The sequence below is a fragment of the Pristis pectinata genome, chromosome 5 (assembly GCF_009764475.1).
Source record: "Pristis pectinata isolate sPriPec2 chromosome 5, sPriPec2.1.pri, whole genome shotgun sequence".
NCBI classification, from domain to species: Eukaryota; Metazoa; Chordata; class Chondrichthyes; order Rhinopristiformes; family Pristidae; genus Pristis; species Pristis pectinata.
In genome coordinates this window covers 68765970-68896913 of record NC_067409.1, presented here as the reverse complement: position 1 = coordinate 68896913, position 130944 = coordinate 68765970, and the positions used below count along the sequence as shown (strand labels likewise).

The window sequence follows — 130944 nt, the reverse complement described above, 5'->3', positions numbered from 1 at the left end:
ATGATGTGCAAGGCAGGTTTTTTACAGAGAGAGACAGGTGGGTGCCTGGAACACACTGCCAGGGGAGGTGGTGGAAGCAGATACGATAGCAACATTTAAGAGCTATTTAGACACTTGAACATGGGATATGGACTATGTGCAGGCAGATGGGATTAGTTAAATCGGCGGCATGGTCAACACAGACATTGTGGGCCTGTACTGTCCTATGTCTGAAGGCACTGAATATTGTGTGATGATTTGCCAAAGACCTTTTCATATTTGATATTAAAACAGACTCTTTATTCCAGGCTTTTCTTGGAAAGCTGCTGTTCGGAGAAGTTCATGAGCTGTTGTGGTGGATTGGGATCACAATGACCCTCTGTGGATTGCTGCTGCTTTACACAGCTAAAGACATGGACCAAAGTGACGCTTACAAGAAAGAAGAATGAGATATTTCTGGAGGCTGTGGAAGCAGTGCTGATAACGGGGAAAGGGAAATACATGGACTGCTGTGGGAGTGCTGTGTGCAGCAGTAGTCATGTGACATCTTTTGCTGAAACAGAACAGGGACTTTCCTCAGTGTTGTTAATGGGAAAGTTTGAAGGAAGTAAACAGGAGTGTCCTTTCTTCAACGCTCTGTAAGAGTGTGAAGGGGTAAGTAAGATGCTGGCTGGCTCATCCTGCTTTGTACCCTGTGCCTCCATTTAATCCTTAGAAACATATAAAAGCTACAGCACAATTCAGGCCCTTTGGCCCACAAAGCTGTGCCGAACATGTCCCTATCTTAGAAATTACTAGGCTTACCCATAGCCCTCTTATTTTTCTCAGCTCCATGTACCTATCCAACAGTCTCTTAAAAGGCCCTATCGTATCAGCTTCCACCACCGTTACCAGCAGCCCATTCTACGCACTCACCACTCTGAGTAAAAAAAAAACTTACCCCTGATATCTCCTCTATATCTGCTCCCCAGCACCTTTAACCTATGTCCTCTTGTGGCCACCATTTTAGCCCCGGGGAAAAGCCTCTGACTATCTATCTGATCAATGCATCTCATCATCTTGTATACCTCTATCAGGTCCCCCCTCATCCTCCGTTGCTCCAAGGAGAAAAGGCTGAGTTACCTCAACCTGCTTTCATAAGGCATGCTCCGCATTTCAGGCAGTATCCTAGTAAATCTCCTCTGCACCATTCCTATGGCTTCCACATCCTTCCTGTAGTGAGGTGACCAGAACTGAGCACAGTATTCCAAGTGGGGTCTGACCAGGGTCCTATATAGCTGGAACAATACCTCTCGGCTCCTAAATTCAATTCCATGATTCATGAAGGACAATACACCACATGCTTTCTTAACTACAGAGCCAACCTGTGCAGCTGCTTTGAGAGTCCTATGGACTCGGACCCCAAGATCCCTCTGATCCTCCACACTGCCAAGCGTCCTACCATTAATACCAGAGTCCTGCCATAATAGTTGACCTACCAAAATGAACCACTTCACACTTACCTGGGTTGAACTGCATCTGCCACTTCTCAGCCCAAGTTTGCATCCTATCTACGTTTCTCTGTAACCTGTGACAGCCCTCTATACTATCCACAACATCTCCAACCTTTGTGTCATCCGCAATCTTACTAACCCATCCCTCCATTTCCTCATCCAGGTCGTTTATAAAAATCACAAAGAGTAAGGGTCCCAGAACAGATCCCTGAGGTACACCACTGGTCACCAACCTCCACGCAGAATACGCCCTTCAACAACTACTCCTTGCCTTCTGTGGGCCAGCCAGTTCTGGATCCACATTGCAATGTCCCCTTGGATCCCCTGCCTCCTTACTTTCTTAATAAGCCTTGCATGGGGTACCTTATCAAATGCCTTGCTGAAATCCATATACACTACATCTACTGCTCTCCATTCATCGATGAGTTTAATCACATCCTCAAAAAATTCAATCAGGCTTGTAAGGCAGGACCTGCCCTTGACAAAGCCACGCTGACTATTCCTAATCATATTATACCTCTCCAAATGTTCATAAATCCTGCCTTTCAGGATCTTCTCCATCAGCTTACCAACCACTGAGGTAAGACTCACCGGTCTATAATTTCCTGGGCTACAAGATACGCAACCCTCCAATCTTCTGGAACCTCTCCCGTCTCCATCAATGATGCAAAGATCATCGTCAGAGGCTCTGCAATCTCCTCCCTCACTTCCCACAGCAGCCTGGGGTACATCTCATCCGGACCCAGCGATGTATCCAACTTGATGCTCTCCAAAAGTTTCAGCACCTCCTATTTCCTAATATCCATATGCTCAAGCTTTTCAGCCTGCTGCAAGTCTTCTCTACAATCACCCAGATCTTTATCCGTTGTGAATACTGATGTAAAATATTCATTAAGTACCTCCACTATTTCTTCTGGATCCATACACACTTTCCCACTGCTGCATTTGATAGGCCCTATTCTTTCACATCTTATCCTCTTGCTCTTCACATACTTGTAGAATGCCTTGGGGTTTTCCTTAATCCCTCCTGCCAAGGCCTTCTCATGGCCCCATCTGGCTCTCCTAATTTCCTTCTTAAGTTCCTTCCTGTTAGCCTTATACTCTTCCAGATCTCTAATATTACCTACCTCTCTGTACCTTTTGTAAGCTTTTCTTTTCCTTTTGACTAGATTTATTATAGCCTTTGTACACAACGGTTCCCGTATCCTCTCGTGACTCCCCTGTCTCATTGGAACATGACTATGCACTTCCGTACTTTTCCCTGAGAACATTTGTTCCCAGTTTCCTGCCTGAGAGCCTCATAATTCCCTTTACTCTAAGTAAACGCCTTTCTAGTCTGGCTGTTCCTATCTCCAATGCTGTTGTAAAGGAGAGAGAATTATGATCACTATCTCCAAAATGTTCTCCCACTGAGAGATCTGACACCCGACCAGGTTTATTTCCCAATACCAAATCAAGCACAGCCTCTCCTCTTGTAGGCTCATCTACATATTGTGTCAAGAATCCTTCCTGAACACACTTAAACTCCACCCCATCTAAACCCCTCACTGTATGGAGGTGCCAATCGATGTTTGGGAAATTAAAATCTCCCATCACAATAACTCGGTTATTATCACACCTTTCTAGGATCTGCTTCCCTATCTGCTCCTCGATATCCCTGTTATTGGGCGGCCTATAAAAAAACACCCAGTAAAGTTATTAACCCCTTCCTGTTCCTAACCTCCACCCACAGAGACTCCGTGGACAGTCCCTCCACGACGTCCACCTTTTCTGCAGCCGTGACACTATCTCTGATCAACAGTGCCGCTCCCCCACCTCTTTTGCCTCCCTCCCTGTCCTTTCTGAAACATCTAAAACCTGGCACCATTTCCAGTCCCTGAGCCATCCAAGTCTCTATAATGGCCACCACATTGTATCTCCAAGTATTCATCCAAGCTCTCTCATCCGCCTTGTTCACAATACCCCTTGCCTTAAAATAGACACATCTCAAACCTGTCTGAGCATGTCCCTTCTCTATCACCTGCCTATCTTCCCTCTTGTACCTACTACTAGCTTTCTCTATTTGAGAGCCAAACACCTCTTCCCCAGTCTCTCCAGTTTGGATCCCACCCCCCAACAATTCTAGTTTCTCTCCCCAGTAGCCTTAGCAAACCTCCCCGCCAGGATATTGGTCCCCCTGGGATTCAAGTGCAATCTGTCCTTTTTGTACAGGTCACACCTGCCCCAAAAGAGGTCCCAATGATCCAGAAATCTGAATACCTGCTCCAATCCCTCAGCAACGCATTTATCCTCCACCTCATTCTATTCCTATACTCACTGTGGCGTGGCACAGGCAGTAATCCTGAAATTACTTCTCAACTTCCTATAGTCTTTTTTCAGGACGTCTTTCCTCTCCCCACCTATGTCATTGGTACCAATATGTACCACGACCTCTGGCTGTTCTCCCTCCCCCTTCAGGATATCTTGGACACGATCTGAAACATCCTGGACCCTGGCACCTGGGAGGCAAACTACCTTCCAAGTTTCTTTCTTGCGTCCACAGAATCGCTTGTCTGCCCACCTAACTATAGAGTCCCCTATCACTACTGCCCTCCTCTCTCCTTCCCTCCCCTTCTGAGCCACAGGGCCGGACTCTGTGCCAGAGACACTGCCACTGTTGCTTCCTCCAGCTAGGCTGTCTCCCCCAACAGTACTCAAGCAGGAGTACTTATTGTCAAGGGGTACAGCCACAGGGGTACTCTCTAGTACCTGACTATTCCCCTTCCCCCTCCTGACTGTGACCCACTTGCCTGACTCCCATGGCCCTGGTGTGACCACCTACCTATAACTCCTTTTTATTGCCTCCTGATTCTCCCTGACCAGACGAAGGTCATCGAGCTGCATCTCCAGTTCCCTAACACGGTCCCTTAGGAGCTGCAGCTCAACACACCGGGTGCAGATGTAGCCTTCCCAGAGGCAGGGAGACTCTGGGAACTCCCACATTTGACACCGAGCACAGAAAACCGCACTCATACTGCTTCCTTAAGTCACCTACCTTTCCTCTCCCCTTTAGCGCCTAAGCCCCTTGAGCCAAAGCCCAATCACTCTACTCCCTCTCACTCCGCTGCCCGCTGGATATAGCAGTCCGCTTTTTAAACTACCTGAGCGCTACCTGCTGACGTCACGCGCCTGCGCAGTCCTGCCCCACTATTCCCAATGAGAATTATTTTTAAAAAAGTTATCTGTTCTGAAGTCCCGAAGCCTGCCGAAACGAAACTCCTTGACTGAAAGAGTTCTGGGCCATCTCTCCCCAACCAACCCTCACTTCACAGTTGACCCTCCCTTTCCTGTAGCGGTACAGTGATCTCCACGTCCTACACTGTGCCACAGTCAGCCCATCCTTAATCAAATCTTCACCCAGTACTACTTTTGCAGCTTCTAAAATTGGAGTCATACAGTTGGAATCACCAGGTCCACTCCAACCATACCTGTACTAACCTAAGTTACCTCATGCAACAGGATTTGAAACCAGTCTGTTCGACAGAAATGCATTCCGGGTAGAGACACTTCGTTCTGACTACTTTCAGCATTTTCCATCTTTATTTCTCCACTGGTCGAACTTTCTGTAATGTACAGTCAGTTCAGTTCAAGCTGGTTCATTCTTAGGCAGTGGATCTCCTTCCTCTGGTGTCCCCAATGTTTCTATTTCTCATCCCTGTGTTTCAATTCTTCACAATATCCACCAATCACTGTTACACATCCAGTGCATCACTCCCAGCAGACTCAATGTGTATTTATGTTGGCATCATCTTTTCCCATCCAACCCAAACTTTGTCAGACTACTGTTGGAAGCCATGCTTTCTGCTCCGAAATTCCCTCATCAAATGCCTCCTGTTCTCCACTCTAAAACCTGACAGGGTTGGTCTTCCATAGAACAATACAGGCCCTTTGGCCCACCATGTTGTGCCGACCTTCAAACCACACCTAAAACTATCTACATATTCCTCTATTTTAAATTCCTCCGTATGCTTATCTAACAATCTCTTGAACTTTACCAACGTCTCAGCCTCCACCACCACCCCAGGCAGTGCATCCCATGCACCAACCACTCTCTGGGTGGAAAAACCTCCCTCTGACATCTCCCAAGAACTTCCCACCCATTACCTTAAATCCATGTCCTCTTGTACTGAGCATTGGTGCCTTGGGAAAGAGGCACTGGCTGTCCACTATCTATTTCTCTTAATATTTTGTCTATCAAGTCTTCCTATCAAGTCTTTTATATTTTCCTATCGTCTTCTCTCATCGTCCTCCTCTCCAATGAGAACAGCCCTAGCTCCTTTAGTCTCTCCTCATAATCCATACTCTCTAATCCAGGCAGCATCCTGGTAAATCTCCTCTGCACCCTTTCCAATGCCTCCACATCCTTCCTATATTGAGGCGACCAGAATTGGACACAGTACTCTAAGTGTGGTCTAACTAGAGTTTTGTAGAGCTGCATCATTACTTCATGGCTCTTAAACTCGATCCCACAACTTATGAAAGCTAACATCCCATAAGCTTTCTTAACTACCCTATCCAGCTTCAAACAGCACTGAATGTTGAAGTGGAAAGCTGTTAATGCATGTGTTTGAGAGCCTCAGATGACCAGGGTCCTCAAAGGTCATTGAAATTACTCTCTCAGTTTGAGCAAGGAGCCCATTAATGCTGGGAAGTGCCATATATTTGTTTTGTATTCTGTATTTGAGCCTAATGCTGACTATGTGTTCACTTCCTGTCTGAAATAAAGATAAATTTAGATCTCGCTCCTTTCAGCGTGCACTGCAAAAGAAAGCAGTTGCTTCAGCCTTAATAGCACTGGTTGCACAGATGTATAATTGGACATTGGACAGAATGGGGTCATTACACAGAAACTCCTGCCAAGTCCCACTCATTGATCATACAGATCTATAATTTTACAGACGTTTTGAGATTGCTCACATTCATCTTGAGCTGCTGCAAATTATCATTACTGGAATTAAGGATTATTTTGGGTAATAAATTCAGAAGCTGAATGATACAGTAAAATATTCCTTCAGTCGTAAGACTATATTGGAAGGGAGGAAGTGGATGAGTTAGGGCAGTGATTCTCAAACTTGTTTGAAGGACTGCATTCCAAATGGATTTATAATCAGAGATCCTGCTCATAAAATAAAATACTTGCATAATATTTTATTGCTGTGTGTGTAAAGTCTTTGAGTAATAGTTTGAAGAAGAACATTCCTGCTTCTCACTCCAGGCCCTCGCTGTAATCTGTTCCCACACTTGCTCAACTACAGACCAATTCTTTGTAAGTACTCATGACATGAAGTACACATCAAACACAGAGCTGCATGGTACTATTAGCAGTTTTAAAACTTAAAAGAGTACTGACAGAAAGTTGGGAAATGCATGAAATATTATTGTTAGTGTAAACATAACTATAAATGGCTCAAGGCTTACTTAAAAAAAAGGGCCATGGCATGGTGTTGCTGCTTGTAAGAACTTGCTGTGTGCGAACCTGCTGCTGGGTTTGTTGCTTTACAATAGGGCTAACATTCCTTAAGTATTTTATTCACTGTAGAACTAGTCCTGGGGTCATGAGGGGTGCAACTCCTTAAGTGGTAAATTTCCTGATCTTTTCATTCCTGATTTTTATTTACATTGGAAGGTGTTGCGATGTTTTGTCCTATCTCCATTTTCTGGCAATGAAAGTCTAAAAGTACAAACATGCACGAGCAATCCAATATTACTGTATCCAGTTGGCTTGTTTTCCAACTACTCTTCCTTGTTCCTTCAATATATTTGACCCAGGCATGTGATTGATCCACCTTTAAAAAATGATGAGCCCTTCAGTAGTTCCCCTTTAGAATGCCCTGCAATTGTGTGACACCGGAGAGGCAACACTGCATCCTAGATTTACATCTACAGCTACCCACTGGTTTTCCTGCCTCCCCTTTTTATCAACAGCTCTCCAGTCAGATGAATGTAATTGACTTTGATTGTAAATGGCACAATTACAATGACAAAGGGAACTCCCCACTTATGTATGTGCTCACCTGGGATTGCAAACTTCAGCTGAAGAAACAGCCTGCAAGAATTTAACGGTAAAAATTACTAGCTCTATTAATTTAGGATGACCTCAAATAACATACACTCACCCTTGCTCACTCACCAAAGTGGAGTGGTTGGGCAAGGTGACACAGAATCTGCAAAGGGAACAAATCCCTTTGAAATGCTGAGAGTAGGGAGGTGGTGGGCTCTTCTAGCTGGTGGAAACTGCGAAGGGCAATCTGTTGAATATCGAAGTCAAGGACCAGGGGATAGAGTTATAGAGCAATACAGCATGGATACAGGCCCTTCGGCCCAATGAGTCCACGCCGACCACGGTGCCCACCAGCTAGTCCCAATTTCCTGTGTTCTGCCCATATCTTTAAGCTCTGCCCCTCCATGTACCTATCTGAGTGCTTCTTAAATTGTACCTGCCTCAACCACTTCCTCTGGCAGCTCATTCCATATACTCACCACCCTCTACGTGAAAAAGTTGCCCCTCTGGTCCCTTTTTTAAATCTTTCCCCTCTCACCCTAACTCTATGTCCCTGGTTTTGGACTCCCCTACCCTAGGGAAAAGACTGTTACCGTCCACCTTATCTATGCCTCTCATAATTTTAAACATTTCTGTAAGTTTGCCCCTCATTCTCCTACATTCCAAGGAAGAAAGACCTAGCCTGGCTGACCTCCCCCTATAACTCAGGTCCTCTAGTCCTGGCAACATCCTTGTAAATCTTTTCTGTTCTCAACTCTTCCCAGTTTAACCATGTCTTTCCTGTAACAGGGTGACCAAAACTGTACACAAGTGCAGCCTCACCAACAACTTATACAATTGCAACATAATGTCCTGACTCCTATACTTGATGCCCTGACTTATGAAGGCCAGTGTGCTAAATGCCTTTTTCACCACCCTGTCTACCTATGGTGCTGCTTTCAATGAACTATGCACTTGTACTCCTAGGTCCCTCTTCCATTACATTTCCTAGTGCTCCACCATTCATAGTACAAGTCCTATGATGGTTTGACTTTCCAAAATGCATTTGCCACTCGTCGGCCCACTTCCCTAACTGATCAAGATCCCCCTGTAATCTACGATAACCTTTTCACTATCAACAACACCTCCTAATTTCATGTCATCTGCAAATTTACTGATCAAGCCTTGTGCATTCACTTCCAAATCACTTATATAAATAACAAATAACAAGGGTCCCAACACTGACCCCTGCGGCTCACCACTAGTCACCGGCCTCCATTCCGAGAAACAACCTTCAACCATCACCCTCTCCTTCCTACCACCAAGCCAATTTTGAATTCACCTACCTCCAAGCCAATTTTGGATCTTGGTTCTTGTCCCCTTCAGGAGAGGGGTTGAGAGTAGAGGCATGGGCAATAGATGAGATGTGGTCAATGGCTAAGAGCACTATGGCTGAGGGGAAGCTAGGTTTCAGGAAGGAGGAAGACATTTCAGAACCACCTCAATGGGCAAAGATGATGGAGACAGAGGAACTGGGGAAATGGAATGGAGTCCTTACAGGAGGCAGGGTGGGGGGAGGAGCTATTGGATAGCTTTGAAGTCAGTGGGCTTGTACTTGATGTTAGTCGCTAATCTTATAAAATAATGTGTTCTGTGGTCGCTCCTCAGATACCTCCTGAAAAGACAAACAGCTAATCTCATCGTCAGTCTGTGGCATATTTAGAAAAATGGCTCTAACGTTTCTGACCACAGGATTTTACTGAAACATTAACTCTGTTTCTCTTTTCACAGATGCTGCCTGACCTGCTGAGTGTTTCCAGCATTTTCTGTTTTCTTCGCCAGCATCTGCAATTTTTTTACACAACAATGTTTTAAGTTTGTTTTACTGGATAACTTTTAATATTAATTAGAAACTATGTGCACTGGGATTTCTCCCAGGAGCAGGACAACAATATTTGTGAAGCTCGATGCGATTAACACTTGATTGGCACCCCATCTACCACTCAGCAGCTCCACCTACACAATTCACTAGCTACTCACCCAGGCTGTTCTAACAGCTCCTCCCAAACAGCAGGTGCAGGGGAATACCACCACCTGCAGGTTCCCCTTCATGTGACACACTGAGATTAAGAAATATATTGCTGGTTCTTCATCGTCACTGGGTCTACATCCTGGAACTCCCTCCCTAACAACTCTGTGGGAGCACCTTCACCAGAAAGACTGCATATCTTTTCCCCAGTGACTGTATTTCTGTTGACTGCCTTTAGAATTGACCCTCAATCAGCCTGTAGTTCAATTTCCCAAGCATCCAGTGACAAAATCGTTAACTGTCTTTCTCTCTCCACATATACTGATATTTCCAGCATTTTCCATTGGTACTCCAGCTGTTAGCTGAGTAGCTAGTGAATTGTGTAGATGGAGCTCCTGAGTGGTTGATGGGATGCCAATCAAGTTGTTGTCCTGTGTATGTCCAGGTAAACAGCACTTATCCCTGACACTCCTGGAGATGGTGGAAAGGCACTGGGTGTTCAGGTACCCAGACTCTGACCTGCTATAATAGTCCCAGCAGTTAAGTGGCATCCAGTAAGGTTTCTGGCCACTGGTTACCCCGATGATAGTTGCAATAAATGTTAAGGGGGTGGTAACGAGAATCCCTCTTGGTTGAAATGTATCTTTAAGCTCTGCCCCTCCATGTAACAGCAGGGAAATAGGACCTTAGCCCACTGAGTCTGTGCTGACCATCAAACTTCCATTTTATGCTATTTGTACCCTAACCTATTTTCCCCATATATTGACTTCCCCCGAAACTCCCCAAATCCCCAGATTCTACCACTCTCACATTAGGGGTAATTTACAGTGGTCCATTAACTTCCAACCTGCACGTCTTCAGGAAGTGGGAGGAAACTGGAGCACCCGGGGAACCCACGTGGTCACATGGAGAACGTTTAAACTCCACACCGCAAGCACTGGAGGTCAGGATCGAACCTGGGTCTCTGACACTGTGAGGCTGCGTCTCTACCAGCTGTGCTACCCGTGTGATAGTTGTGAACACTCCTAACCTTGTCAACTCCTGGACTGCCAGCCAGGTTTATGCTAACTGTGTAGATAATTGAACCCTCAAACTCCTGGTGAAATTGAGAATATGGGGGTGAACATATGCCCGTTCAGGTTCAGCCCTGAATAAATATCCCCACAAATATTGGTGTCACCAGACACGGTGGCACCACTCCCCACAAGTATAAACTATATTATTGCAGTTGTTCTGGTTCCATGATCAAAGCATACACACCTTTATAGCATTTTGTTGTATGGTCAGAATTATATTAACAAAACAGGATGAAACATTACCAGATTTTATTGGTCTTTGATTTAAGGTAGTAATGTGGATGAAATATTTTTGAAATCTGAATTGTTATTTCTTCAGTGATAAATGGGAGAATGTTTAAAAAGATTAATGTCAGCAAATAAATTATTTTCATCCCAGCTACAGAGGGTTATCCTTGAATACTTGCATGAACAATGTTCTGTGACAGACTCTATAAGAATAAAAACAAACTTTTGTTTAATTTACACAAGGTGTCAATGCACTTTTGGATTATGCAAAATCTACACTTAAGAAAAACCTTATAGTAGAGCAACTTTTAAAATTCACCATCTGGATCCTGAGGCAGGTTATCCACCAATGAGGGATCTCAAACCCTGCCAGAGTGCAAATCCATTATTTTGCAGGATCGAATACTTTTACAAAAGAGGTGATTGGAGGGCAGAGTGTCCAGGTACATAGCTCTGTGGCTTGGATTGTTACAAGCACAATCCCAGGTCGTTCTGTGACCACTGGCAGTGGTAAGGACAGGACATACACAGCAAAGGATATATTGGGTTCAAAAAGGCACATAATACTTTGTCTCATCATACAACAGGTTTCAAGGTCAGATATATTGTTTGTTTTGTATAATAAAAGACACTTTAATTAATACTGTTAATTCATACTAAAATACGCTTTGACAAACAGAATGCATATCTCATTAATTCCATTTCTGTGAAGTTCTACTTTAGTGTGTGTCCTTTGGGCGATTTGTTTTTTTTTGGAAACTCATCCATCAAATTGACAAAGCCTCATTATGTCAGGAAGAAGCCCTTCAGCAAGTGCAATGGTTACCTAGGTCCTAGCATGGTTACCCAGTCAATGCTTCAGCAGACGTGTCCTCCTTGTTCCTTTCAGTGGGGGTGGTGTCGCCAGTCTGAGCCCTCTTCCTGCACTGCAGACCAGAGAACGGGTTGAACCATCCCAGCGAAAAGTTTCCGTCAAATGCTGCCTTCATTCCTTCCCAACCCAATGTCTTCTCCCAGGTGGGTGTTTCGTTTTTGAGACGTTCTATGCCCTAGGAACAGTTATGATGACAGTGTAAAGGCTGCTGGAAAATGAAACACCATCTTAAACATATTCCAGGTGTAAACCCTGGATCCCCATCCCCAACAGCACTGTGGGAGCTCCTTCACCAGAAGGACTATGGCAGCTCACCAGCCCCTTCACTGGGGCAATTAAGGATGAGCAATAAATGCTGGCTTTGTTAGCAACACCCAGATCCGGAAAATGAATAAAGAAAAAAGTGCCATATTATGAATTATCACAAAACACCTTTAAGCACAGCTCACTAAGGGGGGCTTTCTCCAGCTGAAGGAGATTTGGAAGAATTTTAAATCTGCATTACCTGAAGTTGTACTTACAGGTTCCCAAGATGCATTGCCTTCAGTCTCAGGTGGTGCTGCCAAGGCTGAAAGCCAACACCCCCTGAACTGGGGATCTGCTGTGAGAATCTGTCTATCAGGAGCTGGATAAGGGTGTCAAATCTCCTCCCCTCGGGGTGGTGGTCAGCCAGCTGAGTTTTACAACAGTTTCATCCTCACACCAGCTTTTTATTTTGGATTTCATTAAATTAATTAACAAAAGTTAAATTCCCAGTTGTCCTGGTAGCTACAGTATCCCTCACTCAATGGGTCCACAATGATCTCCAGTCCAAGCAGTGTGCTATCGTACTGTTTGCAATTGGGTTTAATGTTTACATCAACCACAAACATCATGTTCTCTCGTGCACAACCCAACACAGCATCAGCGTGAGCTCTCCACACCGGTCATATCGTCATCCAACTAACGTTCTTAAAACTCTAATGTCAGAGAATCCATTGAATCCAACCAAGCATGAAATGTGGTTGGTGAACAAACGATATATCTGGTCACTGGTTGAGGTCCTCTTACAACACATTTTACAATTTCATACGTGTTCACTTTGATTTAAGAACTGATTGAAATGCAATAATTAACTACAGTATTTCACTTCTGAATTGTTTCTTAAAATGAGAAGGCAGCACACTTAAATACAGGTTATCCCTCACTGACATGCCTGGTTTACGTATTCATAGCTCCAGGACTGCATATTCACAGCTCCAGGACTGCATATCCACAGAACCACGCATCCACAGGACCAGGACTGCGTATCCACAGAACCACGCATCCACAGGACCAGGACTGCGTATCCACAAGTACCAGAACTACATTAAAACTGGGAACTCAGGAAGAGGTACCACGATCAAGAGACTGACAGTACTGAAGGAAACTTTAATTAAATGAAGTGCATGCAGAAAGATGTACCTGGATTATTAAAGGTCAAGTATCAGTTAAGATTTCTAGACAGAGTTGTGCAGGCATCAACTTTATTCCCATGACAGGCTGCAGTGTTAAAAGAGGAAAAAAGTCAGTTAGTTGAATAGGCAAAAGTAAGAAAAAGTGTAAAAAGTGATCAGTTTGACTTCCCCAGAGTATGACTGACGGGAACACTAAAGTTACAGTGAACTCACAGATCAGTGTAGTAAATCTCTGATTTACAGTAAATGTACCTGGCAACTCGGTACATTGCTGCTGCCGGACTGGCAGATTTTCCTGACTGTAGGATGTTACTGTCAGTCCCTTTTTGTGAACATGTTATGCAAAAATTTCCCAGTGAATCCGGTCAGTTTAAAGGGAGTGGGTAACATACAAACGTTTAGGATCCCACCTTTGGCCGCAAACCACCCACATTCCTGAACAACCCCAACCCTGGCTCCAGCCACAGACCAAGCCTGGTCCCAGCCCACAGACTGACCCTAATCCCAATCCACATTCCGACCCCAACCCCAAATCCTGGGCTCACATTCTGGACTACTGGAGTGCAGTGAGCCAGATCCCTGACCATGACTGTCAGAGCTCAGGTTTGTCCGGTGTTTCTCTGACCTTTACCAGTGAGTCAGGAGCTTCAATCCTGTGTACCATACTGCAGTTTGGAAGGGGCAGAGCAAAGTCTTCCTGAAGCTGGGTCATCCTGATAGGCAGAAATATTATATCCCTCTCATACCCGGCTCCCCACAAAGTTTTCTCCAGGTATATACCCTTCTTAGCTCTGCCTTTAAGTGCCCCCAATTCCTCCCCTTCAATGTACTTCATAATTCACCACTGTGTAAACCCGTTCGAGGTACGCTCACTGTCATTGGTCCAAGTGCAAGACTGTGATCCTATGCACGGTCTATGAATAAGTTAAAGATTTGGATGATCTTCTGACTTGAATCCTTCAATGGTGAATGTGTCGGTAACATTTTCAGCATTAGCAGTAGTTCTGCAGGCTGACTTTAGTTGTGGGCGTCCAGTATCACCTACATTGGTTTTCACATGTAAGTGTTTCCATGGCACAAGAAGAAAGAGGTAGGTCAGTGGTCTCGAGCCTGATCTGTGGTCAATAAGATCAGGGTTGATTATTTGCTGCCCTCATCCCCTCTCCTTCAGCCCCCTCTGTGACCCACACTCCACAGACGTTCTCCTCATCTTAGTCTAGATGGTGTACCCTTACCCTATATCTGCATCCCAGTCCATCCTGAGTGGGATCAGTAATAGGACAGAGCCACATCTCACACCCCCACAGGATGTCGGCAGACAACACCATACCCTGGTCCATCCCGGGTTGGATCGGTGGTAGGAGGGAGCCACATCTCACAACCCCACATTGTGGCAGCAATATGCAGACAAAAGCTGCAGAAGTCTGCCTCTTCTGCCTCCAAGACATGGAAAGTACAGACACATCCAGCCATCAAAGGACTGCAACAGAATCTTGTGCAGAACACACCGACTTTTAGATCACTGTAGCTGTTCCATGTTTGAGAGAACACAGCAGGTTAACAATGCCAATCAAAGGGCCCTTAATGGCATTGCCCCTGTAAGATATGGGCCACTGAAGCGTTCAGAATCAGATTTATTATCACTAACGTATATGTTGTGAAATTTGTTGTTCTGTGACAACACTGTGCAAAGACTAAAAATTATTATGTTATCAAATAAACAAATAGTGCAAAAAAAGGAATAATGAAGTAGTGTTTATGGGTTCATGGACCGTTCATAAATCCGATGGCGAAGGGCTTCTGTACCTCCAGCCCAATGGTAGTAATGAGAAGAGGGCATGTCCCAGATGGTGAGCATCCTTAGTGATGGATGCCGCCTTCTTGAGGGAACGCCTCTTGAAGATGTCCTTGATGGCAGGGAGGGTTGTGCCTGTGATGAAGCTGGCTGAGTCTACAACCCTCTGCAGCCTCTTGCGATCCTGTGCATTGGAGCCTCCATACCAGGTTATGATGCAACCAGTCAGAATGCTCTCCACTGTACATCTGTAGAAATTTGCAAGAGTCATTGGTGACATACCAAATCTCCACAAATTCTGAACACAGCAGAGCTGCTGGCATGCCTTCTTCGTGATTGTATCGATGTGTTGGGCCCAGGAATAGATCCTCCAAGATGTTGATGCCCAGGAACTTGAAGCTGTTCACCACTGACCTTTCAATGAGGACTGGTGTGTGTTCTCCCGACTTCCCCTTCCTGAAGTCCACAATCGATTCCTTGGTCTTGCTGACATTGAGTGAAAGGTTGTTGTTGTGACACCACTCAACCAGCTGAACTATATCACTCCTGCACACCTCCCTGTTGCCACTGAGATAGCTGGTATTATGAGCAGTTGTGAGCATTGCATTGATTTGGTTGATCAGATCTGGGCAGGGGCAATGCCAGTAATTCCTGCCTGCAGTGAAACCTGAAACATCGACTGTCCGTCTCTTTCCATAGATGCCGCCAGACCTGCTGAGTTCCTCCAGCTTCTTACTTGTTGGTCTAATAACTTCAGTTTGTTTGCAAGATCTAGTATAGGAGTTGGGAAGGTATGCTGTAGTTATACAAGACATTGGTAAGGCCACACTTGAGTATTGTGTACAGGTTTGGTCACCCTCTTATAGGAAAGAAGTTATTAAACTAGAAAGAGTGCAGAAAAGATTTGGATGTTGCTTGGACTTGGGGGCCTGAGTTACAAAGAGAAGTTGCGTAGAGTAGGACTTTATTCCCTCGAACGTAGGAGATTGAGGGGTGAATTGACAGAGGTATACAAGATCATGAGGGGCATAGACAGGGTGAAAGCACAACCTTTTTGGCAGGAAGTGAGCACTAAAAACAAGGGGGCAAAGGTTTAAGATCAGAGGTGGGAGATTTAGAAGGGACATCAGGGGCAGCTTCTTCACGCAAAGGGTAGTGCGTATTTGGAATGAGCTGTTAGAAATAGTGGTAAAGGCGGCCACATTAGCAACACTTAAAAGCCATCTAGATAAGTACATGGATGGGAGAGGTTTAGAGGGCTATGGACCAAACGTGGGCAGATGGGACTGGCTCACTTGGCAACACAGTCGGCATAGATGAGTTGGGCCGAAGGTCCTGGCTCTATGCTGTATGACTCTATGACCAGAGTAGTGCATACCTTGGGAGCCACCATTCAACAAATATAGACATCAGTGAAATTCACCATCACCTTCAGCACACCACAGGCTCTGGCCACCTGGGGACAAATTAAAACCTGGTGCAGGGGCTACAGGGAAGCAGTAACCCCTGGCTTCCTGTACACCTGTGAACCTTGGACTACCCACAGCATGTATCACAAAGCATCAGAGAACTTCTCCCTGCTCTGTGACATCAAATCCTCCAAACAGACCATGAGCAGAACATGAACGAAGGTCAGCTTCTCCCAGACAACATCAAGGCTCTGATTACACTGGGTCTCCTGTGGTGGGCAGTCCAGGCCAGGCTGACTGTAGCAGGCACTGCATTCCCACTTCTGGTCAGCAACTTATAGTACCAGGTGGACAGAGGATGATGCCGAAGCCTCGTTAGAACATCTCCTCCCACTTCTGGGAACCCCTGGTCCACAAATGCTCAAAGAGGGGGAGCATTCAGGATACACCGAGGAGGAGAGGGGGAAGCAGTTTACATGAAACTTTTGTCTCTCTTCCTTACCCATCGTTCCTCTCACACCCACCCCAGCCCCTCTCACCCTGTTTCTTTCCCCTCCGCCTCCCACTCCATCTGCCCATCACCCACACCCTCCTCCCACTGGTTCCCTCCCCCACTGTTCCCCACCTCCCTCCCTTGATTCCAGGCTCCACCTTCTTCTCCTATCAGATCCCATCATCTGCAGCCCTTTGTCACCTCCACCTATCACCTCCCAGTTCTGTTGCTATTCCCACTCTCCCCTCTTCTACCTGTCTGTCACTCCTCCTCACCAGGATCCACCTATCTCCTGCTAGCTCTTGCCCTACCCCTCACCACTTTATACTGGCTACCTCCCCTCTATCTTTCAGTCCAGATGAAGGGTCTCGACCTGAAACATTAACTGTCTATTTCCCCCCACAGATGCTGCCTGACCCACTGAGTTTGTCCAGTGCCTTGTTTTTATTGGCCCAGATTCCAACATCTGCAGTCTCATGCCTCCCTCTTGTTCAGAAAATAGTTCCAAGTCTTGTAAAGATGATTGAAGAAGGCAGAGTGGTACAACAGGTACCTCACAGCTCAAAGCAAACCTGGGTTCAATCCTGACCTCCAGTCCTGACTGGTGGAGTTTGCACATTCTCCTTGTGAATGTGTGGGTTTTGCCTGGATGCTCTGGTCTCCTCCCACATCCCAATGTGCGGGTTGGTAGGTTAACTGGCCGCTGTAAATTGTCCCTAGTGTATGGGTGAGGGGTAGAATCTGGGGGGAGTTGATGGGAATGTGGGGAGAATAGGTTTACAGGGAAATGTGACCAATGGTAATGCTCTGAAAGCCAGTATAGCCTTGATGGGCCAAATGGCCTCCTGTCATAAGAAACTACTGTAGAGGGTGCAGAGATCCCTAAAGATCTGAAGTATTGTAGAGTCAGAGAACCCAGGTCACTATCAACATCTGAAACTAGTGGTAAACACCGATGTTTTACACATTCCCCAGAAACAACAGCAAAAGGCTTAAACATCATCAACTTCAGTATTAAATAGAATAAAAATTAGGATAAAAAACCCATGGAATTCTCTCTTCAATCTGGAGACCCAAACAAATGTGACAAGAGTGATAACTTACAGACCTCTGCTCGAGGTAGTGAGGGAAGCTTGAGACAATTACAGAGAGGCAAATTGAAGCCATCTGTTCCAGGTCCTCAGAATGCATAGAAACCCCACCCCTCCGAGTCCTCAGTTGGTTTAAGGTCGCATAATTTTCATTAAGCTGCAGAGAAATGGGAACATTGCTTTCAGGCTCCTGACTGGATTCTATGGAATGTTAAGATTTTGTGGCTCTGTTCCCCTGGGAGAGAAGCATCCATGACAGGACAGATTAGAGCTGGTTCACTGGATCAAGCATCTTTTCCAATCGGCAGTCCCCACTGATAGTGCCTAGTTCGCACTTTTCTAGAGATCCAAATGGCTTCAGTCACTTTTGGTAATGAAGTTCTCTTTGGTACTGGAACAGCCTGTTCTGGTCAAATCACGTAGATGCCACAGCCAAGAAAGCTCACCAGTGCCTCTACTTCCTCAGGAGGCTAAAGAAATTTGGTTTGTCCCCTTTGACTCTCATCAGCTTTTACCGATGCACTATAGAAAGCATCCTATCTGGATGTATCACGGCTTGGTATGGCAACTGCTCTGCCCAGGACCGCAAGAAGCTGCAGAGAGTTGTGGACACAGCCCAGCGCATCACAGACACCAGCCTCCCCTCCTTGGACCTTGTCTTTACCTCTCATTGTCTTGGTGAAGCAGCCAGCATAATCAAAGACCCCACCCACCCGAGACATTCTCTTTTCTCTCCTCTTCCATCAGGTAGAAGATACAGGAGCCTGAGGGCACGTACCACTAGGCTCAAGGACAGCTTCTACCCCACTGTGATAAGACTATTGAACCGTTCCCTTATACAATGAGAGGGACTATGACCTCACGATCTACCTTGTTGTGACCGTGCACCTTATTGCACTGCACTTTCTCTGTAGCTGTGACACTTTACTCTGTACTGTTACTGTTTTTACCTGTACTACATCAATGCACTTTGTACTAACTCCATGTAACTGCACTGTGTAATGAATTGACCTGTATGATTGGTTTGTAAGACAAGCTTTTCACTGTACCTTGGTACAAGTGACAATAATAAACCAATACTAATAGCACATGAGCAATTCTGCATACCTCCCAGCGATGCCAACCTGACAGTCTGAACCACTGGAGATGCAGCATCATGAAACATTTCTGTTCCTATGTACATTCCAATATGTCAAATCTAAATCTGGCTGCATTCCCCAGGCATGAACTAGATGTGGGACGGATATTTATAGAGCAGAGCCTGGAAGATTCATTCTGTGATCTATCTCAGCTGGAGGAAGCAGTGAACATTTTAAAGTCACCCCAATTAAAAATATCATTCAACATGCCAAACAGTAATCTTCCCCTCTGGAGGTTCTTCATTTCAAGGATGCCTCCTTTCCATTCAAACTCTGGGTTCTGAGGTGACTGATGAGCGGGCTCAGGCAGGGACGGGTTGCACTCCTTTTGCTGGTTATGTTCTCAACGTACCAGCCCACATGCTCCTCAACTTTGAGCAGCCATGGGTCAGGGACTACCAGGAGTCGGTAGGGAGGTTACTTATTTTTTTAAAAAAATGGAGACTTTGAATCATTTACTTGTGCTCACAGGAATTTGTTCTGAGCTCTGTCATGGCAACAGAGTACATGTTTCAGGATACTAGATTTGGGCAGATAAAAGATGTGGTCTGTCCAGAGCTAGGCCCTCAATTCTGGGCATGTTGACCATGGAGGGGACACTGATGCGGTTCATTTAATGGATCTGGAAGATTTGGCTGAGACTGTTACTGATACTTTTCCAGTGTTGTAAGTAGTTCGTTTCAGAACTTCAGGAGGGTAGGGATCACCACTGCCTGGTAGACTATGAGTTTAGTGCCAGGGTTGACGTCTTTAGTGAGTCATATGAGCTCAGAATCAGGCCCTCCATCCCACCATGTCCACACTGACCATCATACCCATCTACACTAATCCCATTTACCAGCACTTTGCCCTCAGCCTTCTATGCCTGAGCAATTCAAATGCTTGTCTAGATGTTTCTTAAATGTCATGAGAGTCTGTCTCCACCACATACCCAGCCAGTGCCTTCCAAACTCCAACCACCCTCTGACCCTATACTCAGATTCCCTCAAAACCTCTTGCCCCTCATCTTAAACCTATGCCTTCTGGTTTTAGCCAGCTCTACTATGGGGAAAAGTTTCCCATTATCTACCCTATCCTATCCATCCCCTCAGCCTCATCCACTCCAGGGGAAAAAAACAGCCTTTTCCTCATAACTGAAACACTCCATCCCAGGCAACTTCCTGGTGAATCCCCTTCACGGGGAATGCCTGTCCTGAAGCAGTGAGGGTGATGTTAATTTCATCACTGAAGTCTGCCTTCAGTGGGGGTTGGCTTCTGAGGTACATGTCCATACACAGGACACATAATTACCAGAAATAATGATATAATAACATTTTAGCAATGCTGTCATACAAACAGATAACCTTAATCCACCAATGTTACTGATGTTTATGGAAAACAAATTAAATGCATCACCTTAAAGGGATAAAGGTGGAAAGGCTAAAATGAAGTTATAGGATAGCAATGTTTAAGAGGCATTTAGACAACACATGAACAGGCAGGGAATGGAGGGATATACTGTAGATTGTGTGCAAGCAGATGGGATTAGTTTAAATTACATCATGGTCAGCACAGACATGGTGGGCCAAAAGGCCTGTTCCTGTGATGATTATGTTATGAACCTCTGTTGTCAGCAGGGGGCAGATTGGTAGAACTGTTTTGAAGTTTACAGGTTTGTTTTTGTACCAAGTGACTCTATGACTCAGTGTAAGGCCCACATCTCATGCACTTCAGTGAATTAATTGATGGTGACGGGAGCTCGGCTTCCCAGCACGTACACTGTGTATGCAGTTCAGTAATGGGGGTTAGAGTGACCATGGTTCTGGATGGGAGATGTTGTGGGTTGAACAGTTTCCCCACTTATCCTGTAGATTAGCTCCACTGCAGTGAAATCTGGATATGAGGTGCAGCACTGCAGCGAGGAAGATTGAGATGTGTTGGGACAGTGACCCAATCTTTCTTCACAGTGATCTGCAGTGAGGTTGAGTGCGTTGTGGACCTGTTGGTTAGGACCATGGTTCGCATGCCATCACAGACCAGATGCAAGATGGGTTGGCTTCTGCAGGTAGCTAAATTTCAGAAGGGCACCCTCTGTCCCTTGGGATCTAACAGACTCAAATGCTTCTATGAAGCCAAAGGCAGCCACGCATGTGCTTCTTACGGTTCCATTGGAGGTGATGCACCAAGATTGCATCCACTGTGCCTCCAAATGGACAGGTTCTACACTGCAGTTTAGGAAACAGCTGTTCCACCACTGGGAGCTGTAGTTCAGGAGTTCCTTGGACCTACAAGTTAGCAAAATTAAGCAGGAGCTCTAATGTGACAAGATACCTCCCTGACCACGTAGCTATTGGTTAGTTGCACGAAAACCTGTTCAAACTTCGGTACAAAACAAATGTCCTTTTGAAAAACAATCAGTTTCTAATGCCCTCTCCCTGCCACACTCAGATCATGACAATTTTGAGTAGGTTGGTCTTGACTACCATTATGGATCAAGTACTTCCAAATGGAATCATCCCAGGCTTCAGAAAATCAATCAAGAATTCACCCAATAATCCAAGGAGATTTACAGGATGCTTTCTTACTCAAAAACACATCTGTTTCAGTATCAAAACATCAAGAGTAAGCAAAGTACCAGTGAAAAATGCTCATTGACCATATTACTTGTAGTTGGCAATCAATCCAACTAATAATATTTAAATGCAAACACTGCACAGAATCTTTGTAAAATGTTTTATTTGATTATTCCATATAGCACCCAAATTTCTCACACAGTATTCAGATTGTATCCGAAGCCAATGTTTAGACAAACATAAAACAATTTTTCCAAACCACAGGTTAAATATACATGCTTAAAATGTATTTCTGTCCCTTCCCCAGCATACACAAGACACACAGCTACCAGAAATAATATTATAATAACAATTTTGGCAATGCTGTAAGACAAACAGAAAACCGTAAACCAACAGTTTGTTAGTGGTGTTTCTGGAAAACGAATTAAATGGATAGCTTTAAAGAAACAAGGTGAAAAGCCTAAAATAAAGTTATTTTATTTGCACAAATTCAATAAGCCTATCTTCTGGCCTAATGTGAACTACACAGCAGACTACAGAAAGTTATCTTTCCAAACTCCAGCATTGCAAAGAGTTTCACATCTAACAACTTTAAACTTGTCCTTTTTAATACATTCATAATTACTCATTTTGAGGGTTTATTAACCATATTAAGATCACACCTCATTATAACCCATTTCAGGAATTCCAAAACTAAGACAACTTGAGTTTCTTAAAAATGTCTTTCTCAATTAAAAAAATTGAGAATCTTTGCTACACACAGATTATCTTGCATTTGTACAAAACTAAATTTATCCATTACTCACTGAAACAACTGAGTTTTCCTTTCATCCTTAAGAACAATATTTTCCACTTGTTTGACCTCTGCAAAAGATATGCACATGCTGTATCACAGTTGCCTGGGCATGGCTTCCCTTCCCACTTCAGTATATCCCACAGGATGCTACCTTAGCACATGACCCTGCGTGCATCAGTACCCTATCCAGTGTTCAGCAAAGGCATTCAGCAGCACAACCTTTCCCTTCGAGCAATGAGAGTCAAACCCCATGCAACCACCGGCACTCTGGCTGACGTCAGTTAACTCACCGAATAAAAGATATCACTGATCACTCTGGCTCTGTACTAAGCTGTGCAAAGGGATTCAGACACTGCCACTAGCAAGCCCATGGTTAAGGAGCAAATTTGAGAGATTCAATGTTCTCCTTCGTTCCTTGGTTTTGCTTCCCTTATGTCCTGCTAACTATCAATTTAATTTTTAATGATTTGTGGATGTAAAGAATAAAACAGATTGAAAAGGACTCAAGTCTGTTAGAAAAAGGTGGTTCTTATTTTCCCATCACAGCAGCCTGCTCCTCAATACCAGCACCATCTGGTCCTGGAGGAGAGAACACATCTGGAATTATCAGGAGTAAAGTGAACCGCAAACACCACAAAGTGTTGGAAACTACCTCATCAACTTCCCTTGCTCTGAAACCAAACTTTCTCCAAGTTCTAGTCTGAAAATGTACCAAAGACACAGACTCCTGTGTCTTTGAACAACTCCTGTGGAAAATCATGGATGTTGGCCACTAGAAATTTTTCACACTGACAGTGGGAGATCTCTCAAGGATATAAGGGGATCAAAACATTATGGATGGGTCAAGACCCAACTGTACAGTGGAACAAACTTAAGGGTAGAACAGCCCACCTATGGCAAGGAGTCTGAAAGCAAGAAAACCACAAACAGAAATGGGAAGATTTAAAACCTTTTAAAATCATGGTGTTACGTAGCTCTCGAATAGAACATTTGCCTGCAGCATTTGGAAGACTGCAATTACTTGCTGAAACTTAGAGCAAAACAAATTTGTGCAGGACTGAACATCCAAGGAGGGGAGGGGAGAGTTGTTAACAGGAAGAATTCTGATTGTGTTTTCTTGGCTATTGCTCAGTGACAGGAAGAAAGTCAAGATAGGACAGACAAATCAAGTATAGAAATATTTGTAGAAATATTTGTGTAAATTTGTAATATTAAGTAGTAAAAGAAATGCACTAACAATCTGATATTGGTGGCTATGTTATACAGCTTTGGCACTTCACAGCTACAGGTGGCCACATGTCACAAATATTCAACACAAATAGTTTTTTTGATTGGTGAGGATATCATCAAAATTTTAAATTAAATGGGGAAAGAGTATCAAACCAGTGGGCGTTCCCCGCCACCAACAGATTTTGATTTCAGGTTTGAGCACTGACAGGCTTTGATTAACAACATTCCCTTTAAGAGGGACTCTGCTCCCTTGGCATTACATTGATCACACAAAGCCAGAAGGCAGAGGTACAGCCTCCCTCCCACCATGGATCACAAGTAGCAAAAATCCAGACTGGAATAAACAGAACTAGAAACATGTCAGCTCTCGAAGGCTATGGATTAGTTGCTTATACAGTATGTTCCTATTTGTAAGTAAATGGGGCCTTTCTCATTATGGTTAATGTTTGCTTAGCTCAGGGGTAAGCCCAGCAGTATTCAATAAGTACTTGCTGAAGAAAGATCAATTCAGACTTCAGCAACTGTTGCACACACACACACAAAGGATATAAATCAATAAAGAGAAAAGGCAGCAAGTCTTAAAAATAACTTTCAAACCCTGTTATAACAACTACTTGAAATTTCAGAATGCCAATCCTTAACACTTTTATACACTTGAATTTTCTTAAATATCCTTTATTTTAATTTGATAGCTATATCTGCAGTCTTCAGAAGCCTGGTTTATGTCTTACAATATCCCAGCTACACAAGGTAGGTGGTGAGGAGGTTTGGGACTGTCCTATTGTTTCACTGAACAGAGAAGACTGCAGTACATTGAAGAATGAAGTGGACTAATTCATTATTCAAGCTTTTCTAAAACATGTTAAGCCACCAGAAAGGATACAGTCTTGTGAATAACTTATGAAGCAAGTTACATTTGGTATTTTTTTAAAAAAGTAGTTTCTTTTAAATGACCAGTTTGAATTGGATTGCTGGCTTAGGATGACTCAGACCACATACTGGTATGGGTCTACCTTCCCTTGATCTGGAGTTGCAAATGGACTTAGCCATTCTACTGAAAATGGATGACCGAACACTGCTTTCATATTCATCCATTTTGTTTTTTTAGCCCATCTTCTCTCTTCCTTTTTCAACTGCTCTATTCCCTGGAAACAGAAATAGAACAGCTTCAATCAAGCAGGTCAGAGTTGGGGAGGAGGACTCACTTGTACCCCATTTCAAAGAACACCACGCACAGTCAGATTACTGATACTTTGTTTTAACATTGGATTAGATTTTCAATTTAAACAAATAGTTGTTAAGGTATCGATTTTACTCCCTTTTACCCCTCCATTTTCACATGCTGCCAGCCAAGTGCTGTGGCCAACACCACTTCAGAAGCCGCAGAGTGCAATGTAGGCAGACTTCAGTTCATCCTCTCCCCAGAGGAAGTGCCTCTAGAAGCAGCCTGCTGAGAATCAGACACTCAGCACAGGAGAGGAAACCTAAACCTTGTTCTACCATGAGATAGTACAGCAGGGCACTGAGATGCTATGCCACCAATCCAACTGTTGATTCAAGTTTTAGCTCTAAAGCAGATACCTGTACAGAGTCATAGTCATATAGCACAGAAACAGGCCCTTCAGCCCATCGTGTTCATACTGACCATCAACCACCTATTTACACTGATCCCTTTTTTTATTCTCCCATGTTAAGGAATGGACGTATGAAATACAGAAAAAGTACAGAGCTCTTATAGCATCATCAGAAGACCATCCAGGAAAAAAGTCATCCATTGCCTAACATAATCCCATCAAAACAGCCAGGACTTATGGTCATGTCTAATTGGCAATTTGGTGGAAAACTGGCAATTGCCTAATCAATAGACGTGCAACTTGTATGTGTACAGAGTTACCAAGTCAACAACTTATAGCAACTTTAATACAGGAAAATCTTAAGTGCTTCAAAAGAGCACTTGGATTAATAGCACAGTGGTATAGCTGGTAGAGCCGTTGCCTCGCAGCTCAAGACCTGGGTTCACTCCTGACCTCGGGTGTCGTGTGGAATTTGCATGTTCTTCCTGTGACTGCGTGATTCTGATCACCTGCCTCTGATAGCATCCTTCACTCCAGGGAAAACAAGCCCAGCCTGTTCAATCTCTCTCCCTATAACTAAAGTCCTCCAATCCAGGCAACCACCTGGTGAATCTCCTCTGCACTCTCTCTGGCACAACCACATCCATTTACGGCACACAATACTCTGAGTGTGGTCTAACCAATGTTTTGTAAAATTACAACATGACATCCCAACTCTTATATCCTATGCCTCGACCTATGAAGTATGCCATCCTATCTACCTGTGTCGTCACTTTTAGGGAATGATGGACTTGGTCCCCTCGGTCTCTGTTCATCGACATTCCTTAGGTCCCTACCATTTAGTGTATGCATCCTAACCTTATTCGATTTTCCAAAATGATTCACCTTGCACATGTCAGGATTCAGCTCCATCTGCCAATACTCCACCCAATTTTCTAACTGATCTATATCCTCCTGTGCTCTTAGACAACCTTCCTCGCTACTCACAACACCATGCATAATTGTGCCATCCGCAAACTTACTAATCATACCTTTTACATTCACATCCAAGTCATTAATATACATCACAAACAGGAAAGAACCCAACATTGATTGCTGTGGTACACCACTGGTCACAGACTTCCAATCAAAAAAGCATCCTGCACCACTACCCTCTGCTTCCTATCACCAAGCCATTTTGGTTCTAATTATCCAGCTCACCTTGGATCTCATGTGCCATAACCTTCTGGACCAGCCCACCATGTGGGACCTTGTCAAATGCCTTACTAAAGTCCATGTAGACAACATCTACTGCCTTCCTTCATCAGTCTTTTAGTTACTTCCTCAAAATACTCAAATAAGAGACAGGATTTCCCCTGCACAAAGCCATACTGACTATCCCTGATCAGTCTCTGCCTTCCCAAATGTACATAAACCATGTCCTTCAGAATTTCCTCCAATAATGTCCCTGCCACTGCTGTAAGCTTTGCTGGCTTGTAGTTACCTGGCTTATCCCTGCTGCCCTTCCCATGAACTATCCTTCAGTCTTCTGGTACCTCACCTGTGGCTAACAAAGATGGAAAAATCTCTGTCAGGCCTTCAGCAGTTAGTCCCTTGCTTCTCATAACATTCTGGAATAGATCTCATCTGGTCCTAGGGATTTATCCACTCTTATTCATTCTAAGACATCTAACACTTCCACCTTCTTAATACTGACAGATTCTAGACTATCAATATACCATCCATATCCTGCCCCCCAAACTCACTACCCCCCATGTCCTTCTCTTTGGTGAATACAGACAAAAAGTATTCACTTAGGACATTGCCCACATCCCTTGGCTCCACACACAGATCACCCCTTTGGCCCATAAGGGGACCCACTCTTTCCCTAGCTACCCTCTTGTTCCTAATATACTTATAGGATGTCTTGGGGTTCTCCTTGATCTTGTCTGCCGGGGTATTTTCATGGCCCCTTTTTGCTCTCCTAATTTCTTTCCTCAGTACTCGCCTACATCTAATAAGACAAAAAAAAGACAAAGTCAGTTATTAAGCCAGACAACTAAAATCTTGACCAGGCAAGTTCTAAAAGATTTTAAAGGAGAGACACAGGTTGAGAGAGGAAATTCCAGACCTTAGTGTATGGCAGTAGGGAAAGGGACCACAACTACAAAAACAGGGAAGGGTGAGACAGTGGAGGGATTTAAACACAGGGACAACTATTCTTTTGCCCAAGCTAACACTTCAATAGATGAGGAACTAAAAGTGGTCAGGGAACACAGTGTTGTTGAGCTTGGAGGGAAAGGGGTATTGGAGGTGGGAAGAGACTACACGGAGAGTGGGCTCAGTGATTACTGAAGTGTGTTTATGTATGTGGTGGTGGGGGGGGGGGGGTGCGCAGTGTGGTGACAGACTCAAGGAGGAGGATGGATACCAGCTAGCAAGATGGCCAGTAGATTAGTGGGAATAGGGAGAAGATGGTAGGAAGTGGTTTTCATGGACAAAATGAAATTAGAGAGAGAATGATGTGTGTTGGGAGGGATGGGTTAGAGACAGGAAGAATTGACGAGATAACTGGTTTGTGTTGGATGAAGGGATCAGAGGGAGGGTTTGAGGGCAACGACTACTGCATTCCAGCAAATCCCAGAGTAGTGAGCAGTTCTGACATTAAATATCAGCACCTGATGGTCTAGCTAGAAACGGCAATGAATGGCCAAATCAGATGATTCAAGGGCACAAAAATGGGAACCAGAACAGAGGGACAACCAAGGAGGGGCAGAACAAGTGCTACAGATAAGGACAAAAGAGGCAAAGGATGATACTGAGGAGAGTGCTAGCTGCAGAAGCCCTGTAAAACAGAGGGCCATTTATAATTTACTCAGAGATGTTGCAGAAGGAAGTAGGATGCAAGTAGTGAGGGTTACAATGAAGCAACACCCTTACCAACGATAGTTCAAGTGAAGTGGTGAGCTCAAGTGGGTGGCCACAAGTATAGGTAAAGAGAGTTTCTTTGTGGAAAGAGGCTCAGAGGGGACAGGATTGCAGTAATTGAAGGATTGCAGGATTGGAGTGAAGGCAAAGTAAATATGCTGGCTGAAATCACCAAGAACTGCAGGATGGCTTTAGGGTGAAAGGGGAAAGATTTAGGGGGAACATTAGGGGGAACTTCTTCACAGAGTGGTGGGAGTGTGGAATGAGCTGCCATCTGATGTGGTAAATGCGGGTTCACTCTTAAGAATAGATTGGATGGGAGAGGTCTGGAGGGCTATGGACTGGATGCAGGTCAATGGGACTAGCAGAATAAAGTTACGGCACAGACTAGAAGGGCCGAATGGCCTGTTTTCTGTGATGTACTGTTCTATAGTTCTATGATGGATATCCTTCCTCCAGAAATAGGGTGAGAGACTTGGATGGTTACTAGAGGATGGAATAAAGTGGAGTATTCACAATAGCCCATTGTAAGTGATATCTATTGTAAATGCCTGATAAGGACAAGGATGGCAGCTGAGGATGTAACTAGTGGAATAAGTAAAGGGGAACCAGAGGATGTGGTACATTTGAACTTTTAATGAGGGAACTAAATGTAACATCTCCCAGTTTGTAGATGACACTAGCTGGGCACGGGGGGGGGGTGGGGTGGGGTGGGTGGTGGTGAAGCATGAGCCATGAGAAGAACGCAAAGAGGCACCAATGTGAGTTAGACAAGTTGGGTGTGTGAGAACATGCATGGCAGATGCAGTTTAATGTGGATAAATGTGAAGTTATCCACTGACATTCTAAAACAAAGTCAGATTATCTGAATGGTGATGGATTGGGAAAGGGGGAGATGCAATGAGACCTGGGTGTCCTTGTACACCAGTCGCTGAGAGCAAGTGTCAGGTGCAGCAAGCAGTTGGGAAGAGGTTCACCAGGATGTTGCCTGACTTAGAGAGCATTAGCTATAAGGAGAGGTTAGACAAACTTGGACCATTTTCTCTGGAGTGTCAGAAGCTGAGTGGGGACCTGATGGAAGTATATAAAATTATGAGGCGCATAAATGGGGTAGAGAATCTTTATCCCCAGGGTGGAAATGTCAAATACTAGAGGACATAAGTTTAAGATGAGAGGGAGAAAGTTTAAGGGAGATTTATGAGACAAGTTTTTTTTTGTTTTTACACAGAGTAGTAGGTACCTTGAATGCACTCCCAGGGGAAATGCTGAAAGTAGAAATGATAGGAGCATAAGAGGCACTTAGACAGACATGAACAGGCAGAGAATGGAGGGATACAGACCATGTGCAGGCAGATGTGATTGGTTAGACTGGCATCATGGTCAGCACAGACACGGTGGGCTGAAGGGCTTGTTCTATGTTCAAATGATATGTTGGCCTTCATTGCAAGAGGATGAGTCCAGGATGTCTTGCTGCAGGTGGACAGGGCATTGTTGAGACCCCATCTGGAGTTTTGGGTGCAGTACTGGTCTCCTTCTCTAAGGATTTTCTTGCCCTTTGGCCCATGTCTGTGCCGAGCATGACCCATTTGCCTGCACACGATCACATCCCTCCTTTCCCTGCACCTTTCTAAATGGCTCTTAAATGTTGCTATTATATCAGCTTCCAGGACCTCCCCTAACACCTACCACTTTGTGTAAAAACAAAACTTGTCCCCCACATCTCCCTTAAATGTTCTCCTTCTCACTTTAATGCTATGGCTTCTAATATTTGAAATTTCTACTCGGGGAAAGAGACTGTCTATTTATGCCACCCATAATTTTAATAAACTTCTATGAGGTCTCCCCTCAGCTTCTGGAACTCCAGAGAAAACAACACAAGTTTGTCCAACCTCTCCATAGAGCTAATACTTTCTAATCTAGGCAACATCTTGGTGAACCTCCTCTGCACCTTCTCCAAAGCCTCCACATCCTTCCAGTAAAGGGGTGACCAGAACGGCACACAGTACTCCAAATGCTGCATAATCAAAGTTTTATACAGCTGCAACATGACTTCCCAACTTTTGTACTCAATGTCCTGACCGATGAAGGCAAGCATGCCATACACCTTCACCACCCAATCTACTTGTGTTGCCATTTTCAGGGAGCTATTGACTTGGACCCCAAGATCACTCTCTACATCAATGCTCTTAAGGGTACTGCCATTTACTGTGTACATTCTCCTTCCAAAGTGCAACACCTCACATTTGCCTGGATTAAACTCCATCTGCGATTTCTCCACCCTTATCTGTAACTGATTTATATCCTGTTGTGTCTTTTGGCATTCTTCTACATTATCCACAACTCCAGCATTTTGCATCATTTGCAAACTTACTAATCAGCACATTTACATTTTAATCTGCTGAAGAGCAAGGAAACAATTGAAGAAAAATCAAGTTTCTGTCACTACACTATTGCAACATGGTATCTGAGCCAGCATTGTAAAATGCATGTCAAAAACTGCAGACAAAATCAGAAATTAAAATAGAAAATGATGAAAACATATAAGTGTTTGGTAGGAATAGATCAACTATTCTATCTTCACTGGCCAACAGCATCACAATGTTTTATATCACCCTGCCCACCAAGAGCCAGCTAATATCCAGGAAAGACCAAAACCAAATCCCTGATTAAAAGCCATAACCAGATGGGGGAAAATAAACTTCAGAAGTGCTCATAACTAATCAAAATTAACATGTGGCTACATTTCACAAATGAATGAAACATAATGGGTGATAATCCAACAGTTCTTACAAAGATATTTTCGAGTTGTGCAGCTTCTCTGGGATCTGGATTTAAGCTGCGTTGGCTGTGAATATTCAACATGAGAAGTGTCTGAGCAGTCCAAGTCCTAGGCTGCAAAAACTGCCTTAACTCAGTATTGGGGTAAAATGGAAAGCATGCTACACAATGAGCAGAGTTGCTCCTTATGGCTATGTATGATGTTGGCAGAGAGTGCAGTAGCTTTCTCCACAGGTATGGTGTGTGGACCCAGTAACTGAGTGCTCTCATACCTCTTAGCTCAATGGACACAAAAGGTCTTGAATAATATGCCGGGACCTTAACTGTATGAGAAAATTCATCTATATTTTAATTCCCCTATTGTGGCAAGATTCATTTTGTTAAATATTGAAACATTACCACTATGTGGAACAGCAGGACACCATTGTAGCTGACACTGATTCTAGACATACCAGATTAATTACTTTACAATTTATAAAAATGGTTGATCAAGTTACAACTGAATACAACTGGAATTTTCAGTAATCAACCTTATATGACACCCAAACATTACTCAGTACAATGTTCGCGTTGTACTATTCACTAGCCTAAGAGAAATTCTACTGGGTAAATGCAACAGAAGGTGTGGTCCTGAATGACATGGGCAGCAGGAAAGTCTAGTCCTGCATTAGATAACCTCAGATGGGGACTTGGTACAACTACACTCTGCAGGAGGCAAAAACTAAAACCTCATTAAGGGAATCAAAGAAAATGAGGATTGTACTAGAAAATGGCTGAGGTAGAAGATAAGCCATGATGAATGACAGACCAGGCTCAAAGGCCACATGACCTACTCCTTCTGCTCTTATGACCCATGCTTAGAAGGGTTCTGTTCAGCTGCCATGCTGATTCTAGCTCTTAGTGGAGGTCATGGGACATCAGCAAGTTCAAATGTAAAGAATGACTACTTGATCGAAATACTCAAAGTGGTCCCAACTCCTGTACAGTCATACCAGGCATGAACTATGAGACAAGGTCAAGAATTGGCTGGCCCATTGTCACTTGCCTTATCCTGATTCTTGCCATTTGTTAGCTAATGTGCTCTTTTCTCAATTCTCCTACACTCTGTAAGTGACAAATATAATAAAATCCCGTGGCTCTATTTGGAGAGCAGCAGGGGAGATTGGTTAGTGCCCTGAGTAACATCATTTTCTCAAAATCACCACTTTTTGCAGTGCCCATGCACAAAGCAGATTTCGAAATGATTAACTAGGTCATTCTGTAGATGTTAAAGCATGAAATAAATGCAAGTTTTTTTTCCTTCCTACTTTCGCCACCTCAGCTGCTCCCACTCTGAGAAAAAGCTGATCAGAAAGCTGAAAAAGATAAGTCACCTGAGACTCAAAGTAGCACTCATTTCTCAGTGCTGGCCTTAACAAACCAGGACCTTTAGCACAAGGTTGTCTCGTCAGCAGCAGGTAAATGGACAGGCTACTGCAGAGGTCAGCCATATCTGTCTCTGGGATGTATTGGTCATATTTAAAAAAAAACACTGCTTGTACAAAACAACTGGCACAGTAACAGACACAAAGTGAAAAGGTTAAGTACTCACTGTCTCATCTGAGCAGATAGAATGTACTTGGGTGCCAAACATCACAGCAGTGAAAATAAGGAAGAGCAGTCCCTCAAAGCACAAAAGGATGAGGAGTATCACTGTGGACGGTGGCGAGAATGAACTGCATTCTAGGAGAGAAGACAAGAAAACTAATGCACATCACTAATATATCACATTGACCTGCACTTATTCACAGATTTTGTTCGACAAGAATCAGTTGGCTTTGGATAGAATTCTGCAACCAAGCTCAGGGAAAATACATTACTAATAGTTGAGAGATATTGATAATGCAGCCACTCCTCTTATTGTTATCTGTTTCTCTGATGAACTTTAAAAACTAAGTTCCATCTTTGTGAGGAAGAATTATAAATCTTGATTTTCCTGCAAGAAGGCTTAAAGAGAACAGTTATTTCCACCTTGATTAATAGCAAACAACAGTCCTTCATTAAACAGCATGGTGATTAATGGTTTCATTTGATTACTTAGATAAAGAGAACAGCTCCCCTAGAGAACAAAGACATTCAACATCACAAATGACAGCTTGAGATCGCTTTCATAATACATTTTCACTGAACAAAAGAACACACTAGAAGTAATTTTGGGTGTCCAATTGGACACTTATATTGAAACATAATTGGAAAATGCCTGAAGAATTCAGTAGGTTAGAAAACATCTGTGAAAGGGGAGACAGTGCCCAGAACAATGCTAATGCCAAAATACACAAGCATTTCCCGCACGTCCCTGTTCCCAGTGCTGCTGTGGGCATAAAGTGGCCGTGCATCTTCAGCCCTGCTGCCAGGCAGAAATGTCCACGCACTCTCCGGCTCTGAGGTGATCAGAACTGAATACAGGTCCTCCCCAGGTTCTTTTCCCAAGAACTATTTGTAACCTGAAGCAGAAGATGGCTGCATAGGAGGGTTGTCCCATGGGAATAGATAGATTGGAGAAGCATTTTATATCTTGTTTTGCCATTCTTAATAATAAAACTAATATTGACAAATTTAGCCTGAGCCTATCTCAAGATAATAATGATAATCTTCTAAAAGATTATACTGCAGACGAGGTTTTAAATGTGATTGACAGTTTTAAAAAGGACACTGTTGCTGGCTCAGACAGTGCATCTCTCTACAAGAATCACAAAATAGCCATCAACATATTAACTTGAATGTATTCTTCTTGGGTTCAATGTGGCAAACTTCCAGCTAGCGTCAAGAACAGTTGCCTGCAGTCCCAAAGCAGCCAGAAAATCCATCCCCTCGGTCTCCCAAATGCTTGTTTGTATGTACAGGCTGTACACAAGTTGGGCATTTGCAAGCTAAGGAGGACCTGTACAATACTCCAGTTGTGGCCAGCCCAGGTTTTATAAAGGTGATTTTATAGAAAATTAAAGCAACATTAATCTCACTGCAGTATATACACTCTCAACACAGGTCTCTTGTATGGCCTTTCCTTATGGCTGGGAATAAAATTCCCATTCTTAACACCCTCACCTGACAGCCACACACTCACACTACAGTGAGACACAAGGCATAGCCACAAGCACAAATCACTGAACTCCCTAGTACAGATAATTGGAACACTTTTCTGTACAAAGTTAGATTGCTAGCACCTTTAACTAGAAAATATATTAAAAGTGAACTGAATAAGGTTGTGTGTGTGAATACTTACTCAGCCACTCCTCTTCAAAGCAATATAGAAAGTGGAAGCAAACCATGATAAGAGCATGTAGTGATATCAGAGCTATATACATCTGAAATATAAACAAGAGGGCCTTATCAGTCAGTTAAATGTGAACCAAAAACTGGAAGTTAAATGTTGAGGCAGTGTCATGTTCAAGCTACATCAGTGAGAATAGGGCATAGATATGAGCCAATACCACAGGTGCCAGCAAATCCACAACATAATACATAGCTCAATAAATAAATTACAACTATATTAGAAGCAACAGGGTAGCTAAGGTAAGGATAGGAACTCAGGAACCAGATGGGTAATCTACATGTAGAGCCAGAGATTATGAGGTCCTGAATGAATACTTCTCATTGGTATTCACCAGGGAGAAGGACAAGATGGCTGCGGAGTTAAGGAAAAGGTACACTGATATTCTGGAGCATGTTTGCATCAGAAAGAAGTGTTAGGAGGTTAAAAAGCTTTAAGTGCTAACATGTTAAAAGCTGAGGCTGACAGATTTTTGCATCTCCGCTAGTCACGGGTGAAGTTCCAGAAGACTGGACGACAGCTGATGTTGTCCCCTTGTTCAAAAAGGTCAATAGGAATAAGCTGATAAAATACAGGCCCTTGAGCCTTACATAAGTGGTAAGGGACAGGATTCACGTTCAATTGGAAAGGCAGGGACTGATTAGGAAGAGTCAGTATGGTTTTGTGCAGGGAGATCACGTCTCATAAATCTCATTGATATTTTTGTGGATCAGCATATGGAATTATGATGTTACTGCAATCATGGAAATGTGGTTGAGGGAAAGGCAGGACTGGAAGCTTATTGTTCCAGGGTATAGAAGTCTCCAGAGGAAGCTGTACAGGCAGATACAATTAAAATGTTTAAAAGACATTTGGACAGGAAAGGTTTAGAAAGATATGGACCAAATGCAGGCAAATGGGACTAACTCAAGTAGACAACTTGGACAGCATGGATGAGTTGGGCTGAAGGGCCTGCTGCCTTGTACTATAACTGTGACTCTGTGATTCTGTGTTTAGGGCTAACGTCATACCAGTACTTAGAGATGATATCCTGGAGGGACTGTCCAGAGGCCATATGGGTAGAACTTAGAAATAAGAGAGGGGCAATCACTTTGATGGGGTTACACTATAGGCCTCCCAATAGTCAGCAAGAATGAGAGGAATAGAAATGTAAGATAATCATAGGAAGGTGCAAGAGCAATAGGGCTTTATCACTGGAGGATTTTAGCTTTCCTAATATTGACTGGGATTGCCCGAGTACAAGAGGCTCAGATGGGACTGAATTTGTTAAGCATGTCCAAGAGGGTTTTTTAGGACAATATGTGGAGAGTCCTACTAGAGATGAGGCTGTACACAACCTTATCTCAGGAAATGAAACCAGGCAGGTGGTGCAAATGTGGGTGGGGAAACACTTTGGGAACAGTGACCACAATTCTGCAAGATAAGGGGGTCATGGAAAGGGCTAAGGTTGGTCCTCAAGTTAAGGTCCTAAATTGGGAGCAGGCATACTTCCGTAAAAGAGGACCTGGCGAAAGTAGATTGGGCTAGATGCTTGCAGGTAAAATAACATCTCACATTTAGGAGACTTCTGATCACATGGAAAGTCAGGCAGAGCATTGGCAGATGGAATTTCCCAACAAATGCAAGGAGATGCATTTTGGGAAGTCAAGTATACAGTAAATGATAGGGCACTAAGGAAGGTAGATGAACACAGGGACCTTGGGAGTTAAGGCCACATTCCTCCCAAAGTAGTAGATAAGGTGGTGATGGCAGCATATGGCATGCTTGTCTTCATAGGTCAGGGCACAGAATATTAAATTTGAGACATTCTGCTGCAACTTTATAAAGCACTGTTTAGGTTGCATTTGGAGCATTGTGTGCAGTTCTGGTTGTAAAAGATAAATGGAAATGTAAGGGTTAATGGTGTGCAGCTATCTTCCCATGGTGTGATTTTGCCTCAATCATGATCTGATTATAGTTATGACTGTAACATGTCCAGGTGCAGGTGAGAAAGAAAGAAGTTTTTAAGACACATTCTGTTTTGCTAAGAGCTTGCTGTAAGCAACTGCCTTAGTAAGTGCAACTTCCCACGGAGGTTTCCCACGAATTGGGTTTAAAAGGTGAGACACTAACCTGCAAATCTCCGAGTGGGGATCAGTACAGAGCTCGGTTTACACTGTTTACTCTCTCTCTGTATCCCTCACTCCCGCTAGCATTAAAATAATAAAGCATTAATCATAAGTTCTTTAGTTCTGCTGTTGTCTGATTTATTACAGCGCGGGTCGGCTTTCACATGGCCACCACACTGTAGGAAGATGTGGTTGCACTGGAAAGGGTGCAGAGAAGATTCACCATGACATTGCCTAGATTGGAGGACTTAGGTCATGGGGAGAGATTGGATAGGCTGGGCCTGTCTTCCTTCAAGTGAAGGAAGCTGAAGGGTAATTTGACAGAGGTGTATAAAATTAAGATTGGGTAGATAGAATCTCTATCCCTTGTTTGGAGTATCAAAAACAGGGCATGGGTTTGAGGTGCGAGGAAGGAGTTTTGATGTGGATTTGAAGGGAAAGGTTTTTGTTTTAAATACACAGAGAGTGGTTGATATCAGGAACTCGCAGCCAGGGGTGGTGGTGGAATCAGATACAATCACTACATTTGAGACATTGAGACAGACACTTGAATAGGCAAGGCATAGAAGGATACAGTCCTAATGCAGGCAAGTGGGATTCATGTAGATGGGCAAAAAGGTTGGCATGGACACAATGGACTGAAGGGCCCGTTTCCGTGCTGTACGACTCTGACTGTGAAAAGGCAGCCTCATTAAGCAATCAGTCGTGGAATGTGGTGGGCATGGTGTCAAAATCAACAAGGTCTCATGGTGCAACAGCAAATAAGTAACCATGGATTCTGAAACTTGTACATGCATTAGTGCCGCTCAAGGCCGAGGAGAAAATCTCACAGAGGGTACCCCGTCAGTAAAGTCTGCTGTAAGTATCTGAAACACGTGCACACACATTCACATATTACCAGTACTTACTGTAAACAATACGAAGTATTTCTGGTTATTCTCTCCCACACAATTGTTAACCCATGGACAGTGGTGATCCATCTTTCGAATACATCTTTTACATACACTGGAAGGCAATTTTGAACATTTCAGAAAAGAGCAGCAAGAGTCACTTACTCAAAATGCCTTATGATGCCTGCTCCTGGCATTCCTGAACTGGAACAGGATTGTTATTTCTAATTTTAATACACTAGCATATTTTCAAAGTAAGATAAGTCTTCCTTTTCTCTCTGCCTGCAGATGGGTCAACATTCTAGAACTCTTCACTGCCATAGAGGGTGGTGTAATAGAGGCGTACAGCATGGAAGCCTGCTCCTCAGCCCACTGAGTCCATGCTGATCAGCACCCATTTACACACATCTTATTTTATACTGCCCCCACCCTCCACCAATTCCCCCGAAGTTCTGTCACCCATCTACAGACGATGGACAATTTATAGTCCTGAATTAAGATAGCAACCCACACATCTTTGGGACCTTGGAGGAAACCTTTATGGTCAGAGGGAGAATGGGTAAAATCTATGGAGACAGCAGACATTAGGATTGAACTCAGGATTTTGGAGCTGAGAGGCAGCAGCTCTACTAGCTGCACCATAGTGACTTGGAGTTGAGGGGCTAAGTTACTAAAGGTACTGAGGCACAAATTCAAATCCTAATCAGAACAGCTTGGGAATTTAAATTAAAATAACCAAATAAATCTGTAATTAAAAGCTAGTTTCAGTAACCACAGCCTAGAAACTGCTGTACTGTCATTAAAACCCATCTAATTCGCTAATGTCCATCAGGAAGGGAGATCTGTACAACGAGAAAGAATTAAGTAGGAATCAAGTAGTGACATCAGTGTGGAGCATGATCGTATGCCAGGGCATGCTGAGATAAAGAAAGAGGTAGTGTTGGGTCTCTTGAAAAATGTTAAGGTAGATCTGATGGGATATGCCCAGGTTATTGAGAGAGGCAAGAGATGAGAATACCGGGGCCTTCACCAAGACCTTTGTGTCTTCTCTAGCCACAGGCCAAGTCATGGAGGCCTGGTGAGTAGCTAATGTTGCTTTGTTCAGAATCAGATTTATCACTGACTTGTATGACATGAAATTTGTTGTTTTGCAGCAGCAGTACAGTGCAAGTACATAAAAATTATTATATATTATAAAAATAAATAGTGCAAAAGAAAAAAGAATAACGAAGTAGTGTTCATGGGTTCATGCACTGTTCAAGAATCTGATGGCAGAGGGGAAGAAGCTTCTTTCTGAATCGTGTTGGCCTTCAGGCTCCTGTCCCTCCTCCCCAATGGTAGTAATGAGAAGAGGGCATGTCCTGGGTGGTGATGGTCCTTAGCGGTGGATGCTGCCTTCTTAAGGCACCGCCACTTGAAGATGTCCTCGATGGAGGGGAAGGTTGTGCTCGTTATGGAGCTGGCTGAGTTTCAAGAAGGAAAATAGGGATAATCCTGGAAATTATAGACTGGTGAGTCTCACGTCAGCGGTAGGGAAGCCATTGGAGAGGATTCTTAGGGATAGAATTTACAAGCATTTGGAAAAGCATGGCCTAATTAGGGACAGTCAGAATGGCTTCGGGCAGGGCAGGGCAGGTCATGTCATGTCATACTAACCTGATTTGAGTTTTTCGAGGAGGTGACAAAGGTGATTGATGAAGATAGAGCAGTGGATGTTGTCTAAATGAATCTCAATAAGGTCCCTCATGGTAGACTCATCTAGAAGGTTAGGATGCATGGAATCTATGGTGAGTTGACCGTCTTGATTCAGAATTGGCTTGCCCATAGAAGATAGAGGGTAGTGGTAAATGGGACTTATTCTGGTTGGACAAGGCTCGTCGATAGGCACATGAATATGCAGAGAATAAAGGGATATGGACCATGTACAGGCAGAAGGGATTAGTTTAGTTAGGCATCATTAGCTCAATTAGTTTGGCACAACATCGTGGGCCAAAGGACCTGCTCCTGTGCTGTACTGTTCTAAGTAGACAAGACAAATAATATTTTGGTTTTCCATTCTTCTCACCAATATGGGTAACATTACATTTCCCCATATCTTATACCAACTGCCATAATTTTGCCCACTCACTTAATCCATTTACAGATTCTTCACAACTTAGTTTCCCACCTTTCTTTGTATTATCTAACTTGGGTATACCCTCACTTCAGCCAAGTCATTATTATTGATTATAAATCTTATTGATTATAATACATTATTGATTATAAATAGTTCTGGTTCCTGCACTGATCCCTAATTTACTAGTTACAGCTTGCTAACCTGCTCCATTTATCCCTAATCATTTCTGTCTGTTAACTAATCGTCCTTCTAAGTTAATAACTAAACATCAACATCAGAGCCCTTTTGTATTGTTTAACGATCTTCCACCTTATCAAATGTTTTTTTGGAATTCAAATGCATCGGGTCCACTGCTAGTTACACCCTTTTTCATTAGAGCATATCAAATCCGCCTAATCATATTTTGATTTGTTATACATTCCAAGTTCAAGTATTCCATCGACTTACAGTCCCATACTTCTACCCTCTCCCTTCGAGAATAGTGGTGGTAAAGTTGCAGTTTGAGAATCCCTTGGAACATCTCCAGAAATGAGGGACTTCATGAAGGTGACATGAATACATCCACTGTCTCTACATCTCTAGGATAGAAGCCAGCTGGTTCAGGATTTGTTCTATTTGCATGCCCTCATACTTCTCTAATGATTGTGATTGCTTTAAGTTCCTCACTATTTTTCTCTGATTACCTGTTATGCTTTTTGCATCTTCGCTGCTGTAAAGACAAATACAAAATACTAGGTTAACATTTCTGCCTTTTCTTTATTCCACATTGTTAATTCTCCTGTCTTAGCTAAGAGACAAACATCCTCTTTTGATGTACTACTCCTCTTCCCTACTTGTAGAAGCTCTTACAATCTGAATTTATGTTTCTTCTCAGTTTATTTTATCCTTAATTTTTTCATCCAATGCTAGGTTCGAAAATTCTCCCATATTTCAGGCCTCCTACAGTTCTTTGCAGCTTTAGTGGTATGGAAATTATTGGGGGAAATGTTGATTTTAATACCATAAAACAGTTCCTGGCAAAAGTACTCTGGAAGTAGTTACTTACAGGTAGCTGACGTGTTCCCACAAGGGTGAAAGGACAGCAAGAACAAGGAATCCTGGAGGTCAAGGGATATTGAGCACTGGGTTAAAAGAAAGGAAGCATATAGAAAAGTGAAAATGGGAAGGCCTTTCAGGAGTATAGAAAGTAAAAGACAAGGGGGGGGGGGGGGGGGGAGAAAAAAATTTAGGAAAGCAAAGAGTGGACACAAAATATCACTGGTGGACAAGATTAAGGAAAATTCCGAAGTATTTTCTTATGTATATTAAAAGGCTGTGACCAGGTTAAAAGTAGGGCCCATTAAGGACTAAAATGGCAAACCATGTGTGGAACCAGAAAAATAGATGAGGTTTTAAATGAATAGTACTCACTAAGGAGAAAGGGGTTGTAGTCCATAAAGTTTGGTAGGGGGAGGGGGTCAGTGAAATATCAGTGAGTTTTGTGTCAGGTGGTATGGAATATTGAAAAATAATCGAGGGACAGGATTCATATGCTAATGAAAAGACATAGATTAACTAAATATAGTCAGCATACTTTGTCAGAGTGAGGTCAGAGTGAGTCTGGTCACACCCTTCTATCCCTGACCAATGACTAAACCTAAAAAGTTAAAATAAGGGTCATGATGAACTCCCAGAGAAAAGTATCCAGATAACTTTCTCCATCCTTAATGTATTGCAATGTCGTAATCTCATTACTTCAGAGTCAGCTTGAGCTGCAGACCCCTTCAGCTGATTTGGTTGTTGGTGATCTTGCTCGTCTACATAACTCCAACGTGCTACATTACCACACATCATGTGCATACCAGTTCCCTTAGAAATTTTTACTAATCACTTAAATATGTTTTAATACTTTATAGCCATTTTATTCATTTTCCACTTCAGCAATGGTTGGTTACAAGACTGAGTCACAGAGAACAGTAACGTTTCTTCGGCCCAACTGGTCCGTGCTGACCAAGATTCCCATCCAAGTTGGTCTCATTTGCCCACATTTGGCTCATATCCCTCTAAACCTTTCCTATCCATGTACCTGTCCAAGTACATTTTAAATGTTGTTCATGTACCTGCCTCAACCACTTCCTCTGGCAGCTCACTCTGGATGAAGAAGTTGCCCCTCAGGTTCCTATTAAATCTCTTCCCTCGCACCTGAAACCCACACCCTCTATCCTTGACTCTGCAACACTGGGGAAAAGACTGTGCATTGACCCTCTGTTGTCCCTCAATTTTATACACCTCAATAACATCACTCCTCCTTCTCCTATACTCCAATGGAAACAGTCCCAACCTGTTCAACCTATCTCCATAACTTTGTCCCTCAAGTCCTGGCAACATCCTAGCAAATCGCCTCTGCATTCTTTCCAGCTTAATGGCATCTTTCCTATAGCACGGTGACCAAAACTCAACACAATATTCCAAATGCGGCCTCATCAATGTCTTGTACAACTGCAACATAACATCCCAACTTCCATACTCAATGAAGGCCAGCATGCCGAAAGCCTTCACCACCCCGTATACCTGCAAAGCCACTTTTGGGGAAACATACTGGAAACTTGTTTTTCATCTGCCTGGTAATCTCTACCTGTGACAGAGATTGGAATAGTATGTCTGTGGCAGGAGTCTGGTGTTGGACATGTGAACAATGTGGTTTCATTACATAGCCAACTGAGTGTAACCGGGGTGCCAATGCTGGGAACATTGACCTGGGAAAGGACACTGATGTTGCTTCGTTCATCCTTTCAACAAATTTAGAACATTTTGTGGAGACATTTCTCCAGTGCCTCAAGATACCTGCTGTTGGTAGTGAAGGTCTCAGAAGTTTGCAGGAGGGCAGGGATCACCGTTGGCACAGGCAATTAGGAAGCAGAGTGGCATAGCTAGAGGAGCCACTGCCTCACAGCACCAGTGACCCAGTTCAATCCTGACCATAAGATATAGGAGCAGAATTAGGCCATTCAGCCCAGAGTCTGCTCCGCCATTCAATCATGGCTGACTTTTTTCCCCAACCACATTCTCCTGCCTTTTCCCCATAACCCTTTACCAATCAAGGACCTATCAATCTCTGCCTTAAATACACCCAATGACTTGACCTCCACAGCCCTCTGTGGCAAGAAATTCCACAGGTTCACCACCCTCTGGCTGAAGAAATTCCTCTTCATCTCAGTTCCAAAGGGATGTCCCTTTATTTTGAGGCTTGCCCTCGAATCCTAGACTGCTATTAATGGAAACATCCTCTCCATGTCCAATCTGTCTGTATTCGGTAGGTTTCAATGAGATCCTCCCCCCTCATCCTCTGAACTCCATCGAGTACAGGCCCAAAGACATCAAACGCTCCTCATATGTAAACCCTTCCATTCCTGGGATCACTCTTGTGAGCCTCTTCTGGACCCTCTCCAGGGCCAGTGCCATCAGGTGGATTTTCCTATTTCAATATACAATTTATTTCATGGAGATTTTTCTTGCAATTGATAAATTTGTTAAAAACTGAAATGTATGAGACCTGTTAATCCTGACAAGGGGATTTTGACATGATATGACTTTATTGTTGTTTTTACCTGCAATGATGTGCTCTCTCTGGCTTGATGCTGCAGCACTTGGGGCATTTATACACCACTTGACCTGGTTTCAACTGTAAACTTTCAATGAATTCTTTAGTGGCATTCCCTTTTGGTACTGCACCCTGGCAAATAAACAGCAAGTTAGCATAAAACTTGGTGTTCTGAATTACAGCCTTCAATCCTTGCTATAAATATATTACAATAATACCTTTGATACAATTCTAATGCTACAAGTGCTACAGCGAAAAGAAACCACACCTTGAGGGGAAAAAGATATCACAGTAATGTACTTGACAGTGAAGAGATTAGTGCCACTTTGTGAGTGAGCTTGCTTCAAAACTTCAATACTTATAAAACTAATCTAGAATGTAATTTTCCTCCTCAAAGCCTATGGGTTAGGAGAATTAATGAACATCATATTAAGTTACCAATTCCACAGAAACTCTGATGTACAAGACCATGATTACACTTTCAGACTTTGTCTTGGATAACCTTTGGACTCCCAAGAAAGACCTACTGCCAAAAAAAAAACTGGAAACTACTTTTATTTGTCCATTTTAAGTGCCTTGCACAAACCAAGGTGTCACTGAGCATCATCAGGCAATTTCATTTACTATAGGAATACCAGCTGTAGGAGCAGGATTAGTCTATTTGGTCCATCGAACCTGCTCCATCATTCACCAAGATCAGGTCTTACCTTCGACCTCCAACACTACCCTATCCCTTCCCTTTTGTTCCTTTAACAATCAGAAATCTATGACCTCTGCTTTGAATGTAATCAATGACAAAGTCTCCATACCCCTCCAGGGTACAGAATTGCAAAGATTTCTCCTCATCTCAGTTCTAAATGACCCATCCCCATAGTTTAAGACTCCTCAGCCAGGTGAAACAGCATTCCTGTCAAGCTCTGTAAACATCTCATACAAGTCATACATTGCATATATTGGAGTTTAATTTGGATAAATGAGAGGTGTTGCATTTTGGGAAGGCAAATGAAGGTAGGACTGTCACAGTGAACGATAGGGCCCTGGGAACTTCTTTCCTTGGAGCGCAGGAGACAGAAGTGATCTTATAGAGGTGTATAAAATCACTCCTGAGGGCACATATAGGGTGAATGCACACACGCTTTTTCCCAAGGTTTGGGAATCAAGAACTGGAAGACATAGGTTTAAAGTGAGATGGGAGCGATTTAATAGGAACCTGAGCAGCAACTTTTTCACGCAGAGGGTTTGTCAGTGTATGGAATGATCTGCCAGAGGAAGTTGTGAGGCAGGTACGTTAACAACATTTAAGAGCAGCTTGAACATGGATAGAAGAGGTTTAGAAGGATATGGGCCAAATGTGGGCAAACGGGACTAGCTTAAATGGGACTCTTGGTTAGCATAGACCAGTTGGGCTGGAGGGCCTGTTTCCATGCAGTATGACTATGACAATGAAATCAGCTCTCATGCTTCTAAACTCTAGAGAAAAGAGGCCCAGTCTACTCGATCTCTCCTTGGATGGCAGATGTGCAATCCCCCGGAACCAATTTGGTAATCCTGACTTAAACTCTGCCTTTAGCAAGTTTATCTTTAGTATATCCTTTTCCAAGAGACACACAAGAGACTGCAGATGCTGGAATCTGGAGTAACAAACAATCTGCTGGAGGATCTCAGTAGGTGGAGCAGCATCTGGCATCTGTGGTGGGGGGGGGGGGGGGTGGGGGGGCGGAGGTGGTGAAGCAACTGTCCACGTTTCAGATCGAAACAGGACCAAAACTGTATATAATTCTCGAGGTCTGGTATACCAAGGCCCCTCATAATTGAAGCAAAGCATTTTACTCTTGCACTCAAATCTACTAACAATAAAGGCAACATATCATTTGCCTTCCTAATTGCCTACTGCACCTGCATGCTGGCCTTCAGTTACATTTGTACACATCCAGGTCCCTTTGAATATCTACATTTCCCAATCCTTCATTTAAAAAAAATACTCAGCATTTCATACTGACACTACTATGGGTTGAAAGACATTGTGGTCTAAATGTCTTCTTAGGCAGTCTGTTGAGATTGAGGATCACTCATTTCCACTCTAATTGTGTGTTTCAGATGGCTAATAAGGCCAATGTGTGAACCATAGACTTCTGCAGCTGGGGTAGAAGGCAAGGGATGTGTACCTTGTCATTAATTCATACAAGGTGCCACATAAGAGGCTGGTGCAAAATTTAAGAGTTCATGGTATTGTAGGGAATGTGTTAGACTGCACCGAAACTGGCTGTCGCATAGAAAACAGAGTTGGAATAAATGGGTCATTTTCAGGCTGGAGGTATGTAACTTGTGGTGTACCCCAGGGATCGGTTCTTGGACTTCAATTGTTCACTGTTGACATGAATGACCTGGGGTGGGGGGAGGGGAAACAAAATGCAAGGTTTTCAAGTTTGCTTATGATACCAAAAATATGTGATGAGGTCATTGTGATTCCACAACGGGGTATAGAAAAAATGATTAAGTAAAAATCTGGCCAAAGGAGTTTAATGTTGGAGAGTGCAGGGTCATGCACTTTGATTAGTGGAAAAGGCAGATTATTATTTAATTGGAGAGAGACTGCAAATGAGCGAGTTCAGATGGATCTGGGTGTTCTAGTGCACAAATCATAAAAGGTTAGTGGCAGGTCCAATAAGTACTTAAGAAAGCAAACAGCATGTTGGCCTTTATTGCGAAGGGGTTGGAGTTTAAGAATTGGGAGATTTTGTTCCAGTTGTACAGGGTGTTGGTGAGGCTACACCTGGAATACCGTGAACAGTTTGAGTCCCCTTACCTCAAAAAGGATATAGTAACGTTGGAGGCAGTCCAAAGGTGATTCACCAGGCTAATTCCTGGGATGATAGGGTTTTTTCTATCAAGAGAGGCTAGACAATTACTTCTGTATTCCTTGGGGTTTAGGAAAAATGAGGGGGTGACATTATTCAAGCACAAGATCCTCAGGGGTTTGACAGGGTAGATGCCAAGATGTTTCCACCAGTGGGAGAGACATGATCAAGGGGACATAGCTGTAAAATAAGGGGCAGTTATTTAAAACTGAGGTACATAGAAATGTCTTCTTTCAGAGGGTGGTGAACCTCTGGAATTCTCTGCCCTCGGGGGTGGTGGAGGACAGATCATTACTCAAGGTGGAAATGGATAAATATTTGAAAAATGGAGGAATTGACGGTTAAGGGGAACAGACACAGAAGGAATTGAGGCCACTCTAGAATCAGAGTCTTACGGCATTGAAACAGGGCCTTCTGCCCAATCTGTCATTGTCGACTGTGTTGCCCAGTGAGCCAGTCCCATTTGCCCACATTTCGCCCACAGCCCTCTAAACCTCTCCTATCCTTGTACTTATCCAGATGGCTTTTAAATGTTGCTAATGTGCCTGCTTCAACCACTATTTCCAGCAGCTCATTCCAAATATGCACCACTCTTCGCGTTAAGAAACTGTCCCTGATGTCCCTTTTAAATCTCTTGCCTCTGATCTTAAACCTATGTCCTCCTGTTTTTAGCACTCTCTCCCTGGGAAAAAGACTACATGCTTTCTCCCTGTCTATGCCCCTCATGATCTCTATAAGGTCACCCCTCAATCTCCTACGTGGGATGTATCTCCTATGGGATGTTAGCTTTCATAAGTCGGGGGATCAAGTTTAAGAGTCGCGAAGTGATGATGCAGTTTTACAAAACTCTGGTTAGGCCACACTTAGAGTACTGTGTCCAGTTCTGGTTGCCTCATTATAGGAAGGATGTGGAGGTGTTGGAAAGGGTGCAGAGGAGATTTACCAGGATGCTGCCTGGATTAGAGAGTATGGATTATGAGGAGAGACTAAAGGAGCTAGGGCTGTCCTCATTGGAGAGGAGGATGATGAGGGGAGACATGATGTATACAAGATATTGAGAGGAATAGATAGAGTGGACAGCCAGCGCCTCTTTCCCAGGGCACCAATGCTCAAAACAAGAGGGCATGGCTTTAAAGTAATGGGTGGGAAGTTCAAGGGAGATGTCAGAGGGAGGTTTTTTCACCCAGAGAGTGGTTGGTACATGGAATGCGCTGCCTGGGGTGGTGGTGGAGGAGGCTGATACATTGGACAAGTTCAAGAGATTGTTAGCTAAGCATATGGAGGAATTTAAGATAGAGGGATATGTGGGAGGAAGGGGTTAGATAGTCTGGTAAACATGCTGGTAAATCTTTTCTGCGTTCTCTAGTTTAATAACATCTTTCCAATAACAGGGTGACCAAAACTGTACACATTACTCCAAGTGAGGCCTCACCAATGTCTTACATAACTGCAACACACCTTCCCAACTCCTTTACTCAATGCCTCAACCGATGAAGGCCAGTGTGACAAATGCCTTCTTCACCACCCTATCTACACGAGATACCACTTTCAGCAAGTTATGCACTTGCATTCCTAGGTCCTTCTGTTACGTAACACACCCCAGGGTCCTATCATTCACTATACAAGTCCCACTGTGGTTTGATCTCCCAAAATGCAATACCTCACATTTATCTGGATTGAAAGCTATTTACCAATCCTTAGCCCACATACCTAGCTGATCAAGATCCCTGTAATTTTTCTGGTAACCTCCTACATTGTCTACACCACCACCTATTTTAGTATCATCCGCAGACTTACTAATCATGCCTTGTACATTTACATACAAATCGTTTATATTAAATTAAATTTTTAAATTTTAAATTAAATTTTATTTACAGCATGGTAACAGGCCCTTCCGGCCCAATGAATCCGCGCCGCCCATTTTAAACTGAAATTAACCTACCCGTACGTCTTTGGAATGTGGGAGGAAACCAGAGCACCCGGAGGAAACCCACGCAGACACAGGGGAACGTACAAACTCCTTACAGACAGCGACAGGAATCGAACCCCAATCGCTGGCGCTGTAATAGCGTCGCGCTAACTGCTACGCTACCATGCGGCTAGCTACACACTACAAAATGAAGACACAGAGTCGCTGATTTCGAAATCAGAGGTCGAATGCCAACCGGGGCGCAGTGCGCCTTTAATAGCCAAAAACTTCCCGCGCTCACGTCACGCGCGGGTCACTTGACTTTCCCGCGTGCGGGCTTTCCCAGCCCAACGCTGGGGAAGGAGGGCCCCGTGCCATCTTGGATTGGGGCCACCGCCGACATCGCAATGTCGGGAGCCGGTTCAATGCCGGTACGGTGAGTCGCTACATAACCCCCCCCAGAACCGGCAATACCGTCGCGAAAACCAGAATTAAATAAACTCTGACTTGGGTGGCCTGCCCCTGCGCCGCGCTCATTGTACCACCATGGGTTGGTCCGAGTCTAAATGAGCCGGCTTCAGCTGGTCAACCGTAAACACCTCCTCGCGCTCCCCAAATGTCCAGCACAAACGTAGACCCATTGTTCCTGATGACCTGGAATGGCCCTTCGTACGACCGTCGCAGCGGTGATCAGTGCACGCCCCTCCTGATGAAGACAAACTTACAGTCTTGGAGGGAAATCGGCATATGGGTCGGGACCTGTCCATGTCGCGAGGTGGGAATCGGGGCCAGGCTTCCAAGTTACTCGTGCAGCCGGTCGAGCGCCGCGGCAGGTCCTTCCTCTGGCTCCCGAGGGGCTGGTAGGAACTCGCCAGGGACGACTAAGGGCGTTCCGTAGAGCATCTCCATGGACGAGGCCCATGGGCTGTCCGACCTGCGGATGATCCCCAGCTCCTCCATTTTTTTTTGAATTCCTCCTTCGTGGGGCGGAGCTTGTCTGGGGGTAGTCGCTGGGCGCGGGCCTGGAGGGGAGGGCCCTGGGTGGGGAAGTGATGCTGGATGGGGATGTGATGCTGGATGTCGTGCTTGGGCAAGGTGGTGGAGAACTGAGGCGTTAGTACGGACGGGAACTCTGCCAGGACCCTGGCAAACTCGTTGGTCGACATGGTGACGGAGTCGAGGTGTGGGGCCGGCAGCTTGGCCTCACCCAACGAGAACGTTTGGAAGGTCCTGGCATGTACCAAACGCTTACCCCGCAGGTCAACCAGCAGACTGTTGGCACGAAGGAAGTCTGCCCCAAGGAGTGGTTGCGTGATGGCGGCTAGGATGAACCTCCAAGTAAAGTTGCAGGTGCCGAACTGGAGGTGTACCGACCGGGTGCCAAAGTATCGAATGGCACTGCCGTTGGCGGCTGAGGGCGGGTCCTGGTGTGCAGTTGCGAGTCTCGCGGCCGTTGGGAGGCACGACGCTGACCTCGGCTCCGGTGTTCACTAGGAACCGACATCCGGAATGCCTGTCCCACAAGAGGCTATCCTGGTAGCCAGCCGCTGTAGCCATCAGCGGCGGCTGGCTCTGGCGTTTCCCGGAAACCTGCATGGTGGCCGGCATCTATGGGCGTCAGCGCCCCACCGCTGGTGGTAGAAACACCATTGGTCGGTCGGTGTCTCAGACCTGGTGGCAGGTGGGGACCGCTCGATCGCCGGGTCTGGCCTGCTGGGCCGCTGGGTACGTGGCGTGGCAACGCACTCGACAGACGCCCTGCTCTCCCTTTTCGCCCGCCAAAGGACATCCGCCCCGGTGGCCACCTTCCGGGGTTCGCTGAAATCAGCATCCGCCAGGAGCAGGTGGATGTCGTTGGGTAACTGCTCCAGGAAGATCTGCTCAAACAGCAGGCAGGGTCTATGCCCGTCTGCCAAGGCCAACATCTCATTCATGAGCGTGGAGGGGGGTCTGTCACCCAACCCATCGAGGTGGAGTAGGAGGGAGACTCGTTCGCGTCGGGAAAGGCCGAAAGTCTCGAGGAGGAGGGTCTTGAACTTATCTTACTTCTCCTCCAGAGGCGCCTGGATGAAATCCCCGACCTGGGCGGCGGTGTCTTCGTCGAGGGCGCCCACCACGTAATAGTACTTGGTATCGTCCCTGGTGATCTGGCGAACCTGGAACTGGGCTTCGGCCTGGTCAAACCAGACACTGGGCCGGAGGGTCCAGAAGGTGGGCAGTTTAAGGACTACTGCCTGTACCTCTTGCTGTGCAGACATCGTGGGTCCAAAAATGTTTGGGGCCCGTTGGGGGTCAGCAATGTAGCGGCTAGCTACATACTACGAAATGAAGACACAGAGTTGCTGGTTTCGAAATCAGAGGTTGAATGCCAACCTGGGCACGGTGCACCTTTAATAGCTGAAAACTTCCCGTGCTCCAGTTCCCGCGCTGACGTCATGTGCAGGTCACCTGACCTCCCCGCGCGCGGGCTTTCCCAGCCCAACGCTGGGGAAGAAGGAGGGCCCCGCGCCATCTTGGATCGGGGCCTCCGACGACGTCGCGATGTCGGGAGCCGGTTCGATGCCAGTGCTGTGAGTCGCTACAATATAAGTTACAAACAACAAGGTTCCCAGCACTAACCCATGGCACACCACAAGACACAGGCCTCCAGTCTGAGAAACAAACCATGACCATCACCCTAAAGTTCAGCCATGATCATATTGAATGGCGGGACAGGCTTGAAGGGCCTGGTGGCCTATTCTTGCTCCTATTTTCCTGTGTATTTGTGTTCATATGGCACAGAAACAATCCCTTCTCTGTGCTGACCATTGAGTACCCATCTATACTAATGCCATTTTCCAGTAAGTGGCCTGTAAACTTCTAAGCCTTGGGATTCAAGTTTTCAGCTAGACTCATCTTACGTGTTGTGAGAGTACCTGTCTCCATTACTTACTCAGGCAGTGCACTCTGAATAAAAAAGGTTTTTCCTCAGATCTCTGTTCAACCTTTTATCCCTTTCTCTAAATCCTATGCATTTTAGTTTTAGGCACCTCTTATAGAACATAGAACAACTACAGCACAATTCAGGCCCTTTGGCCCACAAAGCTGTGCCGAACATGTCCCTACCCTAGAAATTACTAGGCTCTTTATTTTATTCAGCTCCATATACCTATCTAACAGTCTCTTGAAAGACCCTATCATATCAGCCGCCACCACCATTTCCGGCAGCCCATTCCGCATACTCACCACTCTCTGAGTAAAAAACTTACCTCTGACATTTTCTCTATGTCTATTCCCCAGCACCTTAAACCTATGTCCTCTTGTGGCCACCAATTCAGCCCTGGGGAAAAGCCTCTGACTATCTACCCTATCAATACCTCTCATCATCTTATACACCTCAATCAGGTCCCCCCTCATCCTCTGTCACTCCAAGGAGAAAAGGCCGAGTTCCCTCAACCTGCTTTCATAAGGCATGCTCCGCATTCCAGGCAGCGTCCTTGTAAATCTCCTCTGCACCCTCTCTATGGCTTCCACATCTTTCCTGTAGTGAGGCAACCAGAACTGAGCACAATACTCCAAGTGGGGTCTGACCATGGACCTATATAGCTGCAAGAATACCTCACGGCTCCTAAATTCAATTCTCCGATTGATGAAGGACAATACACCATATGCCTTCTTAACCACAGAGTCAACCTGCGCTGCCGCTTTGAGTGTCCTATGGACTCGGACCCCAAGATCCCTCTGATCCTCCACACTGCCAAGAGCCCTACCATTAAGACTATATTCTGCCAACATATTTGACCTACCAAAATGAACCACTTCACACTTATCTGGGTTGAACTGCATCTGCCACTTCTCAGCCCAACTTTGCATCCTATCTATGTCCCTCTGTAACCTCTGACAGCCCTCCAAACTATCCACAACACCCCCAACCTTCGTGTCATCTGCAAAAGTGTGGAAAAGTTTCCATTATCTACCCTATCTATGCTCCTCAATGTCATATACCTCTAGCAGATCGCCCCTCAGCCTTCTCTGCTCCAAGGTAAAAGAAACCCAGTTTATCCAGTCATAACAAAAATGTTCCAAACCAGGCAACATCCTGGTGAACCTCTTCTGCACCCTCTCCAGTGCAATCACATCCTTAAATGTGATGACCAGAACTGTACCTAATACTCCAGCTCTGGCCTAAACAATGTTTTAAAAAGTTGAACCATAACCCTTCTGTTGCCTGTCTAATGAAGGCAAGTATCCCCTAGGCCTTCATCAGTTTGTCTACCTGCACTGCCACCTGCAGGGATCCTTGAAGTTGTACACCAAGGTCCCTCTATTGCAAAATACTGGCTGGGGCCTTTACCATTCACTGTGCATGTCTACCCTCATTAGTCCTCCCAAATGCATCACCTCACACATCAGATTTAAATTCCATCTGCCACTGCACTGCCCATATTGCCAACTGATCAGTGTCATCCTGTAATTTAAAACTATCCACCTCATTATCAACAATACTACTGATTATTGTGTCATTTGCAAACTTATTAATCATGCTCCTTACATTCACATCTGAATCATTAAGGTACATAACAACAAGGATCCTAGCACTGATTCCTGTGCATACCACTGGTCACATGCTTCCAATCACAAAACAGCCCTCTGCCTCCTATTATAAAGCTATTTTCTGATCCAATTTGCCATCTGACTCTAGGGCTCTAACCTCTGTCCAGTTTCCCATGTAGGCTTTACTGAAGTTACTAAGATTAATCCTGTCCCTCAGAAATTATTTCCAATAACTTCCCTACCAGTGATGTTAGTGATGGTGTGCTCCTTCCACTACTAATGCAGGGACTTTGTGTGCTCCAATGCATGGCCACTGGTTCTCAATACCATTACAAATGCACCTTCTCCACTTTGAGCAGCCATGGGCCAGAAGTTCCCAAGAGTTAGAGGGAATGCTGCATTTCTCCAAAGAAGCTCTGAGCATCTCCTTGATTTTTTTCTCTGTTCACCTGATAATCCCTTCCCCTAACAGAGCTCAGAATAGAGAACCTGTTTTAGGAATTTGATGGAAAACACTATGATGCTGGAGGAACTCAACAGGCCAGGCAGCATCCGTGGAGAAAAGCGGGCAATGTTTTGGGTCAGGACCCTTCTTCAGGACTGGAGATAAGAAAAGGGGAAATCCAATATATTAAGGAGGGAAAAGCTGAGCGGTGATAGGTGGACAATGGAGGGGAGGTGGGATGGGCACAGGTAAGAGGTAGATGCAGGTAAGAGATAGTGATAGGCAGGTGCAGGGGAGGAGGGGAGACCAGACCCGCCGGGGGATGGATTAACCTAAGGAGAGAAAGGAAAAAGGGGTGGAAAAGAGATAGGCTAGGAAAGGGAAGAAGAGAAGAAACATGGTGACATGGTGGTGGGGGGGGGGGGGCAGGGTGGGGATTACTTAAAGTGGGAGAATTTGATGTCATGTCATTAGGCTGCAAGGTTCCAATATGGAAAATGAAACTGTTCCTCCAGTCTGCACTTAGAATTCTCCTGGCAGTGGAGGAGGCCGAGGACTAACATATCAGTGACAGTGTGGGATGGGGAGTTGAAGTGACTGGCAACGGGGAGATGCAGATCGTGGTTATGGACAGAGTGCAGGTATTTTGCGAAACAGTCACCTAGTCTGCTGAGTTTCTCAGGCATCATGGTGTTTTTCATCTAGATTCCAGCATCGGCGGTCCTTTGTTTCTCAGGAATTTGATGTAGGGCACGTGAACAGCGCATCTTACGTTGAGTAATTAGGGCCTCAATGCTGGTGATGTTGACCAGGGAGAGGACACTGATGTTATTGACTAGTCCCTCCAGTAAATTTGGAGTTTGCAGACGTTGTGTTGGTGATATTTTTCCAATATACTGAGATGCCTGCTGCAACCAGTTCAGGCTACATGGAGTACTGGACATCAGTGATCCCTGCCTGCCTTCATGTTTCGAAATATACACAACTAGAAAGCTTTAAATTTAATACAAATAGTTTTTTTTAATTGCACTTAAATCATTCAGCTTCTCTTAGTGCAAACTAATCTAGGTGTTCTGTTGATTTGAAGATCATTCTGTGTACCACATTTGCATGTTAATTCTAACATGCAACAGGAGGACTTGTAATAATTGATTGAAGACCCACTACATTTCTAACTTGCACAATGCTTTTCCAGAAGGTTAAGACACATGGGATCCAAGGCAAGCTGGCTCATTGGATCCAAGAATCGGCTTGATGACAGGAGGTACAGGGTATTTGTAAGTGGATATTTCCCTGCTTGGAAGTCTGTGATTAGCACTGCACCACGGACCATTGCTGTTTGTGATTTAACTTAATGACTTGATTGTGAATGTAGAAAATCTGATTAGTAAATTTGCCAATGACATGAAAATTGGTGGTGTTGTGGATAGCAAGGAATGTTGCCTAAGGCAAGATTATAGATCAAATGGAATTTAATCCCAACAAGTACGAGGTGATGCATTTTGGAAAGTCAAACAGGGGTAGGATATATTTAGTAAATGGCTGGGTGCCAAGGAATATTGTTGAACAGAGAGACCTGGGGGTCCAACTCCATAGTTCCTTGAAAGTGGCAACATGGGTCAACAGGGTGGCAAAGGCAGCATTGGGCATGCTTGCCTTCATCTGTTCTACGTCCTGACCTAAAAGTTGGTATGTTAGATTACAACCTTATAAACAGAGTTTCCACTGCACTTGAGTACAATGTGCAGCTCTGGTCACCACATTATAGAAAGGATGTGATTGCGCTGGAGAGAGTGCAGAGGAGATTCACCAGGATGTTGCCTAGATTAGAGGACTTTAATTATCGTGAGAGATTGGATAAACTGGGCATATTTTTCCAGGAGCGAAGGAGGCAAAGGGGTGACCTGATAGAAATGCATATGATTACGAGAGGAATAGGTAGGGTAGATAGTCAAAATCTGTTTTCCCCATGGTAGTGATATCAAAATCAAAAGGTCATAGGTTTAAGATGAAAGGAAGGAGTTTTAAAGGGGATCTGAGGAGCACACAAAGAGTAGATGGTATCTGGAATGAGCTGTCAAAGGTGGTGGTGGAGGAATCAGATACAATTACTATATTTAAGAGGCGTTGAGGCACTTAAGCAGGCAGGCATAGATAAAGCAGGCAAATGGAATTAGTATAGATGAGCAAAAAGGTCAGCATAGATGTTGTGGTCCAAATGGCCTGTTTCTCTGCTGTACAAATCTATAATTATGAAGTACCAACTCAAGCAAATCCCTTGTCATTTCAAACACCTCAATTAAAATCAGCCTTTACACTTCTAAACTCTAGGCAGACAATACTGTGCAAAACAGAAGTATTACAAATCTGTGGATAACCATGGATTCCCCATATTATCCATCGTCCATCAACTCTGGTTCAAGTCTAGCAAAGCCATAACGAATCCTTTTCATGGCCAACACACATATTTGGGGCTCAAATGTATTCCACACCCGTTAAAACTGAGGTTCAGATTCCACAAATCACTTCTGGTGACTTTATGTTCCTATGCAAAAGCTTTAATTGATCTGTGATGGATGACTAAAACCTTCTGCTTCTTTACAGTTCACTAACTTTCACTATTCAGAAAATACACCAGTTTATCTTTCTCAGAGCCCAAGTGGATCACCTCAATTCTCCAAAATAAATTCCATCCACTAAACCTTTACCTACTTTGTTGGCTTAATTGCTTTTGCAGTTTCCTGTTCTTATCCATACAAATTACTGCACATTCCAAATTAAACTTGGAAAACTTGTTATAACCCTTTACTTTTTCTAGGCAATGATTATATGATTTTGAGTAGCTGAGCATGATGCACCACATCTGGTACATAGAACAGTACAGGCCAGGAGCAAGTCCTTTGACCCATGTTGTTGTGCTGGACTAATTCAGCTAATGACACGTAATCCCTTCTGCCTGCATGTGGTCCATATCCCTCCATTCTCTGCATATTCATGTGCCCATCTAAGAGCCTCTTTTACATGCCACTATTGTATCTACCTCCACCACTGGTAGCACATTCCAGGCACCCACCACTCTATGTAAACAAAAACATGCCCCGCACATCTCCTTTGTACTTTCCCCCTCTCAACTTAAATGCATGCCCTCTAATATTAGTCATTTCAACTCTGGGAAAAAGATATTGGTTGTCCACTCTATCTATGCCTCTTTTATGAACTTTTATCAGGTCTCCCCTCAGCCTCCACCACGAGAGAAAACAACCCAAGTTTGTCCAACCTCTCCTTATAGCACATGCCCTCTAATCCAGGCTGCATCCTGGTAAACCTCTTCTGCACCCTCTCCAGAGCCTCCACATCCTTCCTATAATGGCTGATACTGAACCACATTGCTTCTCTGGTGTCATGTGACCAAGATACACAGGTAACTACATATCTGCACTGTTAGTGCAATCACTGATTTCCACCTCCATAAAGCTATCAAATCCACACCTGAATCAGGTCTCCTGCTGCTGAAACTTCCACATTTGGTCTTTTTTGCAAGGTGGATGAAGATCAAAAATAGACAGGCTTTATATCGAATGAGACACCTGGAGCACTGTGTACAATTTTGCTCTCCTTATCTCAGCAAGGATATACTTGCCTAGGAGGCAGTGCAGTTAATTCTACTTGTGAAGCTCTCTGGAGTTTAGAATAGTGAGGTGATCTGGACAAGATAGATGTCATATTATTTCTCATGAGAAATTTCTCATTATGTCATAGGAGGCCATACACCCCATCAAGTCCATGCCAGCTCTCATAAGCAACTTCAACAATTCCATTCCCCCACTTGTTGCTCTGTAAGCCATTCTCTCACATGCTCATCAAATCTACCATGATTCACCCACACTAGGGGTAATTCATTGTAATCAGTTAATCTACCACGTTTTTGGGATGTGGGAGGAAAGTTGAACCCCTGGAGGAAAACCAAGAGATCACAAAGAGAATGTGCAAACTTCACCTAGACAGCCCCAGAGGTCAGGAATGAACCCAAGTCACTGGTGTTATGAGGCAACCTTCTGTACCACCCAATGAGAATCTACAACTGGGGTGTATCACTGCTTAAGAGATTGAATTGAGGACAGAATTCTTAACATTTAGAATTCTCCACTCCAGAGAGTGAGTGAGCATTAAGTACATTCAAGGCCGAAATGGAATCAAGGTTTATGGGGACCAAGTAGGACAGGGAAATTGAGGCCCTGATCATATCAGTCATGATATTACAGAGCAGCAGAGAAGATTTGAGGGGCCACATGACCTAATTCTCTTATTTATGTTCCTAAAATAATGATTGATATTTCATTGTCTCCAAGTACATTTAAAACCAGAATTTATGCAAGGTGCTTTATAAATACAACTTCCTTTGTCTGTGAGATCCATGTATTGTGCCATAAATTCAGCAAAGCAGCATACAACTAAACTGAACGACTGTTCCTACTTGACTCTGTTATGCACCCAGTGACAGAAGAGTGAAACGCCTTTGAAGTAGAACAAAACCAAACCTGAACTCAAAGAACAAGTTTACTTCAGTATAAATTTCCAAAGCATATTGACTTAGCACTAGAAAAGGGAACAACTTAGCTCCTTCACTCCTCCTGATCCTTCACCCACTTCTATGAGATGCAGGACCTCTTCACTTTTATGCAAAGAACCTCTTAAAAATAAAATTAGATGAAAAATATTTGAAACGGCCAAGGTGACAAAATGACGTGCATAAACAAAAAATTTACCAGAAGCATTTCCAAGTTTAAACTATCTCAGTTAACCGAAACAGCTCACATAATCAACAAAGCTTTTCCAACTTGCTGCAAACTCCATGTAATTTTACCAATTTCAGACATTCGTATGGGCCAGCTTCACCTATATTCCTGGTGGTACTGGTGGACTGCCATGAAATTTAGTAAAATAAGAGTTGAATAGATGACAAAGCGATTGTTGCTGATCAATTCAACAATTTTCTAAACCAAGTTCATTATCAATCAAACCATTTTTTGAGGTGGGGTGGTGAAAGAGGGAAAATGGCTGTTAAAAGGAGATACCCAAAATAAACAAGTTTAACAACTTTGGCAGGGACAGTTGTTGTATTTTGTTTTAAGTGAAACGTGACAGCAAAGATAAAGTTAACACACGTTGTTTAAAAAAAAGGATATTTACATAAAATTTCTCAATTATTTTGGCATAGGAACAGATAAATTAAGTGAATCAATAGAATAAAGCTGCCTCAAAAGTTTATCTAGAACCCAAGACATCAGTTAAAAGTTTTACTTGTTCTTAGCTACTTATCAGTCACAGACAGCTCTTATATACTTTTCTGTTCAATTCAGGCAACTGTACACAGAAGGAACAATTCCATCCACAAAACATGGGAACCAGAGTTCACATGCTTTCCTGTCTCCTCTTCAAAAGACTCAGGTTTCTTGGATTATTGTTCCAACGTAGCCGATCTCTTAGAAGAGGTGGACATAAGAGATCACAGAGCAAAAATACTTCAGATGCAGGAAATCTCAAACAAAACAAAACACTAGAAAAATAAAGTAGGCTGTTTTTTCCCCATTCAGTACGATCTTTGTCCCAGTATCACAGCTTCACAACGTTCACTTGTGAAAGTCGACCTGCACTGTAATAAATCAGATAACAGCAGGCCTAAAGAAAATATGATTAATGCTTTATTAGTACAATGCTAGCAGGAGTGAAGGATACAGAGAAAGAGTGAACAGTGTAACCCAAGGTCTGTACTGAATCCCACTCAAAGATGCACCAGTCAGTGTGTACTTTTATACCCACTTCATGAGAAACCTGCGTGGGAAGTTGCACTTACTAAGGCAGTTGCTTACAGCAAGCTTTTAGCAAAACAAGGTAAGTCTTAAAAACTTTTCTTTCTCACCCACACCTGGACATTTTTTTTTACAGCCACAACTATAGTCACCCCATGGCTAAGGCATTATCACACCATAGGAAGAATAGCTGACTATGGGAAGAATAGCTGCGTACAACATTGCCAGACGTTAACCCTTGTATTTCCAGTTATCTTTTACACACTAAGTGCCTAGAAATTACTTAACTTTGGTTTTGAAAATACTCAATGACATTCACAGCATACCAAAATTTCAAAGATCTATAACCATAAATAGCCAACCGCTTATCATGAGACTATGTCAGTCAGAGGGAAAAGCCTCTCAGCATCCACCCTGTCAATCCTAAGAATCTTGACTCAGATTATTTCTTTGTCCAAAACTCAGAAGCCAACCTCACTCAGTGACTCCTCACAGAGTGCCACTTATCCCAGGAATCAATCATTAATAATACATTTACAATTATTACAGTTACCAGAGCTAGTATATATGAAATAGTTATAGACACACAAGATAATTCCTCAGACAAGTTGTCTGAATTTAAAAGGAATGCTGCTGATTAAGGTGCAGCGTTTGTTAGTCAACAGAACTGACTTAAATAATTAAGCACAGCTCAATGATTTATTAATTACAGGGAGATCAAATAATAGTCTTTAATCTACTTGCAAAAGCACCAATTTCCCAAATAGATTAAATGAGCACAAATTGAGTGGATACTGCACCATCTAACTCTAAGCATCCAAGATTAATAAACAAAGCATTGCTAACAACAGTGATCCGTTCTCGATGACCTTAACAGATTCTATGCACGTTTTGAACAGAAGGGGATCGGAACATCACCATCTGCCCTGACAGCCTCCAATGCACCTGTGTCCACGGTCACCGTTGCAGACGCAAGATCAGTCTTATGGAGAGTGAACGCGTGGAAAGCATCTGACCCGGACGGAGTCCCTGGCTGTGTCCTTAGATCCTGCACAAATCAGCTGGCGAGGGTATTTGTAGACATTTTTAACCGCTCCTTACTTCAATCTGAGGTTCCCACCTCCTTTAAGACAAACACTATCACCCTGATACCAAAGAAAAATAGGTAACGTGCCTTAATGACTACTGCCCGGTAGCTCTGACATCCACCACCATGAAGTGCTTTGATCGGCTGGTCATGGCACACATCAACTCCAGCCTCTACCCACTGCAATTTGCCTAGCGCCAAAACAGGTCCATGGTGGACGCCATCTCCCTGGCCCTACACTCATCACTGGAGCATCCGGATAGTAAAGACACCCATGTTAGACTATTATTTATTGACCACAGCTCCACCTTCAATACTATAATGCTAAGCAAGCTCATCTCCAAACTCCTAAACCTGAGACTCAGCACCTCCCTTTGCAACTGGATCCTTGACTTCCTGACCAACAGACCATAATCAGTTAGGATAGGTAGTAACAACACCCCCATGATTATCCTAATGTTGGTATCCCTCAAGGCTGCGTCCTCAGCCCCCTACTTTACTCCCTATACACTCACAACTGCGTGGCCAGATTATGCTCTTACTCCATCTACAAGTTTGCAGATGACACCACTGTAGTGGGCTGAATCTCAAATAATGATGAGTCAGAGTACAGGAAGGAGGGAGCCTAGTGGCATGTGTCACGACAACAAGAGAGCTGGTCATTGATTTCAGGAAGCGGGAGCGATGCACATGCTCCTGTTTACGTCAATGGTGCTGAGGTCGAGAGGGTTGAGAGCTTCAAGCTCCTAGGAGTGAACATCACCAATAGCCTGTCCTGGTCCAATCACGTAGACACAAGGGCCAAGAAAGTACACTAGCGCCTCCACTTCCTCAGGAGGCTAAAGAAATTCGGTATGTCCCTGCTGACCCTCACCAACTTTTATAGATGTATCACTGAAAGCATCCTATCCAGACGCATCAATGGCAACTGCTCTGCCCAAGACTGCAAGAAACTACAGAGTTGTGGACACAGCTCAGCACATCACAGAAACCAGCCTTCCCTCCATGGACTCTGTCTACACTTCTCGCTGCCTTGATATAGCAGCCAGCATAATCAAAGATCCCACCCACCCCAGATATTCTCTCTTCTCCCCCCTCCCACTGGACAGAAGATACAAACGTTTGAAAGCACGTACCACCAGGCTCAAGGACAGCTTCTATCCTGCTGTTATAAGACAATTAAACGGTCCCCTTGTATGATAAGATGGACTCTTGACCTATGAATTGCCCTGTTATGACCTTGCTCATTATTGTCTGCCTGCACTGCACTTTCTCTGTAAATGCAACATTTTTTTCAGCATCCTGATATTGTTTTTCCCTTGTACTATGTTAATATACTGATGTAATGAAACAATCTGCATGGATGGCATGCAAAACAGTTTTTTCACTGCACCTCGTACATATGGCAATAATAAACCAATCTACCAATTCTTAGAAAAATCAAAGAATTAAAATTCTTACAGATCATGGAGTTGAAATTGATTCCACCAAACCCTGCAGAATTGTCATTTATTCCAGCTCCCTCAGAACAACATTTCAGAAGCAATGATTCTAAGGCCTTTGGGGCACCCCAAAGGAGTGAAGAAAACTATTCACCAGGGAGAAGGATGGGTACACTAATATTCTGCAGCATGTCTGTATCAGGAAGGCGTTAGAAATATTGGAGTTTTAGGGTGGATAAATCCCCAGGACCTGACAGGATCTATCTCAAGATGCCAAGGGACGAGATTTCTGGGGATCTAATGGAGATTTTGCATCTGTTAGCCATGGGTGAGGTACCAGAAAGCTGGAGGATAGCTCATGTTGTCATCCAAAAGGGGCAGTAGGGATAAGCCTGGAAACTATAGGCCAATGAGCCTTACACCAGTGGTAGGGAAGTTGTTGGAGAAGATTCTGAAGGACAGGCTTTATGTTCACTTGGAAAGGCAGGGACTGATCAGGAGGAATCAGCACAGTTTTGTGCAGGGGAGATAGTGTCTCACAAGTCTGAGAGTTCTTTTTTGAGGAGGTAACAAGGGAGATTGATGAAGGCAGGGTGGGAGATATTGCCTATATGGACCTTAGTAAGGCTTTTATTGAGGTTTCACATGATAGGCTGGTCCACAAGGTTAAAGCACAAGGGATCCCAAGCATGTTGGCAAACTGAATCCAAAATTAGCTTGGTGATAGGAGGCAGAGGGCAGTTGGTAAGTGGGTGCTTTTAACTAGAAAATCTGGCAACAAATGGTGTACTACTAGTTATTGGTGCTAGGGCCTTTATATATTAATAAATGACTGACAAAAATGTAGAGAATATGATTGGTAAGCTTTCAGGTGACACAAAAATTGGAGGGGTTTGTAGATGAAAAAGGTTGTCTAAGGATACAGTGGGACAGAGAGGTAGCAAATGGAATTTAATCTGGACTAGTGTGTAGATAATCCTTTGAGAAGTCAAATTCTGTAGGACATACAGTAAAAATGGCAGGAATTTTGAAATACCAGAGACACCATGGGGAGCAAGTCCGCTAGCTCACTGTAAAGTACATGATAGAGTAGTGAAAGAGTGCATTGGTGGTTTACTTATTAGGCCAAGGCATATGAGTGTAAGAGTCAGAATGTCTTGTCGCAGCTGTGCAAAACTTGGTTAGACTGCTACAATACCGTGCACAGTTCTCATCACCACACCACAGGATGTGGTACCAATAGAGAGAGTGCAGAAGAGATTCACCTGGACGTTGAGGGCTGTATTTCAAAGGGGGAGATTGAATAGGCTGGGTTTATTCTCACTGGAACGTAGGAGGCTGACCCTATAGAGATTATAAACAATCATGACAGGAATAGATAGGATAGTTAATCATAATCTTTAACCAGTGTAGCAGGGATTTAGAACTAGAGAGCACAGGTCTAAGGTGAGAGGAGAGAAATTTAAATGACCTGGAAGGGCACGTTTTTCCACACAGAGGGGTGACGATTATCTGGAATGAGATGCCAAAGGGAGGTGGTAGAGGCAGATAAATTACAGCATTTCAAAGGCATTTGGACAGGCACTTGGATAGAAAGGAGTAATGCAGGCAAATGGGATTAGCATAGATAACAGTCACGTGTGGATGAGGTGGGCTGGAAGGGCCTGTTTCTGTATTGTATGATTTGATGATTCTATAAATTGTTCTCAAAGGGACAAAGCCCAATGCAGTGTTGATATGAATCAACACAATGAAAGTTATGACCCTAGCATGCTCCAGAACTCCTGCCCCTACCAGGCCTGGAGAGAGAACAACAAATTATTGTGTATCGTGGGACACAATTTTAATAATTTTAATACAAAAAAAGTTCTTGGTGCTGGAAATCTAAAGCCAAAACAGAAACTGTTGGAAATAGGTCAGGCCAAGGCCAGATCTGTGGGAAGCGAAACAGTTAATGTTTCAGGTTTTGTTTTCCTCTTTTGTCTACGTTCTCATTTTCTAACTGCTTCCATTCACTTATTGTGCCTGCTTATCCCCATGGTCACCCTGGTTTTATCCCATAGGAGACACACCCCACCTCCACTTACTGCTGAACAAGATTTTTGTCTCCTTCCCAATGCCTTCAAAGGGGTCTTCAACCAGTTTCTCCCCCCACATATATTGCCCTGCCCTCCTGAGTAATTTCTAGCATTTTCTATTTTTAGATTACACAATTTTAATTTTTTGTCTTTTTTTCTTAATTGTTAGTTTAAAAATGGGACTGTACCCAAGGCTTTATGTCTGGTGTTTTTTAGACATTGAAAGCTAGCAGAGGCTTTCAATATATTCTAATTAGTCAGAGTCCCAAAAGCAATCAGTTATTGAGATAATGAGGAGACTTACAGGATCCGTCAGCATGGCCTAGAGTGAGAAGCCAAAGCAAGGAAAGCCAGTGCATTGAAGATAATCCCATTTATGATACTGTACAGCAAGTCTTTTCCGGGAATGGAGCATTACAAAAACCACAACAAACTCTGCATAGAAAATCAGCCATCCAGGTTACGATGACACAGGCCAGCCCACAACCATCTTTGATAAACCAGATCCTATCCCATCGAGCTGTCACTGGAGGGGGGTGGGACACACTGGTCGGCTTTGCAGATATTCAGCTTGCCGCTCAATGTCTCTGCTGCGACTAGTTGATATCATGATGTATGTAGTCCATAATTAAACCTGTTAATTCAAAAAAAGAAACAGCCATTTTCAATGATACCACTGGACTCAGTTACTCAGCACTGAAACAGACCCTTCAGCCCACTATATGAATAACAACCTTGAAGTACCCCTTTGTACTAATCCCATTTACTAGCACTTGGCTTGTAGCCTTCTAAGCCCTTGACAATTCAAGTGTTTGTTTAGATACTTAAATACTGTGAAAGTCCTCTGCCTCCATTGCCCACTCAGGTGGTGCATTCCAGATTTCAATGACTCTCTCTGGGTGAAAATCTTCTTCCTTTGATCCCTTCTAAACCTTGTACCCTTTGCCCTAAATCAATGCACCTAGCTACAGACACCTCTGCTTATGGGGAACAGTTTCCTATTTTATACTCTACCAATGCTCCTCATAATATTATAAATTCAGCCTCTCCTCATAACTGAAAGGCTCCATCCCAGGCAACATCCTGGCAAATCTCCTCTGCACCCTCTCCAGCGCAATCACATTCTTCCTGTAGCGTGCAGCCAGAAATGCACACAGTGTTCCAACTGTGGCCTAACCAATGTTTTATAAAGTTGCACCATGACCTTTTTGCTCTTATATTCTTATGCGCTGAAAGCAAGTATCCCATATGCCTTCTTTACAACCCTATCTAGTGTAGCCACCGTTATGGATCCTTGGACTTTTATGCCCACAGTACCTCAGTGCTCCCTAGGGCTCTTTCTCATTGGGAGGAATAATAAGGATAGGACATCCACAAAGTGCAGCAGTATCTTGCACTCATCAGGATTAAATTCCATCTGCAATTGCACTGCTCATACTACCAACTATGGAACATTACAATATTGAACATACAACAGTGCAGCACAGGAAAAGACCCTTCAGCCAATGATGTGGTGCCAAACTAATGAAACCAGTAATTAAATGCCAAACTAAACTAATACCTTCTGCCTACACAATGTCCATCTCTCCCTAATCTCTGCACATTCATGTGCCTATCCAAGAGCCTCTTAAAAGTTTCTATCATATTTGCCTCCACCACCACCCCGGCAGCACATTCCAGACATCCACCACTCTCTGTGTAAAAGAAAACTTGCTCCACACGTTTCCTTTGAACTTGCAGCCTCTCACCTTAAATGCATGCGCTCCAGTACAAGATATTTCGACCTTGGGAAAAAGATACTGGCTGCCTACCCTATCTATGCCTCTCATAATCTTATAAACTTCTATCAGGTCTCCTCTCACCCTCCACAGTAAACAACCCAAGTTTGTCCAATCTCTCCTTCTAGCACATTCCATCTAATCTAGGCAGCATCCTGGTAAACCTCTTGCCAACTGCATGCTGCATCTGACACTTGCTTTCTGGGACTGGTGAACAAGGATACTTCCTGACTCTTGAATTCAATGCCTTGACTAATAAAAGGCAAACATGCCATACCCCTTCTTTACCACTCTATCAACCTGTGCAGCCAATTTCAGGGAGCTATGGACTTGGACCCCAAGATCCCTCCATACATCAACGCTGTTAAGGGTCCTGCCATTAACTGTGCTCTGTCCCTTTACATTTGATCTCCCAAAGTGCAACACCTCATACTTGGCCGATTAAACTCCATCTGCTATTTCTCTGCTCATATCTGCAACTGATCTACATCCCACTGTACCCTTTGGCAATTTTCTACACTACCCACAACACCACTAATCTCTGTGTCTTCTGTGAACTTACTAATCCACCTACCCAAGTTTTCACCCAAGTCATTGATATATATCACAAACAGCAGAGGTCCCAGTACTTGATCTCAGGATGTCCCCTCAACCACTAATTACCCTGTCTTCCATCAGCAAGCCAATTCTGAATCCAAACAGCCAAGTCACCATAGATCCCATTCATCTTAACCTTCTGGATGAAACTACCTTTAAGAACCTTGCCAAACACCTTACTAAGATCCATGTAGACAACATCCACAGCTCTACCTTCATCACTTCCTCAAAAACCTCAATCAAGTTGGTAAAACACACCTTGCTCCGCAAAGCCATGCTGACTGTCCCTAATTAGGCCACGGTTTTCCAAATGCTAAATCCTATCCCTAAGAATCCTCTCCATTAGTTTTGCTACCACTGACATGAGACATATCAGTCCATAGTTTCCAGGATTATCCCTATTTCCCATCTTGAACAAAGGAACAACCTTAGCCTTTGGCTAAAGATGACACAAAGATCTTGGTCAAGGCCCCACCGATCTCATCTTTTGCCCCTCTCAATAACCTGGGGTATATCCCATCAGGCCCTGGGGGCTTATCCATCTTAACATTCTTTAAGAGATCCAACTATCGCTATCTCAAAATGCCATAGCACATTAGCACAATCCTCCACATCCTTCTCCTTAGTAAATACCGACACAAAGCAATCATTTAGGGCCTTGGTCACATCCTCCGCCTCCAAGCACATGTTCCCTCTTTTATCCTGAGTGGTCCTTCCTCTCCCTTGTTATCCCCTTGCTCTTGATGTATGTATTGAATACCTTGGGATTCTCTTTAATCTTACTTTCCGTAGTCCCTCCTGTCTCTCCTAATTCCCTTCTGGAGTTCTTTTCTAGCTTCTTTACTCACCTCAAGTGCTCTGTTTGATTTTTAGATTCCTAAGCCTTACATATGCTTTGTTTTCCTTCTTGACTAAATTCACGACGTCTCTTGTAATCATAGGTCCCCTCACCTTGCCATCTTTCCTTCTTACTAGAAAATACCTGTCATGTACTTTGTGCAGTTGGTCTTTAAATACCTTCCACATGTCAGATGTGGACTGTTCCCAATTAACTCTCCCTCGTTCCTACATAATAGTCTCATAAATTGCCCTGCCCCCAATTTAATACTCTCCATAGCTTCCACACTTATCCTTATTCATAGCTATCTTAAAACTTAAGGAGTTGTGATCACTGTTTCCTAAATGTTCTCCCACTGCAAGATCAGTATGGCCCATTCCCAGGCTCATTTCCCAGGTTCAGTATGGCCCATTCGCTCTTTGGATTATCTACCTACTGATTTAAGAAACCCTCTTAGATGCACTTTACAAATTCTGCCCCACCTAAGGCTCTTGCACTAAGGAGGTACCAGTCTATATGAGCTGCAGAGAAAGTGGTTGAGGCAGGTACATTAACATTTAAAAGGTACTTAGACAGGTACATATGCATGGGAAAGACTTAGATGGATAGGGGCCAAACACAGGCAAACGGGACTAGTTTAGATGGGACTCCTGGTGAACGTGGACCAGTTGGGCTGAAGAGTCTGCCTCCGTGCTTTATGACTCTAGATCAAGGAGGCTAAAGTCACCCATGACAACAACCTTGTTGCTTCTACAAGAGAAACAAAGGACTCCAGATGCTGGAATTTTTTTTTTAAACAGGTTATAGGCAGATGCAGGGAGGAGGGGAGAGCAGATCCACCAGGTAATGGGTCAAAGGCAAGGAGAAAAAGGAAAAAAAGGTGAGAAAAAGAGATGGGCTAGGAAAGGGAAGAAGAGAAGTAGCAGGGTGGGGGGTGTGTTTACTTAAAGTGGAGAATTCAATGTTCATGCTGTTAGGCTGCAAGGTTCCAAGACAGAAAATGAGGTGCTGTTCCTCTAGCTTGTGCTTTGGAATTCTCCTGGCAATGGAGGAGGCAGAGGACTGACATATTGGTGATAGTGGAAGAAGGGGAGTTGAAGTTGACTGGCAATGGGGAGATGCAGATCACAGTTACATTTTTTTTAAAAACACCTTTCTGCACCTTTCCCTAGTCTGCCTACATATCTGTTCTTCAATGTCCCAGTGGCTATTGGGGGGCTATAGTATAATCTCATCAGAGTGATTGCACCTTTCTTATTTTTGAGTCCTACCCATATGAACTCTTGGATGAGCTCTCCATTATGCTCCCTCTGAGTGCAGCTGTAATACCATTCCTAATTAATAGTACAACTCCCTTTCTATCTTTTCTAAAAGATCAAAACCCTGGAACATTCAGTCCTATCCCTCTCTCCACCAACTCTCTATAATGGCCACAACATCACAGTTCCATGTACTGATCTATGCTCTAAGTTCATCACCCTTAATACTACTAGCATTAAAACGAACAGACTTCAACCCATCCGTGCCATCGTGTCTATTATCTTACTTCTGCCTATCCTTCCTTACAGACGGATTGGACCTTCCTCTCAATCCCTTCACTTTCTGACCTAGTGCTCCAGTTCCCAGCCGCCTGACAAACTGGCTTAAGTCCTCCCGAGAAACACCAGCGCACTTGCCGGCCAGGGTATTGGTTCCCCGCCAATTAATGCGCCTCTCCCCGCCACCTGCTGAATACAACCCTCGTTACCTCAGCACCTCGCCGGCTGCCCTGGCACCTCCCGGTTACCCCGGACACCAGGAGGAAACGGAAGCCAGACTCCAGCCACTGGAACTGACGTCATTCAACGTTCATCAACGTCGCCTTTAACCGTTCAGAGACGTCAGGACGTTATCACGAGTAAAGCAACGTTTGGTTTTTAACATTTTACTAATCATTTTTCTATTTTATCTTGTGACGCGCAGGATAACATCTCTTCACAGGAAAACCTCATACTTGGTTTCTCAAAGGCGGCGTTTGCGGGCTCAGGTGTGGACGCGCATGCGCCTCCATGCCGTGCCGGCGCAGTTTGATGACGTCAAGATGGCGGCGGTGGTGCTGAGTGAGGCGGAGCGGGTCTACGTGATGTATGGGGTCCAGGTGGGGACCCGGTGTCCCGGGGCGGGGGAGGAGAGAGACTGGTGGTGTATGTGGGGTGTGGTTCGTGGGGGGTCCCGGGTGGGTGGGTGTGTGTGCGCGCGCGAGGGGGGGGAGACCAAGGTATTGGGGTCCTGGGACGTATGTGGGGAGTGGGGTTCCGGGGTTGGGTCCAGGTTTGTGGGCTACAGGGGGTCCAGATGTGTAATTTTATATACTTCAAATATGAGCCCTCTTAATCACCTCTACTCCAGGGAAAACAGACCTAGTCTCTCTTCATTACTGAAACACCCATCCCAAGGAACATCCTGATGTATCTCTGCACCTTCTCCAGCACTATCAGTTTTCCGATAATGTGGTGACCAGAACTACATGCAATATTCCTGCTGAGATCTGACCAAAGTTGGAGTATGACCTCCCTGCTCTTGTATTCAACGTCCAACTAATGAAGGCCGGTGTCCCACTATGCCGCCTTATCCATTTTGTCTACCTTCACTGTCTACTTCAAGCGTCTTGCACACCAAAATTGGGGAGCGGGAGGCTTTTAAAAGTGACATCAGTAGATCTCAGTGCCAGCATATTCCTGTTACAATGAAGGGTAAGGATGAAGAGGTTAGAGAGTTAAGGGAGGGCTATGCTGATAATTTGGAGCAAGTCTGTATCGGGAAGGAGGGAGTGTTAGAAATATTAGAGCACATTAGGGTTGATAAATCTCCAAGGCCTGATGGGATCTATCCCAGATCACTAAAGGAAGCAAGAGAGGATTGCTGGAGCTCTGGAGCTTTCTAGATTTTCTACACAATGTCTGTGCCAACCATGATGCCAGTTTAAACTTATCCCATATGCATGCACATGGTCCATATCCCTTCATTCCCTCCCTGTTCATGTATCTGTCTAAATGTCTCTTGTATGCTGCTATCCTATCTACTCCCACCACCTTACCTGGCAGTGCATTCCAGCCACCTACAACTGTTTGTGTAAAACAAAAACTTGCCTCAAATTTCCTTTGAACTTTTCCTGTCTCACCCTGTGCCTTCTTGTATTGACATTTCCATCTGGGGAAAAAGGCTCTCAATTTTGTAGACTTCTATCAGGTCAGCCCACAGCCTCCAGCACTCTAGAGAAAACAGTCCAAGTCCACGCTCTTTAATCCAAGCAATCCTGGTGAACCTCTTCTGCACCCTCTCCAAAGCCTCCACATGCTTCCTGTAATGTGGCGACCAGAACTGCACACAAATCTCCAAATGTGGCCTAACCACAGTTTTATACAGCTGCAACATAACTTCCCAACTTTTATACTCAGCACCCTGCCTTCTTCACTGCTTTTTTTGGGGAATTATGGACCTGCACCCCAAGATCCCTCTATACATCAATGCTCCTAAGGGTCCTGCCATTTAACATTACTTTCTTCTTACATTTGACTTCCCAAGCTGCAATACCTCACACTTGTCTGGATTAAACACCATCTGCCATTTCTAACAAGGATGGCAAGGTTTGGGAAGCTTGGATGACAAGAGATGTTGTAAATTTAGTCAGAATGATAAAGGAAGCATGTATAAGTTTTAGTTCAGGCAGGGCCCTGAAGAAATATAAGAAAATAGGACGGAACTCACACAGGGAATCGGGGGGAGGGCCAAACAAAGATAGGAATAGACCTTGTGGGGAAAGTAATAAATTGGAGGACAGCAAATTACGAGAGTTTCGGCAGGAGCTAGGGAGAGTTCATCAGCACACAGCTGTTTTTGGTTAAAGTTCCACATCTGATGTGGAGGGTGTTGATAGACCAACCGCACAGAGCACAGTTCCAGTAAGAAAGAAGAACGAGGATCGCAGTGTAAGGGAATCTTGGATGATGAAAGAGGTTGTCAATTTAGTCTAGCACAAAAGGGAGGCATATGTAAGGTTTAAGAAAGCCTTGGAATACAAAGAAGCCATAAAAGAACTCAAAGGGAATTAGGAGAGAAAGGAGAAGCCATGAAAAGACCTTGGCAGGTAGGATTAAAGAGAATCCCAAGCCAGTCACAGAAAGAGGATAACTAGGGAGAGGGTAGGGCCACTGACGATGAAGGACGGGAACATGTGCTTGGAAGCGGTGGATGTGGGCAAGATCCTAAATGAGTACTTTGCATCAGTATTTACAAAGGAGAAGAACGTGGATAATGAGATCAGTGTGCAGAATGCTAATATGCCAGGGCATTTTAAGATAAATAAAGAAGTGATATTGGGTCACTTGAAGAATATCAGGGTCGATGAGTCCCCAGGGCCTGATGGGATATACCCCCAGTTTATTGAGAGAGACGAGATGAGATTGCTGAAGCCTTGACAGAGATCCTCTCTCATCACAGGTGAGGTTCCAGAGGGTAGCCAATGTTGTTCCTTTGTTTAAGATATCCTTCCTACCACCAAGCCAATAAAAAATCCAGTTGGCTAGCTCACCCTGCATTCCATAACCAATCTTCCAGATCTGCCTACCATATGGTTGGATCTAGCAGACCTTGTCAAAGTCCAGAATGATAAATGTAGACAATATCTCTCACCCTGCCCTTGTCAATCCTTTTGGTCACCTCTTCAAAACCACAGTCAAATTCATGAGGCATGATTTCCCACACACAAGGCCATGCTGACTATCCCTAATCAGTCCTTCCCTTTCTCTTTTGGTAACTTTCCCAGTGACCATGATTCGATTAGTTTTAAAATAATTATGGAAAAGGATAGAACTAATCCACAAGTTGGGGCAAGGCTATTGTTGATGGCATTAGGCAGGAACTTGCAAAGTTTGATAGGGAGAGACTGTTTGCAGGTATGTGGGAGACGAGATAAGGGAGAGTTCAGGGTGAGCAGTGTCCTGTTTGAGTGAATTGGAATTGGTTTATTATAGTCACATGTACCGAAGTACAGTGAAAAACTTGTCTTGCATTCTGTTCATACCAATCAATTGCATTGGTAAAACAACAGAATGCAGAATAAAATATAACAGCTACAGAGGAAATGCAATGCAGGTAGACAATAAGGTGCAAGGCCATAACATTGTGAGGTCAAGAGTCCAGCGTATTGTACTAGGGAACCGTTCAATAGTCTTATAACAGAGGGATAGAAGCTGTCCTTGAGCCTAGTGGTACATGCCTTCAGGCTTCTGTATCTTCTGCCTGATTGAAGAGGGGAGTTGAGAGAATGTCCGGGGTGGGTGGGATCTTTGATTATGTTGGCTGCTTTACTGAGGCAGCGAGAAGAGTAGACAGAGTCCATGGAGGGGAGGTTGGTTTCCGTGATGTACTGAGCTGTGTCCGCAACTCTGCAGTTTCTTGCGATCACGGACAGAGCAGTTGCCATACCAAGGTGCCCAGATAGGATTCTTTCCATGGTGCATCAATAAAAATTGGTGAGGATTGACAGCGACATATCAAATTTCTTTAGCCTCCTGAGGAAGGAGAGGCACTGGTAAGCTTTCTTGGCCATGGCGTATATGTGTTTGGACCAGGACAGTTCTTCCTAGGAACTTGAAGCTCTAAACCATCTTGACCTCAGCACTGTTGATATAGACAGGAGCACGTGCACCACCCCCCTTCCTGAAGTCAATGACCAGCTCTTTTGTTTTACTGACATTGAGGCAAAGGTTGTCATGACACCATGTCACTAGGCTCTCTATCTCCTTCCTCTGCTCCGACTCATCATTACTTGAGATATGGCCCACTACGTTAGTATCATCTGCAAACGTAGATGGAGTTAGAGCAGAATCTGGCCATGCAATCATGCGTTTATAGGGAGTAAGGTAGGGGGCTGAGGACGCAGCCTTGTGGGGCACCAGTGTTGAGACGGAGGGGGTGTTGCTGCCTATCCTTACTCAAGTCAAGGATCCAGTTGCAAAGGGAGGTGTTGAGTCCCGGGTATCTGAGCTTGGGGATGAGTTTGCTTGGAATTATGGTATTGAAGGTGGAGCTGTAGTTAATAAACAATAATCTAACATAGATGTCTTTGCTGTCCAGATGCTTCAGAGATGAGTGTAGGGCCAGGGAGATGGCATCCGCCATAGACCTACTTCAGCGGAAGGCAAGTTGCAGAGAGTCGAGGTTTTCTAGGAGGCTGGAGTTAATGCATGCCATGACCAGCCTCTCGAAGCACTTCATGATGGTGAATGGCAGAGTGGGCAGTAGTCATTAAGGCATGTTACCTTGTTTTTCTTGGGTACTGGCATAATAGTGGTCTTAAAGCAGGTGGGAACCTCAAATTGAAGCAGGGACAGGTTAAAAATATCTGAAAATAACCCCACCAGCTGATCTGCGCAGGATCTAAGGACACGGCCAGGGACACCATCCGGGCCCGATGCTTTCTGCGGGTTCACTCTCCGGAAGACTGATCTTGTGCCTGTAGAAAGGTTCAGGTGCATTGGAGGCTGTCGGGGTGGGTGGTGACATACCAATCCTCTTCTGTTCAAAACGTGCATAGAATATGTTAAGCTCACTGGCAAGGAATGCGCTGTTGTAGGTGATACTGCCCGACTTCATTTTTTAGTCCGTTATAGCACGTAAGCCCTGCCGCAGCTGACAGCTGGTCTGGGACTCGATTTTGGACTGGTATTGTCTCTTGGCATGAAGGGCAAGGCTGGCAGGATTAGGGAACGTTGCAGCTCTGGTCAGGAAAAAGGTATATATCAGGTATAGGCAGCTGGGATCAAGTAAATCGCTTGAGGAATATAAGGGATGTAGGAGTATACTTGAGAAGGAAATCAGGAGAGCAAAAAGAGGACAGTTCAGATAAGGTGAAAGAAAATCCTCAGATTCTGTAAGTATATTAAGAACAAAAGGATAACAAGGGAGAGAATAGTTCCCATTAAAGATCAGTGTGGTTGTGGAGCCACAGGTGATGGGAGAAGTCGTAAATGAATATTTACCATGTAGCAGGTCATGGATGTTAGGGAAATCGGGGAAGAAAATCGTGATGCCCTGAAACATTTCAACATTACAATAGAGGTGGTGTTGGCAGTCTTAAAGTGTAGAAAGGTGGATAAGTCCCTGGAGCCTGACCAAGTGTATCCTAGGACATTGCGGGAAGAAATTACTGGGGCCTTGGCAGATACATTTTTATCATCATTAGCAAAGAGTGAGGTACTGGAGGGTGGCTAACATTGCACCTTTATTTAAGAGGGGCTGTAAAGCTATGTAAAACATGGAGCTACAGGTAAGCGGTGTTGGTGTTTCAGGAGCCTGGACATTATATATTAAACGCAAGGAATTTTTCAGACTTTCTATTGTTTGCTAAATCATTTCTATTTCTTCATTCTGTGCTGAGTGTTGCCATATTTTATTGAGCAAATCCCTAAGCATTTAGGAAAAATTCCCACAGGAAACTTGTTTGAGTACAATACACAACCACTGCTATATAACACTCCAGGAGCACAAAATTTTATCCTACTTGCCTGACTTAACTCTTCAGTTTGCTTCCACTGTTCTCTTGTTATATTTGTTCTTTTGTACATTGTTCTGTTTTAAAGTTATGAATTGATGAATTAAAACTACTTTTTCCTGTTTCCATTCTTCAGGATGATCTGCGAATTGATGGACGTGGTTGTGAAGATTATAGACACATAGAAATAGAAACAGATGTGGTGTCGAACACAAGTGGGTCTGCCAGAATGAAAATTGTAAGGACTGTATGGTGCTGTCTTTATTCTAAATCGGAGTGTCCTTTGGAACATCTGTCGCAATATTTAATTCCATTTGTTGAGCCTCATTAAGTATTCTTAAACATGAGAGCAATCAACACTAATGGATCGTAGTTCATCTGTGGAGAATTATCCAGAACTGTATTTTTGTGTAGTTTTTTTAGTAGTTCCACCTGATGGAAAGAGAAAAAAATATGCTGCTGAGGATGTGGGACGCTTTAGTTGTTAAAATATAGTTCTTGGGTATCTAACAGTTATCAGGAAAATGTTGCCAGCTATTTGCCATTACTAAGTCAAATTACATTATCAACTATTCCAGTTATTACAGGTGGTGTATAATGTGGCTCATGTACTGTACTTGCCTCTGTGTCAGAGGGTTGTGGGTTCAAGTCCCACTTCATAAACCTGGGTGTAACAATTAGGCTGAGAGTGCATTATTGCCAATAGAATATAACAATAATCAGCACAGAGTGACAAATTAGAAATAATTTGATAAACAATATACAGTGGCATGCAAAAGTTTGGGCATCCCTGGTCAAAATTTCTGTTACTGTGAATAGTTAAGTGAGTAGAAGATGAACTGATCTCCAAAAGTCATAAAGTTAAAGATGAAACATTCTTTTCAATATTTTGAGCAAGATTAGTGTATTATTTTTGTTTTGTACAACTTTAGAGTGGAAAAAAAAGGAAAGGAGCACCATGCAAAAGTTTGGGCACCCCGAGAGATTTGAGCTCTCAGATAACTCTTACCAAGGTCTCAGACCTTCATTAGCTTGTTAGGGCTATGGCTTGTTCACAGTCATTAGGAAAGGCCAGGTGATGCAAATTTCAAAGCTTCATAAATCCCCTGACTCCTCAAACCTTGTTCCAACAATGAGCAGCCATGGGCTCCTCTAAGCAGCTGCCTAGCACTCTGAAAATTAAAATAAATGATGCTCACAAAGCAGGAGAAGGCTATAAGAAGATAGCAAAGTGTTTTCAGGTAGCTGTTTCCTCAGTTCGTAATGAAATTAAGAAATGGCAGTTAACAGGAACGGTGGAGGTCAAGTTGAGGTCTGGAAGACCAAGAAAACTTTCCAAGAGAACTGCTCGTAGGATTGCTGGAAAGGCAAATCAAAACCCCCGTTTGACTGCAAAAGACCTGCAGGAAGATTTAGCAGACACTGGAGTGGTGCTGCACTGTTGTACTGTGCAGCGACACCTGCACAAATATGACCTTCATGGAAGAATCATCAGAAGAAAACCTTTCCTGCATCCTCACCACAAAATTCAGCGTCAGAAGTTTGCAAAGGAACATCTAAACAAGCCTGATGCATTTTGGAAACAAGTCCTTTGGACTGATGAAGTTAAAATAGAACGTTTTGGCTGCAATGAGCAAAGGTATGTTTGGAGAAAAAAGGGTGCAGAATTTCATGAAAAGAACACCTCTCCAACTGTTAAGCACGGGGGTGGATCGATCATGCTTTGGGCTTGTGTTGCAGCTAGTGGCACGGGGAACATTTCACAGGTAGAAGGAAGAATGAATTCCAATTAAATACCAGCAAATTCTGGAAGCAAACATCATATCATCTGTAGAAAAGCTGAAGATGAAAAGAGGATAGCTTCTACAACAGGATAACAATCCGAAACACTACCTCAGGAGGCACAAGCTGAAGGTTTTGCTATGGCCCTCACAGTCCCCCGACCTAAACATCATCAAAAATCTGTGGATAGACCTCAAAAGAGCAGTGCATGCAAGACGGCCCAAAAATCTCACAAAACTAGAAGACTTTTACGAGGAAGAATGGGCGAAAATCCCCCAAACAAGAATTGAAAGACTCTTAGCTGGCTACAGAAAGCATTTACAAGCTGTGATACTTGCCAAAGGGGGTGTTACTAAGTACTGACCATGCAGGGTGCCCAAACTTTTACTTTGGGCCCTTTTTTGTTATTTTGAAACTGTAAAAGATGGAAATAAAAAAGTAATCTTGCTTAAAATATTTAAAAAATGTGTCATCTTTAACTTTATGTCTTTTGGAAATCGAGTCATCTTTTACTCGCTTAGCTAGTCACAGTAACAGAAATTTTGACCAGGGGTGCCCAAACTTTTGCATGCCACTGTATCTAAAACATATGTTTGGTCTTTCAGATAACGCACTAAGCTAAGGCTCTTTCCGGTGGCCACAGAAGATCATAGGATTGTACAGCACAGAAACAGGCCTTTTGGCCCACTTCGTAAATGGTGACCATTTTGCCCATCTACACTAAATCCCATTTGTTTGAATTTTGACCATATCCATTTATTCCTTGCCTATTTAAGTGTCTGTTTAAATGCCTCTTAAATATAGTAATTGTATCCAATTCACCACCTCCTCTGGCAGCGAATTCGAGATATCAACCACGCCCTGTGTAAAAATCCTACTCCTCAGATCCCCTTTAAAACTTCTTCCTCCAACCTATGCCTTCTCGTTTTTGATACCACTACCATCAGAAAGAGATTCTGACTAGCCACCCTATCTATGCCCCTCAACCTGTACACCTCCATCAGCTCACCCCTCAACCTCCTTTGCTTCAGGGAAATTATGCCCAGTCCATCTAATCTCTCACCATAGGCCACATCCTGGTAAATCTCCTCTGCACTCTCTCCAGTTTAATCACATCCATCCTATAGTGTGGTGACCACAACTGCACACAATACTCCCAGCTAGTGTTTTGTGAAATTGCAACATAATGTGCCAATTCTTATCATAGAATCAAAAAGTTGTACAGCACAGAAAAGGGTCTTTTTGGCCCTTCTTAACCATGTCAACCATGATGCCTATCTACACTAATCCCATTTACCTGCATTACACCTTTCCTGTACAAGTACCTGTCTAAATGCCTTTTAAATGTTGTGCGGTATGGACTTGATGAAATGTAAAACACTAGAGTCTCTAGTGGCACAGACAAACCTCCCATCTGTCAGGGAGAGTTGTCTTTGTTCAAGCAGTAGGAGTAGGGGAGTATGTTCCAGCTCCATGAGAAGGGTTATCTGTAATTGAATGCTCAAAGGGAATTGTGTATCGCCAGGATGTGGAAACCAACCAATTAAACGGCATTTCATTGAGAATGAAGATCTTGTGCTTCCTATTTACATTACAATATACCATTGTGTTTTATTGGCAGAAAGTCAGCCTTGCATCTGCTGATTTGTTTGTTTCAAAGTAAGGGGTACTTAGTGCTTTAGTGATTTTTATCATAATTGTTATTTCTAGTGATCAAGAGTGAGATGCCATTCTTGCCGTTCACCACAATGAAAGCACTGCAAAATCCACATTTAAGAGCTAGGGTTGATTGTAGATCCAAAAAAACTTAACTAATTTCAGAAGTATGCTTTGAACCCTTTGAATACTTGAATTAAAATGCTTATCTTGACTAATGCTGTTTGGGTAGCCCAGATTTTATGTTAAGGGTAAAGCAAGCAGCCTGGCCTGAAGGTTTGTGTTTGCCTTGCTAAATGTTGGAAAAAAAGCCAATAATTCTAGAAAATGTCTTTGGAGGAACAGCAGAGAGTTAAGGCCTGTCAGTTATGAAATTAAATATAAATGTATTTACTAATGCAATTTTTTTTTACTGAACAGAAGTTTGTTAAGGACAGTTTGTTGAGAAAAGAACCTTCAAATTTTCCTCTGTAGATTGGCTGCTGATCTGATGTTTGAAGGTCTGATCTTAATCTGTTAACCACATTCTGTGTTTACTTGTTTAGGATTATTCTGAGCTTTGTAAAGAGAGACTTGCTTTCTGTGGCACCTTCAGCTCCCCTTTCAGAACATCCAAATGTACAATACAGCCAGTGAAGTTCTTTTACACTGTAGTCATTACTACAAAGTAGGAAGGTGTAGCTAATGTGTACACAGCAAAATCAGATTGAGGAATAAATATTGACCAGGTCATTGTGGATAATTCCCATCCTCCTCTTCCAAATAGTCCAATGTAATTGTTTAAGCCTTTCTGAGAAAATATATAGATTTTCAGTATGTCTAGATTTTTGTGCTTAAATTTCTGCAGCTTGACTTCAATTCGGAACCACCTATCCCAGACTCTGAGGTGTGGAGCAGTTTGGCTTCTGGTTAAATACTGCTGATGTAACCTTTGTGTCTGTGCATTTTCTGCAGGGTCACACGGATATCCTTGTGGGCGTCAAAGCAGAAATGGGAACGCCCAAACTGGAGAGGCCGAATGAAGGCTTCTTGGAATTCTTTGTAGACTGGTAAGATGCACTTCAAATAGGATTGCTGCTGTAGAGTCATACAGATAGAAACATGCCCTTTGATCGACTGTGTCCATGCTGACCATCAAATACCTATGTATACTAATCCCATTTTCCAGCAGTTGGTCCACAGCCTTCTATGCTTTGGCCTTTCAAATGCCCTTCCAGATGCTTCTTAAGTTATTAAGAGAGGATCTGGCTCAGCTTTCTTATCAGGCAGTGTATCCCAGATTGCAACCACCCTCTGAATAGAAGAAAAGTACTTCCTCAGATCCCCTCTACACCTCCTACTTGCCTTAAACCTCTGTCCTTTAGCCTTGAACATCTCTGCTTCTTACTACGTAGCCTATCTGCCCCTCATTTTGTGCACTTCTATCAGGTTCCGCCCCTCAGCCTCCTGTTCCCAGGTCAACAAACCCAGCGTATCCAGTGTCTCCTCATACTCAAAACATTACCTCTCAGGCAACATCCTGGTGAGTTTCCTCTGCACCCTCTCCAGTCCAATCACATCTTTACTATACTGTAGTGACCAGAACTGCACACAATATTCCAGCTTTGGCCTAAACAATGTTTTATACAGTTCCTGCTTTTATAAAGACCTTCCTGCTCTTGTACTCTATGCCTCTGACTAATGAAAGCATTTGCGTTTGCCTTCTTAACCACGCTATAGAACATAAAACAGTACAGTACTGGACAGGTCATTCAGCCCATGATGTTGTGCCGATCTTGATGCCAATTTATACTAAATGTCCTCCTGTGTATCATCCATATTCCTCCATTCCCTTCATATTCATGTGTCTATCTAAAAGCCTCTTAAACTCCACCAAACTGCTTCCTTCCACTACCTCCCCGGTAACCTAATCCAGGCACCTACCACTCTCCAAGTTTTGGGCGGCACAGTAGCGTAGCGGTTAGCGCGACACTATTACAGTGCCAGCAATCGGGGTTTGATTCCCATCGCTGTCTGTAAGGAGTTTGTATGTTCTCCCATGTCTGCGTGGGTTTCCTCCGGGTGCTCCAGTTTCCTCCCACATTGCAAAGACATACAGGTAGCTTAATTTGGGCTTAAAATGGGCGGCATGGACTCGTTGGGCCAGAAGAGCCTGTTACCACGCTGTAAATAAAATTTAAAAATTTAAATTAAAAATTTTTTAAAAATTTAAATTTAAAAAAACTTGCCCCCTTGCGTCACCATTAAACTTCCCCCCTCTAACCTTAAAAGCATATCCTCTGGTGTTTGACATTTCTACCCTGGGGAAAAACTGCCTACCCTATCTATGCCTCTCATAATTTCAAAACCCTCTATCAAGTCTCCCCTTGGCCTCCGACGCACTAGGGAGAACAATCCAAGTTTGTTCAACCTTTCCTTGCAGCTCATACCCTCTAATCCAGGCAGCATCCGGGTAAACCTCTTCTGCACCCTTTCCACAGTCTCCACATTCTTCCTATAATCAGGTGACTAGAACTGCATGCAGTACTCCAAGTGCAGTCTTGACTAAAATTCTGTATAGCTGCAGCATGACTTCCTTACTCTTATACCCAACACTCCAACCAATGAAGGCAAGCACGCCATATGCCTTCTTTACTACCTTATCCATTTATGTAGCCACTTTCAGTGAACTATGGACCTGGACCCCAAGATCCCTCTACTTCAAAGCTACCAAGCTACTCTGTGCTTTCTCCTTTCATTTGACCTCCCAAAGTGCAACACCTCACATTTGACTGGATTAAACTCCATCTGCCACTTATCTACCCATATCTGTAACTGATGTATATCCTGCTGTATTCTTCGATAGTCCTTTACACTGTCCACAATTCCACCAATCTTGGTATCATCTGCAAACTTGATAATCTACCCATCTACATTTTCATCCAAGTCAATGCTATATATCACAAACAACAGAAGTCCCAGCACTGATCCATGTGGAACACCACTGGTCATGGACCTTCAGCCAGAATAACAGCCTTCTACCGCTACTCTGTCTTCTATGGACAAGCCAGTTCTGAATCCAAACTTGCAATTTACCCTGGATCCCATGATCAACCTACCATGAGGGACCTTATCAAATGCCTCACTAAAGTCTACATAGATAATGTCCACTGCCTTACCCTCATCGTGCTCCTTTGTCATCTCCTCAAAAAAACATGATCAAGTTTGTAAGGCATGACCTGCCCACACGAATCCGTGCTGACTGTCCCTAAGCAGCCCATGACTTTCCAAATGAGCATAAATCCCATCCCTAAGTACCTTCTCCAATAGCTTCCCTACTACTGACGTGAGGCTCACTGGCCTATAGTTACCTGGATTATCCCTGTTTTCCTTCTTGAACATAGCACAACATTTGCTGCTCTCCAGTCCTCTGGGACCTTGCTTGTTGCTAGTGAGAACACAAAGATCTTTGTCAAAGCCTCAGCAATCTCCTCACTTGCTTCTTTCAATATTCTGGGATATATGCCATCAGGTCATATGTTGTCTACTTGTGTTGCCATCTTCAGGAATCTTTGGACTTGTACACCAACATCCCTTTGTTCCTCAACACTCCCCAGGGCCCTACCATTTACTGTGTATGTCCTACCCTTATTGGATCTCCCAAAATAGAAAACCTCACACTTATCAGGGTTAAATTCCATTGCCCTGTGCAACTTATCAGCTGACCAATATGATTCTGTAGCCTAAAATTGCTCTCCTCGCTATTAACACTATTTACAAATTTGGTGTCATTTGCACACTTACTAATCATACATTCACAACTAAGTCACTTAATATCTATAACAAACAGAGAGGGTCCCAGCATTGATTTCTATGGTACACCACTGGTCACAAGCTTCCAATCACAAAACCATCCCTTCTCTATCACTTTCTATCTCCTAATACCAAGCTATCTGTAGATCCAACTTGCCTGGATCCCATAGGCTGTTAACTTTTGGATCAGTCTTCCACGTGGAATTTTGTCAAAGGCCTTACTGAAGTCAATGTTGACCACATCAGCTGCACTTACCTCTTTTTTAAAACAAAAAGTTCCAATGATTTCCTCACCACTGACATTAGACTCACTGGTTGATAATTATCTATAGTTATTAGGGCAAAATTTATAATGACTTGGTTCATAAAGAACTATTTTGGAAAGCCATGAGAAGAATGTGGAGAAGTCCTGGATGTAAACCTTGTGGCATTTTATTTGTTCATGGAATATGGGTGTCATTAGCACATTGGCTCAGCAGTTAAGGCTGCTACCTTGCAGCTCCAATGACCTTGGTTCTGATCTCTGGTGCTATCTGTGTGGAGCTTGTACATTCTCCCTCTGACCATGTGGGATTCCTCTGGAATCTCCAGATTTTCCCCCATATCCCAAAAACATGCTGGTTGGTAGGTTGATTGGTTACTCTACATTACCTGTTGTATAGGTCGGTGGTCAGAGAATCAAGGGGAGCTGATGTGAGGCAAAACGGGTCACGGGGAAGTAAGTGGGGGGGGGGGTGGGTGGAATTGAATGGATTGCTCTAAGATTGCTCCTAATGCGCCAAATGGCCTCCTTTGTTGTAAAGTATTACGAGCAAAGGAGGTGACAAAGAAATATAAGGCCAGCATTTAATGCCCATTCCTTAATTGCCTCTGCTCTGTGTAGTTTGATGGGGCCTTTAAGAGCCAACCATATTCAGGTGGATAAGTCAGACTGCAGGTTTCCTTGCCCTGAAGAGTCAATTTATGGTCACCATTACTGATGCTCGTGATACTATTGCTGAATATTTCTAATTTGCAGCATTTAAATTTTCCAACAAATTCAGATCATCAGTCCAGGCTTTGATTGCTGATCTAATGCTGGTCTCACTAACATTAAAATGAAACCAAATGGTCAGCTGAAACTTGCTCCATTTCTGTTTTTTAAGTTGTTTATTTTCTTGAAATCTACTGCAATGTTGATGAATGTTGTTTTATAATGTGACTTCTTTTTAGTTCTGCCAATGCAAACCCGAAGTTTGAAGGTCGTGGAGGGGAAGATCTTGGTACAGATATCGCCAACACCCTGTACCGAGTGTTCGACAACAGCAGTAGTCTGGATTTGAAGGCACTGTGCATTACTCCCAGAGAGCACTGTTGGATCCTTTATGTAGATGTGTTGGTAGGTTTGGCTCAGAAAGCAAAGTTCCCTTAAAGTATTGATTCATTTCCTCTGTGGTAATTACCTGGCATTATTTGCATACAAATTTAACTTTGGCATAAAGCATATTGAAATTCTATCAGTGCAATTAGATATGAACAAATCAAAGGTGCATATCATCAAATAAAGCTATTCATTATCGTAAATAATTTAAAGCACATGGGATTGGGGTGGAGGTGCTGATCTGGATGGTGAACAAGTTGGCTGATAGGAATGAAAGAGTCGGAATATATGGGTCTTTTCTTGAGTGTTAGTCAGTGATCAGTGGGGTACCACAGGGCTCAGTGCTGGGACCTCAGCTATTCACAATAATGATTTGGACAGGGTCATTAGATGTAATGTCTCCAGGTTTGCAGATGACACAAAGCTGGGGGAGGGTTATCCTTGAGGAGGATACAAGGGAAGCTCCAGTTTGATTTGGACAGGATGAGGAGGAGGGTTGATATATGACAGATCAGGTATAATGTGGATAAACGTGAGGCTATCCACTGTGGTGCAATGACAGGAAGGCAGATCATTATCTGACTGGTGCAATACATGAAAAGTGCTGGAGGAACTCAGCAGATCAGGCAGCATCCATGGAGGGAAATAAGCAGTTGACGATTTGGGCTGAGACCCTTCATCAGGACTGGAAAGGAAGAGGGCAGAAGCCAGAATAAGAAGGTGGGGGGAGGGGGAGGAGCACACGCAGGCAGGGATAGGTGAGTTCAGATGATAGGTGAGTCCAGGTGAAAGGGGGAAGGTAGTCGATTGGGGGAGAGGAAGAAGATGTAATAAGCTGAGAGGTGATAGGTAGAAGAGGCAAAGGGCTGAAGAAGGAATCCGGTAGGTGAGGGCAGTGGACCATGGAATAAAGGATGGGGGAGGAGAGGAGATGGGCAGGGCATCAAGGCAGGGGAAGGGAGCCATAGGAATAAGGGAAGACAAAGGAGTGGAGGGGAAAGAAAAAGAAGGGGGACCACCACCTTAACAACTTCTCTTTCGGCTTCTCCCATTTTCTACAAACCAAAGGTGTAACCATGGGCACTCGCATGGGCCCCAGCTATGCCTGCCTCTTTGTCAGCTATGTTGAACAGTCCACGTTCCAAGCCTACACCTGCAACACCCCCCAACTCTTTCTCTGCTGCATTGATGACTGCATTGGGCTGCTTCCTACACCTGTGCTGAGCTCCTCAATTTCATCAACTTTGCCTCCAACTTCCACCCTGCCCTCAGATTCCCTTGATCCATCTCTGACACCTCTCTCCCCTTCCTGGATCTCTCTGTCTCCATCTCCAGAGACAGATTAACCACAGACATCTTCTACAAACCCACGGACTCCCACAGTTACCTTGACTACACCTCTTCCCACCCTGTCACTTGTAAGGACGCCATCCCCTTCTGCCAGTTCCTCCGCCTCTGCTGCATCTGTTCCCATGATGAGGCTTTCCATTCTAGGACATCAGGGTTTCCCTTCCATCACTGTCAATGCTGCCCTTGCCTGTATCTCCTCCATTTCCCATACGCCTGCCCTCACCCCCTCCCCCCGCCGACATAACAGGGACAGGGTTCCCCTTGTCCTCACCTCCCACCCCATGAGTCTCCATATCCAACATATCATTCTCCACAACTTCCGCCACCTCCAATGGGATCCTACCACCAGGCACATCTTCCCCTCACCCCCTCTCTCCGCTTTCTGAAGGGACTGCTCTCTCCACGACTCCCTTGTCCACCCGTCCCTCCCTACCGATAACCCTGCTGGCACTAGTGTTGCAACCACACCAAGTGCTACACCTGTCCCTACACCTCCTCCCTCATCACCATCCAGGGTCCCAGACAATCCTTCCAGATGAGGCAGTGCTTTACCTGTGAGTTCGAGGGTGTCATTTATTGCATCCAGTGCTCCCAGTGCGGCCTCCTGTACGTCAGTGAGACCCGATACAGATTGGGTGATCGCTTTGTCGAGCACCTTCACTCCATCTGCTGCAACAGCCAGGACCTCCCGGTGGCCACCCACTTCAATTCCACATCCCACTCCCACACTGACATGTCTATCCATGGCCTCCTCTACTGCCATGTTGAGGCCAGGTGCAGGTTGGAGGAATATTCTGTCTTGGGAGTCTCCAACCTGATGGCCTCAACATCGATTTTTCTAACTTCTGGTAACCCCACCCCTTCTTTTTCTTCCCCCCCAACTCCTTTGTCTTCCTTTATTCCTATGTCTCCCTTCCCCCACCTTGGTGACCTGCCCATCTCCTCTCCGCCCCTCCCCCATCCTTTATTCCATGGTCCACTGCCCTCGCCTACTGTATTCCTTCTTAAGCCCTTCTACCTATCACCTCTCAGCTTATTACATCTTCTCCCCTTCCTCCTCTCAGCTGGACTCGCCTGTCACCTGAATTCACCTATCCCCTGCCTGCGTGTGCTCCTCCCCCTCCCCCACCTTTTTATTCTGGCTTCTGCCCTCTTCCTGTCCAGTCCTGATGAAGGGTCTCGGCCCAAGTCATCGACTGTTTATTTTCCTCCATGGATGCTGCCTGACCTGCTGAGTTCCTCCAGCACTTTTTGTGTATTGCTCCAGATTCCAGCATCTGCACAATTTCTTGTGTCTCCAATATCTGACTGGTGATAGACTGGGAAAGGAGGAGGGTGTTCTGTGTACCAGTTGCTGCAGGTGCAGCAGATGACTGAGAAGGGAAACTATATGTTGGCCTTTGTAGTGAGAGGATTGGAGTACAGGAGGAGGGATGTCTTGCTGCAGTTCTCCAGGGCCTCTGTGAGACTGCACCTTGAATGGAGATGCAAGACTCTGGACGATGGAATCTGGAGCAAAAGATGAACTGCTGGAAGAACTCAGCAGGTCAAGCGGCACCTGTGGAGGCAAATGGCTGGTTGACATTTTGGGTCAAGACCATGCATCAGGTGACAGCAAATGTGGTTTCTGTGTTCAAGAAGGGTAGCAGGAATAAGCCAGGTAATTACAGGCCAGTGAATCTAACACCAGTGGGGGCAGAGTCATTGCAAAAAGTCTAAGGGACAAGATCAATCTACCCTTGAAAAGCAGCAAAGAATTAAAGGTTGTCAGCAAGGTTTTGTTAGGGGAGATCCTGTCTGACCAATTTGAATTTTTCAAAGGGATTAGAAAATGTACAGATGAGGGAAGTGCAAATGATGTTGTGGACGTGAACTTCAGTAAGGCCTTTGTCAAAGTTCCACGTGGGGGTCTGGTCCAAAAGCCTACAAGATCCATCGTGAGTTGGCAAATTGGATCCCTGAAGGTGGCAGTAGAGGTTTGTAGGGTGGTAAAGAAGGTGCCCATAGTTAGCCAGAGCAGAGAATACAAGAGCAGGGAAGTTATAGTATACTGCTTTAAAAAACATTGGTGAGGTCACATCTGGAATATTATGTGCAGTTTTGGTCACCATACTATAGGAAGGACATGATTGCACTGGCGAAGGTGCAGAGGAGTTCACCAGCCTGTTTCCTGAGTTGGAGTGTTTTAGTTATAAGGAGGGACTGGAGAGGCTCGATTTATTTTTCTGATGGAGGTGAATATAATTATAAGGGACATGAGCAGTAGTAAACCTTTCCCCATAGCTAAGGGCATGGGTTTAAGGTAAGGAGAAAGAGGTTTAGAGAGGATTTAGAGAAGAATATTTTCACCCAGAAGGTGGTTGGAGTTTGGAATGAGGGAGCGGTGGAGGCAGAGACTCTCACAACGTTTCCAGAGTACTTAGATAATTGCAGAGGCACAGAAGACTACAGAGCAGGTGCTGTTAGTGAGGTTGATACAGATGGGTACTTGATGGCCAGCATTGACAGGTGGGCAAAAGGGCCTGTTTCTGCGCAGTATCGCTGTATAACTCTGACTGTGACAAAGTACGACAACAAATTATAAAGTTAAAACCAAGCTGCCTACCTGGATAAAGTAAGCAGCCACTCAACACTGTAATGTTTTGGGTCATATTTAATAAGTGCAAGGGAAAACATAGCATTGGGAGTTTCTGTTTTGAACAGGCTGTCATTCTCCAACTTTTCTGCCTACTGTTCCACATCCGAACACCCTTTAACTCTTCCAGCTGCATGGATATTTTCTAACTGAAAATAGACCTCTCTGATCAGCCACAGCAGCATTGGGTATAGAGTGTAATTAATATAATGAATAATATAATACAGTCCCAACATGCTTCAAAAGAAAGTTATCAGAAGTTTGACAGAGCGACAAGAGGACAGTAACTGTGCAGCAAATTCTGGTCTACCATGACTAACTCCCAATTGTGTACATTAGAGTTTTAATTTCAGATTAACATAGAAACTATCCTTGAAGTTTGAGGCTGGAAAATTCTTGTGCATAACAGTAGGTGAGCTGGAAAAGAAGGCTGGGCTGGTGAGATGAGTTTGCCTGACTCTGGCACAACAAGCAGGAAAGCTGTCTTTGTTCACAGCAAGTCAGCAGCTCTAATGCTGGAGTCTGGCCCATGCTTCTTGGATGGGAGTAAAGAGGAAAGTAGCTGTAAGTGAGCAGCAGATTGATTACACAGTAGTCTTGCTTGGTCTGCTTTTTGTCCATAATGTAGTTTCCCTGTTTTTGAGAATCTCTTCAGCTCTTAACTAAAGTTATTGTTGGATCAGTAGAGTTCAAATAGAATGTTCCAGAACCTGTCAATTCTGAATGCCAAAAAAAAGTTCGCGCCTTCTCTTCAGATCTTTTGTCAGAGGATTTGAATCCACGATCTTTGTTTATTGACCCATTCACTTGAGCAAAGAGTTTAACTTCTCTACATCGTGGAAACTTTTCATCACTTTGAAAACCTCAATGAGATCACCTCTTAACTTCCTGATCCAAGCAGAACAGTCCTAACTTTCCCAGACAATCCTAACTGAAGTCCCACATCCCCCAAAACCTGGTAAACTGGATCAGTCCCCTTTCAGGCTTTCCTGCACCCAGAATTGTCTGCCGTTCTCTGCACAGGGACATGATGTTTGAACCTGATCTCTTGGCGTCTGTGTTTCTTTCTATGTAAATCCAAGGAACCCAGCTGTGATTAATTCCCCATGCCAATTATCGACATCAGATAAGCTGGGTAATTGTACATTGTATTGCAGTTGTTGACCTAAGAGTAGAGTTTAAAAATGAAGCAGTTTGGGAGCAGCCAGTAATTTTTTTAGTGGTATATAGAGCCACACAGCTGTACAGCATGGAAATGGGCCCTTTGGCCCAGCTCGTCCTTGCTGACCAAGTTGCCTACCTGAGCTAGTCCCATTTGCCTGCGTTTGCCCTGTATCCCTCTGAACCTAAACCTTTATATAAGTAAAGAGCCAGGGCCCATTATGCAGAATCCGGTAGCAAGGAATGTTAAATCATTGTCCTTGGGTGGCCAAATGTGGGCTCAAAAAGTGCAGTTTGTTGCTTAATTTATGTTTATTCCATTAACAATTATGACACAGGAGGCTGGTAAGAAAACTGCCACTTTCCAGTACCAGGCCCATGACCCTGCAGGTCATGATTCTTCCAAGTACACATCTCAGTCCTATTTAACTATGGTGAAGGTTGCTAGCATCCTCTGTATGGGACCAATCTTTCCTCATACCTAGTGTAATCCTACGGCCACTTACTTTAAGTCTTTGCATTCTGGTCTTTATTCCCTCCACTAAGCAAACTAAATTCTTCTTATTTATTCTATCTTGACAGCTCTTAATTTTAGACTGCTGAACTAAGCCTTGCCTCAGCCTTCTCTCTTCCAGAGAAAACAACCCACACTGTTCAATCGTTCTTCAGTCATGGTTCTCCAGTCCTGGTAACATCCTCGTAAATCTTCTCTGGTAGCATGGTGACCAGGACTGTACGCAGTGCTCAAGCTGTGGCTGAACTGCTGTTGTATGGAGCTCTAGCATAATTACTCTGTATTTATATTCTATGCTTTGGCTAATAAAGGAAAATGTCTTATATGCCTTTAATCACTTTGTTGGGCTGTCGTGCTATCTTTAAGGATCTGTGGATATGCACTTCAAGCGCTCTCTGTTCCTCCATATCTCCCAATATCCACATGCAGTGTATTCCCTTGCCCTGTTGCACCTCCTCAAATACAACAACTTGCACTTCTCTGAATTAACTTCCAGCTGTCATTTTTCTGCCAGTTCACAGCATTCCACTTCACTGTAAACCGCACGGCCAATCCACAGACTTTATTGTGCCTCTACATTTGTCTAACTCATTAAAATGTATTAAAAAAAAATCAATGAACTGAGCAATGAATCCTGTGGAACCCACTGGTAACAGCCTCCAGTCACAAAAATACCTATCGATCGTTACCTTTTCCTTCCTGCCACTGAATAAATTAAATGCTGCTTTCCACTTTGACCTGTCTTTTGCCTCTTGCACTGGGCACTGTTGGAATGGTGTTTCTTATCTTCCATCCAGCTGTTCTGCTGCTGCTGGGATTTGATATTGAATTCAACAGTTTCAGATAACTGAAACGAAATGTAAAGCCCACTCCCCCAGAATCACCATCTCTCCTTGTCTCCCCCCAGCACAGATATTCCCTCTATTCTCTGCATTGCTCCCCCTTCTCTGAATCTTGGTCAATATGGGTGGGTTGGCCCAAAGGATCTATTTCCATGCTGGAGGACTCTGTGAATTAAGTGTGTTCTAGTTCTGATGAAGACACTTGGATCTACGACATTGATTCTCTCTCACCACGCGAGCTGTCTGACCTGCTGAGTGTCTTTTCTGTTTTTGTCCCATTGTTGGGTATAATTTTCTACATCTTTAAACCTCAAGCTTTCATTTTTGACTAGCCTGCCATGTGGAGTCTGTAATTATATAAAGATATATATATATATATATGTGTGTGTGTATGTGTATATATATATATATATATTTATAGACACACACACACACACACACACACACACACACACACACACACACACACACACACACACAGTGGCATGCAAAGGTTTGGGCACCCCTGGTCAAAATTTCTGTTACTGTGAATAGCTAAGCGAGTAAAAGATGACTTGATTTCCAAAAGGCATAAAGTTAAAGATGACACATTTTTTTAATATTTTAAGCAAGATTACTTTTTTATTTCCATCTTTTACAGGTTCAAAATAACAAAAAAGGAAAAGGGCCCAAAGCAAAAGTTTGGGTACCCTGCATGGTCAGTAATTAGTAACACCCCCTTTGGCAAGTATCACAGCTTGTAAACGCTTTCTGTAGCCAGCTAAGGGTCTTTCAGTTCTTGTTTGGGGGATTTTCGCCCATTCTTCCTTGCAAAAGGCTTCTAGTTCTGTGAGATTCTTGGGCCGTCTCGCATGCCCTGCTCTTTTGAGGTCTATTCACAGATTTTCGGTGATGTTTAGGTCGGGGGACTGTGATGGCCATGGCAAAACCTTCAGCTTGTGCCTCTTGAGGTAGTCCATTGTGGATTTTGAGGTGTGTTTAGGATCATTATCCTGTTGTAGAAGACATCCTCTTTTCATCTTCAGCTTTTTTACAGACGGTGTGATGTTTGCTTCCAGAATTTATTGGTATTTAATTGAATTCATTCTTCCTTCTACCAGTAAAATGTTCCCCGTGCCGCTGGCTGCAACACAAGCCCAAAGCATGATCGATCCATCTCCGTGCTTAACAGTTGGAGAGGTGTTCTTTTCATGAAATTCTGCACCCTTTTTTCTCCAAACATACCGTTGCTCATTGTGGCCAAGAAGTTCTATTTTAACTTCATCAGTCCAAGGACTTGTTTCCAAAATGCATCAGGCTTTTTTAGATTTTCCTTTGCAAACTTCTGACACTGAATTTTGTGGTGAGGACGCAGGAAAGTTTGGAGAAAAAAGGGTGCAGAATTTCATGAAAAGAACACCTCTCCAACTGTTAAGCACGGAGGTGGATCGATCATGCTTCGGGCTTGTGTTGCAGCCAGCGGCACGGGGAACATTTCACTGGTAGAGGGAAGAATGAATTCAATTAAATACCAGCAAATTCTGGAAGCAAACATCACACCGTCTGTAAAAAAAAAAGCTGAAGATGAAAAGAGGATGGCTTCTAAAACAGGATAATGATCCTAAACACACCTCAAAATCCACAATGGACTACCTCAAGAAGCACAAGCTGAAGGTTTTGCCATGGCCCTCACAGTCCCCTGACCTAAACGTCATCGAAAATCTGTGGATAGACCTCAAGAGAGCAGTGCATGCAAGACAGCCCAAGAATCTCACAGAACTAGAAGCCTTTTGCAAGGAAGAATGGGCGAAAATCCCCCAAACAAGAATTGAAAGACTCTTAGCTGGCTGCAGAAAGTGTTTACAAGCTGTGATACTTGCCAAAGGGGGTGTTACTAAGTACTGACCATGGAGGGTGCCCAAACTTGTGCTTCGGTCCCTTTTCCTTTTTTGTTATTTTGAAACTGTAAAAGGTGGAAATAAAAAAAGTAATCTTGCTTAAAATATTAAAGAAATGTGTCACCTTTAATTTCATGCCTTTTGGAAATCAGGTCATCTTTTACTCGCTTAGCTATTCACAGTAACAGAAATTTTGACCAGCGGTGCCCAACCTTTTGCATGGCACTGTATTGTCCCAATGTGGGATTAGTGTCGATGGTTACATCGGCTACAGGGGGCAGAAGGGGCTGCTGTATGATTCTGTGACTGTCTAAGACTGTAGACAACCACATTTATGATGTGCCTAGTTTTCCTGGACTTTGCCAAGTTCTTTTTTCTTGTGGAATAGGTTAGACTATTGCAAAGTCGTTCCCCATTAAGGGAGAAGATGCACAACTGCAATAAGTGCTATATAAATGCAAGGCTAACTGTAAGTTGTCTATTTTTCAGTTGCTAGAGTGTGGTGGAAATCTTTTTGATGCAATTTCCATTGCAGTTAAAGCAGCACTTCATAATACAAGGTAAGAAATGGGTTCCCATTTCTGTCAGATGAAATAACTTTACTCTTTGTAATGTCAGTTGTTAACAAATGGATGTGATAATTATTGGGGAAAATAATTCAAACCTTATATAAGAACATCAGAGTTGGCCTCTGTGAGAATATTCGAGGACAACAGAGGAGACCAAAATCAGTGTACTGTAACTCCCTGGTGGTTCTACAAGTTTACACCTAATAATTAATGTTTAAAGTTAGCTCATTGCATTTTATTGCGTTAACCATTTCAGGTTATAAGATCATTTTACACTGCGAGTTTCCCTCAGGGTTAACACAAACCACTGCCTCAGTTAAGTCTTTCCCGAAAGCCAATAGCTAGTGCTTCACCTTGAAATTGTAAGTTACTTAAACATTGAATATTCAATGTGCAAATCACTTGATTGTCAAGTTGAGGTTACAAAGAAATTTCAGGTATGTCACAATATTAGTTGCTCTATAAAGTGTCTGAGGTTCTTCTCCAATTATTGAAGTTTACATACAGGAGGAGGTTATTTAGCTCATCATGTCCATGCTGGCTGACAAAGAGCTGTGGCCCTGACCCTACCTCTAGATCTCAGTTCATATCCTGTGAGTTATGGTATATCATGTTATCATCTGGGTACTTCGAAAATGTGTTTGAGGTTCACTAGTGCCACCATGCACTAGCATGTGGCACAGGGAGTAATCCTGAGATTACAACCTGACAGGTCCTGCTTTTCAACTATCTACCTAATTCCCTAAATTTACTCTGTAAGACCCTGTCTCTCCTTACCTATGTTGTTAATGGACTGCAACCTCTGGCTGCTCACTGTCCCCTCTCAGAATGTCCTGTGCCCACTCAGAGATATCTTTGACCCTGACCACAGGGAAGCAACACAACCATCCTGGAGTCTCATTCGCAACCACAGAAACACTTGGTCTGTCCCCCAGACTGTCAGGTCCCCTATCACTACTGCTCATCTAGGCTTCATCCTTCCATGCTGTACAACAAGAGTCAGTTGTGGTACCACTGATTTGGCTGCTGCTATTTTCCTCTGAGAGCCCATTCCCTCCAACAGTATGCAAAGCAGTATACTTGTTAGAGAGGGGAACAGACACAGGAGACTCCTGCACTACCTGCCTTCCCCTTCTGGTGGTCACCCATCTTTTTGAGTGAACCTGTGATGTGACCACCTTTCTGAAACTGGTATTGGTATGTTATTGTCACTTCTACTGAGGTACAGTGAAAAGCTTGTCTTGCATACCTTTTGTACAGATCAATTCATTACGCAGTGCGTTAAGATAGTACAGGGTAAAAACAGTAACAGAATACAGAGTAAAGTGTCACAGCTACAGGGAAGTGCATTGCACGTTGACAATAAGGTGCAAGGTCATAACAAGGTAGATAGTGAGGTCAAGAGTCCATCTCATCGTATAAAGGAACTGTTCAATAGTCTTATCACAGTGGGATAGAAGCTGTCCTTGAGCCTGGTGATATGTGCCCTCAGGCTGCTGTATCTTCTGCCTGATGGGAGAGGGGAGAAGAGAGAATGGCCCGGGTGGGTGGGGTCTTTGATTCTGCTGGCTGCTTCTCCAAGGCAGCGAGAGGTATAGACAGAGTCCATGGAGGGGAGACTAGTTTCCGTGATGTGCTGGGCTGTGTCCACAACTCTGCAGTTTTTTCGCGGTCTCGGGCAGAGCAGTTGCCATACTAAGCCATGATGCATCCAGATAGGTTGCTTTCTATGGTGCATCAATAAAAGCTGGTGAGTATCAAAGGGGACATGCCAAATTTCTTTAGCTTCCTGAGGAAGTAAGGTGCTGGTGAGCTTTCTTGGCCGTGTCGTGTACATGGTTAGACCAGGACAGGCCTATTGGTGATGTTCACTCCTAGGAACTTGAAGCTCTCAAACCTCTCGACCTCAGCACCATTGATGTAGACAGGTGCATGTACACTGCCCCCTTTTGTGAAGTCAATGACCAGCTCTTTTGTTTTGCTGACATTGAGGGAAAGATTGTTGCCATGACACCATGTCACTAGGCTCTCTATCTCCTTCCTGTACACCGACTGATCATTATTTGAGATAAGGCCTACAATGGTGATATCATCTGCAAACTTGTAGATGGGGTTAGAGCAGAATCTGGTCATGCAGTCATGAGTATATAGGGAGTAGAGGGCTGAGGACGCAGCCTTGTGGGGCACCAGTGTTGAGAATAATCATGCTGGAGGTGTTGCTGCCTATCCTCACTGATTGCAGTCTGTTGGTCTGAAAGTCAAGGATCCAGTTGCAGAGGGAGGTGTTGAGTCCCAGGTCTCGGAGTTTGGTGATGAGCTTGCTTGGAATTATAGTATTGAAGGCGGAGCTGTAGTCAATAAACAAAAGTCTAATGTAGGTGTTTTTATTGTCCAGATGCTCCAGAGATGAGGGTAGGTCCAGGGAGATGGCATCCACTGTAGACTTGTTTCGGCGGTAGGCGAATTGCAGTGGGTTGAGGTTTTCCAGGAGGCTGGAGTTGATGCACTCCATGATGGTAGATGTCAGAGCCACCAGTCGGTAGTCATCAAGGCATGTTACCTTGTTTTTCTTAGGTACCAAGATGTTAGTGGTCTTCTTAAAACAGATGGGAACCTCAGATTGAAGCAGGGAGAGGTTCTATCCTGTCTCCTGTCTATAACACTCTGCCTTCTGTATGTTCCTCAGTGAGTCCAACTTTCGCTCCAACTGTTCCATGTGGTCTGAGAGGAGCTGCAGCTGAACAGTTTGTGCATATTTGGTCCTCAGAGAAACTTGACTTCTCTCTGATCTCCCATATTTCACAGGACAAGCATACCACTCCACTGATGGCCATTTCTGTCCCTCTAGTAACTAATGTATTTTCTTAAAAAAAGGGAAAAACCTTACCTTGCCGTACCGTATTTGCTGCTCAACCTCCTTCACCAACCACAGCATTTCTACCTAAGAAACAGCAGCTCTCAAAATAGCCACTCCCACTAGACCGATCTCTCTTGTTATAATTCTTGTAGATCTTGCCTCACTCCCTCCCACTTTCTCTCATGATCTCTTGGGTCTTGCTGGTCCCAATGCCTTCTCCAGGCCTTACCTCACTCCCTCTCATAATCTCACCCTAATCTTTTTCCTACCTACCAAAGATCTGTGTCCCATTGTTATTGACTTCTGTTCTCTCTGTCTAAGCTCTGTTCTCTCTGTCTAAACTCTTCATAATCATAAATGTTTGTTAGATATCTTCCAGCATTCCAATTTGTTAGGTTTAGCATTAGATTCCACAATGACTGAGCAGTTAACAGCTTTAGGTAGTCTGTGGAGTTTGTACATGTGGTTCTTATGACATGGGCTGGATGAGTTATTACCTTTATATTGGAAAGTGATGTTCACCTACTTTGATGTGCCATATGCATCACATAACAAGAAAATGCTGGAAACACTCGGGTCAGGCAACGCGCATAGAAAGGTAAACCGTTAACATTTTAGGTTGAAAACTATTTGTCAGAACTGGGAAAGAGATGAAGTAAGTTGGTTTGAAGCCGCACAGGAGGTGGGGAAGGGATAGATAGGAATGTCTGTGAAGGGGGGACTCAGTTTTCTTGCACATTTCCAGCACCTGCAGTGGTTGATATGCCATCTGTTTTTCTTGGTGACGTTTGCCTTCTGAGCTGGCAGTTGTATCTGAGCTTGTGGGTATAAGTTGCAACCCCTTTGATCTTGGGAAGATGTACATACAAGGGCCACTGTCCTTGCACAAACTATAGTTTGATGTTACCTATAGTTTGATGTTGACAGAAGGGACTAGTCTGGCTGGTGTCTTGACCATTTTACTTTTTTCTGTCCCTTCTACCAAGAATTCCAAAGGTCAGAGTGCTGGAGGATGATGAAGGTTCCAAGGAAATCGAGCTATCTGACGATCCATATGATTGTATTCGTCTTAATGTGGAGAATGTGCCTTGTATCATCACTTTAAGCAAAGTAAGATATCTACTCACTACAATATTCACCCACATTTCATCCGTTGATAAATTGAAGACACGTTCAGATGCTGTTGAGGTGTACAAAAGGATCTTGTTTAAAATCGAAAAACAAACTGCTGGAGGAAATCATCGGGTCAGGCCACATCTGTGGAGGGAAAGGGATAGTTGACATTTTGGTTGAGACCCTTAATCTGGAGAGTGTAAAGGAGAAATGGCCAGTATGAAGAAGTGGGGGGGTGGGGGGGGTGGTGCGGTAAAGCAGGAGCTGGCAGGTGATAGGTGGATCCAGGTGGGGGGTTTGATTGGAGGATGGAGCCAGATGGGGGAGGGAGGGGTGGAAATGGCAACAGAGGCTCGGGAGGGGAGTTGAAATGGCTAGCAACCAGGAGCTCAGGTGCTCTATGAAACGATCACCCAGTCTACGCTCACTAATGCAGAGGAGAACACATCAGTAACACCCAATGCAGTAGACAAGGTTGGAGGAGATGTGTGTGAATGTCTACCTCACCTGGAAGGGCTGCTTAGGTCCCTGAATGCTGGTGAGGGAGGAAGTGTAGAGACAGGTGCAGGGGAAAGTGCCAGGAAATAAGGAGGGGTGGGTGAAGAGGGATGAGCGGATTATGGAGACAGTGGTCCCTGCTGAAAGCAGGAAGGTGTGGTAAAGGATGGCTGTTTTGTATCCAAACTACATAATTAAATTGGTAAATTGATTTATTATTTAAATTTTAAATTTTATTTACAGCGTGGTAACAGACCCTTCCGGCCCAACGAGTCCACGCTGCCCATTTTAAACCCAAATTAACCTACCCGTACGTCTTTGCAATGTGGGAAGAAACCGGAGCACCCGGAGGAAACCCACGCAGACACGGGAAAACGTACAAACTCCTTACAGACAGTGACGGGAATCGAACCCTGATCGCTGGCGCTGTAATAGTGTCGCGCTAACCGCTATGCTACCGTGCCGCCCATGTATTGAGGTACAGTGAAAAACTTGTCTTTGCATGCCATCCATACAGATCATTTCAGCATGGTAGCACAGGAGAAAAGCAATAACAAAATTCATCATAAAGTGTTACAGTTCCAGGGAAAGTGCAGGCAGACAATAAGGTGCAAGGCCATAACGAGGTAGATTGTGAGGTCAAGAGTCCATCTTGTTGCACTGGGGACTGTTCAGTAATCTTATAGCAACGGGAAAGAAGCTGTCCTTGAGCCTGGTGGTACGTGCTTTCAGGATTTTATATCTTCTGCCTGGTAGAGGGGGGAGAAGAGAGAATGTCCAGGGTGGGTGGGGTCTTTGATTATGTTGGCTGCTTTACCTAGGCAGAGAGAAGTGTAGACAGTCCATGGAGGGAAGGCTGGTTTCTGTGAAGCGCTGAGCCCGCAACTCTCTGCAATTCCTTGCAGTCTCAAGCAGAGCAGTTGCCATACCATGCCGTGATACATCTGAATAGGATGCCTTCTATGGTGCATCGATAAAATTGGTGAGGGTCAACAGGGAAATGCTGAATTTCTTTAGCCTCCTGAGAAAGTAGAGGCACTGGTGAGCCATGGTGTCTTTGTGGTTGGATCAGGACAGGTTATTGGTGATGTTCACTGCTAGGAACTTGAAGTTCTCAACCATCTCCACCTAAGCACCGTTGATGTAAACAGGAGCATGTGCACTGCACCCCTTCCTGAAGTCGATGACCAGCTTTTGCTTTGCCGACATTGAGTTGTTGTTGTGACACCATGTCACTAGGCTCTATCTCCTTCCTGTACTCTGACTCATTGTTACCTGAGATTCGGCCCACCACAGTGGTGTCATCTGCAAACTTGTAGATGGATTTAGAGCAGAATCTGGCCACACAGTCATGAGTGTATAGGGAGTAGAATAGGGGGCTGAGAACACAGTGGGGTACCAGTGTTGAGGATAATTGTGGTGGAGGTGTTGCTGCCTATCCTTACTGATTAGTCTGATGGTCAGGAAGTCAAGGATCCAGTTGCAAAGGGAGGTGCTGAGTCCTTGGTCTAGGAGTTTGGAGGTGAGTTTGCTTGGAATTATCATATTGAAGTTGGAGCTGTAGTTAATAAATAGTCATTTGACTTTAGTAGCTTTGGATAGAGAACTCTAAAGATTTGCAGTTGTTTGAGTAAAGAAATTTCTCCGTATCACAGTCCCATATCCTAACCTTTGTCATGTGACTGCCTCCTGGTGCTTTACTCTGAGTGTCAGAAACAGCCTATCAGCTAATGTTACTTGTCTTACACAGATTGGTCACAGGCATGTGGTAGATGCCACCTCGCAGGAGGAAACGTGCTGTATGGCCAGCTTGTTGGTGTCAGTCACCAGCAAAGGGACTCTCACCTGCTTCAGGAAAGTTGGAGGAGGCAGTTTGGATCCAGCAAGTGTGTTTGAAATGATGGAGGTATGAATCGAGGCCTTAAGGGTGCAAGTTATTGAATGTTCATCTCACTGTTTATCTTGCACCCTTTGTTTTGTTTTGGTCTTCACAATCAAATCAGAAACAAATTTCTTGCAATATTTTTGCACAATTTTATAGGACATCACAATGCCAGGTTCTGCTATGTTGTTGGTAGTTTCCCAACCCAAGGACAGGTCAGTCTGCCTGGTCTGCCAGCTGTGCTGGACTGCTTTGGCTAGGAGCTTGTCAATGTACAAAGTTTCTTCTGCTCCCTCTCAATGGAAGCAGCTCACTTCATTCCCCAGTACTTGGAAGAGTAGGATCTTGCACAATCCCAGGTGTGAACTTTTGTGATGCCAATCCAGCTTTGTTGACAGTGTCATCAGGCTGACTGAGTAAAACCCATTGCCCACCCATCAGCTATACAGCATTATCAGATAAACAGTTATTACATGTGGATGCCCATTCTGAACACAATCTGTTGTGTTAATTGCAATAACCTCCTGTACTCTTACTCCCTCTCAATCAAGTCCCTGCTGTCTACCCACAATATGAATTCTTCAGGCTTCCAAATAAGGGACTTGCTGCTTGTATGCTTCATGTTAACACACTTCTGACCTGATGTACTGTTTGGGCATTTGCTGCCAACACAGTACTCTGTAGGCTTGTCTGCAGCTGTAGTGGGGGCACTCAGAAAGGTACTGGAGGGAAAGTGCATTGTGCTGCCCCTTGTGCACATCAGAGGTGTTGACAGTGGAGAAGTTGTCACTGCACCACAGATGAAGGCTTCCAGCAGTTTTGCAGGATTTGTGTAAATTGCATCCCCAATCTGCCATTCATTTGCAGAGACAAACATTCTTTCCATGTTGCTTTCATTTGTACAAAAAAAAGCTGAATGCTGATAAGTTGGTTTCTTGCAAACTTTGAAAATTAAGATTGTTCCAACATGCAGTATTCTTGTTCACAGTTTAAAGTATGTCAGCCTTTAACCTCCCTGGTTAGGGTTACTTGGGCAAGTCTGGTTTCCATTTTAAACAGTAATTCCAAGTAAAATTGACTGGCTGTTGCCCATCTCTCCTGGCCCTGAAGGTGGTGTTGAGTTATTTTCTTGAGCCACTCACTACGATTTTCTAGAACTGAGTAGAAAGGGCAGTGAAGAGTCAGTCATGTACATATGTGATCCCAGCCCCACATGCCTGGCTAGGAACTGTGTCTTTACAATGATTCAGCACTTTCATTATCTCCATCACCCACACTAGCTTTTCACTCCTGATTTACCAAATTAACTGAGTGAAATTTCCCAGATGCTGCTTGGATATGTTACACTTGACCCCTCCCCCATCCAAATCACTGATGTAGAATGAACAGCTGGAGCCTCAGCACTCACCCGTGGTCCCTCTGGTCACATACAGAGAAAGACCATTAGCCAGCCCTCAGTCACTTTCATATGTTCTCAGTCCCATGTGGTCCAATCTTGTTCAATAACCTCTTATGTGGCACCTCATCAAAGGCCTTCTCATTTCTCCCTATTACACCCCCAAAGAAACTAACAGATTTGGCAAACAGTTTTTCCAAACCCATGATAACTCTGTCCAGTCCTATTAGTCCAAGCTCTGTGTTACCACTTTCTTATCTCTGGTCGCCAGATCATTAGTCCAGGTCTTTATCTTCTGGGCCAGCAGTGAATTAGTGAGCTTCTGTCCTCAGCATGTAAAAAAATATGATTGGAGATTTTCTTAATGCTGATCTGATAGGCTAATAATGTCAATCTAAACTCTTGTCAGACATTAGCTGAAGTGTTCCAAACAAACCTTGTGGTTTAGTTCACAGATTACCTTTCAGGACACATTATAGTGGATGTGCCAGTAGAGAAATGAAGGCTGTTTGTCAGCAAAAGGTTAGAGTTGTGAGGGAAGCGAGGGGAAGGAGGTCACTGCGAGGGGAACGAGGTCACTGCAAGGGGAACATGTAAGAGCTAGAGAGCATGAGTGCACAAGCAGCAAGATGATCACCAGTATTGGCTTGGTGATACTAGAGCGGGTGCAGAGAAGATTCACAGGATGTTGCTGGGACCAGAGGGCTTGAGCTATGAGGAGAGGATGGATAGGCTGGGACTGTTTTCCCTGGAGCGAAGGGGGCTGAGGGGGACCTTTATAGAGGTGTATAAAATCGTGAGGGGCATAGATAAGGTGAATGGTCATGGTCTTTTACCAGAAATTGCAGGGGCCCTGGCAGATATATTTAAAATGTCCTTAGCCACTGGTGTGGTGCCGGAGGACTGGAGGGTAGCTCATGTTGTTCCATTGTTTAAAAAAGGATCTAAAAGTAAACCAGGTAATTACAGGCTGGTGATCTTTACATCAGTAGTAGGTAAATTATTGGAAGGTGTTCTGAGAGATCGGGTATATAAGTATTTGGACAGCCAAGGGCTGATTTAGGATAGTCGGCATGGCTTTGTGCATGGTAGATCGTGTTTAACGAATCTTGTAGAGTTTTTCGAGGAGGTTACCAAGAAAGTAGATGAAGGAAAGGCTGTGGATGTTGTCTACATGGACTTTAGTAAGGCCTTTGACAAGGTCCCACATGGGAGGTTAGTTCAGAAGGTTCAGACTCTAGGTATCCATGGAGAGGTTGTAAACTGGATTCGAAGTTGGCTGTGTGGGAGAAGACAGATAGTGGTAGTGGATGATTGTTTCTCAGATTGGAGGCCTATGACTAGTGGTGTGCCTCAGGGATCTGTGCTGGGTCCATTGTTGTTTGTTGTCTATATCAATGATCTAGATGATAACGTGGTAAATTGGATCAGCAAGTTTGCTGATGACACTAAGGTTGGAGGTGTTGTGGACTGCGAGGAAGGCTTTCAAAGCTTGCAGAGGAATCTGGACCAACTGGAAAAATGGGCCAGAAAATGGCAGATGGAATTTAATGCAGACAAGTGTGAGGTGTTGCATCTTGGAAGGACAAATCAAGGTAGGGCATACACAGTAAATGGTAGGGCACTGAGGAGTGCGGAGGAACAAAGGGATGTGGGAGTTCAGATACATAATTCCCTGAAAGTGGCATCACAGGTAGACAGGGTTGTAAAGAAGGCGTTTGGCATCCTGGCATTCATAAATCATAGTATTGAGTATAGGAGTTGGGATGTTATGGTGAGGTTGTATAAGATATTGGTGAGGCCAAATTTGGCGTACTGTGTGCAGTTCTGGTCACCTAACTATAGGATTGAAAGAGTGCAGAGAAGATTTACTAGAATGTTGCCGGGTCTTCAAGATTTGAGTTACAGGGAAAGATTGAACAGGTTAGGACTTTATTCCTTGGATCATAGAAGAATGAGGGGAGGTTTGATAGAGGTTTACAAAATTATGAGGGGTATCGACAGAGTAAATGCGAGTAGGCTCCTTCCACCTAGATTAGGAGAGATAAGTACGAGAGGACATGGCTTTAGGGTGGGAGGGGAAAGATTTAGGGGGAACGTTAGGGGGAACTTCTTCACTCAGAGAGTGGTGGGAGTGTGGAACGCGCTGCCATCTGACGTGGTAAATGCGGGCTCACTCTTAAGTTTTAAGGATAAATTGGATAGATACATGGATGGGAGAGGTTCGGAGGGTTATGGACTGGGTGCAGGTCAATGGGACTAGCAGAATAAAGTTTCGGCACAGACTAGAAGGGCTGAATGGCCTGTTTTCTGTGCTGTAGTGTTCTATGGCAGAGAAGTCGAAAGCTAGAGGGCAAAGGTTTAAAATGAGAGGGGAATGATTTGAAGGGAATCTGAGGGGCAAGTTTTTCCACACAGAAGGTGGTGGGTTTATGGAACGAGCTGCCAGAGGAAATTGTACAATTACAATGTTTTAAAGACATTTGGATAGATAGGGTTTAGAGGGAGATTGCACAAATGCAGGCAAATGGGACTAACTTGGCATGGATGAGTTGGGCAGAAGGACCTGTTTCTGTGCTGTACAACTCTGTGACTATGATAGGAGGCAGAGGGTAGTGGCGAAGTATACTTTTCTGATTGGAAGTCTGTGGCCGCAGGGATCACTGCTGGGATCCTTGTTCTTTGTGATGTATATTAATGCCTTGGATGTGAATGTAAGCATGTATGATTAGCAAGTTTGGGATGACAAAAAGTACATCAGTAAGATTGAAAGAGTGCAGAGAAGATTTACTAGAATGGTGGTGTTGCGAATAGTAAGGAAGGCTACAACAGGATATAGATCAGATGGAAAGTTGGGTGAAGCATTGGCAGATGGAATTTAATCTTGACAAGTTTGAGGTGAAAGTGAAATAGTGGTGGGACATGTACAGTAAATGGTAGGGTGCTAAGAAATGTTGATAAACAGAGACCTTGGGGTTTTAGTTGATAGTTCCCTGAAAGTGACATAGGGTGGTGAAGAAGGCATATGTGTGGCATACTCGTCTTCATAGGTTAGCCCATAGAATACAAGAGTTGGGACATTATGTTGCAGTTTTGATGTAATACTGGAGTACTGTGTGCAATTCTGGTCACCACATAATAGGAAGGATGTGGTTGTGTTAGTGGTTGATATCTGGAACACACTTCCAGAAGTTGTGAAATGAGATACAATCAGTTCAGTTATGAAGCATTTAGACAGATCTAGCTTGGAAGGATACAGTCTTAATGTGGGCAAAAGGGGTCTATCGTAGATGGGCAAAAGGGTCTGTGTCGAAATGGTGGGCCAAAGGGCCTGTTTCTGAGCTGTGCAACTCTATGGCTATGCTCATGCCTGGGCCTACTCTGTTAAGCCCTGTTAATAATTTTATATGTTTCAAAGAGATCGCCTTCCATTTTTCTGATGTACAGGTCCAGTTTGCTTCACATCACCTGCTAGGACTAAACCACAATACCAGGAACTTCCACTGTACTTCTATCATAAGGATATCCTTCCTTCAGAAGGGAGACTACACCTGTAAATTAATTCAGATGTAGCCTCACCAGGGCTCTATATAACAGCAGTGAGATGTCTGTACTCAAACCTCTTGCAATGAAGACTGTTTGCCTTCCTAATTGCCTGCTTTACCTACAGATTACTTTTCAGTGATTTGTGTACCAGGACACTCAGGTCCCGATGAACACTTTTAAATCTCTCAACGTTTTGAAATGTGTTTTTCTTTGTTTATTCTACTGGTGGATGACATCACATTTTGCCACCTTGTATTCTATCCTCCATGTCACAGCCTATTTACTTACCTATTTATCTTGCCTTGAGGTTCCTCTGCACTGTCCCATGCCCACACTGCCAATCATCTGCAAACTTGGATATATTACTCTTGATTTCCTCCCCCACCCCTCACCCCATTCCAAATCACTGAGTGTGAACAGCTGGAGCCTCAGCACTCCCCCTGTTGTCCCCTTCTGAGTCCCCTCAGTCACTCTTGCATGTTCTCAATCCCATGTGGTCTAATTTTGTTCAATAACCTCTTAATGTAGCACCTTATCAAAGCTGCCTTGTTTCTCCTTATTACAACCCCATAGAAACTAACAGATTGGTCAAATGTAGTTTTCCTAAACCCATGGTGACTGTCCAGTCTATTATTTTCCAAGCCCCCTGTTACTACTTTCTTAGTATTAGATTGTTGCATTTTCCCTTCCACTGATGTCAGACTGGTCTGTAGTTCCGTTTCTTCTCGGGGTTACATTTGCTGCCTTGCAATCTGTAGAAACCTTTGTAGAGTCCAGGGAATTTCCATCCACCTGTCTCCATCGCCATCACCTAGGATGCAAGTCACCAGCTCATGAGGGTTTATTGTCTTTCAGTTCCATTGGTTTCCTCAATACTTTCTTTTACTATTCTGTTTTTTTGAGTTCCCTATCCACTCCTGCTCTTGCCTTCCCTACCTTTTCTGGGAAGTTTTCTGTGCTGCCTTCTGTGAAGACGGACCAAAATATTTGTTTAATTTCTCGGCTAAGTTTGTACTGCCATCTTTCTCCCCCCTCCCCCACCCCCCTCCTCAGAGTGGGTGGGAAGGATCATCTTTGTAACAAAGAGTAAGTTATAACTCAAGGTTAATTGGTTTATTATTGTCACATGTACCGAGATACAGGAAAAAGCTTTTGTTCATGCCATCCAGACAGATCATTCCAGTTATAACTCGGGGTTAATTGGTTTATTATTGTCACATGTACCGAGATACAGGAAAAAGCTTTTGTTCGTGCCATCCAGACAGATCATTCCAGACGGACATAAAGTTTGTTGAGGTAGTACAAAGGGAAAACAATAACAGAATGCATATTCTAGTGTTATAGAAAAAGTGCAGTGCAGGTAGACAATAAGGTGCAAGGATCATGAGAAGGTAGATTGAGAGATCAGAAGTTTATCCTTGGAGCATGAGAGGTCCATTCAAGTCTTATAAGTGGGATTGAGGCTGTCCTTGAGCCTGGTGGTATGTGTTCTCAAAAGCTTTTGTTTCTTCCGCCTGATGGAAGGGGGAGAAGAGAGAATCACTGGGATGGGAGGGATCCTTGATTATGTGGGCTGCTTTCCCAAGGCTGTGGGAAGCGTGGACAGAGTCCATGGAGAGGAGGCTGATTTTCATGATGGACTGAGCCGTGTCCACAACTCTGCAATTTTTTGTGGTCATGGGCAGAGCAGTTGCAATACCAAAGCTGTGATGCATCTGGATAGGATACTTTCTATGGTGAGCACTGTGTTTGGATAGGGGGTGTTTTGAAATACCAGTAACAAGTGTCAGGAGGTGGTCCATTCTCTCAGTACTGAGTTCTTGATTCATGCTATGCTTCCAAAAAGAAGAAGTGAATGGAGATGTGTGACCTTCAAAAATGGAATGGAAAAACCTGAAGAACTGTTCTTGGTGCCTCACCGGGGAGGATTGAATCCTCTCACAGAGAGTGCAGTAGGGGAATGGTGATCGTTATCTCTGGAGTAGCATCTTTGTTTAGTTTTGTTTGTCATTCCCATACAGTTGGAAGAGAGAAAGTGCTGGGGCATGGACGCATCTTGCCACCCGAACCCATCTTGAGTTGTTGAGCATGACTTGTGTATGTATAGATCAGAAAATGTTTCCTGTAGAAAGCCCCAACTCTCCATCTTTGAAAAAGGACACAATCAGATTCTCAATATAATTTACTTTAAGATTTCCAACGATGTTTAATCCCCAATGAGAGCAAAAGGATTTGTTTCCAGAAGTGCTCAAGTGATGGGAAGATTAGAACATTACTCTGAAATTTCAATGTTTCTTTTTCTGAATGTTTCCCTGACAGACTGGAAAGCGAGTTGGAAAAGCTTTGCATAAATCATTGCAGACCACTTTGGCAAAAGAAGAAAGTTTGGGAAAGAAGCGTCAGAAAGTTGGATTTCTTGGTTAACTTTTGCATATGTAAATATATTTTTTTAAATAAAGATGGTTTATAAACTTTCTGTGGCTTGAGGAAATTTAACCTGTGTATTTAACTTGTGAGGTTTATATGTTCTGCAGTAGAGGGACACCGTTCAGTACATTCATGCTATTATCTAGGGACAACATGCCCTGCAATGGAAAATCTCATTCAATCCGCGTCCAATTGATTGCTTTCAACTAAGCCTCACAAGAATGCTCACACCAGTCTGAAATGTCCACAACACCTGCCCCCCGCTGCCCCAACCATCCCAGTGGACACTGAGTGTGATTGGCAATGCTATTGTTTTGGGGCTTTGTAGTTGCTCTCTTCAGGTCTTCGTTGGAAATCCTTAAACTCTCAGGCCGTCAGACTTCATCTGCAACAGATTTTCATTGTCAGCCTAAACTAGCTTCAATCACACGAAGGGCAGTGTTTAAGATCACACAACCCATTAACATTTTTTTGACTTCCTGTTGGGTGCAACACTCAGGTGTCGTGTCCCTGCCAGATGTTTTTAAAAGATGACAAAAGAACAACTCTGCTGCTGTTAGCAAGAACTTGCCTTCAAGCAAAGGCTCATTTCCTAGCTACGACCTTGCTAATAATCACATTTCCTGTGTCAGAAGCTGTACACATTCAGCATTGATGAAGGGTTTCCACAAGAAGTGGGAGATGGGATAGGACCCCACAGCATCTCTTGCCTGTTCTGTCATCTTACAATGTCGTGGCTAACCCCAGGTCTCCATCCATTCAATTCGCCAGCTCCTATTTCCTTTCATTTGCTTAGTGACCAAAATCCATTGGTCAGACAACAACAAGGTTGATGGTTGGCCGAAGGGCCTGTTTCTGTGCTGTATCTCTGTGACTCTTCGCAGTACCAGCAACCTTGTTCAAGCTGCTGGCCTCTCCTGCTAGAACCTGAACAGAAGCATCCTGCAGCTACTTTATTGATCAATGAAGGAGGGCATCCTTAGGCACCTGGTCCTTGCTGGCATGGCCAGCATTCATTGCCTGTCCCCTGTTACCCTCTAGGAGATGGTGGTGAACCACTGCAGTCCTTCTGGTGAAGGTGCTCCCACGGTGCTGTTGGGGAGGGAGTTCCAAGATTTAGACCCAGTGACAATGAAGGAACGGCAATGTATTTTCACATCTGGGTGGTGCAGGAGCTGGAGGGGAAACTGTAGGTGGTGGTGTTCAGCTATCTGCTGCCCTTCTGGGTGGAATAAATCGTGACTTTTGGAAGTGCTGTCAGGGTATAGGTGAGTGAATGTAGTGCATTTTGTAGCCACTGATGATACACTGACACTGAATGGGAATTAGTTAACAGATGGAAGACAAAAAATGGGTATAGCAGTCTGTCTCGGGGTCGTTGTTTGGGGTGCAGCTGTTCACAATCTGTAGCCGTGACTTGCTTGAGGGCACTGGTGTTTGGAGGTTCGCACGCTGCACACAGCACACACATGGATCTGGAAACCTGCCTCGTGCAGATGCACACTGGTTGCACACAAATCATTTGGTACAAGTATATTATCTTGGCCACTTCCTCTTCCTCAGTCCCCCCCCCTTTCCTATACTTTCAGTTTCCCCAAATTCCCCTTCCCCCCAAGTCTACTCTTCCCTACACCCCTCTGTCCTTCCCTACATGCTTTCATCCCTACCCTTTTGGCTCCTTCCCTCACCCCATCCCTTACACCTTTCTCCAAGCCCTCACTTTCCTCCTTCCTATATCCCCCTGCCCCTGCTAGCCACTCATTCTCTCCCAGGGAGGAGGTGGCCCCAACAGCTTCCTCTTGCCCTCTCCATGGCTGCCCTCAATTACCAATCACCCTCTCCCTGGTCCCAGCAATTACAGTACCCAAAATCAACAGCCAAACCCCCGAGCAAATTCTCAGTCATCCACCCAATGCAAATCCAGCAACAGCCTGCACAATCCAACATCTGATCTCCGATTTTTCCTGAAATCATGACCAATTTGTGCTGTGGACTCTATCCCAACTGAGAACTGCACTAAACCTGTACCAACCCACTTAGCCTCTATTGGATTCGACTGTTTAACATAGACATCTTTTCTTGGGTAATTTTTGCATGTATAGTGTTCGATATACCTCTAGCAGCTGTACAAAGTATAACTGCTGCTTACCTGGTGTGTTCTTTCATCAGGTGAATGAGTGTCTTTTCGTTGGTTGATTTTTGCCAAAATATTTGACAGGTATTTTCTGATTGGACTATTGTTATCTAAGGAATGTCTCTTATCTCAGGTATAAAATGAGCTGTTTTATGTTTAAAAAGCTCTCTTGCCTCTATCTCTCTCTTGCTTATCTTGCTCACCTTGAGGTGTAGGATTAATAAACTATAACTGTATTCATATCTTAAAACAGATGAGAATTATGGCTGCTCAAAATACTGATTTAAAAAGTGTCCTTCAGGCCACAACAGCCACACCACTGCTTTCCTGGGCTGGGTGCTGTGTGGTAATTGCTGTGGCTGGAACTTAATTGGATTCTCATTATGTTTGACTATGGAGATAATGGTCAATCTTAACGGGAAATGGGAAGGCTGTCTCAAACAATGAAGGTGATACCTGCCTTTGTCTCACCCGATTGCAAAACGATTAGCTGAACCTGGGGTGTGAGGCTGCTCCTTGTCTATCTGCAGTAGCCCTTTGTCCATTTCCTGCTCAACCAAGAACTCCGGCGTCTGACTCATTAAAGTGTACGTGACAATGTTTGTATAAATTACCGTCTGCCCCCTCTGTACCTCGGAGAACTCCGCTGCAGGCTCCACGATAGAGTAAGGAGATTTCTCCCTAGCGATATATTGCTAAATAAACGTGTTTGAAATAAACTGTGGCACTGTGTGATTTACAGCAGACGCAAGTGGGACTTGAAAATCGGGTTAACAACCTCTCTCTTGCTCCTGTGCTTCCTGCTCTTTTTAAGTTGCCATGTGCCTGTAATCGTTTCCTTTGTTCTCTGGACTCTTAATAAAACAACCGTGAAGCAACAAGAATTTATGTCTCATTCTTGACTCGGAAAAGAACCTGGGATCCAAACACCAGAATCCCAGACCTCATAGGAAAGGTTTTGTCCTGCCCCTCAGAGATGAGACATTGCCCCTTTCACCAATGCTACATCCAATTTACAGCTACATCGGAGGAAGTTTTAGATAAGACATTTCTTTGATATTTCATAACATTTCAGACATTTGGATAAGTACATGGATAGGAGGGGTTTAGAGGGATCTGGGCCAAATGTGGGGAAATTGGACACTTGGTGGGCACCATAGTTGGCATGGACCAGTTGGGTCGATGGGCCTGTTTCCATTCACTCTAGAACTTGTCTGAAGTTCCAGTGCCGCTTTCCCTTCTCCATAAGCTCACAAGCAAAAAGCTGGAAAAGGGAATCCCCGTGGAACAGGATCCACATGGATTCGAGGGTTCAAGGTTGAGTATGCTAATTCCTCATTGAACAACTCATAGCATTTCTAGTTCTGATGGAGGGTCTTTGACCTGAAACATTGATTTTATTCCTCTCCCCACAGATGCTGCCTGACCTGTTTCCAGCATTTTCTGCTTCTGTTTTGGATTTCCAGATTTTTGCTCCAAATATGATTAGTTTGTGTTCATCATTTTATTGATTTCTAAGGATTACATCAGAGAAAACAACAACAGAGCACCCTGTGAGAGGAAGCATCTTACTGACAACAATCTTGGCATTTCCATTTAATGAGAGGTTTGCCAGCTCTGGGAGATGCTGTGAGATTTGCAGCTTTACTGTCACTACAACCACATCATCTAGACCTAGATGTCTTGAGGTACCTTTGTGTCTTGATGCTGCGTATTGCTTTGCTCTCCTGTGTCATTGAATGGGATTATTTGACATAACGAGGTTCATTAGAAAGCAAAATGAACATGGGTCTGCTGGCTGCCACAATTATGGTGGTCTGAAAGTTGGTCAGTTGCCCGTCATTTTGTTTTGCAAGTAATGCGTGACATTGGAACAAAAGAGGGAGGGGAAAAAAACCCAGAAGAAAATGTGGTGTTGTTGCTGCTTCCTGGACCGCTACGCTTTGGAACACTTCATGGAACGTTTAAGGATGGTTGCCATATCTTAGAGAGAAGATGGATTTGATTTTCCTCATTTCAGTCTCCTGAGAACAAAATTCTTATCTGGAACTGTGAGGTGCTTAGTTTTATATATTTTTAAATGCATCTGGAATCTATCATCATCTGCTTGGTGTATGAAAATACTGGCCAATGCACGCTCTGAGGACAGTCAGCTGAGAGTTCTGTTTACACAAGACTTTATTGCAGCAAATGGAGTGATTAATGTTGTGGGTTTTGGACAGGGTGTGTCAAAACCAGCAAAGGATATTAACCCTGTCGGTTTGGTGCTATTTCTGTGAAGAAATTTCATAACTGGCCGGATTTCAATTTAAGGGTTTATTCTGAATTTGTGTAGTTCCATTATGATGCTTTCAAAGTGTGGTCACAACTGTGATAAGAATCACAGGGGCCATTTTGTACACAGAGCAAGGTGGGAATAACCAAATTTGGAGCAATCTGGGCGAGGTCTTGGTAGGTCTGGCACCCAGGCGGAACAGGACTGGAAGAAGCCAAACGTACATAGTGTGATATGGAGGAACCATCAGGTGAGAGCTACCTCACCATATTGATCATCAATTGCTGATTGATCCATTTCTCTGCAGATCAGTCTTCTTAAAGTTTGCTGCACTCTTAGAGTTGTAGGCCAGCCAGCAGAGTTATTTCACACCATTGGCTCCAGCCGGCAACATATTGGATGCATATCTCAGCACTGTGGATAAAGATTTGTCTTTTGTCATTTGTGCTAAGGAGCAATCTGTTAAAAGGCTGGACACTGGACACAACTTGGAAAATTTCATTTGAAGACAATAGAGTCAAATTTCAGAGGAGGTTAAAGCACAGCTGCAGATCTCTTTGGGTTTAGTGCAAGTGATGGTCACTGTTCTATCCCATGTTACCAGGTACTGAGGGCAAGTCCCCAGACCTGGACAATAACATGTTAATAGGCTGAGAAACTTCCCTCAACTCCTGGCCTGTTTTATGTTTTACGGTCATCTTCCAACACTAGCCCAGATGCCATACTTTTTATCCAATCCTCTCATGGTTCAAAACTGCTGAAAAATCCAGACGTGTCCAAGGAATGACCTTCCAGCTCATAAACTGTACGATTTCAGCAGGGTAGGATGACATGGATTCAGAATGAAAGGTAAGTTTAAGGACGCCTGACCCAGTAAATGGGTGTGTGGTGGAGCTTGGACCTCTGTTATCATAGAATTGGGATGATGCACCTGGTCTTTTCTATATAATTGAGTTTTGCTGTACTTGAGCAGTTCTGTTTAACTTGATGTGAATAGTTAAGCTCCTGTTTCTGTTCTGCATCACTCTGTGGCACTTTGACATGGCAAACCTGTATTTGGAATTTGCGTTATAAAGTTTGCTGTTTATTATAGTTCAAAGTGTACAATTTAAAGAAAGACGTATACTTCACCAGCTCTGCTGCTAGGGGAGTGCTTGGGAAATGTCGTCATGGGAAACCCAGCATCCAACCTCTACCCACTACTTTGGTGATCTTTTTAACATCCCTTAAAACCTACCTACCCATTACTTAAGCTCTCTAATTTAGCCTGCATTCATGCTTCGCCTCAGATCCTAGAAGTCAGTTCTAATGAAAAGCCATTCACCTGAAACATTATTTAGGTTTCTCTCTCCACAAGTGCTGTCTGACATGCTGAGTGTTTGCAGCTCTCTCTGTTTCAGTTTGAGATAAATTAACAGCAAAACATCACACTGTGATTCACTGTAGTTTTAATTATACACGTCCAACACAATGACCAGATTTTCACCCATTCTTTCTCCGTCCAGAAATGTTCCTCAGGAAAGTGGTTGAATCCTACAGTTCAGCAGCTGTGAGCTCTGCCTGTCTGATGGGAAGCCTGATACATTGCAGCTGTGCAGAGCAGCCAGTGTGCTGCAGAAGGTTCCAGAAAAGTATCAGCCTGTTTTCAAAGCAGTTTCTCTTCCACTGGTTTGTAGCCAAGTTGGGACGTGGCAGAAGGAGTGTCACAGGCAGTCTGGAGACAATGTAGGGGGAGCGTGTGGAGTTGGGGGGCGAGAGAAGGGGAGTGTGTGTGGGGGGAGAGAGAAGGGGAGTGTGTGTGGGGGGGGGAAGAGAGGAGTATGTGTGCGGGAAAGAGAGAGGGGAGTGTGTGTTGGGGGAGAGAGAGGGGACAGTGTGTGGGGGAGAGAGGGGAGTGTGTGGGAGATAGCGAGAGTGTATGGAGGGAGAGAGGGGGAGTGTGGGGAGATGTGTATGTCTGGATGGGGGGAGTGTGAGGGGAAGGTTTGTGGGGATAGTCTGGGGGGAGAGTTGTTGGGGAGAGGGTGGAATGTGTGGGGGGAGAGTTGGGGGGAAGGTGTGGGGCAGGGGTTGGGAGGAGAGAGGGGTAGTGTGGGGAGGTGGGTGGGTGTGTGTGGGAGGGCAGTGGTGGTGGGGAGTGGTGACAAGTGTGCAGGGTGGGTGTGCAGGGAGAGTGTGCTGAGAGGGGTTGGCAGGACAGTGTGCTGGCAGGGGGTTGGGGGAGGGGACCGTGTGGGAGGAGGGGGTGGGGTTGGGCGGAGACTGTGTGGGGAGTGGGAGGGTGGGGGAGGAGATTGTTGCGGGAGGGGGAGAGTGTGGGTGGAGTGGGATAGGGTGGGGGGGTCTGTGGGGGTTGGGGGCCAGTGTGGTGGTGGGGGTTGGGGTTGCTTTCAGGTTTTTGTACTTTCCCTGATGGGAGGGGGAGAAGAGAGAATGTCTGGGGTGGGAGGGGTCTTTGGTTATGTTGGCTGCTTTACCGAGGCAGCGGAAAGTGTAGACAAGTGTCTGTGGAGGGGAGGCTGGTTTCTGTGATGTGCTGAGCTGTGTCCACAACTCTGCAGTCTTGGGCAGAGCAGTTGCCATACCAAGCGGTGATGCACCTGAATAGGATGCTTTCTATGGTGCATTGATTAAAATTGCTGAGGGTCAAAGGGAACTTGCCAAATTTCTTTAGCCTCCTGAGGAAATAGAGGCACTGGTGAGCTTCCTTGGCCGTGGCATCAACGTGGTTGGACCAGGACAGGTTATTGGTGATGTTCACTCCTCGGAACTTGAAGCTCTCAACCATTTCCACCTCAGCACCATTGATGTAAACAGGAGCGTGTGTTCCACTCCCCTTCCTGAAGTCAATGACCAGCTCTTTTATTTTGCTGATATTGAGGTAAAGATTGTTGACGTGACACCATGTTACTAGGCTCTCTATCTCCTTCCTGTACTCTGATTCATCGTTATTTGAGATTCGGCCCACTATGGTGGTGTCGTCTGCAAACTTGTAGATGGAGTTAGAGCAGAATATGGCCACGCAGTCGTGAGTGTACAGGGAGTAGAGTAGGGGCTGAGGATGCAGCCTTGTGGGGCACCAGTGTTGAAGATAATCGTGGTGGAGGTGTTGCTGCCTATCCTCACTGATTGCAGTCCGTTGGTCTGGAAGTCAAGGATCCATTTTCAAAGGGAGGTGCTTAGTCCTAGGTCTAGGAGTTTGGAAATGAGTTTGCTTGGAATTATAGTATTTAAGGTGGAGCTGTCATCATAAACAGTCTAACATAGGTGCCTTTGCTGTCCAGATGTTCCAGAGATGATTGTAGGGCCAGGAAGATGGCGTCTGCAATGGACCTGTTTTGGCGGTAGACAAACTGCACCTGTGATATTGGCTCAGCTGTTTCTTCCTTTTTTAATTTTTCCCTCTGGGACTGGAGGACATGCCCACCCTGACCTGCTGAGCATACCTTCCTGCTGTGCATTTCAAAACTCCCACATTCTTCTGTCTGTGTTCTCATCCTCTCATTTGCTCCTATTCACTCATGGACCGGATAACCTTGTTTATCATAGAACATAGAACAGTATAGCACAGGAACAGGCCCTTTGGCCCAGCATGTCTGTGCCAACCATGATACCAATCTAACGAATCCCATCTGCCTGCACATAATCCATATCTCTCCATTCCCCGCCTGATCATTTGTCTGTCTAAATGCTTTTAAACATTGTTATTGTTTCTCCTTCCACCATTTCCCCTGGCAGTACATTCCGAGCACCTACCACTCTCTGTGTAAAACAAAAACTTACCCTGCACATCTCCCTTAAACTATCCCCCTCTCATCTTATACCTATGCCCTCTAATATTTGACATTTCTACCCTGGGACAAAGACTCTGACTTCATAAACCTCTATCAGGTTTCCCATCAGCCTCCAAACCTCCAGAGAAAACAACCCAAGTTTGTCCAACCTCCTCTTACAGCTAATGCCCTCTAATCCAGGCAACATCCTGGTTCCTCTTCTGTACCTCTCCAAAGCCTCACCATCCTTCCTATAATGCAGCAACCAGAACTGCACATGATACTACAAATGCAGTCTAACCAAAGTTTTATATAGCTACAACATGACTTGCAACTTTTATACACCCTAACTGATGAAGGCAAGAATACCGTACACCTTCTTTACCACCCTATCTACTTGTGTTGCCACTTTCAGGAAGCTATGGATTTAGACCCCAAGATCCCTCTGTACATCGACCCTAAGGTCCCTCAGTACAGCAATGCTCCATTAACCGTGTACTTTCCCTTTACACTTGACCTCCCAAACTGCAATGCCTCACACTTGTCCAGATTAAACTCCATCTGCCATTTCCCTGCCCAGATCTCCAACTGATCTATATCCTGCTGTATCCCTTGAAAACATTCCTCACTATCCACAACACAACCAATTTTTGTGTCATCTGCAAACTTACTGATCAGACCACCTACATTTTCATCCAGATCGTTTATATACATCACAAACAACAGGATAATACCCCTCCACCACTACCCTCTGTCTTCTATGGTCAAGCCAATTTTGTATCCATTTTACCAATCTAGTGTGGATCCTAGGCATCTTAATATTCTGGACGAGTCTACCCTGAGTCCAGAATGCTTTTCTGAAGTACATATTGGCAACATGAACTCATCAATCATCACCTCCTCAAAAAACTCAATCAAATTTGTGAGACAGGACCTCTCCCTGCACAAAGCTATATCCACTATCCCTATCAAGTCTATGTTTTTCCAGATGTGAGTAAATCCCATCTCTAAGAATTTTCTCCAGTGATTTCCCCACCACTGATATAAGGCTCACTGCCAATAATTTCCTGGATTATTGCTATTGCCCTTCTTAAACAAAGGAATAAAATTGGTTACTCTCCACTCCCCTGGGACCTTGCCTGTGGCTAAGGGGGATACAAAGGTCTCTGCCAAGGCCCCATCAGTCTCCTCTCCTGCCTCATCAGGCCCTGAGGACTTATTCACCTTAATGTTTTCCAAGAGCCCCAGCAACTCTTCCTTGATATCCGTGCCTTCCATCCCTAATCTCATTATCCTCCATGTCCTTCTAGGAGTATTAAGGACTTCTAGGAGCAAGGGGAATCAAGGGTAAGCAAGATGAATTTAGAGCATGGATCAATACATGGAACTATGATGTTGTGGCCATTACAAAGACTTGGTCGAGAGAGGAACAGGACTGGATGGTTAATGTAGCAGGGTTTTGATGCTTCAGGAGAGGCAGGTAAAAGGGGGAGATGGGGGTGGAGGAGTTGCACTATTAATTAGAGACAATAGCACAGCTGCACACAGAGGTGACATAATAGAGGGCTCATCCACTGAGTCTATATGGTAGAACCCATAAGTAAGAAAGGTGCAATCACTCTGATGGGATTATACTACAGACCCCTCAATAGCACACTGAGGAACAGATATGCAGGCAGATTAGGGTAAGGTGTTAAAAACAATACTGTCGTGGTGGGTGACTTCAACTTCCCCAATATAGATTGGGACGTCCTTAGAGCAAGAGGGTTAGATGGGGTAGAATTTGTTAGGTGCATCCAGGAAAGTTTTTCAAAACAGTATGTGGATAGTCCAACTAGAGGAGGGGCCATACTGGACCTGGTGTTGGTAAATGAGCCTGGCCAGGTGACTGACCTTTCAGTGGGGGAAGATTCAGGAAACAGTGATTACAACTCCTTAAGTTTTAAGACAGCTATGAATAAGGATAAGAAGGGACCTTGCAGGAGAGTATTAAACTGGAGCAGGGCAAATTACAAGAGTATTAGGCAAATACTAGGGAGCGTTAATTGGGAACAGCTATTTCTGGGCAAGTCATATCTGACATGTGGAGGGTGTTTAAAGACCAATTGCACATCGTTCAGGACAGGTATGTTCCATTAAGAAGGAAGGACAAGGATGGCAAGACAAGGGAACTTTAGATGTTGAGAGAGGTGGTGAATTTAGCCAAGAACGAAAAGGAAGCATATGTAAGGTTTAGGAAGCTAAAATCAGATGGATCCCTTGAGGATTATAGAACCATAGAACAATACAGCATAATACAGGCCCTTCAGCCCACCATGTTGTGCCGCCCTTCAAACCACTCCTAAGACGATCTAACCCCCTTCCTCCCGCATATCCCTCTAACTTAAATTCCTCCATATGCTTATCTAACAATCCCTTGAACTTGTCCAATGTATCAGCCTCCACCACCAATCCAGGCAGTGCAGTCTCATGCACCAACCACTCTCTGGGTGAAAAACTTCCCTCTGACATTGCCCTTGAACTTCCCACCCAATACCTTAAAGCCATGTCCTCTTGTTGTGAGCATTGGCACACTGGAAAGGAGGCACTGGCTGTCCACTCTATCTATTCCTCTCAATATCTTGTATACCTCTATCATGTCTCCCCTCATCCTCCTTCTCTCCAATGAGAACAGCCCTAGCTCCTTTAGTCTCTCCTCATAATCCATACTCTCTAATCCAGGCAGCATCCTGGTAAATCTCCTCTGCACCCTTTCCAATGTCTCCACATCCTTCCTATAATGAGGCGACCAGAACTGGACACAGTACTCTAAGTGTGGCCTAACCAGAGTTTTGTAAAGCTGCATCATCACTTCACAGCTCTTAAACTCAATCCTCCGATTTATGAAAGCTAACATCCCATAAGCTTTCTAACTACCCTATCCACCTGCGAGGCAACTTTCAGTGATCTGTGGATATGAACCCCCAGATCCCTCTGCTCCTCGACACTGCCCAGAATCCTGCCATTTACCTTGTACTCTGCCTTGGAGTTTGTCCTTCCAAAGTGAACTACCTCACACTTCTCTGGATTGAAGTCCATCTGCCACTTGTCAGCCCAGCTCTGCATCCTATCAATATCCCTCTGCAAGCTTCTACAGCCCTCCACACTATCCACAACACCACCAATATTTGTGTCATCTGCAAACTTGCAAACCCAGCCTTCCACCCCCTCAACTAAGTCATTAATAAATATCACAAAAGGTAGAGGTCCCAGAACCGATCCCTGTGGGACACCACTAGTCACAGCCCTCCCATCCGAATGCACTCCCTCCACCACAACCCTCTGCTTTCTACAGGCAAGCCAATTTTGAATCCACACGGCCAAGATTCCCCGGATCCCTTGGCCTCTGACCTTCTGAAGAAGCCTACCATGCGGAACCTTGTCAAACGCCTTACTAAAATCGATGTAGACCACATCTACTGCACTACCCTCGTCAATCTTCCTGGTCACCTCCTCAAAGAACCCTATCAGGCTTGTGAGGCAAGATCTTCCCTTCACAAAGCCATGCTGGCTGCCCCTAATCAGTCCATGTTTCTCTAAATGCTCATAGATCCTATCTCTTAGAATCCTTTCCAACAGCTTACCAACCACAGACATAAGGCTCACCGGTCTGTAATTCCCTGGACTATCCCTACTACTTTTTTTGAATAAGGGGACAACATTCGCCACCCTCCAATCCTCCAGTTCCATCCCCGTTGACAACGAGGACTCAAAGATCCTAACCAACAGTTCAGCAATCTCTTCCCTAGCCTCACGAAGCAGCCTGGGGAATGTTCGATCAGGCCCCGGGGATTTATCTGTCCTAATATTTTCTAACAACTCCAACACATCCTCTCTCTTAATATCTACATACTCTAGAACATTACCCTCACCTACACTGTTCTCAGCATCATCAAGACCCCTCTCCTTGGTGAAAACTGAAGAGAAGTATTCATTGAGAACCTCACCCACTTCCACAGCTTCCAGGCACATCCTCCCACCTTTGTCTTTAATCGGATCTAATTGTGTTTGTTTTTGCCAAAATTGTGTATAATTTATGTTTTTCTTGTGAGTGCTATATGATGCCATGTGCCTGTGATGCTGCTGCAAGTAAGTTTTTCACTACACCTGTGCATACATGTACTTGTGCATATGACAATAAACTAGACTTTGACTTTGAATTTGACTTTGATTTGGCAGCAGATATTTAGTCTGACACAGTGTGAAAAGTCAGACTTAGAACAGTCGAGGTGGAGTTGAAAGACTTTGACATCATAAGAAGAGGGAAAGTTCAAGTGGATGGCTTTATGACTTCCAAAGGACAGCTTGAAAGCGGAAAGGTGGGATTTGAAGTGCAAGGAAGCAGGAGCATAAGGGGGAAGCAGCCAAAGTAGAGAGATTGTTGTGACTTAGTTTATGGTAACTTCTATTGTGTCAAATACAATGTATAACTGTATCTACTGTAGTTAAGATGAATCTAACAAGTGGTACTGGGAGTATGTAACATGTTACATTCACCGGTATGCACAGATGTGAGGCCAGGGGTGACAGAGCCAACTTGGGGAAGTGATCTAGGCATTATTAGTTTCTGGAATGGATTCCTTAGAGACACTGAGCATAGCTCATAGTGAAGCATTTGCAGATGAGAAAATTAAGAGATTGAATTTGTGCTTGGTTAAATTTATATGTAATCAGTATAAATACAGTATATGATATCTGTAGATCTGTAAGTAACTGTAAAGGCCATAGATGTAAACAGTTATCTGTGTAATGTTACCCATGTGAACAGTTGTGGGCTGTCATGGGGTTATTCTTTAAAGGGGAAGCTGGAGATTCGTATATTGATTGATTGAACGTATAAAAACTGGGTGGGCCATGTGGACAGCAGTTTTGATGCATTGTTGCACCAGGTACAGCCATTAGTTGAAAGTTGACCACCTTCACAAATGCTGTAGCTCTCCCTCTGATAATTAGTACATTTGTGAATATTATGGAAGCTGATGTTGTGGCTGGTGCGGAAGGTTTTCCAAGGCTACAGAAGGATGTAGATCAGTTAGAAAGTTCGGCAGAGGATTGGCAGATGGAATTTAATCGTGACGAATGTGAGTTGATGCATTTTTGGAAGTCAAATAGAGGTAGGGCACTGAGGAACGTTGATGAACAGAGGGACCTTGGGGTTCAAGTCCATAGTTTCCTGACAGTGGCAACACAGATAGATTGGGTGGTGAAGAAGGCATATGACATGCATGCCTTCATTGATCAGGACATAGAATATAAGAGTTCGGATTTTATGTTAACTTTACAAAACACTGGTTAGACTTCACTTGAAGTATTGTGTGCAGTTCTGGTCACCACTCCACAGGAAGGATGTGGTTGTGCTAGTGGTGGATATCTGGAACTCGCAGCCACAGGAGGTGGTGAAATCAGATACAATCAGTACATTTTGAAGCATTTAGACAAACACTTAAATAGGAAAGGAAGGACATGGTCCTAATGCAGGTAAATGGGATTGGTATAGATGGGCAGAAGTGTGGGGAGCCGGTTTCTGTGCTGTCTCACTCTATGATTCAATGACATGTATTTACAACCATAACAGACCTGGAGATACTACAGTGCCCACCACCCCCCCCCCCCCCCCCCACCACCCCTAACTGCCTTTGACCACTTCACACCGCTGCCTCCACAGTGCTGTTGGGGAGTTCCAGGATTTTTTTCTCCTTTTTCAAAGGTGGTTTATTCAGTGATTACAAAATCACATTACTACAAAGAAGACTGCCATATCCAGCGGGCAGTGTTCAGAGTGGGCAGCGGAGTGAGAGGTAGCAGAGTGATAGGGCTTTGGCTCAACAGGCTTAGGTGGTAACGGGATGAGGCAAGGTAGGTTTACCTGTGCTATTTGCAGAAAGGAAGTAGTATGTGTGTGAGGCCGGTTTTCTGTGCTCGGTGTCAGATGAGGGAGGTCCTGGAGTCTCCCAGCCTCCCAGACAGCCACATCTGCACCTGGTGTGTCGAGCTGCAGCTCCTAAGGGACCGTGTTAGGGAACTGGAGATGCAGCTTGATGAACTTCATCTGGTCAGGGAGAGTGAGGAAGTGATAGAAAGGAGCTATAGGCAGGTTGTCACACTGGGGCCACAGGAGACAGACAAGTGGGTCACAGTCAGGAGGGGGAAGGGGAAGAGTCAGGTACTAGAGAGTAAGTACTCCAGTTTGAGTACTGTTGGGGGGGGACAACCTACCTGGGGGAAGAAACAGTGGCCGTGGTTCTAGCACAGAGTCCGGCCCTGTGGCTCAGAAAGGTAGGGAAAGGAAGAGGAAAGCAGTAGTGATTGTGGACTCGATAGTTAGGGGGGCAGACAGGCGATTCTGTGGACGCAGGAAAGAAACTTGGATGGTAGTTTGCCTCCCAGGTGCCAGGGTCTGGGATGTTTCAGATCGCGTCCAAGATATCCTGCAGTGGGAGGGAGAGCAGCCAGAGGTCATGGTACATATTGGTACCAATGACATAGGTAGGAAAAGGGACGAGGTCCTGAAAAAAGACTACAGGGAGTTATAGGATGTTATATGTATTATTCTGTATTAATTTGAAAATTAATAAAAAGATTGAAAAAGAAAGGAAGGAAATTGAGAAGCAGGACCGCAAAGATAGTAATCTTGGGATTACTGCCTGTGCCACATGACAGTGAGTATAGGAATAGAATGAGGTGGAGGTTAAATGCGTGGCTGAAGGATTGGAGCAAGGTGCAGGGATTCAGATTTCTGGATCATTGGGGCCTCTTTTGGGGGAGGTATGACCTGTACAAAAAGGACAGGTTGCACTTGCATCCCAGGGGGACCAATATCCTGGCGGGGAGGTTTGTTAAGGCTACTGAGGAGAGTTTAAACTAGAATTGTTGGGGGGTGGGAACCGAACTGAAGGGACTGGGGAAGAGGCGGTTGGCTCTCAAATAGAGAAAGCTTGTAGACACTGCGAGAGGAAGGATAGGCAGGTGACAGAGAAGGGATGCGCTCAGACCAATGGTTTGAGATGTGTCTACTTTAACGCAAGGAGTATTGTGAACAAAGCGGATGAGCTTAGAGTGTGGATCAGTACTTGGATATATGATGTGGTGGCCATTACAGAGACTTGGATGGCTCAGGGATGGGAATGGTTACTTCAAGTGCTGGGTTTTAGATGTTTTGGAAAGGACAGGGAGGGAGGCAAAAGAGGTGGGGGAGTGGCACTGTTGATCAGAGATTCTGTCACAGCTGCAGAAAAGGTGGACATCATGGAGGGATTGTCTACGGAGTCTCTGTGGGTGGAGGTTAGGAACAGGAAGGGATCAATAACTTTACTGTTTTTTTTATATAGGCTGCCCAATAGTAACAGGGATATCGAGGAGCAGATAGAGAAACAGATCCTGGAAAGGTGTGATAATAAGAGTTGTCGTGATGGGAAATTTTAATTTCCCAAATATTGATTGGCATCTCCCTCAAGCATTTTGGAGATAGTGATCATAATTCTATTTCCTTTACAATAGCATTGGAGAGAGATAGGAACAGACAAGTTAGAAAAGCGTTTAATTGGAGTAAGGGGAATTATGAGGCTCTCAGGCAGGAAATTGGAAGCTTAAATTGGGAACAGATGTTCTCACGGAAAAGTACGGAAGAAATGTGGCAAATGTTCAGGCAGATGTGTGGAGTTCTGCATAGGTACGTTCTAATGAGACAGGGAGTTATGATAGGGTACAGGAACCGTGGTGTAAAAAGGCTCTAATAAATCTGATCAAGAAGAAAGGAAAAGCTTACAAAAGGTTCAGAGAGCTAGGTAATGTTAGAGATCTTGAAGATTGCAAGGCTAACAGGAAGGAGTTTAAGAAGGAGATTAGGAGAGCCAGAAGGGGTCATGAAAAGGCCTTGGCGGGCAGGATTAAGGAAAACCCCAAGGCATTCTACAAGTATGTGAAGAGCAAGAGGATAAGACTTGAAATAATAGGATATATCAAGTGTAACAGTGGGAAAGTGTGTATGGATCCGGAGGAAGTAGCAGAGATACTTAATGAATACTTTACTTCAGTATTCACTATGGAAAAGGATCTTGGTGATTGTAGTGATGACTTGCAGCAGACTGAAAAGCTTGACCATGTAGATATTAAGAAAGAGCATGTGCTGGAGCTTTTGGAAAGCATCAAGTTGGATAAGTTTCCGGGACTGGATGAGATGAACCCCAGGCTACTGTGGAAGGTGAAGGAGGAGATTGCGGAGCCTCTGGCGATGATCTTTGCATCATCAATGGGGACGGGAGAGGTTCCAGAAGATTGGAGGGTTGCGGATGTTCCTTTATTCAAGAAAGGGAGTAGAGTTAGCCCAGGAAATCATAGACCAGTAAGTCTTACTTCAGTGGTTGGTAAGTTGATGGAAAAGATCCTGAGAGGCAGGATTTATGAACATTTGGAGAGGTATAATATGATTAGGAATAGTCAGCATGGCTTTGTCAAGGGCAGGTCCTGCCTTACGAGTCTGATTGAATTTTTTGAGGATGTGACTAAACACATCGATGAAGGGAGAGCAGTAGATGTAGTGTATATGGATTTCAGCAAGGCATTTGATAAGGTACCCCATGCAAGGCTTATTGAGAAAGTAAGGAGGCATGGGATCCAGGGGGACATTGCTTTGTGGATCCAGAACTGGCTTGCCCACAGAAGGCAAAGAGTGATTGTTGATGGGTCATATTCTGCATGGAGGTTGGTGACCAGTGATGTGCCTCAGGGATCTGTTCTGGGACCCCTACTCTTCGTGATTTTTATAAATGACCTGGATGAGGAAGTGGAGGGATGGGTTAGTAAGTTTGCTGATGACACAAAGGTTGGAGGTGTTGTGGATAGTTTGGAGGGCTGTCAGAAGTCACAGCGGGACATAGATAGGATGCAAAACTGGGCTGAGAAGTGGCAGATGCAGTTCAACCCAGATGAGTGTGAAGTGGTTCATTTTGGTAGGTAAAATATGATGGCAGAATATAGTATTGATGGTAAGACTCTTGGCGGTGTGGACGATCAGAGGGATCTTGGGGTCCGAGTCCATAGGATGCTCAAAGCGGCTGTGCAGGTTGATTCTGTGGTTAAGAATATGGTGTATTGTCCTTCAATCGGGGAATTGAATTTAAGAGCTGAAAGGTAATGTTGCAGCTATATAGGACCCTGGTCAGACCCCACTTGGAGTAGTCTGCTCAGTTCTGGTTGCCTCACTACAGGAAGGATGTGGAAGCCATAGAAAGGGTGCAGAGGAGATTTACAAGTATGTTGCCTGGATTGGGGAGCATGCCTTCTGAAAACAGGTTGAGGGAACTTGGCCTTTTCTCCTTGGAGCGACGGAGGATGAGAGGTGACCTAATAGAAGTGTATAAGATGATGAGAGGCATTGATCATGTGGATAGTCAGAAGCTTTTTCCCAGGGCTGAAAAGGTTGCCACAAGAGGACATAGGTTTAAGGTGCTGGGGAGTAGGTATAGAGGAGATGTCAGGGGTAAGTCAGAGAGTGGTGAGTGCGTGGAATGGGCTGCCGGCAATGGTGGTGGAGGCAGATATGATAGGGTCTTTTAAGAGACTTTTGGATGGGTATATGGAGCTGAGTAAAATAGAGGGCTATGGGTAAGCCTAGTAATTTCTAAGGTAGAGACATGTTCAGCACAGCTTTGTGGGCCGAAGGGCCTGAATTGTGCTGTAGGTTTTCTATGTTTCTAAATTTACAGTACTTCGTGCTGTTTACAATTTCAAATTATAACACAGTCATCACTATCCAGAACATACTTGAGCCCCTGTGGCATCCACCAGTCCCAGAAGTCCCCGATTGTACCCGTGGATACTGCATGCTCCTTCTCCATGGATACACAGGCACGGACATAACCCCAGAAGAGGGGCAGGGAATCAGCTCGGGCAGAACCCTCGACTGCCTGCCGCCTAGACCCGTGAATGGCCACCTTGGCCAGGCCCAGGAACGAACCGACCAGGAGATCCTCTGACTGACCCCCCCCCCCCCCCACCCCCCCCCGCACTGGGTGACCGTAGATCAGGAATGTGGGGCTGAAGTGCAGTCAAGACTTGAGGAACAGCCCCTTCAGTTACTCAAATAGAGGCTGCAACCTCTCACCCTCCATATATACATGATACACCGTCTCCTCCTGGCTGCAGAAATGATAGGTGGCTGGGGAGTCTGTAAACAGACTTAAGTATCTGTTACATGGTACTGCTCTGTGCAACACCTTCCACCCCAGGTCCCCAATGTAAAGGGGGGAAGAGTTCCAGGATTTACATCCAGTGACAGTGACATGTCAGGATAGTGTGTGACTTAGAAACATGGAAAATAGGAGCAGGAGTAGGCCATTTGGCCCTTTGAGCCTGTTCTGCCATTAAAAGGCTGATCACCAACTTTAATGCCCTGTTCTCGCCTTCTCCCCTTGATCCCTTTGGCATTTAAGTATTTAATGTCAAATATATCCACCTCCTCCTTGAACACATTTAATGACATTTTACTGCTTTCTGTGGTGGAGAATTCCACAGAGTCACCACCCTCTGGGTGAAGACATTTTTCCTGATCTCAGTTCTAAATGGCAGACCCCGTACCGAGGTCATGACTCTTGGTTCTGAACACTTGGTCATAGGGAACACCCTACCTGTATCCAGTCAGTGTGGTCCTGCTAGAACATTATAGGTTTCTGTCAGGTCCCCCCTTATTGTTCTAAACTCCACTGACTGTAGGCTCAATTGACCCACTCACACATGCATCCTGCCCTCCCAGGAACCAGTCCAGTGAACCTTTGTTACACTCCACCCACGGCAAGAACATCCTTCCTCAGATAAGGAGACCAGAACTGCATCCCAGTCTCCAGGTGAGGTTTCACCAATGCCCTGCCCACGTGCAGCAAGAATCCTTGCTCCTGGACTCAAGTCCTCTTGCAATGAATATATAATTTGCCTTGCAAACTGCTGCACCTGACACTTACTCTCAGCGACTGGTGTACAAGGACACCCAGGTCTCATTTCACCTCCCCCCTCCCCCATCCATCACCATTTAGATAATCTGACTTTGTTTTAGAACCTTAGTGGAAAACCTCACATTTATCCACATTAAACTGCATCTGTCATGCACTCGCCCATTCACCCAACTTGTCTAAATCACATTGGGACCTCTTTGGATCCTCCTCACAGCTCATGCTCCCTGCACTCCCCCAAATCCCCCCTCCCCCCCCCCCCCCCCCCCCGCTTGTGTCAGCTCCCTCATCCAAACCACTGAAACACATTGTGAATAGCCAGGACTCTGCGGCACCCCATCAGCTACTGCATATCACCCGGAGGGGAACCACTTACCTCCACTGCTCTTTCCTGTCTGTCCATATAATGTGTCTGACTCTCCCTCTCTGTACCTCTCTGACTCTGACATTTCTCTGTCTGTGTGTGTCTCTCCCTCCCCCCGTCTTTCTGTCCCACTCTCTGTCTGTGTCTCTCTCTGTCTCTCCCCACCCCTCTCCCTGACTCTCTTTCTGTCTTTCTCTCCATCTCTCTCTCTTTCTGACTCTCTCTATCTCTCTGTCTGAGCGGGGAGTGTCTGGCGGGGCAGTGCTGGCTGGGGCAGTGTCTAGGGAGCTCCCTGGCACGGTCGCGGCTCTTCAGCCGCTTCCAGTTGGCCCTGGTCCCGGCCCATCCGCTTCTCATTACCGCGGCGGGATAAAGCGGTGCGGCGCCGGCCCGGGACCCAGTGCGAGATGGAGTTGAGAGCGGCCCTGACCCTGCTCACCGTCCTGTGTCTGCTGCGGGACAGCCGGCAGCAGCGGGACAGCCGGCAGCAGCCAGACAGGACCAAACCCAGGAAGAACCTGTCCTCAAAGAAAGGTAAGGGGGCTGCATTGATATAGCGCCACTCGGGCAGGGCACCCTCTGCAGTGTGCCGGGAAACGAGGCCGGCAGACTGCGCACAAGAAGATCCCACAGGGGTCGCTGGGTTGAAGGGTGAGAGGAATGTGTGAGAGCGGCTCCCCTCTGACCGGGAGCAGGTCTGCTGGCGGCGGTCGGGGGGAATCTGCTGTGTGCGGGTCAGACCCTGTCCGGATGGTCACTGCATAACCCGTTGAAGGAACGGAGTGCGCAGAGAGAGAGGGAACTGTGGTGAAGTCCTCGGTTCTGGATCCCGAAGGGAGAGGGAGGGAAGGTAAGGGAGAGGAGGCGAGAGAGGGAGAGAGAAGGGAGGGAGAGAGGCAGAGGTTGAAGGAGAGGAGAGAGAGGAACAGAGAAAAGGAGGGAGACAAAGAGGGAGGGAGACAGAGAGAGGGAGAAGGCACAGACAGGGAGAGACAGGCAGCGTTTCGCCGTCTGTCAGTGTGGGTATGGTCCGGCTCCCTGGTTCATTGTCTCACTCACAGACCTGCTCCCCCCTCCCCTTCCCCCTCCCCCTCTCCTCCCCATCCCCCCTTTCCCCTCCCCCTCTCCACCCCCTCTCCCTTCCCCCTCTCCCCTCCCCCCTCTCCTCTCCCCCCGTCTCCCCTCCCCCCGTGACCCGTTCCACAGTCTCGGCATCTCCCAAAGAATGTTACCGTTCCCACGGCGCTCTCTGCGCTCCCCCGCCCCGCCCCATCTCCGACCGCTGACACCCGACACCTCCTCACCGGCAATCCTTTCTCCCTCGCCGCTCTCTCCTTCCCAACCCTGCAGCCCCAGACCCTCCGACACCGCCTGGAACAAACCCCAGCGCATTCCCTGCCCCAGTGCCCCGGGATCTGCAACCCTTCTCCACACCCCAGCCTCTCCCACACGTGCCGCAATGTGGGTGAGCAGGTTGTCAGGGAGCCGGTCGCTGCCCCGGCAGAGTTTGTTTTGTTGGACACTTCATACAAGTAGGATTCGGCCTCCACTCTCTGTATGTAATTGCCAACATCTGTGCCTTGAACCACAGTCTGTGTTGACACACGACTTGTAGTGATACAGTCCGCACGTTTAATGCTAGAAACTCAGTGCTAAATTCTCATGTAATAGAACGTAGAGCAGTACAGCATAAAACAGGCCCTTCGGCCCATGATGTCGTGCTGAACTAACTAAACTAGTGACTCCTAATTAATCTAATCTCTCTTCCCCGCATATTGACCATATCCCTCCCTTCTCTGCATATTCATGTGCCTATCCAAGATTCTTTTAAACACTCCTTTGCTATCTGCCTCTACCACCACCCCTGGCAGTGCATTCCAGCCCCCCTTCCCCCACCAATCTTTGTATCCTCTGTAAACTTACTAACCCACCCATCCACGTTTTATTATCACATACAGCAGAGGTCCCAGTTCAGATCCCTGCGGAACACCACTGGACATGGACCTCCAGCCAGAATAAGTCCCATCACCGTCACCTTCTGACTTCTACCGGCAAGCCAATTCTGAATCCCAACGGCCAAGTCACCGTGAATCCTATGCATGTCAATCTTCTGGATGAGCCTATCATGAGGGACATTGTCAAATGCCTTACTGAAACAGTTCTACCCTCATTAATCACCTTCATCAGTTCCTCTAGCAACAGATCTCCTGGATAGGTGTTACCCTGAGCAATAGTTACTGTGTATAGGTGTTGTCCTGAGCAACAGTTACCCTGGATAGGTTTTGCCCTGAGCAACAGATCTCCTGGACGCAAATCACTAAACTGATTAAGGGATCTTGCTGTGCACCGACTGGCAGCAGTGACAGCAGGTCACATGCAGTTAGGTACAGAAAAGACCACCCTGAGGGGCAGACTCCCCTGTGCTGGGCTCCCCCATCATCTGCCTGGTGCTCCCACACTCTTTAATCCACACGCCACAATCAAAAGCTGCAGAAATCCAAAATAAACACTCAGCATCTGTGGAGAGAGAAACACAAACCTAATGTTTCAGGTTGATATCCTTTGTCATTCTCTGCTGAAGGTGCTCCAACCTGAAATGTTAACTCTCTCCACAGGTGCTGCCTGACCCACTGAGTGTTTGCAGTGAGTTCTGTTATATTAGGAGGTTATATTAGACTCACTGGTCTATAATTTCCTGGGCTATCTCTACTCCCTCTCTTGAATAAGGGAAAAACACCTGCAACCCTCCAATCCTCCGGAACCTCTCCCGTCTCCATTGATGATGCAAAGATCATCGTCAGAGGCTGCGCAATCTCCTCCCTTGCCTCCCACAGTAGCCTGGGGTACATCTCATCCAGTCCCAGCGACTTATCCAACTTGATGCTTTCCAAAAGTTTCAGCACCTCCTCTTTCTTAATATCTACATGCTCAATCTTTTCAGCCTGCTTCAAGTCCTCACTACAATCACCAAGATCTTTTTCCGTAGTGAATTCATTAAGTACCTCTGCTATTTCTTTCCGATCCATACACACTTTCCCACTGTTGTACTTTATAGGTCCTTTTCTTTTGCGTCTTATAGTCTTGCTCTTCACATACTTGTAGAATGCCTTGGGGTTTTCCTTAATCCTGCCCACCAAGGCCTTCTCATGTCCCCTTCTGGCTGTCCTAATTTCTTTCTTAAGCTCCTTTCTGTTAGCCTTATACTCTTCCAGATCTAGCTCTCTGAACCTTTTGTAAGCTTTTCTTTTCCTTTTGACTAGAGTTATTATAGCCTTTGTACACCACGGTTCCTGTATCCTATCGTAACCTCCCTGAATCACTGGAACATGCCTATGCAGAACTCCACACAAATATCCCCTGAATATTTGCCACATTTCTTCTGTACTTTTCCCTGAGAACATCTGTTCCCAATTTAAGCTTCCAATTTCCTGCCTGAGAGCCTCATAATTCCCTTTACTCCAACTAAACACCTTTCTAGTCTGTCTGTTCCTATCTCTCTCCAATGCTATTATAAAGGAGTTAGAATTATGATCACTATCTCCAAAATGGTCTCCCACTGAGAGGTCTGACACCTGACCAGGTTTATTTCCCAATACCAAATTAAGCACAGCCTCTCCTCTTGTAGGCTTATCTACATATTGTGTCAAGAATCCTTCCTGAACACACTTAACAAACTCCACCCCATCTAAACCCCTTGCTGTATGGAGATACCAATCAATGTTTGGGAAATTAAAATCTCCCATCACAACAACTCTGTTATTTTTGCACCTTTCTACGATCTGTTTCCCTATCTGCTCCTCGATATCCCTGTTGCTATTGGGTGGCCTATAAAAAACACCCAGTAAAGCTATTGACCCCTTCCTGTTCCTAACCTCCACCCACAGAGACTCCGCAGACAACCCCTCCATGATGTCCACCTTTTCTGCAGCCGTGACACTATCAACAGTGCCACTCCCCCACCTCTTTTGCCTCCCTCCCTGTCCTTTCTGAAACATCTAAAACCTGGTACTTGAAGTAACCATTCCAGTCCCTGAGCCATCCAAGTCTCTGTAATGGCCACGCTGATCAATGAGGTGACCATGCTGATCAATGAAGGCAGAGCAGTGGATATTAGGATTTTAGTAAGGCATTCAACAAGCTCCCACTTGGTAGACTCATCCATGGGATCTGCGGTGACTTTGTTGATTGGATCCAAAAGGGTGGTGGTGGATGGGTCTCATTCTGGCTGGAGGTGTGTAACCATACTGGGACCTCTGTTGTTTGTCACATATAATGATTTGGATGAAAATGTGGTAGGATGGGTGAGTAAGATTGCAGACAACACAAAGATTGGTGGTGGTGTGGATTGCATAGAAGATTGCCAAAGGATACAACAGGATATAGATCAGTTGCAGATATGGGCGGAGAAGTGGCAGTTATGTTGCAGCTTTATAAAACCCTGGTTAGGCCGCATCAGGAGTATTGCATTCAATTCTGGTCGCCTCATTATGGGAAGGATCTAGAGTGGCAGAGGCTGAGGGAATACCTGATAGAAGTTTATAAGATTATGAGGGGCATAGATTGACAGCCGGTATCTTTTTCCCAGGGTCGAAATTTCTAATACTAGAGGGCATGCATTTCAAGTGAGAGGGGGTAAGGTCAAAGGAGATGTGCAGGCAAGTTTTTTGCACAGAGAGTGGTGGGTTTCCGGATTGTTCCGCCGGGGGTGGTGGTGGAGGCAAATACAATAGAGGCACATGAATGCACAGAGAATGGAAGGACATGGACATCGTGTAGGCAGAAGGGACTAGTTTAGTAGGTTTTTAATTTCTGGTTTAATTAGTTCGGCACAACATTGTGGGCTGAAGGGCCTGTTCCTGTGCTGTATTGTTCTACTTTCTTGATGTGTGGGTGAGGACAGCTGTGTGGAAGGAGCACCAACAGTGGAACCTGTTTACACTGAATGTACTTGCTGTTTAAAATCATACTTTTGTGAGCAGAGTGACCCAGCAGAGCTTCCAGGACCTTGAGCTTTCTCCACTCTCTCTCTAAGAATCTGCTGTAGTTGGTGGGGCTGTCTGAAGGTGGAGATTGGCTTTCACATCATAGGCTGTGTGGTGATACCGTCTGTCACTCTCTTTTCTTCACACTTGCTCAGCGGTGGTGACTGAGAGTATGATTGAAGATATTAAAAAGCAGATTGACCACATCATGGAGGAGGTGAACTTACTGAAGGAGAACCAGGCACTGCATACAGGTAAGGAGGTTTACGTCTTGTTCCCACCACCATCCGAGTACCTGCTGGGACGCTGACAGAACAGTTCCAGCCGACACTAGGCTGTGACATGAGTGTCTGGAAAAGACTGGCTGCTGTCAATGTATCACTTTGCAGCATCTCCTTTGACTCTCCCATCTCTTGCCACGTCATCTACTGGGGCAGAGGGAAGGAAGACCTCCCAGAGCACTGTGGGAAGTTTGTGCACCACAGGCTCCCACAAAGAGCAATGACATGGATAAGACATGACTATTGAACAGGACACTAGTCTGCCCTGGTCCTGCTCAATATCCATCCCTGAAGCAGTGCCCCTGAATCAATCACACCTTTCTGAGAGGACAGACGGGGTCCCAGTTTAATTCACTCCAGTGGCAGCACACCTGAAGGTGACGCACTCCCTGTGTTGGAGCAACCATCTCATCTCTGAAGCCTCTGAGATGGAGGTAGGAAGGCTGCTCACGGAGTCGCAGAGACAGGAGAAGATCAGCTTGGCTTGTAATCTTCACTCCAGCCCTCAAGGACCTGGAACCAGGCTACGGTTGTAAGTCTGATGGAGAGTTGAAGTGTTAATGGTTACCCTCCACAGAGGCTGCTTGACCCGCCGAGTGTATGTACTTGTGTTCCTGTTACATGCCTGCTGGAAGTCCACTTGTGCCGTTTCAAACCTGCCTCTGTCTCCCCTCAGCCTATGTTTCCCACACCACCCAGTGGCTGTGGCTCTCCCTTCCCATTTCCCGGGGCAACATGTAGCTGAAGGGAATCTGTCAGTTTGTAAACTGATCCTGTGGATTTAGTCCTCTCTTTTATTCCAGGTGATCCTGTGGTGTTGAGGTTGGAATGTCCTGTTTCCCAGACATTTTGATAGCTTTGGGACCTTTGGCTACTGCCAGCTGCTCCTGTAAATGAGTGATGCCTGCACACATCCCAGGAGATCCATGTCTGAGGTTGACTGCAGGTTCCCAGGAGATCCCACAGCTTTATGGATCTCCTCCTGTTATGAGAATGTTGCCAGGACTAGAAGGGCTGAGTTATAGGGAGAGGTTGGCCCGGCTAGGTCTTTATTCCTTGGAATGTAGGAGAATAGGGGAGACCTC

General features: G+C 44.6%; 4 protein-coding genes across 7 annotated transcripts in view; 3 read left to right on the top strand and 1 right to left on the bottom strand.

The window, feature by feature from the left end:
• The window catches only part of LOC127570145 (transmembrane protein 42-like), a 12625-nt gene extending 5968 nt beyond the window's left edge, over positions 1–6657 (top strand). Inside the window, exon 3 of the mRNA XM_052015382.1 lies at positions 288–6657. Within this exon, the coding sequence (XP_051871342.1) occupies positions 288–428 (141 nt within the window). The 3' untranslated portion in view covers positions 429–6657. The remainder of the gene's footprint in view (positions 1–287) is intronic.
• A 2630-nt stretch (positions 6658–9287) lies between these two features.
• On the bottom strand, positions 9288–68162 carry zdhhc3a (zinc finger DHHC-type palmitoyltransferase 3a). 2 transcript variants are annotated; one of them, XM_052015380.1, is made up of 7 exons: positions 68025–68162; positions 63369–63698; positions 42910–43034; positions 37225–37321; positions 34161–34242; positions 32490–32620; positions 9288–11873 (listed from the first exon to the last, which is right to left on the bottom strand). In XM_052015380.1, the coding sequence occupies exons 2-7, from the start codon at positions 63381–63383 to the stop codon at positions 11667–11669; spliced, it is 657 nt and encodes a 218-aa protein (XP_051871340.1). In that variant the 5' UTR covers positions 63384–63698; positions 68025–68162; the 3' UTR covers positions 9288–11666. The 2 variants fall into 2 exon arrangements, with proteins under 2 accessions (XP_051871340.1, XP_051871341.1); XM_052015381.1 differs by lacking the exon at positions 9288–11873 and adding an exon at positions 21760–24784.
• A 90-nt stretch (positions 68163–68252) lies between these two features.
• On the top strand, positions 68253–105118 carry exosc7 (exosome component 7). Of its 2 annotated transcripts, XM_052015378.1 has the most exons (8): positions 68253–68414; positions 73948–74049; positions 78204–78298; positions 82254–82419; positions 91270–91340; positions 95193–95316; positions 97568–97723; positions 104961–105118. In XM_052015378.1, the coding sequence occupies exons 1-8, from the start codon at positions 68316–68318 to the stop codon at positions 105063–105065; spliced, it is 918 nt and encodes a 305-aa protein (XP_051871338.1). In that variant the 5' UTR covers positions 68253–68315; the 3' UTR covers positions 105066–105118. The 2 variants fall into 2 exon arrangements, with proteins under 2 accessions (XP_051871338.1, XP_051871339.1); XM_052015379.1 differs by lacking the exon at positions 97568–97723.
• Positions 105119–124722: 19604 nt separating this feature from the next.
• Positions 124723–130944, top strand: part of LOC127570667 (tetranectin-like) — an 8001-nt gene continuing 1779 nt past the window's right edge. The window contains exons 1-2 of one of the 2 annotated variants that reach the window (XM_052016436.1): positions 124736–125130; positions 129734–129832. In XM_052016436.1, the coding sequence (XP_051872396.1) occupies positions 125004–125130; positions 129734–129832 (226 nt within the window). In that variant the 5' untranslated portion in view covers positions 124736–125003. Of the gene's footprint in view, positions 125131–129733; positions 129833–130944 lie in introns of both variants that reach the window. The other variant, XM_052016437.1, reaches the window with a different exon arrangement.

Excerpts from the sequence above, each read along its gene's own strand:
- zdhhc3a (XM_052015380.1), bottom strand. Across the intron at positions 37,322-42,909 it reads GAGAGAGCACATCATTGCAG|TGTATGTAAAAGATGTATTC; the intron begins GTAAAAACAACA and ends ATTGCCTTCCAG. Across the intron at positions 34,243-37,224 it reads AATACTTCGTATTGTTTACA|ATGTATATAGCTCTGATATC; the intron begins GTAAGTACTGGT and ends TTTATATTTCAG.
- exosc7 (XM_052015378.1), top strand. The coding sequence starts at position 68,316 with ATGCGCCTCCATGCCGTGCCGGCGCAGTTTGATGACGTCAAGATGGCG. Across the intron at positions 74,050-78,203 it reads GGTCTGCCAGAATGAAAATT|GGTCACACGGATATCCTTGT; the intron begins GTAAGGACTGTA and ends CATTTTCTGCAG. Across the intron at positions 82,420-91,269 it reads TCCTTTATGTAGATGTGTTG|TTGCTAGAGTGTGGTGGAAA; the intron begins GTAGGTTTGGCT and ends TCTATTTTTCAG.